The 108452-nt window shown below is 41.4% G+C and overlaps 7 protein-coding genes, 1 long non-coding RNA gene and 17 other non-coding genes across 31 annotated transcripts; 24 read left to right on the forward strand and 1 right to left on the reverse strand.

Moving 5' to 3' along the window:
• Nucleotides 1-5574: 5574 nt before the first annotated feature.
• LOC115588747 (uncharacterized) lies at nt 5575-14475 on the forward strand. Its single transcript, XM_030429517.1, has 6 exons — nt 5575-5580; nt 8302-8437; nt 8563-8723; nt 9228-9387; nt 9862-9992; nt 11036-14475. Exons 1-6 carry the CDS (start codon nt 5575-5577, stop codon nt 11801-11803), a joined length of 1362 nt encoding a protein of 453 aa, XP_030285377.1. The 3' UTR covers nt 11804-14475.
• Nucleotides 14476-14694: 219 nt separating this feature from the next.
• On the forward strand, nt 14695-27603 carry LOC115588457 (interferon lambda receptor 1-like). Its single transcript, XM_030429074.1, has 8 exons — nt 14695-14888; nt 15463-15597; nt 16380-16512; nt 17433-17608; nt 18057-18205; nt 18480-18630; nt 19345-19460; nt 24215-27603. Exons 2-8 carry the CDS (start codon nt 15549-15551, stop codon nt 24923-24925), a joined length of 1485 nt encoding a protein of 494 aa, XP_030284934.1. The 5' UTR covers nt 14695-14888; nt 15463-15548; the 3' UTR covers nt 24926-27603.
• On the forward strand, nt 24264-36860 carry LOC115588458 (interferon alpha/beta receptor 2-like). Of its 7 annotated transcripts, XM_030429080.1 has the most exons (8): nt 27897-28034; nt 28226-28358; nt 30741-30916; nt 31032-31174; nt 34361-34520; nt 34719-34846; nt 35713-35757; nt 36407-36524. In XM_030429080.1, the coding sequence occupies exons 1-7, from the start codon at nt 27965-27967 to the stop codon at nt 35752-35754; spliced, it is 852 nt and encodes a 283-aa protein (XP_030284940.1). In that variant the 5' UTR covers nt 27897-27964; the 3' UTR covers nt 35755-35757; nt 36407-36524. The 7 variants fall into 7 exon arrangements, with proteins under 7 accessions (XP_030284941.1, XP_030284942.1, XP_030284938.1 ...); XM_030429081.1 differs by lacking the exons at nt 27897-28034; nt 35713-35757 and adding an exon at nt 24264-24400 and having other exon boundaries at nt 36407-36860; XM_030429082.1 differs by lacking the exons at nt 27897-28034; nt 35713-35757 and adding an exon at nt 24267-24400 and having other exon boundaries at nt 28229-28358; nt 36407-36860.
• A 1405-nt stretch (nt 36861-38265) lies between these two features.
• On the forward strand, nt 38266-45085 carry LOC115587536 (interleukin-10 receptor subunit beta-like). The gene is made up of 7 exons (XM_030427417.1): nt 38266-38498; nt 39710-39833; nt 41911-42092; nt 42725-42885; nt 43391-43541; nt 43646-43791; nt 44405-45085. Exons 1-7 carry the CDS (start codon nt 38441-38443, stop codon nt 44561-44563), a joined length of 981 nt encoding a protein of 326 aa, XP_030283277.1. The 5' UTR covers nt 38266-38440; the 3' UTR covers nt 44564-45085.
• A 1460-nt stretch (nt 45086-46545) lies between these two features.
• Nucleotides 46546-46619, forward strand: trnat-agu (transfer RNA threonine (anticodon AGU)). Its single transcript has one exon. It is a non-coding gene; the product is annotated as a tRNA-Thr (tRNA).
• Nucleotides 46620-46964: 345 nt separating this feature from the next.
• On the forward strand, nt 46965-47038 carry trnan-guu (transfer RNA asparagine (anticodon GUU)). The gene has a single exon. It is a non-coding gene; the product is annotated as a tRNA-Asn (tRNA).
• A 4254-nt stretch (nt 47039-51292) lies between these two features.
• Nucleotides 51293-51366, forward strand: trnat-agu (transfer RNA threonine (anticodon AGU)). Its single transcript has one exon. It is a non-coding gene; the product is annotated as a tRNA-Thr (tRNA).
• Nucleotides 51367-51711: 345 nt separating this feature from the next.
• On the forward strand, nt 51712-51785 carry trnan-guu (transfer RNA asparagine (anticodon GUU)). The gene has a single exon. It is a non-coding gene; the product is annotated as a tRNA-Asn (tRNA).
• Nucleotides 51786-52450: 665 nt separating this feature from the next.
• On the forward strand, nt 52451-52524 carry trnan-auu (transfer RNA asparagine (anticodon AUU)). The gene has a single exon. It is a non-coding gene; the product is annotated as a tRNA-Asn (tRNA).
• Nucleotides 52525-52776: 252 nt separating this feature from the next.
• trnat-ugu (transfer RNA threonine (anticodon UGU)) lies at nt 52777-52850 on the forward strand. The gene has a single exon. It is a non-coding gene; the product is annotated as a tRNA-Thr (tRNA).
• A 174-nt stretch (nt 52851-53024) lies between these two features.
• On the forward strand, nt 53025-53098 carry trnat-agu (transfer RNA threonine (anticodon AGU)). The gene has a single exon. It is a non-coding gene; the product is annotated as a tRNA-Thr (tRNA).
• A 345-nt stretch (nt 53099-53443) lies between these two features.
• On the forward strand, nt 53444-53517 carry trnan-guu (transfer RNA asparagine (anticodon GUU)). The gene has a single exon. It is a non-coding gene; the product is annotated as a tRNA-Asn (tRNA).
• Nucleotides 53518-53763: 246 nt separating this feature from the next.
• trnat-agu (transfer RNA threonine (anticodon AGU)) lies at nt 53764-53837 on the forward strand. Its single transcript has one exon. It is a non-coding gene; the product is annotated as a tRNA-Thr (tRNA).
• A 345-nt stretch (nt 53838-54182) lies between these two features.
• trnan-guu (transfer RNA asparagine (anticodon GUU)) lies at nt 54183-54256 on the forward strand. Its single transcript has one exon. It is a non-coding gene; the product is annotated as a tRNA-Asn (tRNA).
• Nucleotides 54257-54921: 665 nt separating this feature from the next.
• On the forward strand, nt 54922-54995 carry trnan-guu (transfer RNA asparagine (anticodon GUU)). Its single transcript has one exon. It is a non-coding gene; the product is annotated as a tRNA-Asn (tRNA).
• A 665-nt stretch (nt 54996-55660) lies between these two features.
• Nucleotides 55661-55734, forward strand: trnan-guu (transfer RNA asparagine (anticodon GUU)). The gene has a single exon. It is a non-coding gene; the product is annotated as a tRNA-Asn (tRNA).
• A 246-nt stretch (nt 55735-55980) lies between these two features.
• Nucleotides 55981-56054, forward strand: trnat-agu (transfer RNA threonine (anticodon AGU)). The gene has a single exon. It is a non-coding gene; the product is annotated as a tRNA-Thr (tRNA).
• Nucleotides 56055-56399: 345 nt separating this feature from the next.
• Nucleotides 56400-56473, forward strand: trnan-guu (transfer RNA asparagine (anticodon GUU)). The gene has a single exon. It is a non-coding gene; the product is annotated as a tRNA-Asn (tRNA).
• Nucleotides 56474-56725: 252 nt separating this feature from the next.
• On the forward strand, nt 56726-56799 carry trnat-ugu (transfer RNA threonine (anticodon UGU)). Its single transcript has one exon. It is a non-coding gene; the product is annotated as a tRNA-Thr (tRNA).
• A 173-nt stretch (nt 56800-56972) lies between these two features.
• trnat-agu (transfer RNA threonine (anticodon AGU)) lies at nt 56973-57046 on the forward strand. Its single transcript has one exon. It is a non-coding gene; the product is annotated as a tRNA-Thr (tRNA).
• Nucleotides 57047-57391: 345 nt separating this feature from the next.
• On the forward strand, nt 57392-57465 carry trnan-guu (transfer RNA asparagine (anticodon GUU)). Its single transcript has one exon. It is a non-coding gene; the product is annotated as a tRNA-Asn (tRNA).
• A 1289-nt stretch (nt 57466-58754) lies between these two features.
• Nucleotides 58755-75928, forward strand: LOC115588312 (interferon alpha/beta receptor 1b). Its single transcript, XM_030428829.1, has 8 exons — nt 58755-58963; nt 67028-67157; nt 68550-68740; nt 69303-69463; nt 70622-70775; nt 72460-72617; nt 72704-72873; nt 72964-75928. Exons 1-8 carry the CDS (start codon nt 58867-58869, stop codon nt 73187-73189), a joined length of 1287 nt encoding a protein of 428 aa, XP_030284689.1. The 5' UTR covers nt 58755-58866; the 3' UTR covers nt 73190-75928.
• A 1935-nt stretch (nt 75929-77863) lies between these two features.
• LOC115588048 (uncharacterized) lies at nt 77864-84200 on the forward strand. Its single transcript, XM_030428319.1, has 7 exons — nt 77864-78060; nt 79024-79138; nt 79234-79403; nt 80261-80406; nt 80929-81070; nt 81918-82069; nt 82425-84200. Exons 1-7 carry the CDS (start codon nt 78021-78023, stop codon nt 82515-82517), a joined length of 858 nt encoding a protein of 285 aa, XP_030284179.1. The 5' UTR covers nt 77864-78020; the 3' UTR covers nt 82518-84200.
• A 203-nt stretch (nt 84201-84403) lies between these two features.
• On the reverse strand, nt 84404-95941 carry LOC115588049 (transmembrane protein 50B-like). The gene is made up of 7 exons (XM_030428320.1): nt 95794-95941; nt 93778-94041; nt 92810-92922; nt 91665-91732; nt 89396-89488; nt 87787-87844; nt 84404-86773 (listed from the first exon to the last, which is right to left on the reverse strand). The coding sequence occupies exons 2-7, from the start codon at nt 93874-93876 to the stop codon at nt 86728-86730; spliced, it is 477 nt and encodes a 158-aa protein (XP_030284180.1). The 5' UTR covers nt 93877-94041; nt 95794-95941; the 3' UTR covers nt 84404-86727.
• Nucleotides 95942-97556: 1615 nt separating this feature from the next.
• LOC115587479 (uncharacterized) lies at nt 97557-101216 on the forward strand. Its single transcript, XR_003985059.1, has 3 exons — nt 97557-97722; nt 98796-98888; nt 100750-101216. It is a non-coding gene; the product is annotated as an uncharacterized LOC115587479 (long non-coding RNA).
• Nucleotides 101217-108452: the final 7236 nt, after the last annotated feature.

Genomic DNA, 108452 nt, shown 5'->3' on the forward strand with positions numbered 1-108452 from the left:
CGTCTTGTGCAGCCAAAAATTAGTCACTCCCATCTGGTGAACGGGGCGATTACGCACCTCCACAGGCCACCTTTTAATGGTTTTCAGACAGGATGTTTAGAGCGGGCCGTGAGACTTTGTGCTAACGCTCCCGTCAGAGCTCATCACACGGGTCTTAAAACGTCTGGAACATTCTACCACAAAATGGGTGAAAATGAGATCATCGGGTTTTTTGGGTTTGACATCACCCCTCTTGAGTTCGAAGCCTCGGCTTCCTTTTTCTCCTTCGTCTTCTCTCTTGATCTTCGGTACAGCACCTTAAGTATTTGCATCAGGGAATGTAATTATTCAAATGTAAAAAAAGATTGTGGTATTCCACGGCGGTGCGCCTCAAGATGACTTTAAAAAGTTTTTACAACCTCTGACATGTTGTGTGACTCGCGGCTGACTCGTGTGCTGTTTCAGGAACAGATTGTGTATTTGGGAACGGCTTGGAAGGTTTGATTTGTATATAATTTGGCTTTTTAAAGCAAAATTCCTGGAGCTTATTTGTTTATAATGACCAGACGACGTGGATTAATTCTTCTGTCCACAAACTTTGTTCCTCTGTATAGTCTGAGATAATAAAACGTTTTTACAGAGAGATGTCTCGTGTCTTCCTTCAGCTCTGATATCACTGCTCGCACTGAATGCAAATAAAAAGTTCTTTATCTTATTTTGTAGAGGAAACAACACATCACTCTAACAAAGCAGATCTCTCTGAAGGACATTTGTGGTCGAAGCTCAGTGAAGCTCACGTCATATTGATATAATTCAAAGACGATTAAAGTTAATCAGCAGCAGGAGAAACACCAGGATTCATTTGTTCTGTTTGTGTTTTGGGAAAAATAAACCATGAAAGCTGTGCGAGTGTGTGAGAGTGTGTGCAGCCTTCAGGGATGGAAACTGTCTCCTGACACAACAACAACCTGAACCACTGCAGCAAACAGGAGTCATGAAGTCCAGCTGTGTCTCTGAAGCCCCGCCCCTTCCTGTTTCCATCATGGGACCTTATCTGATCAAACATTTGTCTGGTAGTGAAGAGAGACAGATACATTATTGATCCGGTCTGAACTGTGTCATGAATCTCACACATGATGTTTGTCAGTTTGTTGTGATTAAAGTCAAACCTCATGTAGTTTAGTGTTAAAGCTCAGTGTCACCAGAACCAACATGGAGCCGACTGGGTCAGAACAGGTCATAAACAAGATGAACAACACAATAAATCTGCTCATATTGACAGTTATAATTTGTTAATTTCTTAGATTATCTGATTTGTCTTCTACTAAATTCACCTTTTTTTTCCCCACTGTGTTCTTTTCCTGTTGTTTATGACTTTTTTGGACGTTTATGATTAGATTTTCTCAGGAATTATCTGAATTCTACAATATTAAAGTAAAAAAAATTGTCAGTTTGTCATCAAACTAATAAAATAACTGAGTTTTCTGATCCCAGCTGGCTCCATGTTGTGTTCAGCAATGACCTGCTGTTAGAAACATCACATTTATCATCAGCCAGCTGTGAACTGAATCTGTGTCAGCAACATTGAACACCAGAGATTACAACAAAATATACATTCCAGATGAAAAACACCTGAACTGAAGACATGTTTGTCCACATCTGTACATACTGAACACCGTCCTGTAGAGACGCATCCTGCACAGTTTGGAGGGTAATTTGAATATTTAAATATACAACATGTCAGACAGCCAGAGGGAAACCCACCTGATGAAATATAATGTTATGGGAACTTTTTGATGTATTTTCATCTGTTGTAAGTATAAACAGCAGTTATCTGCAGGAATAATGCTGCTGCCATGTTTTAAATACAACATATAACTTAATGGTGTCCCAGGAAGCCACAGAGAGCTGACAGGTTTTTATCTTTTCTCTCACCGCCCTCTTGTGGTGCATGATCCTAATACAATAAGTGAAATCCAGCCAGCTCAGCCTGGAAAGCACAGAGTGACGTTGGGCAAGTGCACTCACACAGGAAGCCTTCACAATAAAAGCAGGATCTTCAGGGGCAGCAGGAGCTGAGGCAGATGATGATGACGATGATGATGAAGAAGCAAACGAGCTGCTGAGATGGGCAAGTACAAATTTAAATGTTTATGACCAGTAATTTGATTGTAATGTTGAGGAAAATCAACACAGATTTCTGTTATTTAATCTATTTAATCGATTCAGAAATGTAATCACTATTTCCTGTTTTATCAATACACACACAAAAAAACACATTACATGTACATTTTTCCATTTTCTGCAGCTTTATACTGCCACACATATTTTTTACTTCACGTCATTTATTTGATAACTTTAGCTACTGGTTACTTTGCAGATTTCATGCTACTTCTGTACTGTATAAAGCACCAGGGTGGATTATTTTGTTTGTTTTCGGAGATCATTTTCTCATGTTTGCTGATTATACAGTTAAATCTAGCTAATACACTGCATAAGTATAATTTATAGCTCAGAAAAATAAGAATAATCAGTGTAATAAACAACAACAATAACAATCATGAACTACATATACTCCTATATGCTACTACTTTTTACTTGTACATACTAAAGTACATTTGATATCAGATATTATAAGATATTCAATTTTATCAATGTAATATTTAAGCACTTTATGAATTTATGAATTTATGATTAATTCATGTAAATGTACATGTGAACATTTAACAACAAGCACTGACATGCTTGTAGAGGAGCAGGAAGAAATAAACACTTATTTAATCCTACAGCTTCTCCACAGCTCACTAATTTAATCACAATCAGTCTACTTCTACATTATATCTTATCTTTGGGCCACTTGGGTACAACGCTGATCACTAGTTTTCTTTTTGGGGCACTTTTTTTTCACATTTTCAGATTCTTGGACTTTTTGTTGTCATTACTCTACACTGATATGACCTGTGTGTCTGAGATTAAGTTAAACTGAATTGATGGAAATAATCTGTACTTTCACTCTGGCGCGTGCTTTTAGTTTGAAGGCGAACATGAACCAGTGGCGTCTCTCTCGCTCTCTCTCGTTGTCATTCAGTGTGACGTCAGAGCGCTCAGATGTCGTTCATGACGTAGGGGACGTCCGTCAGTTGGACTCTGAGCTCCACACGAGGATTTCTGTTTTCCCTCCCGGACTCAGAGACGTTGAGACGCGGACGGTGAGTGTGAGAGTCAGCGGTCACTTTATTTACCTTGTTCGTCGTGTTAGCTGTTAGCTAACATCACTTTGTGGCTGTTCAACAGTCATACATGTGTTTTAATGTGTCAGTAAACATGTCACTGACTGTTTGCTCTGACATGTTATTATAAATGTTAGCTAATGTGAGCGGACAGGCTCGTCAGCCAAACATTTAAATCTCTTTAATATTTGTTGTTTTATGTCGGTTTAGTTCTCAGTAATGTTTGTTATTATGTCGGAGTCAACTGTCCGTCAGTTAGCTTAGAAATGGATTCAACTGTATGGGACAATAAGAGAAGGCTAATAATTATAACAGCTGAAACATGATTAAATTAGCATGATGACGTTCATATTTACATTCAGACAGACGAGAAATGTTATTCTTGTTAATGTTATCATTTATTACCCTGTTTTAATCGTGTTTCAGTACTAAATTACATGGGCTTTTAACAGAAAAAAGTGGGTTGAATGAGTTATATAATCAATAGAATATGAATAAGTTGTGATAGTTTAAAGGAGCAGTCTTTAGTTTTGTCGAAGAAATGTAAATGAGAAGATAATAAAGACTAAATAATCTAACTCTCTGTGTATTCAGCACTTAATAAACTGAATAAACAAACTGAATCTTAATGGTGGCGGACCCTGCCACCTTCTAGCTCCAAACAGTGATCTGGGACCTTATTTTTCTTCTGAGAACAGCTTGTTCATTTCACTTACAGTTTGAATTTCTCCTCCAAAAACTACATATTGCTTCTTTAAGTCTGTTATATTTCAATAAAACATGTGAAAATAGAGAAAATAGCTTTATTAAAAAAGAATGATATTAATAAAGACATTAAGTGTTGGTTCCAGTCAATGTGTGAATGCTTTATGTTTTCTTTCCGACAGTAACGATGCAGTCTGCCACCTGGAGCTTCACGAGGACAGAAGGATGAACTGTTTGCTTCTTCTCCTTTATTTAATGTTACTGCTTGATTCTGGTGAGTACACAGACGTCGCTCAGAGAAGATTATTTTTTTACAGGCAGTTTCTGAAATACCTCAGATACCTTTCTCCTCAACACCGCCCACATGCTCTTATCAATAACCTGCTAGGTGTGTCTGAACCTTATGACTGAGTCACGTGTCTGTGCGTTTCTCCTCGCCAGCCGCTCACTTCCCTTCCTGCACCGGTGAATCTGTCCGTCAAGTCCGTCAACTTCCACCATGTCCTGCATTGGGTTCCCGGTTCCTGGCACCCCACAAGGGACGGAGTAGTTACCGGGTCTACAAGGCCATAAGGTGAATCCCCCTGTCCACCATCTTGTTGGCTGCTCTCCATTCCTGCCACACTGCTGGCATTTCCTCTTTGGGTAGCAGAAAAATGTCCCGTCAGACTCTTTTCTGTAGAGTTTTATACTCGTTTCTCAGTGAGCTCCGATGTTTCCTGTGGCCAGAGTATCAAACCTCAACAGGATGCGTTCTGTTTATCTGCATTGTTATCTGCCCCCGACCAGAGCACTTTACAATTGAGTCAATTTAAGACAGTTTTTCTTTCTTTCTTTCTTTCTTTCTTTCAAAGTCTACATAGAGATTCTTTGTGGGTAAAGTTTGACTTATATATAATAATATATCATATGTTATATAGTGGAGTTTTTATTAAGATGCAAAGAATACAACTATAGAATTTAGAAAGGTTTCAATATACAAATTAACTCTAAATCGCAAGAAGCTTAATTTCTTTGATAAAAGTAAATGTGTGACAAAACAGAACGGTAATAAAAATACTGAAGTGCTGCAGAGACGCCTCCAAATCTTCTTCTCATCATCGTGATTTTGACAGTTTACAATGAAAATGGAAATTGTGAAACAACTGATTCTACTAAATCATGTAAACACATAATTTAAAGTGTTTTAAAAAACATCAAAATCACCCCCAAAGAAAATCCCAGACCTAAAACTTAATTTTATTGTTTATATATGTATTCCTTTCCTGAACACATCCCAACACATTTGCGATTAAGCTCTGTGCAGCCTTGGGTTGAAAATACGAATGTAATTATTTTTTTCTCGTACCACTGAATATCTGGGCGTCTTTGGAAACATCAGTTTCCAGTTCACAAAATTTCAACATCGTACGAAATCCCAAATGATTGACAATGGAAAGTGTGATCGTCTGTATTTCCATGACAACTGAGCGAACCTTCGTCTGTCAATGAAGAATTTTTGATTTAAAGCTCCAGAACCAGCCGATAAGTGGACCCCCGAGTAGAGGTTGCTTTGTCAGAACCCAGAAATAAATGTCCTCAGATTTGTAACGTTTCCTCGGGGACAGCTTCTGCTTCTGTTGTTTTTTTTAGAGACAGTAGAGAGATAACAGGAAGTGAAATGACTGTGAGATGGGAACAAAATGCAGAATTGGCCCCCAGCTGGACTCTGAGCAGAGACGCTGTGGTTCATGGTTAAAACCTCAAGATCAGCAGTATGTGTACCAGCTCTCTGGCTGCTCACAGCATTATATATAATATGTAGTCAAATATGTCAGTTTGTCCTCCAGTGTTGATCAAAGCATCCTCTTTCCCTCGTATCTGATAAACCAGAGAGAGAAAGATAAGACAGCCAGGCGTTCTGAGTGCTCAGAGCACTTTGTTCAAACGACGTTCACTTTTTTTTTAATCCCTGCTGATAGGAAAGTAAGAGATAGATCCATCTATAAACACCAAGTGTAACTTTAGTTTCCACAAACAAGACTTGAAATGCAAATTCACAGATTTACATGTGGTTGGTTGTGGAGCCCAGGCTGCCGTGAGACTCCTGAACTCATCCTAAATATAGCAGGACATTATTTTCCTTTAGAAAACTAACACCACCACATTTACCTTGTAGCTTGACATGATGTGAATGTATGGAAGAGGTTTGGGGCCTCTGTAAAGACAAACAAACAATGAGTTTCAAACCAATTATGTGCGTTGGAAGTCAATATTCTGTTTTTTAGAAACAGAATCCTGAGAAAAAAGACAGAACACCTCGAAAGAAAGTCAGAATGCTGCTTTGAAAGTCAGTTTCTGAGAACATAATGTTTTTTTTTGAGTTGCTCTTATCCTCCTTTGTATAAATGTGTATTTTATTCAATCAAATATAAACAAAAGACCCACAGGAATACATCATATTCAGTTTTATCATCACAGTTCGATGTTAACTTTATCCTGCAGTCTGACTCACATCATTACACACTTGAAGATTAAAAAGTTGTAGGATACTTGATTTTTCATAAGGAAAAAGACACAATACGTATAAATATATCACAATAAATGTAATTCATGAATATATTTGATATACATCGTGTGAATTTGTCGTGTTATATCAGCCTCAAGATCGACCGCGACCTTCACTTCAGTCACGTTTTCACTCAGTGCATCTGTCTGACAATCTGTGGCTTCACTCGAGCGCCTTCTTTGATGGAATATCTGACTGCTGCGGGGAACTTTTCTTTTCAGTCTTCTGCTTTCGTTGACCGTGGCCGAGGCGTTGTTTCACAGCGCTGTTTGTTTCCAGCCTGTCAGTGTACATGCGAGGCAGCTGTGACCACAGAGAGGCCGGCCGAGGCTTTAAAGGAACCGATCGTTCAAACAGTCTTATAAAAGCAGTAGGGATGGGTCTGATTGTTCAGTTTCACATGAGCTAATCTCTTGTTTTGACAGTCATAATGAAGCTTTTATGTGATTGTTCTCGCCTGTACAGAAGGGAATGAACATGATTCATTTCTTTTCTTGGTTAAACTCGGGTCTGATGTGTGTTTTATGATTTAGCTCATTAATCAGATTTCTGTCTTCGCTAGTTAATGCAGAATTTACAAAAAGGAACCAATGACCTGGAATTTCCTCCTTCTTCTCTTATCCTCATTCTCCTTCTCCTTCTTCTTTTTCTCCTCTTCTCTCCTCCTCTCTTCTTCTCCTTCTTCTCCTCCTTCTTCTTCTCCTCCTTCTTCTCTTATCTTCATTCTCCTTCTCCTTCTTCTTCTCCTCCTTCTTCTTCTTCTTCTTCTTCTTCTCCTTCTCCTCTTCTTCTTCTCCTCCTTCTTCTTCTCCTTCTTCTTCTTATCCTCATTCTCCTTCTTCTTTTTCTCCTCCTTCTTCTTCTTATCCTCATTCTTCTTCTCCTACTTCTTCTTCTTCTCCTCCTTCTTCTCCTTCTCCTCCTTCTTCTTCTCCTTCTTCTTCGTATCCTCATTCTCCTTCTCCTTCTTCTTCTTCTCCTCCTTCTTCTTCTCCTTCTCCTCCTTCTTCTTCTCCTCTTCTTCTTCGTATCCTCATTCTCCTTCTTCTTCTCCTCCTCCTCCTCCTCCTCCTCCTCCTCCTCCTTCTCCTTCTTCTTCTCCTCCTCTCTCTCCTCCTCTTCTTCTCCTTCTCCTCCTTCTTCTTCTCTCCTTCTTCGTATCCTCATTCTCCTTCTTCTTCTCCTCCTCCTCCTCCTCCTCCATCTCCTACTTCTTCTTCTTCTCCTCCTTCTTCTCCTTCTCCTCCTTCTTCTTCTCCTTCTTCTCGTATCCTCATTCTCCTTCTCCTTCTTCTTCTTCTCCTCCTTCTTCTCCTTCTCCTCCTTCTTCTTCTCCTTCTTCTTCGTATCCTCATTCTCCTTCTCCTTCTTCTTCTCCTCCTTCTTCTTCTCCTTCTCGTTCTTCTTCCTTCTCCTCCTTCTTCTTCTCCTCCTTCTTCGTATCCTCATTCTCCTTCTTCTTCTCCTCCTCCTCCTCCTCCTCCTCCTCCTCTCATCTCCTTCTTCTTTCGCCTCCTACTTCTTCCGGTTCTCCTCCTCCTCCTCCTCCTCCTCCTTCTTCCTTCTCTTCTCCTCCAGACCAAGGCCAGCTCTAAAGCTAACTATTATAAGGGGGACATGACGATACTAGATATACATTAGTTTTGACTGTATGGAATTGAGTTTGGGTTTGTTACTAACCAGTGTTGTTGTTGTGTGTATCAAAAGCTTTGTTGTCCAGAAACTACAAAACATAACATCAATGTTTGAACCAAGAATCATAGAAAATAAAATGAAATAAAATGTTTGAGCTCTGTTTTTCTTTTTTTTTAGCGGGGGGCAAAAAACTGAAACGTCTAGCAAAGACAAAAGGAGACATCAGCGCAGGTGGTCCTTGAAGATCCAGAGGAGAGACATTTTCTGACCGTCGAGGCGCGGTACAACCACAACAAGTCTCCGCTGTCTGTCAGAAAAGAGTTCACCCCCTCCATACAGAGTACGTACACATGAGCGTCTCTTGACAAGAATGCTTGTTGTTTGAAGTTAACGAATGGCTGAATATTGTGATTGTTGGGAATGTTCCTAACTTTTTAAAAAGGACTGTTTTCTTTTTGTTCCAAGCTGAAATTGGTGCTCCAAAACTCTCATTGGCTGGATTTGGCACCGGCATCCACGTCAACATTTCACTGCCAGAACCCGACAGGAACTCAGGTGTCAATGATATCGGTTCACACTACATGGCAAGTTATGACATCTCGGTGAAGAGTCGTAATGAGGAAAAGGTAAGACATCCGCGTTTTACTCCTGTGACACACCACAGATTTCACAACTGTACTGTTGATGATGACAACAGACATTTTGACTCGTCACAGCAGGATCATCAGGTTTAACTCAACACAAAAGATCCTGTTAGTTAGAAACAAAAAAATGACTCGTGTGTCTGGAAATAACATCCCAGCTGCTCCAAATAATGAGGTAATATTCTGGGTATTTGAGACTTTTGAGTTCTGTATCATCATTTTGAGACAGGAATACACTAACATTATTTTGAGATGAAACTAAAACTCCAGTCCTCTCGCTCAGTGGAAATAGTGCTGTACATTATTCCATGTTCCCGAGTAAACCTCAAGGAAAAGCCTGTTTTTGTCACGATCCTACAGGTGTTGTCTCGCTGCTTGGAAAGATTCAATAAAACCAAGATTCAAATCCAATATTGTGACTGAGTCAAGCAGATGAGGCCTCAATAGTCATTCTAATCGAGTAATTTCTCACTTTTTCACTTGCAGACGTTAGTTTTCACGACTGAAAAGAGGATTTATAACCTGTCCAACCTGCAGGAGGGTGAAGAGTACTGCGTACAGGTGCTCCCAGACTTTGGTGTGAACAGGAACTCTGAGCCATCTGATTGGGTGTGCGCCTTCACGAGCATCCTGGGACCAAACAGAGGTAGGCTTAGCTTCCGTTATGGATACAGCGTCTCAACAGTGCTGCTAATGAGCTACAGATGATGTCATCGACAGCGTCCGTCCACATTATTCTTGTGAACGCAATATCTCAAAACACCGTCGGGGAATTTCTTCAAGTTTGGTACAAATGTTGTGTCATTTGATGTCCAAAACAAGCTAAAACTAGCAGAACGTCACATCAGATGATAGCTTGGCCACTCTTGTTAAAAAGATGACGCACACACGTTGCCCCCGGTTACCGGGTGATTTTGGACGGAGACGTGGAAGTGAGAGTTTCCATTAACCTGTGAAACTCGTGGAAATTCCCGTTTGCCAGCGCATGAAATAAAATCAGATATCCTGGTCCCACTATCTGTGTGAGAGAGCAAGACACTAACTGCTCCTGTGTGTGTGTGTGTGTGTGTGTGTGTGTGTGTGTGTGTGTGTGTGTGTGTGTGTGTGTGTGTGTCTTCAGCACCTGTTGTTGTAGGTTCAGTTGCTTCTGTTGTGATTATCTGCCTCGGTGTTGGGATGGCCTCCACGTATCTCCTCTACTACACCGGATTCATCTGTAAACTGAAGGCAACTCTGCCCAGAGCACTAATTGTAAGTAATCAATAACTCTGTCTATCTATATATGCATCTAAACTATACAACAAACTTCTCCTTGAACATTTTAGGGGTTGAATTTTGTTATCCAGGCTAACTGTTTCTCCCTGTTTCTTGGCGGTGAAGTGGAGAACGTGTACTTTGCAGAATGCTGAACTTCAAAGATTTAATGTCAGTTTGAGTCAGTGAGCGTCTGTGAAAGATGACATTCATGCCTCATTTATCTCAGTATAAACATGCGATCTGTATCTGGACCTTTTTATATAAATAGAGGTGAAGCCTGTTGATGCAGGTGTCACTGCAGGTCAGGCAGTCTGACAACTTGACTGACTTCACACACTGATTGTCGAGGAAAGAGGAGGGTTGGAGTAGTTGGAGTAAAACTGTTTTAGAAGGTTGCAGAGGAAAGTTGTGGCGATGGATGAGGTGCGTTACGTTACGTTACAACAATACAGACTGTTGAAAAATCAAGAAGACCAATAAAAGTAAAAATTTTAATCTTTATGTCAGAAATTTAGATCAACCAGTGATGGAATGAACCCAAATTCTGTTATTAAGCACAATTTTCTGCTACTCCATTCTTTCTCTCCACCTCGTTTACCTGATAAAAGTTACTGTTTACTTTGCACATTATTATTATTATTATTATTATTCAGTATTTAATGGCTGTTAATCGTGACATGTTACGGATGTAATGGGCATTTGAGCAAAGCTACTTAAATTTTCAAGATTTAAAAGAATGTTATTGGTATAATAATGCCATAGGTCTGTTTTGCTGCCGTCACTTCTTACATAAGGAAACCAAAATAAGGAAATGATGTAATGTGAGAAATGTCTTCTCTCTGTTGCTCTCAGCTGCTTATTAGACTCTGTTGGCCTGAAGTTTCAGGCGTTTTGCTGCCTCGCTCTGCTCCCAGCACCATTATATGATAAGTTCAACTGGGTGATACCTGGAAGTATTTAGAGGAGAAGTGCTTCTTTGACTTGACAAATATATTCCACTCTCTCACTGTCGTCTTCCTCTGTCTTCACCACTGTAGGCGGCTCTGAGCGAAGGCTACGCCCTCACACCAGAGAGAACAATCCCTGACCAGATCTCTATTTATGAGGAGAAACAGAGGAGGCAAAATAATCCCACAACGCCTAAACCTGCCAGCAGGCATGACAACTCTGAGGAGGAGGAGGAGGAGGAGGAAGAAGAAGACGGGTTAAACGCGTACATGGACAGACTCACAGATCTTTCCTCAGATCAGAGTTCCTCCCAGGACTCAGGTAATGGATCAGGGAGCAGAACGCTGGAGGCGGAGGTTCCGGAGTTAGAGGTCGTACATGAGGGGCTGGAAGAAGACAAGGCCAAAGCTGAAGGAGCTGCAGAGGTTTGTTTTACTCCTGAGGAGACTGGAGCCAGAGACTGTATCACAGGTGAGGAGGAGCCACAGGAGGAGGAGGAGGAGCCGCAGGAGGAGGAGGAGGAGGTGTGTCACAGCTCAGGCAACGTCGATCTGTTCTCAATCACCCTCGCCGCACTGGCTGCACATGAGGAAGAAGAGGAGCATCCGAGAGACTCCCTCACAAACGTTTTAAGACTGGACCAGCAGCCTGAAGCGGCCACAGACTCTGAGTTAGACGATCAGACAGCTGTGGCGGTAACGCTGCCTGCACAGGAAGACTTCACCGGGTATGAAGACAGACGTGCAGACGCTTTTTCAGACTTTTTCAAAACCTGTGAGGGTGAGACACAAGAGGAGGAGGAGGAGGAGGATGAAGAGGAAGAGGAGGAATTCTCTGGGTATATGAGGCACACTTGATCAGTTACTCTGACCGAATATTAACATCCACTCTGAGTGATCTGATTACAAGTGGACAGCTCAAAGGAAACACAAAAAAAAATATTATTTTCATGTGGAACATTTGCTGAATTTACAAGTCGGCCCATAAAATTAAGAATTTGTCATAATCAGCGTTTCACAAAGTTTATAACGTTCATCCCGAGTCAGCAACTCACAAAATTAAGTGATTTGTAGAGGGAGTCTGGGGACTTTCTTGGAGAAGTAGCCTATAATAGTTACTGTTGACTGTATTTACAAAGTTTGACATAAATTATAACAAACAAAATGTTGTTTCCTTTCATAGATTTAGTGTAAATGGTGAAATCAGTTGAAAAAGTGTTCAAACTGCTGCAACAAACAATTTAATGTTTTACATTTAATGCCGAATTTACAAGAAGATGTGAATAATTTTGAATTGTCGCAGCTGTTTCCCTTCTTCTTCTTTATTTTCTTCCACGGGCGTCAGTTGAATGTGGTCCGAGTGATCGAATCACAAAGGTGTCCTTCTTTTGGGTTATTCACACCTACCACCTGTGATCGGATCGCTCAGGACCGGTGCTAACACCGGGTCTGAACAGGCATTCCTTCTCAGCCGGTACATTCCTTTTTTATTAAAGGAAAAGTCAAACTGAAGTGTTTAAGCTGGTAAAGGAGGCTGATTTTAGTGTTTTTGTTCATGTTAATGTTAATCTGCACCTGTCTTCTTGTGAGGCAGAAACATTTCCAGGATTTCTTAAAGGAAACATTATGAAAATGTGTCAAATTAATAATGCTGAGATGTCTTTTTTATTTATTGACGAGGTCGTCCTGGAGCCCTCGGTTGTTGTTCATCTTGAATCATCTCGTTGTTTTTGTTTGTTCTGTCCTGGCTGCCATATTTAAATGTCCATGTACCTTATTTAAATTTAGACCAGCAAGCTCACACCACATTCATGTCCAGTTATTTTAAAAGAGCGTTTGTGTTAACGTTCAGGTGATAACTGTGAAACCTTTCTGAGAGGTTAATGATGCAGAACGGCCTGAAAAAGCCGAATAAATCATGTTAGCCACAGTCGTCGTTCAGTGTAAATATGCATAATTTAATGGGAATAATGTTTTATATGGTTATTTTTTAATGGAGAACTTTTGTTGTGTAATTAATAACATTAATAATGATGTATGTCAGTGTGACAGTGAGCCAGCAGACACAAAACCAGGACTCTTTCTAAATCAGTTTGGGACTCTTGATGAGCCGTTTTATGTCACAATTATTAATCCTGAATCTTCATGTGGTCTCCAGCTACTTCAGTTGTTTAGCAGGATGCTGCAACTCTGTTTGACTGTGAAGCTCCAGAAATGTTCTGTGTACCAAAAGACTTCACCTGACTTTATATAACATGAGACTAAATGTTGTAATATTGGGTGAACTGTTCCAGAGGAGGATTAGAGCCACTGAAAAAACAAAAACAAAAAAATTGCAGGTATGTTTGCTGTACTGTTCCTTTAAAACTCAACTATGCAATCATACAACCACCCTGCATACTCACGTGTCCCACACATGAGTCATTCCCATCATTCCTACTGTTCATATACAGCACCATGGCAGCAGTGAATGTGTGATGTCATGTCTTCACTCTGGAGAAATGACCAAATCGCTGGATATTTGTCTCGTTATTGTCCCACAATGCAATGCACAAGACTGGAAATGGAGGCTCTGACTCACGGCTGGAAAAACTCAGACCAAAGTGTTTTCCTGCACATGTTGTATCTCATCCTGTTTTAAACAAACCCGTTAAATCAGTTGTGGTTTGTTCTGTTTACAACTGGATCTGACAGGCAGGTGACTCCTGTATGTTTCATGCTGCAGTGACAGTCAGAGCAGATCAGATATAAAGTAGAAATGTAATGTGATTACTTCAGCCTGCATGTTGTTGCTCCCGTGCCTCCTGAACAGCTGATTGAAGCTGAGAAGCTGCACACATTCCTGTATTTCCACGAGGTCACGTGATTTCCTACCAACAGCCTCTCCAGGTGCTGCCTTCAGGAACTGCGGGACAAATTCCAATTACATCGTCAGCCACAACTTAGAGCCACAAAATGTTTTCGAAGAACTTGAGTTTTAATTCCCCCAAAACACGTGACAGCTGGAGAATGTTTGCTGTTTATTAAAGTGTACATAGTTTTTTGATGTTTACTTACTGTTGATGTTTACTGTGTAACAACAGCCTTTGCTTACAACTACTTGTACTTATTATACAATGTTTTTGCATCTGCATTCACCTGTGTCATCCTTGTCTGTTTAGCTGTATGTCTATTTATATCAAGTATTGTGATTCAAACTCTGATTATACTTCATTGTGTGTCTCGTCATCAAATTTCTACTTTAATAAAACATGTCCATAATGTCCACATTACTCCATATTAGTGTTGCATATTAAGTCATTTATATTTGTATGTTTTTATCTTTTGGCAGTTTGGGTGCTCTACATATCAGTACTGTACATATGTCCAGTTTTGATGTACTGTATTTCCACTTTCTGCTGTTTATTCTTACATTTTTAACGCAAATATTGTATTTTTAGACACAGAGAAGAAGAGAAATCCATTTATGTCACATTTCATAAATTATGTATTACTCACATTTAATGAAATAAATATTTTGGTGCTTTCAATCGTTTATTAATTGAATTATTAAGTTATTTATATTTGTATTAATTCAGTTTTTATACTTTTTCTCCATACATCAGATCCTTTTCATATGAATAAGCAACTTTCACTTTTACCAAAGTAATATTTTAACACGATATCGTTACTTTTACTAAAGTATGACGTTTAGGTACTTTCTACACCACTGCCAGTCATCGCGCCATGAATAACGTCGCTGTCGGATTTGGGAACACAATTTTCCTGGCGGTCCGTGAAGGCAGCAGGAGTAACGGCAGTCTAACGTGTGTCCTCGCAGCTGCAGGTCCGTGCGGTCCACACAGGTGTCGGTCCGTGGTGTCCTCACCCTCACAGTGTCCTCCTGAGGTTGTTCCTGTGCCTGAAGTCAGAGGACACACATGGGAACTCTTTCTCCCGACAGGTAGCCGTGAACTCGAACATCTTGGAGCCGTTAACTTGCTAGCTTGTTAGCTAGCGCGCTGTCAGAAACTAGGCTAGCCCGTTAGCTTAAGTTAGCGGTGATTTCCGGAGACGTCTTGAGAGAAACACGAATACATTGTAAGTTTGTGGGTGAAATAAAGTCAGATATTGTTTATCTGACCGCCAAAACTGTTTCCTCTTAAAGTGGAGGTTTTTAAGCTAACTGAATCGATGCAGCTTACTTAGTATAAATGTGAGTCACAATCAGGTGGGTTGCCAAATATTTTTACACTTCAATGGAATTTGGCGTGTTGTTTTGTTGTTTGGGTGCGTAAAAATGATCATGAATAAAGATTTAAATCGAAAAATGATAGTGTAATATGAAAAATGTGAAAGTGAAAGACAGTCTTGTTCAGGAATGTGCCATAATGTGTGTGGGAGTAACTGTAAAACAAGTGTGGTGTGAAGTTTCCAACCCTCTCCACATCCACCACATTACATGTTATCGTTATAATAACTGTTTATCAGACAACATGGTGAACGTAATGTAACGTAATGTGTGCTGATGTCTCCAGGTTTGTGATGTCCGACAGCTGGTAGGGAAAGTGAAAGCAGCAGAGTGGTGGGCTGATGGCTCTACAGCAGAGATGCTCTGGATGTCATGACTGCTCTCATCTGGATGTTCACGTGGCTGCCTCAGGTCCTGTCAGGTGAGTGCACAGCCAGGTGATGTCACATGGGTGTCATTATAACCTACTGGACCACAGTCACACTGAAAGCTGCCCCCCTCAGAACACAACCTGACAATAGAGAGGTGAAGCGATTAGGGATGCACACTTTAATTGATCTCTTTAATCAATACTCGGCCGCCTTAACAGTCGATTATGGATCAATTATTAATAATATATGCTGCTTTTAACACACGGAAGAGCTTTATAATTAAACTGCGGGACATTTAATGATGGACTTTATGTCGTAGAACAGGACGTGTAAATATGTTGAGCGCATTTAACATTAAACACATTCAGAAAGCTCAGAGACTTTGAGGCGAAGGAACCGGATGTGCAAAAATGTGAGTTGATTTCTGGGTTTTAGGACTACAGACTTCAATCCCAATCCTCAAGGAAGAGCAGCAGGCTTTGAAGCCGGTGTTCATAGTGTTGTAACATCGTCACATGATGCACAATCCCTGAGAAATTACTCGTTTGTCAGTCAGAATTTGAGCCATTCGATCTGATAACATTTGGAAAGACTAAAACCACATTACCCACAATGCAACTCAACCTCAAACAGTTCAGTTCAAGATATAGGTATGTTGTGCTGGTAGCAGCTAATGTAGTGTGAAGCTGTAGATGAGGAGCAGCTCACATGTCGGGTTAGCTCGCTGCTTTCTCAGTCCACAGTCACACCGACAGATAGAAGAAGTTCTTACTGTGACGATCATCGGAGAGTCAGATCACCAGATTTAACATGTTGTGTGTTTGTTTTCCAGCTGTGAGTGAACTCCCCTCGCCTGACAAAGTGACGCTGAACTCAAGTAACTTCATTCATCTGCTGAAATGGGAACCTGGACCAGGAACACCCCGAGGAGTTTACTACAGCGTGGACGCTGTGAACACAAACACGTAGGTTTCATCTGTGTTTGTGGCGGTGATATGAACTGAGTTAATGCACAAACCACCATGTAATACACCTGTGATATAGATATTATTATAGTTATTAGCAAGGATCAGATATCGTCCAGATGTCACAGAAATTTAAATCCCAAAAATAATTTTGCAAGATGAAAATTAAACTTGATGAAAAAAATTAAATTTCCATGAACAGACATAAATAAGGGTTAAAAAAGTTGGAATTTTGTGATGAAAGTCAGAAATATGACTATGTGTGACTAAAAAGTCATAAATAAGAGAATAAATTGTGAGATTAGATTTTAAAGTGATATGAAAACATTCGTAATTATGGGATAAAAAAATCGTATTTAGGAGATTAAGTCAGAATTTTGAGGGAAAAAATAAAAATTGTGAGGTAAAAGTCATTATGAGTTAAATAAAAATCAGAATTAGGAGATGAATAAATGAAAATTGTGAAAGTCAAAATTATAAGATGGTAAGTTATAAATATGACAATATACAGTCAAAATTATAGAGATAATTTGGTCAATTATGGGATAAAGGTCGAAATTATAAAGAAAAAGTAAAAAATGATGAGATAAAAGTCATAAGTAACATCAAAATAATAACATGCAGAAATCCAAATTATGAAATAAAAAGTCAAAATGAAGTCAGTTTCATCAGTTTGACCTTCTTTAATTGGCAGAAATGGGCTTCCGTAGCGTGGAGGTAATCCACTCAGGTAAAAGATGAGAGTGTTTGCTATGAAAGCCTTTAATCCATGTTGTAAACATTAAACACACATTTCATACGGTCACGTACATTCACACACTCAGACCTCTCTCTGGTTATCGAGAAGGAAGATTTGCTTTTGGGACTTGTTGGCTCTTCTGACCCTCTGAGGCTTCCGTCTTTCTCCTCTGCTCCTGCAGGGGAACCTCCTTTCTGCCAGTGGACGGCTGCCAGCACGTCCAACACCCGCTGGTTTGCAACCTGACAGAAACCTTCTCTAACCGAGATGTGACCTACACTGCCAAAGTTACAGCCCGGCTGGAGGGATGGAATTCCAGTTCTCGCACCTTAAACGACTTTAAGCCCATCAGAGACAGTAAGTGGCTCCGTGCTGAACATACTGGAGAGGGATTCACTTTGAATTGGACCTGCTGTCTTCATCCTCCTGTCTGCTGTCTCAGCAAATATGTGATTAAAGAACCGGTTCAGCTGCCAACCAGGACTCTGTTGTTTCAACACAGGCTCCAACTTGATTAATCTCCATTAACGAAGGAGGTCTGATGTTTTTGTGGTTAAGGAGAAGCATAACAGAAGCACAACATGCGACACATGAGGGAATAATCAGCCTCAGGGTTTGTTTGTTGGATGTGAAATAGGTTTTAAACTCACCTTGTTGAGACCTGCAGAAACCCTGAGTGCCTGTTTTTAATTAGCAGACACCTCAGTGAACTGCTTCATCACATCCACCAGATGTTTGTAGTGGCCGTTAATTACATGTCAGTTTATGTAACTGAAGAGTTTCTTCTGTCCGACGTGTCTTCCAGCTCACCTGGACCTGCCGCTGCTCTCTGTGACGCCCTGCGATGAATACCTGTGTGTGGACCTTCAGTGTCCTGTCGAGCACCTCAGAGACATTTACAACACTCGGAATTACAAACTCAGGCTCCAGTACAACGGAGGGGAAAAAAAGAAGGTACATGAACTCACAGACGGTGTTTCACTCACTTATGCCATCGTGATGAACAAGTTTAAAGGTCTGATGATGCAGACTTCCCTAAAGAGCGTTCAGACAGACAGTGTGAGAAAAAAATGTGTTTTCTGAGCATTAATATTGTGCTATTGTTCTGTAGTTTAAATGTAATATATAGTGTGTTGATGTCAGATTGTGGCTCCTGGATGCAGGAGAGCATCTCTGAGATGAATGCAGTTTGTCATTTTGTCTCTCCGTTGTCTTTGTGTCTCTTCAGGACATCCATTCTCTGGAAAGAGTGAAGTTTAAGGAGTATGTGCTGCCTGGAAGAAAGTACTGTGTCTCCGTCCGCTTCTCAGCCGGCGTGCGGAACGAGCCCAGCTACAGCAAGCCGGTCTGTTACCTCAGCCCGAGCCTCTTTAATCGAGGTACAGATCTCTGTGTTTGTCACTGTCATGTTCCTTGAGTTACCTCGTCACTTTACAGGCCTCGATTTTAAATCTCTCATCATATCTTGCTGTGGATTTTTGCCTTTGACACGTTAATAATGTAACTTAGTAACTGCATTTTTGGGAATAAATCCAAAAGAGCGGTGGATTCAGAATCTAAATGTAAATGTTGATTAATAGCAAGATGTTGACAGAAAACTGATGTGATTTTTGAGCATTGAATCAGAATCAGAATATCTTTATTATCTCTTTAACTCAGCAAACAAACAAGAGTGCAACATCACAGGATGTAGAATAAAAGCAATATAAAAACAGTAAACAACTATAAATAAGTATAAAAACTAAGTATGATTGTGAGGAATCTGTAAAAATATGAGCAGAGCATTTCTCCTGTGAGTCGAGATTAGTCGAGGATAAATGATGACATTAAAGGTCTTTAATGCTCCAGAAACATAAAGTAGTTAATGAGGAGAAACTCTCTGAACTCTTACACACAGGATCAATATTTCATCTTTTCATTTATTGTTTGGCAGAAGCTTTTTATCTGATGTGACAAACAATCAGGAAAAACACGTTTAAACATTTCTGGAATAAAGTGTTAATATTATGAGAACAAACAGTTTCCATGGTTAGTTTTTTGTTGTTGTTTTCAGTTAATTTATGAGTGTTTTTGTCCTCCTGTCCTCTCTGCAGACGCGCTGATCTCCACCCTGCTGTGTTTGTTGGTGATAATCGGTGCGGTCATCGTGGCTCTGCTGTTCTCTGCTGGTTACATCTGTCTGAGGAGGAGGCCTCTGCCGCGCGTCCTGGTAAGTCATACTTTCATTGTATTGTCGTGTTTTACGCTGTAGGCGTTAACAAGCAGCAGGAATGAGTCTGAGTTCATTAGGTTTTAAAAAAAACAGTTTCCATTTTCATCTTTTATTGTCTTTTTATGGAAACTGGACAGTTAGTCAGCCGTCATTACTGGAAAATGATCCACGTCTCTGCAATTATAATATTCGCTGCGTTCGTTATAATGTTGAAGGAGAAGTTCCCCCGAAAAATGTCAATCCAGTCATCAGCTCCTCGCTTCATGTTCTTAAAAGTCAGGTGAGGTGTCGTAGTGCACAAACTGTCTGGAGCTTCACAGCGAAACACAGTAAACAACTGAAGAAGCTGGAGACTTGATTTAACACGTTGAAACAACTAAAGAGACACCAGATGTCTCCAGAAGCCCCCGAGTTAACAAACTGATTATAAAAGACGTGTCTGCGTCCTGCAGCCAGACTTTTAAATGAACTATCAGCTCATTCACAGATTTTTGATGGAGAAGAGGTAATTTTTTTAACAAGTTAAATCAACTTTCCTTGTGGACAAACTGTATCAAACACAAGTTAACAGTAATAACAGTATCCAGGGTGTTTTATATCTTTATAAAATATATTTCATGGACCCGTGTCAAAGACAACGACCAACATGATGGATGCAGCATTCAAGTTACGGTTCAGGACGCCATCAGGCTCCGGCTTCCTTCTGTCACTAGTTCTGGTCCGGACCAACGTTGGTACGATCTTTAATCTTCTGTTTGTGAGACATTCTCGTGTATTCGCTACAAGAAAACCCAGCCCTGCCCCTGTCACTGCATTCCTTGGTGTGGTCCCTGGTGAGGAGGCAGAGTCTGCTGCCCAGTCCGATGCCATCACTGTTGGCCCGAACGAACGCCTTATTCTGTTTCAACCGAGCCGGTCCTCGTACACGGGCTCACATTTAAAAGCTTGAGAAGCTGAAATACTCAACCAGAGATCATCCACGGAGCATCACAGAGTCCGATCTCTGCATTATGTGTTGTTACGTGTAACATCCTGGACTGTTTTCATGTTTGTATTTTATCACTTCATCTTTTCTCAGCTGCGCTCTCGTCAACTGCGTTTAGAGAGTAAAACACATTTGAATAAGAGTTTCTGTGGTTTCGGATCTCTTGTCATCTCACAAGTTCTGAAATCTGTGGTGTGATGTGTTGAGGCAGAATGACTACATCATAAAGACAAGAGAACATGTGAGACTTTAAATCAGAGCTCTGATGCAGAAACATAAAGTAGATCCAGTTTGCTTTGTGTTTATACGAACAATAAGCGCACTGTTACATGTTTGGTTTGACAGAAAAGCAGCTGCCGCTTCACTTTTTCTTGGTAAAGTAACAGGAAAGAACTGCAGGCGGAAACACACACACACACACACACACACACTCACACTCACACTCACACTCACACACACACACACTCACACACACACTTGTTTTACATGCAGCACCACTGTGCCATCGCTGTGGTCGATCTGTGGCAACAGAAGAAAAGAGACGAAGGCAGAAAGCTCGTTGTCTCTCCTGCTGCAGGATGGTTGATGGTTGATGTATTCGCTTCGTGTTCTGAGATAAGAGGAGAAGACTGGACCGAACTGAAGGAGTGCTGTTGATGCTACACTCATCAAAATATCTGCATTACGTCTGCGTTTAACTGTAAAACACAGATACATTACAATCAACTCTGCACTGCAGGTCGTCATCTTCACCCGTCAGTATGGAGAAAGGTTGCACTCTACATCTGTGTGTTTCCGCTTCAGCTCCTTTACTCAGAAAAAGTCAAGCGAGAGCTGCTTTCTGTAAAACCACAAAGCAGTTATTGTTCGTGTTCATCGATAACTGTGTGCACGAAGCAAACTGAGTTTAACTTTCAGCTACAACGACAGAACTTCTGTAATCCAGAGACGTTCTGCCTCGTCACATCACACCGCTGATGATTCTGCTTCAGAGTGTCAGATATCAGAGGAGACGGATTATTACTGAACACAGACGCTGTTGAGATGAACTGAGTCCAGTGATGATCAGTGTCCTGTTACTGGGTCACTGCTGGAATCAGTACTTTAGTTCTGCTGTTTGTCAGAACCTCAGTTCAAAGTTCTACAAACAGTGGTGGTGAACAGAGACACGGAGATAAAGTAAACATACATGTTTTTGAATGAGATACTGATCTCATTCATACAGAACAGAATTTAGGGACATTTTGAGCTCAGACTTTTTCCCAGATTTAACTTTTTTTAATTTTTATTTTGGCTTTTTGTGACTTTAAACTTAGAACCAGTATTCTGAGATTGAAACAGAATTTATACTTTTTTTTTTTTTTCAAAAATTCTGACTTTTTTTATTCTCACTTTTTTATTATCACTTTTGTTTTACTTTTTTAAATTCTCATGTTTTTATTCTCTCTTTTCTTTATTCAAACTTTTTTTATTATCACTTTTTTCTGACTTTTTTATTATCACTTTTTTCTGACTTTTTTATTATCACTTTTTTCTGACTTTTTTATTCTCACTTTTTAAATTCTCACTTTCTTTATTCTCACTTTTTTTATTCAAACTTTTATTCTCACTTTTTTCTGACTTTTTTATTATCACTTTTTTTCTAACTTTTTAAAATTCTCACTTTCTTTATTGTCACTTTTTTTTATCACTTTTTTCTGACTTTTTTTGTTCTAACTTTTTTAAATTCTCACTTCCTTTATTCTCACGTTTTCATTATCACTTTTTTCTGATTTTTTTTAAATTCTCATTTTTTTATTCTCACTTTTTAAATTCTCACTTTCATTATTCTCACTTTTTTTAATTCAAACTTTTTTAATTCAAACTTTTTTTATTCTCACTTTTTTTCTGACTTTTTTAAAATTCTCACTTTTTTTTAATTCTTAACTTTTTTTTATTAAATTCTGGGAAATTCTAAGAAACCCAGAATTCTGAGAAAAAGGCTGGTGCTTTAACGTCTGAAGGGTTGTGACACTGAACTTGTGAACCTCGGGGGGGAAAAAGGGGGTTGAGACCATTAATCAGTTGGCAGCTTCTGAAACCTCGAATTCATTTCAGTCCCTGTCTCTGTTTTATTGCTGCTGCTGGGATGGAGGAGCTGCTGGCTGTGTGGGTGTCGGTTATAGTTAACCTTTTAATATTTGTGCTGTTTGTCTCATGCGAGGGGGATTTGAACACGCTTTTTTATGAACTAAGATGCGGTTTCGTGTTCTGCTAGCGACTGCCTGGAGTCAGCCGGAGTGACAGCGAGACGTGGAGGGGCTTCCCCCTCACACAGGATCTGTATGTGGCCAACACATCATGTAACTGCTCGAGGGGACTTCAGGCTGCAGGCTGGTTTCTTTTCCAGCGAGCACTCTGTGGACTCTCGCTTCCTTTAATGTGATTCAGCAACATTTCCACTGTAGGGAAATGTGTTGTTGCCTGATAGCATGTAGAAGATACACAGCTTCATGTGAACAAGTGTGAACGGCGAGATAAGTTCAGGTCAGACGAGCGTCCAGTCTGATGAAGCGTCTCTGATGTGGACCAACATTTAATGAATATTTATAAATTCTAAATGGGTGATGCTCACTATGAAACAAACACTGACAGCAGCATGTGTCTGTGTGGACACGAGTCCTCTGCTGTTGGATCCCCAGAATCCTTCGGAGGGCGAGGTCGGGCCTCCGTGGATCAGACTTGTTCTGACGAGTCCCACATATGATTAATTGGATTGGGATCTGAGGAATTCAAGGCCCGGTCGATACCTGGAGCTCTTAGTCACGATCCTCCTGTCCACAAGGTTTCCCAGCAGAACACATTGAATTATAACCAGTGGATGAATGTTTCTGACGGTTAGTGGTTTGAATGTTGTAGCCGACGGCGGTAAGAAAGTGGAAGCACAATGATTCTTACTTTCACGTGATGATAATGTAATAAACACTGGACTTTAAGGTCATTTTGAGCTTCACAAATATGAGAATTTGCTGTTTTCCTTTGTCTTATATTATTATAATATTGACTGAATATCTTTGGAGTTTTGAACTCAACATCAACAAATTCAACAACTGAATTGACTTTGGTGTTTTTTCATGTAACAATAAATAAATGATGAGAATAATTGCGAGTTGCGTGCCTTCAGTTAGCAGAGGTGTCGACATTTCTCGATATAAGATGCGTCACAATGTCAACGTGGATACGGAACGTAATCCAGAGATAGAAGCTTCTGTGGATTGTTGATTTTTTTGGCATCAGCTGATAAATAAAGTTGTTAAGTGACATCACAACGCTTCTTACTTTGACTTGTATCATCTAGATTAATATCAGAGGGAGGCACAGATCAGCAGCCGGTGATACAAAAGAAAAATCACACAGCATTTTGAAAGCAGACATTTTGGTGTCAGATTTTAAGAACATGACGAGACTCGTGCTGTTTGTGACTTGTGACTCACAACAGCTGCTAACCACATTAGCCGTTCTCACCTGAAGCTAATGCCTGCAGCCGTCCAACTCAGAGAGACGTGTGTCTTAAAATAAGAATAACAAAACCTAAATATTTTCTGTTTACATGTTATAACCAGGAAGTGCAGAGTGGTGACAGCGTTGATGAAGGACTCAGACACTGATAGTCTCAGTTTGTTTTCTACTGACTGATGGATTCATGAACAGTTTGTTGTTTCTGTCTGTTGAATATCTGCTCTGCGGCTGATTAAACACTCCCTGTGTCTCCGTCTGTGTGTCTCAGACGTCCATCCATCACCTGGACGAGGTTCTGGTCGTCTCTCCACGCTGCACGTCCCTGTCGTCCCTCCTGAACCTCAAACCAACACCGCCCTCTTCTGGCAAGAACGGCAGCAAACAGACTCTGTCAGAGGACAGCGACGAGGAGAGCGACGAGGAGAGCAGCGGCAGAGGAGGTTATAAACTGCAGGTGGGCACTAACCTCGTCTCTTCCTCCTCTTCGTCTTCATCGTGTTTGGCGGCTCCTTTGCCTCGAGCGCCTGAAACGACGTCAGGATTCTCCTCAAACCAAACGTCAGACTCCCCGACACACACATCGTCACACTCTGAGCCTCTGCCAGAGTGTGTTTCAGATCCTCCTGCAGACAGTTTGACTGGAGGGAGCGAACCAAATAAGGAGGAGGAGGGGGAGGAGGAGGAGGGGGAGAAGGAGGAGGAGGGTCAGGATGTTAACCTCCTCACATTAACCTTTGGCAGACATGATGATGATGAGCAGGAGGAGGAGGAGGAGGAGGACGAGGAGGACGAATTACATGATGAGATTTCTGCAATCCTGCCTGCACAAACACAGGACGCTGAGGAGGAAGTTGCATTGAAATCATGCGATGTCGACGAGGAGGATGAAGAAGAAGAGGAGGAGGAGGAGGAAGATGAAGAAGATGACTGTGGATATATGAGGCGTCCACCTCCACGTGTCTTACAGAACTTGAAATAGAAGTCTTGGTGTTCTTTAGGATTTTGTAATGTGTTTAAAACCCAGTGTTGGAGACGGACACACGAGGCAGCGTTCCTCTCCATTAACTGAGTCGAGACACTGGAAGCTCGTAATATTCTCACATTCTCTCTGATGAAATGTTTGTAGTTTGGAGCAGCGGGCCGTCAGTCGGCTGCAGGTCGCTCTCAGACGTCGTTGCTGAAAGCTGCTACATGTTTGTTTCTCTGCCGGCATCCTTAGTTTTCCTGCTGGCTGCATTTTCTGAAACTCGCCCTTCAGCAGGAGAACAGGCAGCTTCTGTACGGCCGTTTACAGGCGATTTATTATAAAGATATTAGAATGTTCTTGCACGAGGCCCAATTAATTCCCCTCCACATCATAAACTGTGAATCATGTTACTGTATGTGTTTTGACGTCTGAGCTTCCTCTAAAAACATCACAGCTGTCGCTCCAGAAGTCAGAGACCACTCGGAAAAATACTCATGATTTACATTTGTTTCTAATGTAATTATGTTTTTATAATATCAACAGTTTGAATGAAAAGTCAAATGTTTGAAAAATGAATCTCAGAATATCTCAGCGTGATGTTTGCCCTCGTATTGTGACACAGTTTGTGATTATTTTTTGTTTATTATAAGTCAAGTTTTGGTGTAATAGATTTAAAACGTGACGGAGCTTTATCACATTTATAAACCATCAGCTGATCTATGAACTAATGAAAAGACGAGAACTTGAAGACATGAACTGCTGCCAACAAATGTGTAGCTTTATTTTTTCCGATCAGTTGGAACATTTAACAACCAAACACATAATAAGAATAATAATAATAAGAGAACAGCGGGACGCTCAACCTGGCACGGACTCCACGAACACCTCAGAGATTTCCCAGAGCGACCTGAAGACAAACGAATGGTCCGAGAACGCTGTCGGATCGAGGTGGGATTGTGGAGTCCGTACCAGCTCGAGTGCCTTCAGATTCTGAGATATTCTGAAGTTCACGGACACGTTTCAAAGATTTCCACTCAAACTGTGGAGCTGATGTCATGAAATTAAAATACGTTGAAGTGGTTTCAAACTTCTGGACCGGCTGTGATGTTCTGATCAGGGAGCAACTTCCTTTTATCTTCCTGTAGATGCATGCAGGGAATTATTCCTGGGAATCTTAGGGCATTAATTTACAGGAATTCTGGTAATTTTCTGTTAATAGCTTCACACCACTGGACTGTTTCTGTAGTTTTATTGGCCACACAGCCCAACATGTCTGTCCGGTACATTGAAGAGAATGTCGTTGCCAATCATTTTATGTCAAACATTGTCTCGTTCAGCTTCTTTGCAGCTTTTCTTTGTCGTTTCTGAAAGTGAATGAGGAGTTTAGGTGTTTCGAACTGAAACAGTTTGAAGACGTCACTTTGAGGAAATTTTGACCAAACAAATATCAGATCAATGTTGAAGATAATCAGCAGATTGATGATAATGACAGTGATTGTTAGACGCAGCCCGAGCAGCAGATGTCACCCTCACAACACCTAGTTGTTCCTGCTCTTCTGATGTTTGACAGCTTTTTTTTAAGGCAGAATTTAATTTTCATTTTATTTTTCTTCATCGTGCGCTGAGAACTGAGTTTGTGAAATCAGTTTTGTTTGATCAGTCGTCTCCCAAAAGGGTCCACGTGTTGAGTACTGTGCTGCTTTTATAAAATGTGGGTTTATGTGTGTCTGTACTTAAAGGTGCAACATGTGAGAACTGGTCACCTGTCGAATTCATCCTGGAGTAACCGCTAACTGCTGCTGACGGTAGCTGCCGTTAGCTCAGTTAGCCGTCGGGCTGCTGCTAGCTGTTAGCATGCTAACTTCAGTCGCTGTCTCTGCCAAACACAAAGACACCTTCACTAACGATGAAATTAAAATCCTCACACGGTGCACCTTTAACTCTTCAGCTGGAGGTTGTAACGAGAGCTGAAACTTCTCGCTGCTCACTCAACAGCAAATTAATCGTTAACAATCTTTTATATTTTGATTAATTTAAGATCAATCTTTTGCATCTGGCTCCAGTTTCTGTGTACAGAAGATGATCATGCCACTGGAAAACACTTTTTTGGCGTTTTTTTTTTCCAACCACAAAGAGAGTTTAATCTCAAAATGTTGAACTTTAACATTAATATTCTGAGTTAAAACTCAGAATTAAAGCCAAAGAAAAGAGTCAGAACTCAAAAAGATGTTTACCAGCATCCCTCATCATCTTCAGACTGAATATCTTTGTTTTCTGAAGAGTCGTCAGATAAAACTTCTGACTCTGGCAGAAATAATCGACACGCTAAACATGAATCAAGATATTAATATTAATATTTCTGTAGCAAACAGAAACACCTTTAACTCTGACTGTTTTTTATACAATCATTATCTCACATTTCACTCCACATGAGAATCACGTCTGCATTGTGACTGTTATATTTAATATTAATGCATCAGTGTTACAGTATCATGTCATGTTTTCCATATTTTATTGTCCTGTTCAGCGTACAGTCTTATCTAAAGCTACAGGACAGTCAAGTAAACACATGTAACTGTATGTAAACGACATAATCAGACAAGTTAACGACATGTTTGTATCTTTTTATACTCGCTGTAACAATCATACAACCTAATCCAACAAATAAAGCCACATTCTACACTCTGTAAGTCTTTGTATCTGTTGCATTATTCCTGTAAAGTCTTTTTTTTCAAGCTTACCAAAATAAAAACCCACAAAAACCAGCAGAGAAAAACTCCCCACAGATCAGAAACCAGTCTTCTGTCCGGCTCCTGCGACAGCTGTGACGCTGAAACGCAGGATTTGCAGTGTAAAGCTCACACAGGGAGGAGACTTCTGGGGAAACAGAAACTCAGCCAGCGACATGATAACAATCGTGTTCACGTCCCAACCCCCTCTCTCAGCCCCTGCTCCCTCCCAGCACTCTATATGTTGTGTGCTCAAACCTTAAAAACATTTGCCAGCTTTGCGTAAGAGACGTTGAACTGCGAGTGACTGCATGGAGGGAAGATGAGGCTGGTGATCCTTCTACTCCTTCTTCTTCAGCAGATGCACCTTGGTAATGCTCCCTGGACTGAAGGTTTGCAGGAGGAGGTTTTACACCTTTGGACTGTACATATGTCGTGTGTGTGTGTGTGTTGTGTGTTAAACTCACTCAGCTGTTGTTCACCTGCAGGAAATGTTTAGATTGAAGAGTTCAGAGCTGCAGAAGACAGATGTTTCAAATTATTGGGTTTTAAAAGTTGATTTTCTTCTTCTTCTCCTCTGCAGCAGTCAGCGTTTCCCTCCCGGCTCCATCCAACGTCTCCATCTCCTCCTTCAACATGGAGCACACGCTCAGCTTCCTGCCCGGCGCCGACAGCCCCGACAGCAGCCGCTTCGAGGTCCAGGTCGTCCGTCTCAGGTACTCGAGTCAGAGAGCAGAAGTGTGAGAAGGTTTCAGACAGATGCACTGATTTCTCTGGGAAAATCCACAAAGATTGACTCACTGTGGTTTGGCTTCACTCCAGATGAAATCACTCAGACTGACTTTCATTTCTTGAAAAACTAGGTCACCAACCATTTTTGATAATCGATGAATCGTTTGAGTCATTTTTTCTAAAGCAGAAATCTCGATGAGTGTTTGGTTCCAGATCCTTCAATGTGACGATTTGCTGCTTTTTCTTCATCACTTCTGATAATTAATGAAGAGTTTTTGGGAGGTTTTGGACTAAAAGAAGCGATTCAAAGACGTCACTTTGGGCTTTTTAGATCTGGTTTAATCTCACTGAATACTGAAATTGTCTCTAATTTTAGGTCTTCTGTCATTAATTTGGTTCCAGCTTCTTAAATGTGATGATTTGCAGCTTTTCTTCATCAGTAAACAAAGAGTTTTTGTGTTTTGGACTGTTCGGTTTCAAAAGAAGCGATATGACAGTGATGAGCACTTTTTTGACATTTAATAGCTGATAATTGATAATGAAAATGATCATTAGCTGCAGCTCTAACTAATCAGTGACATCATGCTGCACCTGATTTAAAGAACACACCTGTGGGACTCCTCGTACGATACGATTCACGACAGTTTGCCCACGATGACGATTTTATCACGATACAGTGAGACGATCATCTAATGATACATCGTGAGATCTGTGTCACTGAAGAAGACAGAAAACCCAGAAGAAGTCAAACTGCAGGAATGATGTTAATTCACTGTGTTGTCTCAGAATTTAACAAGAACTGAGATGTAGTAAGGTCTAAAAAAGGTTCTGCAGTCGACCAGAAACTCAAGTTCACATTAAGAAAAGACGGAGGTTCAGGATTCAGGACGAGCTTCTTGTGAGTAACAGAGACGGAGACGAGGAGTTTAAATCCTGCGTTAATGTGCACTGATAAGTTTCCTTCGATCGATGTTGCAACAGTTTGAAATAGAAAAACGCTCAAATCTAAATGTGTAATTCTCAATTATTCATCAGCTGCAGGGACGTCTGACGTCTGCAGATCTATAATATATCTGATGTTTCCACCTTAATGTCACAACAGGCTCGTTGCTTTAGTTTGATGCACTTGAGGTGAATTATTATCAAGACTGGTGTGGACCAATCAGAGCACATCACGCACGGCAGACGCAGCGAGACGAGACAAAGACGTAAAAGCCGTAAGAAGGCGTAAACAGACAGAGAGGGAGACTGGAATGTGGAGAAAAGGCGTGTTAGTGTCTCGTATCTGCAGAGAGTTTCTGATTTTCTCTCTTTGTTGCTGCTCGGGACGCTTTACCAACCCAACATGTGTCTATTTGACGTCCTGGGAATGAGACTCAACAATCAACTGTCTTTGTGGTGCGTTCAGAAACAGCTGGGACAAATCCTACTGATTCTACCTTTAACTTTAATAGTCTTTGAATTCTATTAATATGACGTGAGCTTCAGTTAGCTTTGAGCACAAATGTCCTTCAGAGGGAGACTTTTTACTCTGATACTCTGAGTACATGTCAGAGCCTGTAATCTATTACTTTACTGGAGTAAACAAGCTGAATCAGTACTTCTACTTTTACCAGAGTCTGTTAAAGAGTGCTGGGTACAATTTATCTTGTTACCGTCTTACTGTAGCTAACATTTGGTAAGTAGCGCCAACAAAAGTGCAGCTGAGGCTGATGGAAATGTTTTTGCAAATTTGTGAAAATCCACCCAACAGCTGCTCAAAGTCTGACTTGTCGATCGCGACAATAAAAGTTCATTTATCAGCTCAGTTAATCCTCTGGGAACCAGGAATGTCTGGACAGAACTCAATCTTAATCCATCCTGTAGCTGTCGAGATATTTCTGGAACTAACTGGTCAATTGAATCAAAAGACGTCTCATATTTTCATGTTTAATATTTCGATAATAATAATGATGCTGCTCGGGAACCGAACACCAAAAAATCTGGACCATAATCCACCAGATCTTATTTGTATCCATCTATAAACCCAAACATGAGCTTCACCAGCGCCAGCACCGAGCTGAAACGTTTTCTGCCGGATGTGTCAGAAACAAGAATTCTTTAATCTGCACAGAATTTCATCAGTTTCATTTTTGTTTCTGAGACTTGTCTGAACTGTCTGAGTCGACACTTTCCTTTTTCAGTAACAGCGACTCATAAACACGTATGATTTCCTCCTATCAGTGTGACTCATCCGGTCCAACCAGTTGCCTTTACAACCAGCTGTCGTAGTTTTCTCGCCGCTCTGCAGCGACCTTTCACCTGCTGGAAGACGTGGTTTGTCGTTCTCCATCATCAGTGTGTCTCTGTTTTCTTTCCCTCTGGAGTAAGAAGTCGTGGAAAGCGGTGGCCGCCTGTTCGGCACTGACGGCTGGACAGACGTGTAATCTGACGCGAGTGTTCAAAGACCCTTTGGAACAGTTCAGAGCCCGAGTCCGGGCCTTCACAGCCGGACAGACGTCCAGCTGGACCGTGTCGTCGGCGTTCCATCCTCTGTCAGACAGTGAGACACCAACAAACACACTTTGGTCTCATCCAGATCCTGTAAACACTAAAGTACACTAAACACTAACACTAAAGTATTAATGAGGAACCGTGATCACCTTTTCTCCTCGCAGCTGTGTTGGGACCTCCTGACGTGGTCGTGTCCGGCTGTGGGAACTGTTTGCTGCTGCGGGTCCGTCCTTCCATCTGGACGCAGCAGATCGGCCTCTCCATGGACCTGGTCATCAATGTGAAGAGGACCAGGGACGGTGCACAGGTACGAGTCCTAAACTGTGTGTGATGTCTCTTCATCATCTGGTCAGGTTTGTGCACAAAAAAACACCTTGACATGATGTTTAAAATACCTGGTTCTGTCTCCACAAATAGGACCAGAAAATGTTCCGACGTGGTGATAAAAATATAATTTTTTGTCACAACAAACAGAGCAGAAGTCTTTTAAAAAATGCCCAGTTTTGTCGCCACAAATCGAGTTGAAAATGTCCTGTTCAGTTGCCACGACGCCGCTCAAAATGTCCCGACGTCTTGTTAAAAAAAAAATATTGTTGATGTCAGAAATGTGGCTAAAAATGTGTAAGTCCTGATAAATATAGATCCAGTTTTGTCGCCACAAAAGCAATTGAAAACATCCTGATGTCTTGCAGAAACATCGGGTTCTGTTGGCAGTAAAACGTCCAAAAGTCTCGCCAAAGACGTTTGATTCCGTCTTTTTAGAAACATCCAGCTTGTCTTTGGGAACGCGGCTGGAAAATATCAAGTTGTTTCCCGATCAGATGTTGAAACGCAGCCTCACACAGCGTCTCTGTCTGGTTCTGTCTGGTTCTGTCTGCTCAGACCTCATATACATGTAACATGAACTTGATGTGATTTGCATTAAGAACAAACAACACGGTTTTGTTCTGGTGACTCGGCTGTGTTCTGGTTTCTGACCCCGGCTCAGACGGACGTTAACGTATTATTTGACTGTTGGTGTTTCTCAGACTCGTAGAGAATCAAACTACACAACACGATGTTTCAAAGTGCTGACGACCACACGACACACTGAGGTGTCGACCTGAAGCTGTTTGTTTCCTGTCTCTGAGGTTGTTTCCTCCTCACTGTGGCTTTAACTGTGGCTGCTTGAGTTTACAGGTTAGTAGAACCTGTAAACTCTCACAGGAAGAGAGCGAGTTTCTGTTTCATGTCATGTGTTTATCAAAAGTTCAATTAAAGAACATTACAACACATCCAGCTCTCCTTCTCTCTCGGTGTGAGTCTGAAGCGAAACTTCCCTTCAGGCGATGATTTCAGCAAGATTCCCAAATGTTGACAAAGAGCTGACGTGTAATTTATGATCCGGTACTGAAAGCTGGGTCGTTACACAACTGAGAGCAGAACTTAACGAGCTGAAGTCACAGTAGCTTCTCATTTTGCTCCAAAGACACCAAACCAACCTAATGTCCACTTTGTTCTCTGAGCTTTAATCTGACGGGGTCAGACGGGTCAGACGGGTCAGCGGGTTGGGAAAGAGGAAGACTGGACTCGAGCCCGGCTCATTGCTGAGGACTCGCTGCAGTATACATGTTACCTGCTGGAGCAGGTGAGCTGTGTAGACGCCCTAACACTAAACTGTGAATCTCGCTGTTGTCGAGTCCAAACCCTGCTGCTCGGCTCCAGAGAGGAGGATTCACGGTTTTCTGGGTTCGACACGGGCTGCTCGGTCGTCTGCACTCTGCACACCGGACCTTTAAACCCGCCCACGTTCTGTTCACATGGTCCATTTGACCGTCATCACGTCAAGGCCGAACGTAAGCGGCTGACAGACGACTCTGATGAGCTCTACAGTCTGTATCATGACGTGGTTGGATATTATTTCTACACAAGACTCACGTAACAGAGTCCAGTTTACACATGCATATGCAATGGATTGTGGGTAATTTAATCAGTGAGGTCCAGTGTAATGCTAGTCTTGTGGAGTCCGGATGTTTGGATCAGCAGCCGTCACACGTCTTTTACTTTGAGTTTACTCGTTGCTCGAACACAAATGATGCTTTGTATGATTCATTGAGGTCAAAATGTCATTTTACTTTGTTTATTTTGTGAGCAGGCGTCAACGTAGACGAGTATGAACGTTTCACGTATCACGTTTCAGCCTTTTTATATGATTCACGTGTTTTTAATTTGTTGTATGTTTTTTAAATGTCATCAAAGTTAGAAAAAAAACACACCAAAAACACCAAATCTGAAAGCTGATCGTCATTTTTGGGAGATACGAGAAGAAATCAGTGAATTCCTGCAGTTTTTGTTTCGTTTTCTTCTCCATTTGCGTGTTTCCAAGATCTGAAACAAGGTGAATGTGGAGAAATCAAAACAGCGAAGCCACAAACGTCGTTTCTTTCTCTTCTGAGAGGTGGATGTGAGTCTGTAGAGGAGCTCGTGTGGAGGCTGATCTGTTTTTCACTTTGTGGTTTTTCAGTTTTTAACCCACGTCTTCCTCTCAGAGACTCCGCTCGCCTGCATGTGTTCGAGGAAACGCTCGGCCTGAACGCATCAGTCGTCTCGCTGCACACGACTGATCGGACCTCCAACACTTCTGGAGAAAATGAGACTGATTGTACAAAAAATCTCAACTATGATGCAATTTTTCTTTCATTGTGACATTCAGGGAACATAAATGATGTTGTTATCCTGCTGTGAACACCTGGAGCTCGTTCTGATGAAGGAAAGTAAAGAACCTAGAAACAGGAAGTGACGTGCGTCAGGCAGCTTTACTTCAGTAACAGTTTCTTTGAATAACAAGAACCTGTTAGAGCTCGACGGAGACAGAAGAGAAGAGATCGCTGTTCCAACTGTTCCAACATGAAGACACAGAAGAAATCCAAGATAAACAAGACAAAGCACATTTCCACAATGACATCTGAATATTTATTTACTTACTTGGTTTAAAAAACATCTAAAAAAGCCCAGAATGTCTTCTCATATAATATCTAAATATCTGGTTAATCGTCATAAACGTGGCTGGAAAATGTCCCGACGTCTTGTTGAAAATATTTGGTTTTGTCGGCATAAACATGAAGGCAAATGTCCTGATTTCCTGTGAAAAAAAAGTCCTTTTCTTTTGCCACTCCAAGCTAGAAAATGTCCTGAAATCTTGTTGAAAATATTTGGTTTTGGTGCCGCGAGAACCGCTGGAAAATGTCCCGATGAGTCATCGAGATTAACACAGACTGATCCAGCACTGCAGAAAAACGTCTTTCTGTCTCGTCTAATAAATCTGGTTTTGTGTCCCAACATCCAGTCAAAATTATCTGTTCTATCGGCGTACACGGAGCTGGATGTTGTTCGGACATCTCGTCAAATAAATCACGGCTGGAAAACGTCCTGACGTCTCATCAGAGATGTCCGGTTCTGTTGCCTCGGTTTGTTGAACGCTCTGTGTGACCCGGTTTGTGTTTTTGTGTTGCAGTTCATCCTGACTCGGCCGTACGAGGAGGAGGTGGAGATCCCGTACCTGCAGCGAGGCGTGGAGTACTGCGTGACCGTGACTGTGAAAACGCTCTTCAACGACAACTCGGGGCCCAGCGACGCCCACTGCGCCTTCACCAGCCCGCCGCCATCGCACTCACGTACGTCACGGCTCACTGTGATCGATGATCTTTGTTGTTCTGTGGTTCAAAAACAGGAGTCAGCTGCTGTTCCTCTGTGCTGCTGGCAGAAAGAGGAACTTCTTTTGAATGTTAACGGTTCCTCTCAGAGATTCGTGCAGCTGGAAGATCCTCAGCTGGATCTGTGATCTGATATCTGTTGCCGTCCTCCTGTTTCAGTGTCCGTGGTCTACGGCCTGCTGGGGGCCTTCTGCGCTCTGCTCCTCCTCCTCCTCCTCATCGGATCGTTCGTCTGCAGCGGTCAGCTGAGCGTCAGAGGACTCCGACGACGCCTCCCGACAACGCTGGTAACAGATCCGACTGTGTGCTGCGGCTCCAACAATCACTCATTCATCTTTAGGTTAAATACTCTGTGTGCTCCTGTGACTCCGACGTCCACGTGCTAATCACGTGATCATAGTGATTAATTAGAGGCACAGTGGTTCTTTGAGCTAAGTGCTAACATCAGCAAGCTAACAGGCTTACAATGGCGAAGCTAACATTTGTTGCATGTAAGCATGCTAACGTTTGCATACAAACACTGAAGGCAAGGTGAATCTGAGGCTGAGTTTTCAAGTTAGTTCCACGTCCAAGTACTCCAATTACTATCCAGTACTAGAGTACTCACAAGAGAATAGAAAGGAGAAAAACGGGGTCTGAAACAACAAAACAAGACAAAATGCAGGAAGGTTTTATGGTTAGCAACAAGTCTTAGCTGCCTTTTCAACAAACACGGCTGGAAAACGTCCCGACATCTCGGAGTAAATATCCACGTTTGTCTCAACGTCTGGTTCTGTCTTCACAACCCGAAGCTGCACGGATCTGTTGTCACTTTGCTGTATTGATCCCGTCCAATAACTGTTATTTAGAGAATTCACCTTTTATATTAATTGTGCCGAACAAACTGAAACCTGACCTGATGATGGTGCTGTTGAAGATCGGAGGATCGTTAAAGTTTAAGATAAAGAATTTATCCTCCGAGAATCATGAATGTGTTTCAGACCCGACCAAGACGTGAAACGTTTCTCCTGTGTGAAGATTTTCTGTGAACCATCATCGTGAATTCAGTATCTTTTAGTTCTGGACTGTCAGACGAACGACAGAGCGATGTGACGCCGCCGCCTTCGAGGTTTCAGTCTGGTGACGTTTTTATATTTTTCTTTTATTCAACAAATCTCAAGCACAGACCAGAACCAGCAGTGACCCGAGCTCCTGACAGGTACCGAGTGTCTCACAGCCTGATCTCACACACACACACACACACACACACACACACACACACACACACTGCCACTGATACGCCAATGTGGATTCATCCATCACTGAAAATAGTCCAACAAACACTTTCCTCCTGTTTGAATACATTTTAAAGGGTTTTAGGTGGATTACTAACCCTATTTTAATTATATTTACTTTTAAACCTGATTAAGTTTTAAATTCTGTTGAACCAAATCTTAAAAATGAAGACAGATTCAAACAGTTTCTCTAAAACTGGATTACATTTAATTCAGCACTGAAACTAGAAACTACAGTTTGAAGTTACTGGAAATAAAACCTGGATTTACTGATTTTAAACTGAGTTTTATTTTAGATTAAATGAATCTTGTTGGTGCAGCCCGGCCCGGAAGCTCGGCACCGCAGACAGACAGGAAGTCGTGTTGTTGGTTTTGGTCTTTTCGTGAAATTTGTTGACAATTATAAAAATATAACACCAGAGTTATTCTTTACACTCAGCATGATTAGCATGCTAACCAACTAGCTCTGGCCGTGACCTGCTAGATGCATGGCTAACTGAGCTAACTGAGCTAACGGTAACTCTCTGTTTACCCGATCATGAAGCCTGACCATCTCCGTCTCTTTGTCTGCAGTCGTACTTCCTCCTCAAAGTCCAGGATGTTGGAGCTGCACCACCTGAACTCTCAGGTGACACCTTGGCCACGCTGCTGCATAAAGAAGGTTCTGCTGACTGTCTTCTGCCGGACCACTGACCGGTCCAAACGCTGAGGAGCAGCTCAGAAGAAGACTGTTAGTGACTGTGAAGTCGATCATACTGAAGTTTATAATCCTGCTTTATGGCAAAATATATTCTCTGACTCTTCTTCTAACTTTTTAACGAACATTGAGGTGGTCAAAGTTTCTGTCCACTAAAAGTTAAACTTAAGAAATGTCTGAATAAGTGTAACATGTCGGTGTAAACCACTATAGTGTGTGATGATCTCTGTGAAGTGTTTCTGTGATTCTGTCCTGTAACTGATCTCATTGACAAGCTGTTGAATCTCCAGATGTCGAGAAAATCCTGTGAATAAAACGAGTTGTGGTGAAGAAGAGTTGTGCGACTGATTTTACTTTAATGGACTTGAATTGATCTGACAGAAAAACAACAATAAACTGATATTCTGCAGATTTATGATCACAAAGTTCTGCTGTCTTCTATAATCAAAGTCTACTTTAAATCAAATCAGAAACACTTGATGGATCCAACTGACGAGCCGGATGATAACAATAATAACCTCTACCGATGTGTCTCAACAGTGAGTTGCATTGTGGGTAATGTAGGCATCGCTGGTCGTGCATCGCTCCTACAACACTGTTGTACTTTATCAGATTACTTGCAGAGCCACTGAAGACTTTTACCTACTTTTAAGAATCATTATAATTATCATTGTAACTAAAGCTATCTGATGAATGTAATGAAGTAAAAAAGTACAACATCTGCCTCAAACATGTGGTGAAGTAGAAATATAGACAACATGTGACGAGTAACTCACTATAAATGTAGTGGAGTACAATATTTGTGAAAGTAAGAATCCACAGAATACACATGTAACTACACAGGTTGGTGTAATTTACACTAACTGTCTAAACTTAAAGTTGTAGTCTGTAAGTAGAATAGTAGTAGAATAAGATATAAGATGCAGGTCAGCTGTCTGTGGCTCCGCCCCTTTGATCTGCAAGAATCCACCGCTCAAGGATCAACACGACCAATCAGAGCCAAGGGGCGTGTCTGAGAAGTGTCAGTCACTCTCCTGCATGCTGCTGGCAGCCCCCCTCCCTCACGCAGCAAAGTTACTTTTGATATTTAAGTACATTTAACACCAGACCTCGAACACTTATGGAGAAAATGAGACTGACTGTACAAAAAAAATTCAACTATGCTGCAATTTTTCTTTCATTGTGACATTCAGGGAACATAAATGATGTTGTTATCATGCTGTGAACACCTGGAACTCGTTCTTGTAAAGGAAAGTAAGAACCTAGAAACAGGAAGTGACGCGCGTCAGGCAGCTTTACTTCAGTAACAGTTTCTTTGGAATTACAAGAAAATGTTAGTTAGAGAGCTCGACGACAACAGAAGAGAAGAGAGCGCCGCCTACAGGATAAAACCAACTGTTCCAACATGAAGACACAGAAGAAATCAAAGTTAAACAACACAAAGCACATTTCCAGAATGAAATCTGAATATTTATTTACTTACTTAGTTTAGAAAACTGTTAAAAATGCCTGGAATGCCTCGAAGTATACATTTAATACCAGGTGCCCCTGGTTCCGCCCTGCTGCAGGTGTCAGCGCACTTGTCACCTGAAGCTGCGTAACACCAACAAAAACACGCAAACTATGAACTCTCGCGACATTTCACATACTTATTTATTCGACAGATTCAGATGGGTGATGTTTTTTATATCACTTGACGCCGATTGGCTGTTTTCCTCGAAGCGGCAGACGTTTCTGTGCAGGGACTAGTTTCGTTTCCTCGGGCTTCCCCCCGCCTCCTGTGCGCGAGCCGTACCAGGAAATACACTGTTTATAATGAAACACACTCACAGACACCTGCACACACACACACACACACACACTACCCAGCTGAACTACAGAACACAGTGACTGAAGGAGAGTTCGGCAACATGTCGGCTCGTGTGTGTGTCTTCATCCTGACGCTCTCAACACTACATGGACCCAGAGGTAATCAATAACCTTTGATCGATAACGTGTGTGTGCTCGGAGTTGTTCCTCTTCTTAGCTTCTAGCAGGACGAGACAACCGGGTGTAAAAATTTTAAAGTATTCGGCCTCTATCAAAGAAGTTTGATTCAACATGGTTCCTCAGTTTGAACTTAAATCGACTGTTTTAGAAACGAGGTGTCGTTTGGTGCTTGTGGGGACCCTTACAAACTCTTCTTCGTCGCTAATAATTACAGTACAGGAAACAAGTATATTTAGCTTATTGCCTCGTACAGACAGTTTATAACCCTAAAGACTGTATTTATATGTATTTATGTTGACTTCCTATAAATAATATTTATTTAAAAAAGTTGTTTGTCCTGACGTGAACTCTTACTTTAGACCTGTGGTCTGTTTATATGAGCTAACTTCAGGCTAACAGTAAAGACGAAGTCAGTTAGCCAGTTAGCTCTAAACTTAAAAGTGTAAACTACTGTATAGAGAATTTAAATGGTTTGATGAGATATGTTCAGGTTACAATTGATAATAATAATAATAATAATAATAATAATAATAATAATAATAGTAATAATAATACAGTAACAGTCATAATTTATCATTTTCCTTATTGTGTCTGTCTGCAGTTTCCACTGCCTGTTAGCATGCTAACTATCATTAACTTATCATGTACGTTGAATTTAAACTTACATTTTACTTTAAATTTGTGCATTAAACTCACTATTTATCTTGTTTTATTACTTAATTTGACAGAGACGGTACATATTAATAACATTTCAGAAGACATGCCTGCATTAGCTAGAAATGCTATTTTTTTTATTTTGTAACATTTTGTATTTTATGTAGGTATTTAGGTTTAGGTTTTTCAAATATGACAGAAGGCCTTTAGGTTTTTTAAAAATATCAATGAAACTGAAAAAATTTATTGGTCTGTCTTCCTCTTTCTGAATAAACATGTTCCACAGACTGTTAGCATGTTAAGTATCATTAACGTAGCATGTCATTTTATGAAATCTTACAGTTGATTTTAACATAAATAGCAATATTTACTGAATTGTTTTATTTGACAGTCACTGTACATATTAATACAATTTCTGAGAACATGCCAGAGTGAGCAAGCATAGGAAAATGTTTTCTAATTGCAATTCTATATAGGCTGTCTAGCTAGGTAGGGATCACATTGTGTATCATATTTTATGTATTTGGACTGTGCAGCGGTATCAGGTGTCCTCAGCGGACCCACAAACGTCAGCTTGACCTCCTTCAACATGAACCTGGTGCTGAGGTGGGATCCACCTGAAGGAGCAGCCGGCGGCCTGGTCTACACGTCAGAGTACAAGTGAGTCAACAGTAATCACAGAATCTCTCAGCTTCAGCAAACACTCCAACGTCAGTCTGCGCTGTTGCTGCACAGCTGTCAAAGCTGTTTAAATCAACAGCTGATCAACAGATCTACAACCCTGGGATTACTTTCACTATCAGATATCTGTTGAGTCTCATCTAAAAGGTTTTCTTCCTTATTATTACTTTCAAGTAAGTGAAAAGATTGACACAGCAGAGGAGAGCAACTGCAATTAATCAATTAGTTATCAACTATTAAATGAAGCGGCAACTATTTAAATAATTGATTAATCGGTTTGACTCATTTTGAAAGGAAATAAAAGTCAGAATTCTCTGATTCCGGTGTCTTAAATGTCAATATTCTCTGGTTTCTTTCCTGCTCTGTGACAACAAACTGATTATATTTGGGTTGTGGACAAAACCAGACTTTCTGACATTTTATGGACCAAACAACTAATCAATTAATAGAGAGAATAACCAAGAATGAGAATAATCATTAGCAGTGGACAGTTTTTGTCAGAATCAGAATCATCAATCTCTCAAAGATTTGAATCCTCTGACACAAACACCGGAGTGTGTAAGTGCTGGGATCAATCTGAATGAGTCCGGCTGGTGGTCGTACGTGTGAAGTGGTTTGTGTAATCAGAGAGGCGGCTGAGTGTGTTTTTGTGTTGAGGGTTTAACAGCCAGATTTTTATCAGGTGCATCATTTCAATAACTGTCAAACTGAAAAGTGACTCGCTGCTCTTATCAGCAACAACATCAGCGTATGAACAGATGCAGCTTCTCTTCTGGGAAACAGCCGGAACACCGACTGACTGTTAATGAATGCTGACACACGCAGTACACACATTACACACAGTACACACATTACACACAGTACACAGATGACATCACTGTTCCTCATTTACCTTGACACCATTTACTGTGAAGTTATGTAACATCAGTGTCACATTATGTGTGTTTCTTATATATTATTTCAGTATTTATATTATATTTTGGTAACATACAGCAGAGATGGTGTTTAGTTGGGTCGCAGCAATAAATCCTTCTCAAGTTAAACGTGCCGTGAACATGAACTGAATTCATGTAATAAAAAGTATATTATTTGAAGTAGACCGTCAACACAAAAACACACTCAGCCGCCTCTCAGATTACAGAAGTGTAGATTAAGTTGCATGTATGTCAGGACAATATAAATATATAAGATATAATATATAAAGCGTTTGTTAAACCAACAAACATTTAGTTTTTTTTTAAAAGTCACTGAACCTGATAAAAATGTAGTATAATATTTCCTGAGTTCGTTATCGTACCATGAATAATTTGTACTTTTGCGACCCGGATGTTAATTAATATAATTTGATATTTCTGTTCATAACATTTACATTCACTTTTACTTAAAGCAGTTAATGCACAAGTATGTATGAATAGATTATTAATTAGATGTAGTGCACTTAATAATTAATAATCTACTCATACATACCCGTGCAATAACTTGATCCACAACTTCAGTGCAATATTTTAACTTAAAGGCTTATTCCCACTAATGTCATTTATCTGCTGTATAAAAACACAATGCCATATACAGTCCCATATATTTATCTTTATTTATCTATATTCACCCTCTATACAGCTCTCTAAATGTATTTATCTTATTTGATTTTATTTTCCGTGAATTTTATTCCATCTTACTTTTATTCTTATCTCTACTTTATATTTATACATGTATAGCTAAGAGTTAATTTTTTACTGTTTATTTATTGTCTGCTTTATATATGTAGCTAAGAGTTTTATTGTTTACTGTCTATTGTTTGCTCTTTCCTACTTGTAAGCTGCTGGAAATCCAATTTCCTTGTGGGAGTCATCCCAAAAGGATCAATAAAGAGAAGTCTAAGTCTAATGTAAAATGATAAATGTGCATTTTCTGTCAGGTTTTGTTCAGTTTCTTTCTGATGAGACGGTTAAAGCGTCTCCAGTAACAGATGATGTGACAGTGAACAACATCACAGACACACCTGGAACTGAGAGCTCGACATCACGTCTGACGTGGCGCCACTGTGTTTTGTCCACAGGAGCCGATTCACACCCTACAAAAAGATTTGTACGAACTCCTCGCAGCTCCAGTGTGACTTCAGCAGCCAGCCGGACTCCTCCATCTCCGTGTATGGAAAGTTTACCGGCAGAGTGCGAGCACAGCTCGGGGCGGAGAGCTCCGACTGGGTGGAGAGCAAAGAGATCTTTCTGGATAGAGACAGTGAGTCCGAACACTGCACAGGTGTTCATTGGTATTACAGATGTGTACAGTTGTGAATCTCATCAGATACAGGAGATCTCCCCAGACTCCCTCCAAAAATCACTCAATTTTGTGAGTTGTGTCGTCGGGAGAAACTTTATCAACGCTGTGAAACTTCGTCTCTGACATATTCATAATGATTCGGGTCTTCTTCTTAATTCAGCTTGCAGAAAATATGAATATAAAATACAGAAATGTGTTTTCATACCAACCCAACACAGGCTCTAAAGAATAAGCTCCATGTTTTTGGCTCATCGTATGTTGCCTCCACACTTGGACACATTCTCCTGCTCTGCTCTCGATTGGTAATTTGCCTGCCTGCCACAGAAAGCTCTGGGATTTACTGAAGCCGTAGAATTTGCATCATCGTACTGTAAACACAACTTGATATGCAAAACATGCTGCTGCTGTGGTTTTATCTTCCTGAGAGACGTCGATGTTTTACTGGCTTCAGTTCAGAGAAGAAATCGGGAGTTAAAGGGATGTAGCATCTTTTATCTAATCGTTTGATTTCAGTCTCACCACCATGTTGCTTTAGTCGTGTTATCTCCCTCCTCACGCTGTCCCTCTCTTCTCTTCTCTCTCTTCCTCAGCCGTCATCGGTCCACCCAACGTGTCTCTCATCTCCACCGAGGACACGATAGAAGTCATCATTACAGATCCGGTGTTTGCTCGCTCCACACTCAAGGAGGCTTACGGCGCTTCAAATGTCATCTATAACATCACCCACTGGAAGGAAGGCCATGAGAAGGAGGTGGGATGTCATGTGAAAAGTGTAATTATACATTAGTTTGGGGACAAAACATTTGGAAGAATCTGAGAAAACAGTTCAAATCTGACTTTAAAATCAGAGTTTGGAGAAAAAAAAATTCATAGGAATTTTGAGAAAGTGGTCCATATTCAGAGCAATAAATCAAGTATTTGTCACAATGTCCAAATTCTGACAATAAAGTCAAAATAATTCTGAGAAAACTATCAAAATTCCAACTTTTAAAATTAGAATTCAGAGAAAAAGTTAAAGTTCTGTGATATAAGTTGGAAGAATTCTAAAAAAAAATGTAAAAATTTGAGTTTATAATCAGAATTTCAAGAAAAAAGTCAGAAGACTTTTGAGAAAATGGTCAAAAACCAAAATCCATCAGATGTTTCTCAGATGTTCAGTGGTGAAGGATCACAGTCTCCCCTCTCGTCTCACCTGTGGTCTCCGTGGTTACCTGTCGCTGCTGCACACCTGACCTCTCCTCTGTCGCCTCCTACAGGCAGTCAGCCGCACCAACTTACTGCAGAGCCGGTTTGTTCTGGATAAACTGGAGCGCTGGACCTCGTACTGCGTCCAGGTCCACATCAACGCCCTGATGAACCCCAAGCCAGGCGAGCCCAGCACACCAGTCTGTGAACGCACCACCAGCAGTAAGTTCACCCAGAAATAAGATTAGTGTGTTTCATTCATATCGCGATGCTTCTGCAGCAGTGAAGTAAAGTGACAAACAAACTGATGTCCGATTGTTCTGCAGAACCTGGGGTTCCGTGGGTGGCAGCGGTGGTGACGTTCTTGGTCATTGCCGTGGCGGCGGCGGCACTGGTGCTGGCGGTGGTGTATCGGAAACGTATATCCAACTTTCTCTGTCCGAAAGATTTGCTGCCGCAACGCTTCAAAGAGGTGTGTGTTCATACCTCTGCACGGATCTGTGTGAGAACGAGTGTCACGACTGATCGAAGTCTAAAAGTCAAATGTTATCAAAGAATGTGCAGAGTTCAAACGTGTAGAAGAGTCATGTGAAATGTTTTCCCTTCTTCTGAAGTCTTAATGAGTGAGGGGATCAGGGTCACATGACAGAACTGGGAGTTCTGAGCTAAATGTCAGAATGTTGATATTTGCTTCTGAGAAAAAGTCAGAATTTGAACCTGAAGCTCAGAATTCTAACTTTGAATTCAGAAATTCCAAGAAAACAGTCAAAATTCTGAGAAAAAACAACAAAAACTTCAACTTCAAAATCAGAATTCTGTGGAAAAACAGTTAAATTCAGACTTAAAACTCAACAATCCTGAGAAACAAGTTGGAAGAATTCTGAGGTAACGATCAAATTCCACCTTTAAACTCAGATTTCCAAGAACAAGAGTCACAGATGTCGAGTTGGCAAAATTCCGAGAAAAACAGTCAAAACAATTTGGAGAAAAGTCCAAGTTTCTAACGGTGCAGTCAGAACTCGTGTCCTTTATCTCCTTCTCTAACCGTGACACAACAATCAGCTCACCCTCTTTCTGCCCCTCAGGCGCCCAAGTCGTCCATGTACATGGCCATGCGGGACTCCCACCCACCGGAGGAGCACTACGACCCCGTCAGCATCGTTGCAGACGACGGGACTGTAGAGGAAGGGAGCCCTCTGCAGGACACGGGGACGAGCTGCAGCCTCATCGTCGGGGAGAGCTAGAGGAGACTGAAACACACAAAAGCAATGAAGAAGAGCTGATGACAGGGACCGTTATCAACGACTTGACACACTCTGACAAACAATGGAATCATCGATTTCTGTGGATTTCAGTGTTTTAAGGCAACAAACTCTGCAGCAGCTCGGTATTATCCCTCAGCAGGAGCAGGTGTTACTGTGAAGCGACTGGGCAGCAGAGATGTTGGAGGTACATCAATACCTCATCCCAGTGAAGTTGTTTTTGTGCTGTGCCATCCTGATCACCAGAGTGTAACTGAAGAACCGGAGCCGCCCACACTAAAGTATTCATGGTGCTGGAAGACGTGGATGTGGAATCCGCCACCAAGTGGTCACATTTCCTGACTTAACTTTGCCTCGTCGGTGAAATATGAAGGTTTTCTTAATTAAATTAAATTCAGAATGCAGCGGCAATGGTTCAGAGAAGCTACGAGTCAAAAAGTGAAATGATGTGCAGTGTTCATGTAGAATTCAGTTCAACATAAATAAAGTCATTGTTCAAACGCATGGGTTTGGTTTTATTCTGACATGAATCAGGTAAGTGTGCAACCACAGGTGAGACCACAGGTGAGACCACAGGTGTACATAGAGACACCTCAGCATCCATCTTTGGTCAATGGGTCACCTGACCTGGAAGCTACTGAACCACACGTGTCACAGAAATGGTAATAAAGCATTTAACTCACTGTACACGAACAAATGCAGGCATTAATAAATGTATCTATTAATAATAAATTGACTCAATTACAATTTAATCCATTATTTGATATTTTTAATAGACAAAATTAATAAATAAATAGAGTTTCCGTGACACTTTGGTCCTCAAGCCGGTAAAACGATGCTGATTCACTGATGTAACAAATGCTTCTTTCACCATGTTAGCTTACAGGAACAAATCTTTGGGCTGCAGTGCATCATGGGATGCACAATGACCTCCCACACTCCCTCGTATTAAAAACACATAACTCTTATTAACAGAGTTGCTGAATGCACTGATGTCAACTGTGAACGACAGCGAGTTAGAACGCTGGTTGTTCAGGCTCAGAATCACAGCTGAGAGTGTGAGTCTGTTTGCTTCTATGATTAATTCTCCTCCAAGGTCGACATCTCTGAACAGGTGAAACAAAGACCTGTGTGAGCCGTCATCAAAAAATGTCAGTCCACAAAACTTGATTACAGGAAATCAGGATTCAATTCTGGAAACTGTTGTCCAACTCGAGTTGCCTCCTTCTCTTCCTCTTCACTGCTCATCTGCTGGTTCTGAAGAAACAACTGACCGTCAGTCTGCTGCAGATGTATCAGCCAGGTTTGATGTTTGATGTAAAGTCCAGGTGATGGATGATGTTTGTCTCGTCCGTCTTGGAGATTCATCCTTTTAACTCTTCCATCACCTGCAAGAAGAGAAAGAAGAGCAGTGGTAGGTTCACGTGTCTTTGTGGAGGTTTGTGAAGATTTTGTGTCTATAAGGAAAGGTTCTGTGTCATTGTGGAGGTTTGATGTGTATTTGTGGAGGTTTTGAGTGTCTTTGTGTTGATTTTGTGTCATTGTACAGAATTTGTGTGTATTTGTGGAAAACTTGTGTGAATTTCTGAGGTTTTGTTGAGTTTTTTGTGTGTCGTGGAGAATTTTTGTGTATTTATGGAAGTCTTTTGTGAACTTGTAAAGATTTGTCGAGTTTTTGTGTGTTTATGGTTAATTTATGTGTCATTGTAAAAATGTTTAGTCTTTTTTGGGAGGGTCTGAGTGTATCTGTAAAAGCATTTGACATGTGTATACACTGAGAGCCATAATATTAGAACCAGTGACAGGTGAAATAAATGTGTTCCTGTCAAGTCCCACTGCTAGACATCAATCTGAACTTCTTGGCTCTGTTGTGTTTTTTTCCTAGCACTGACCAAATAACGAAGCATCTTTTCCAGTGTGATTTCATGCTTCATGTAACACTCCGTGAGAGAGCTGAAAGTAATGGCGCCGTGGCTTAGTTGGTCAAAGTGCCTGTCTAGTAAACAGGAGATCCTGGGTTCAAATCCCAGCGGTGCCTTCCTTGGCTTTTTTCAAAGAGGTTTGCAGAGGACTAAAACCATTATTATCTCATGTGCATTCAATGCAACTTCAAGCGTTACAGAATCCATCAAGAATGTCTTCTGGAAGAACAGGGAAATGGAAAACAGAGACATGTTTGATAAGAAAACAAACTGATGTTTTGTGTCGCTGTCTTGGAAAGAACAATGAATGGTGTTCGTTGTTAGCAATCTACTAGACTGTGGATTTATTCCAATTAGAGGGGATTCTTTGATGACATCAAAAGTACATGTTGTCTGAGCACAGCAGAACCTATTTCGGAAGAAGCCGACCCACGATCTTTGGCCACCGAGCACCACAGCATGTCTCTGTGGCGCAATCGGCCAGCGCGCTCGGCTGTTAACCGAGAGGATGGTGGTTCGAGCCCACCCAGGGACGAGCACTCTTTGTTCCTGTCAAGTCCCACTGCCAGGCATCTATCTGAACTTAGTTGACCATCTCCAAGTCAAGCAGGGTGACACGATGTCCATTCACTCCAGAGGGAACTGGGGCTTTTGTTCTCCAGAACCCTTAAAGGTCCCATATTATGAAAAACTGACTTTTTCTGGTATTTGGGGTGTTATTGTGGGTCCATGGTGCTGCCACACACCTAGAAACTTTGAAAAAAGACTATCCGTGCTTTTTTGAGTGAGATACAGATTTCTAAAGGGGTCCTGCCTGCAGTTTCCAGATACACCAGTCAAATTTGCTGCGGCTGTCGACGTCGACGGCCACTCATTTGCATATGGCTACCCGACTGCCCCTCCCTTCACCGCACGGTGTCTCCACCCACCAGGTACAGCTACCGTCTGGGAGATCCGCCATTACGCTATTGAAATCACCATGTCCAAGCTCAAGGAGAAGTGCACTGTTGTTGTTTGCAAGGACCAGCACAAAACACTTCATCGTCTCCCAGCTACAGAGGACAAAAGAGCAGCATGGACTGAATTTATTTTTGAGAGCAATGTCCCAGCTGAAGTTGGCAAAAACTGTTGGTGTGTGTGAACCACTTTGACCTGACTGTTTCACCAACTTGGGCCAGTACAAGGCAGGAGTAGTCGGCAGACTTGTACTCAAAGGAATACTTGCAGACCAAGGACATGTAAGTATACAAATAATGTGCTGTGTGTTCCTGTAGATAAGGCTGAACTCGTGTGTGATGTACTGTGTGTTTTGCCATTGAGAACAAGGTATGGTTAGCGGCTAACCGCTAACGTTAGCTTCTCTGACCACACAAGTTAGTGCTACAGCAGAATCATTGTGTGTATTACATTTCTGATCTTGCACATTATGTAATGCGTGTCCTAGGGAAATGTCTGCATGTGCAAGTATTTAGCTGTTTTTATTTAGCAATTTTACACGAACTAACCAAGCAGCTAATGCTAACCGCGATCTTCCAAGCTAATGCTAACCGCGAGCTAGTTCGCGATCAACACGGTCTCCACATGCAAACCCAGAGACCCGGTCGGTAAAGCGGTATACACACACCCTCCACCGGGTCTAAATTTTCAGGATTTTGTGAAATAAGGCATTGAAAACGTTTTCTAAGCTGGAATATGTTGGCATAGGCCGGGGCAAAACGAGTGTACTGCTGAATGCTACACAGAGTTTAGATTCTCTGCCCGAGCCCGCCGCTATCCTCGGACGGGCCGGGCCGGACCGGGCCCTTGACCAAGTATTTGTGTTTTTTTGTTTTTAATAACAGCTAGAAAAACGCGCATCTCTCTCCTCCCTCCATTTTTGTGTTGCTGCGTGGTGTTACTCGTGAGTTATCCTCATGGTAAAAACGTGACTTGAGACGTACGTGACATCACTCCCCGAGACGCAAGAAGAAAGCAAGAATATATATTTTTACTAAGGAAAATGACCAAAATAATTCTAATGCACAGTGACTTGAATAAATAACTTTAATCTGATCACTTGTTTGTTAATGTTAACGCATTAGATTACTCGTTACTGAAATAAAGAGGTCAGGTTAGAGTAACGTAACGCGTTGCAGCCTTTAGTGCTTGAATTATACTGTAACAGTGCTGTCATGTGTTATGCTTTCCATATCTGGGAATTCTGTGCAGGATAATTAAACTGTGATTACTTGTTGAGAACATTTTAAATTGTTCGCCCATTTCTTGCAATTGTTTTCATGTTTTATTGTCTTTTTACTGTTTAAGACTCTACCTGGCTGCACTGCATTACAGTGAGAAGGCTGATGGAGGACAAGCCACCACATCATCAGGAGATCCTCTTTTCAAACTGAGCTTTCCAAAGTCCAGGAAGGGAGAGTGCAGAGCCAAACCCGGGAAGACAGAGGCGACATTCCGTAAGTTTTACAATCTTTTATTTGAACCTCTCAAATTAAAATAAACATGGACACACAGGCATCACACAAAAGGTTGAACACAAACACTTAAAACTTAAAATCTGAATTATTTTAAGATGGTTTTCAAAATAAATAATAAGGAGAATGTATAAATAAGCAGTAATTAGGAGAAATAAGAGAAACTTTACAACACTGCAGCACAAGGCTTTTTGGTTCTACTGCAATTTTCCTGTAAACATACATATTTGTTTATTGCATTGCAGACTGAGGTGATGCTCTGTTGGACCTGCTCTCCAGAAGGTTTTCCAGGACCCTGCCCCATATGTGAAAGAGGTGCTGAAACTAATAATCCCTGAAGACCTCTTGGACCACACAGACGGGCAGCACAACTCTCACTCTCCACCCCAGAGAGCCCTACACCAGCTTACAAAGCTTCTGTAGGCTATATTGGCTGAACACAATTCAATATAAAGTCAGCACTGAATGTTTACACCCATGGCAACTAGATACTTTCTTTGTTATTATTTTTTATATTGATATTAAAGTTAATATATAAAGTCAAACTGTTTCACTTCAGATATTTATTTTCTTCTTGTTATTATTTCATTCATGTCAACACATGTTTACAGATGTTTCTTACAATAAAACATCTTTCCTGACTGTTCTGTGTTTTCATTGTTTGATATGTAATTTTCATGGTAATAAGTAAAAGATGAACCACAAGCAATGTAAGATAGAGGAATCAGTTATGTACTTTTCATCATAACACTTTTGCGATAAATTAATAGTATTTATGTCACTAAAAGCTTACTGCACTATTCCCCTCAGACGTAAAGGTCCATAGTCTGTCCGATAAATGTTCAGTGCATTCTGCAGTACAGATACATTCAGGCAGACAGGTTACAGGCCAGGAGGGTCCACCATGCACGATGGTGGCTCAGGAAGATGCTGTAGTCTTCGTGTAACCTAGAAGTTATGAAAGGTAAGTGAGTGACGATAGATTAGAGAAAAGAGAGACAGCAAAATGACAACCATGTTTGCCCAGTGTTCACACTTAATTGTGGTATTTCCATCCAGCAGATATTCTCAGGTTATGTAGGCATTTGTACACAATTGCCACAGGAACACCTGCTTTTATGCAGAATTTTTATTATTCACTGGAAACTATAATCGCTAATCACGTCACATTTTTTCTTTGATAATATATCTAAAGTTTATAAACCGTTGTAACTGGTAAAAAAAACCAATTCCCGCTGGTAGAGAGGTGATGGGGGGCAACTGTGGCTTATTGAAAACTTGAAAATTGCTGGCAGTAGCTAATTACAGGTCGTCACTACAAATAAACAGGTTCTCAAGCAACGTACCTGGCTACATAAAGGTAAATAATAATATACGGTCACGCTTTTCTTTTGTAACTGCTATTGCTAAATTGCATCCGCGTTACTTTAACTGGACAGCAGTAAACACCAGCCGAGGTTTGGCTAAGCTTTATGATGTAAACACTTGAGGCAGGAGAAGGGGGCTGTTATTTGAAACAACGCGGGGCAGACGGCCAATAAGCTCGTACAACTTTCGTTAGTCTGCAGTAACATAAAAGTAATGTCGAGGTAACAAACTTAACTACTAACCAATGAGAAGAATCAATGTTCGTTCTTACTTTCTTCTGGAGCCTCTTGTTGTCCAGCGGCCATTACTTCCAGAAACTCCGCCGTTGCCATGGTCACATTATGCCGTCCTCACGTCTTCCGCAGGCAGGAAGAGGTGGGCGGTACCGTGGGCGGCGCGCAGTAGCTCATTAGCATTTAAAGGGAAAGGCACTGAAACAGGCCACCTGGAGCAGGGCTGTGAAACTGGTGTTTCAAGAACCCTGCTGTGCTTAATCCTTCAGCTTATTTCGACCAAAGCATGTTACTAACATTCCATTTAGACTTCAAGGAACCATGTTAAGAAGCAGAAAATGAGCATAATATGGGACCTTTAAAGGCTCCCGCCCCCCCCACTGGATCCCAGTCTACAGCTTAATGATCTGGCTGCTGAGTCCAGATCTGGAAAAACTGCTCCCATCAAAGTGTGCAGAAAGCTCAAGAGTAATGGTGCCATGGCTTAGTTGGTCAAAGTGCCTGTCTAGTAAACAGGAGATCCTGGGTTCAAATCCCAGCGGTGCCTTCCTTGCCCCTTGCGTTTCCTGTTCGACAGGGCACCAACCACTAGATTGGCTCTGTTGTATTATTATTTTTTTTTCCTAGCCCTGACCAAATAACGAAGCATCTTTCGCCAAACTACTTTGGTGTGATTTCATGCTTCATGTAAGACTCTGTGAGAAAGCTGAAAGTGAGGGCGCCGTGGCTTAGTTGGTCAAAGTGCCTGTCTAGTAAACAGGAGATCCTGGGTTCGAATCCCAGCGGTGCCTTCCTTGGATTTTTTCAAAGAGGTTTGCAGAGGACTAAAACCATTATTGTCTCACGTGCATTCAATGCAACTTCAAGCGTTACAGAACCCATCAAGAATGTCTTCTGGAAGAAAAGGCAAATGGAAAACAGAGACATGTTTGATAAGAAAACAAACTGATGTTTTGTGTCGCTGTCTTGGAAAGAACAATGAATGGTGTTCATTGTTAGCAATCTACTAGACTGTGGATTTATTCCAATTAGAGGGGATTCTTTGATGACATCAAAAGTAAATGTTGTCTGAGCACAGCAGAACCTATTTCGGAAGAAGCCGACCCACGATCTTTAGCCACCGAGCACCACAGCATGTCTCTGTGGCGCAATCGGCCAGCGCGCTCGGCTGTTAACCGAGAGGATGGTGGTTCGAGCCCACCCAGGGACGAGCACTCTTTGTTCCTTTCAAGTCCCACTGCCGGGCATCTATCTGAACTTAGTTGACCATCTCGAAGTCAAGCAGGGTGCCATAATGTCCATTCACTCCAGAGGGAACTGGGGCTTTTGTTCTCCAGAACCCTTAAAGGCTCCCGCCCCCCAACTGGATCCCAGTCTACAGCTTAATGATCTGGCTGCTGAGTCCAGATCTGGAAAAACTGCTCCGATCAAAGTGTGCAGAAAACTCAAGAGTAATGGTGCCGTGGCTTAGTTGGTCAAAGTGCCTGTCTAGTAAACAGGAGATCCTGGGTTCAGATCCCAGTGGTGCCTTCCTTGGCTTTTTTCAAAGAGGTTTGCAGAGGACTAAAACCATCATTATCTCACGTGCATTCAATGCAACTTCAAGCGTTACAGAACCCATCAAGAATGTCTTCTGGAAGAACAGGCAAATGGAAAACAGAGACATGTTTGATAAGAAAACAAACTGATGTTTTATGTCGCTGTCTTGGAAAGAACAATGAATTGTGTTCGTTGTTAGCAATCTACTAGACTGTGGATTTATTCCAATTAGAGGGGATTCTTTGATGACATCAAAAGTACATGTTGTCTGAGCACAGCAGAACCTATTTCGGAAGAAGCCGACCCACGATCTTTAGCCACCGAGCACCACAGCATGTCTCTGTGGCGCAATCGGCCAGCGCGCTCGGCTATTAACCGAGAGGATGGTGGTTCGAGCCCACCCAGGGACGAGCACTCTTTGTTCCTTTCAAGTCCCACTGCCAGGCATCTATCTAAACTTAGTTGACCATCTCGAAGTCAAGCAGGGTGCCACAATGTCCATTCACTCCAGAGGGAACTGGGGCTTTTGTTCTCCAGAACCCTTAAAGGCTCCCGCCCCCCAACTGGATCCCAGTCTACATCTTAATGATCTGGCTGCTGAGTCCAGATCTAGATCTGGAAGAACTGCTCCGATCAGAGTGTGCAGAAAGCTCAAGAGTAATGGTGCCGTGGCTTAGTTGGTCAAAGTGCCTGTCTTGTAAACAGGAGATCCTGGGTTCAAATCCCAGCGGTGCCTTCCTTGCCCATTGCGTTTCCTTTTTTGACAGGGCACCAACCACTAGATTGGCTCTGTTGTGTTTTTTTTTTGTTTTTTTCCTAGCCCTGACCAAATAACAAAGCATCTTTCGCCAAACTACTTTGGTGTGATTTCATGCTTCATGTAAGACTCTGTGAGAAAGCTGAAAGTGAGGGCGCCGTGGCTTAGTTGGTCAAAGTGCCTGTCTAGTAAACAGGAGATCCTGGGTTCAAATCCCAGCGGTGCCTTCCTTGGCTTTTTTCAAAGAGGTTTGCAGAGGACTAAAACCATTATTATCTCACGTGCATTCGATGCAACTTCAAGCGTTACAGAACCCATCAAGAATGTCTTCTGGAAGAACAGGGAAATGGAAAACAGAGACATGTTTGATAAGAAAACAAACTGATGTTTTATGTCGCTGTCTTGGAAAGAACAATGAATGGTGTTCATTGTTAGCAATCTACTAGACTGTGGATTTATTCCAATTAGAGGGGATTCTTTGATGACATCAAAAGTACATGTTGTCTGAGCACAGCAGAACCTATTTCGGAAGAAGACGACCCACGATCTTTGGCCACCGAGCACCACAACATGTCTCTGTGGCGCAATCGGCCAGCGCGCTCGGCTGTTAACCGAGAGGATGGTGGTTCGAGCCCACCCAGGGACGAGCACTCTTTGTTCCTGTCAAGTCCCACTGCCAGGCATCTATCTAAACTTAGTTGACCATCTCCACGTCAAGCAGGGTGACACGATGTCCATTCACTCCAGAGGGAACTGGGGCTTTTGTTCTCCAGAACCCTTAAAGGCTCCCGCCCCCCAACTGGATCCCAGTCTGCAGCTTAATGATCTGGCTGCTGAGTCCAGATCTGGAAAAACTGCTCCGATCAAGGTGTGCAGAAAGCTCAAGAGTAATGGCGCCGTGGCTTAGTTGGTCAAAGTGCCTGTCTAGTAAACAGGAGATCCTGGGTTCAAATCCCAGCGGTGCCTTCCTTGGCTTTTTTCAAAGAGGTTTGCAGAGGACTAAAACCATTATTATCTCACGTGCATTCGATGCAACTTCAAGCGTTACAGAACCCATCAAGAATGTCTTCTGGAAGAACAGGGAAATGGAAAACAGAGACATGTTTGATAAGAAAACAAACTGATGTTTTATGTCGCTGTCTTGGAAAGAACAATGAATGGTGTTCATTGTTAGCAATCTACTAGACTGTGGATTTATTCCAATTAGAGGGGATTCTTTGATGACATCAAAAGTACATGTTGTCTGAGCACAGCAGAACCTATTTCGGAAGAAGACGACCCACGATCTTTGGCCACCGAGCACCACAACATGTCTCTGTGGCGCAATCGGCCAGCCCGCTCGGCTGTTAACCGAGAGGATGGTGGTTCGAGCCCACCCAGGGACGAGCACTCTTTGTTCCTGTCAAGTCCCACTGCCAGGCATCTATCTAAACTTAGTTGACCATCTCCACGTCAAGCAGGGTGACACGATGTCCATTCACTCCAGAGGGAACTGGGGCTTTTGTTCTCCAGAACCCTTAAAGGCTCCCGCCCCCCAACTGGATCCCAGTCTGCAGCTTAATGATCTGGCTGCTGAGTCCAGATCTGGAAAAACTGCTCCGATCAAGGTGTGCAGAAAGCTCAAGAGTAATGGCGCCGTGGCTTAGTTGGTCAAAGTGCCTGTCTAGTAAACAGAAGATCCTGGGTTCAGATCCCAGCGGTGCCTTCGTTGGCTTTTTTCAAAGAGGTTTGCAGAGGACTAAAACCATTATTATCTCACGTGCATTCAATGCAACTTCAAGCGTTACAGAACCCATCAAGAATGGCTTCTGGAAGAACAGAGAAATGGAAAACAGAGACATATTTGATAAGAAAACAAACTGATGTTTTGTGTCGCTGTCTTGGAAAGAACAATGAATGGTGTTCGTTGTTAGCAATCTACTAGACTGTGGATTTATTCCAATTAGAGGGGATTCTTTGATGACATCAAAAGTACATGTTGTCTGAGCACAGCAGAACCTATTTCGGAAGAAGCCGACCCACGATCTTTAGCCACCGAGCACCACAGCATGTCTCTGTGGCGCAATCGGCCAGCGCGCTCGGCCGTTAACCGAGAGGATGGTGGTTCGAGCCCACCCAGGGGCGAGCACTCTTTGTTCCTGTCAAGTCCCACTGCCAGGCATCTATCTGAACTCAGTTGACCATCTCCACGTCAAGCAGGGTGACACGATGTCCATTCACTCCAGAGGGAATGGGGTCTTTTGTTCTCCAGAACCCTGAAAGGCTCCCGCCCCCCAACTGGATCCCAGTCTGCAGCTTAATGATCTGGCTGCTGAGTCCAGATCTGGAAAAACTGCTCCGATCAAAGTGTGCAGAAAGCTCAAGAGTAATGGCGCCGTGGCTTAGTTGGTCAAAGTGCCTGTCTAGTAAACAGAAGATCCTGGGTTCAGATCCCAGCGGTGCCTTCCTTGGCTTTTTTCAAAGAGGTTTGCAGAGGACTAAAACCATTATTATCTCACGTGCATTCAATGCAACTTCAAGCGTTACAGAACCCATCAAGAATGGCTTCTGGAAGAACAGAGAAATGGAAAACAGAGACATATTTGATAAGAAAACAAACTGATGTTTTGTGTCGCTGTCTTGGAAAGAACAATGAATGGTGTTCGTTGTTAGCAATCTACTAGACTGTGGATTTATTCCAATTAGAGGGGATTCTTTGATGACATCAAAAGTACATGTTGTCTGAGCACAGCAGAACCTATTTCGGAAGAAGCCGACCCACGATCTTTAGCCACCGAGCACCACAGCATGTCTCTGTGGCGCAATCGGCCAGCGCGCTCGGCCGTTAACCGAGAGGATGGTGGTTCGAGCCCACCCAGGGGCGAGCACTCTTTGTTCCTGTCAAGTCCCACTGCCAGGCATCTATCTGAACTCAGTTGACCATCTCCACGTCAAGCAGGGTGACACGATGTCCATTCACTCCAGAGGGAATGGGGTCTTTTGTTCTCCAGAACCCTGAAAGGCTCCCGCTCCCCAACTGGATCCCAGTCTACAGCTTAATGATCTGGCTGCTGAGTCCAGATCTGGAAGAACTGCTCCGATCAAAGTGTGCAGAAAACTCAAGAGTAATGGTGCCGTGGCTTAGTTGGTCAAAGTGCCTGTCTAGTAAACAGGAGATCCTGGGTTCAAATCCCAGCGGTGCCTTCCTTGGCTTTTTTCAAAGAGGTTTGCAGAGGACTAAAACCATCATTATCTCACGTGCATTCAATGCAACTTCAAGCGTTACAGAACCCATCAAGAATGTCTTCTGGAAGAACAGGCAAATGGAAAACAGAGACATGTTTGATAAGAAAACAAACTGATGTTTTGTGTCGCTGTCTTGGAAAGAACAATGAATGGTGTTCGTTGTTAGCAATCTACTAGACTGTGGATTTATTCCAATTAGAGGGGATTCTTTGATGACATCAAAAGTACATGTTGTCTGAGCACAGCAGAACCTATTTCGGAAGAAGCCGACCCACGATCTTTAGCCACCGAGCACCACAGCATGTCTCTGTGGCGCAATCGGCCAGCGCGCTCGGCTGTTAACCGAGAGGATGGTGGTTCGAGCCCACCCAGGGACGAGCACTCTTTGTTCCTTTCAAGTCCCACTGCCAGGCATCTATCTAAACTTAGTTGACCATCTCGAAGTCAAGCAGGGTGCCACAATGTCCATTCACTCCAGAGGGAACTGGGGCTTTTGTTCTCCAGAACCCTTAAAGGCTCCCGCCCCCCAACTGGATCCCAGTCTACATCTTAATGATCTGGCTGCTGAGTCCAGATCTAGATCTGGAAGAACTGCTCCGATCAGAGTGTGCAGAAAGCTCAAGAGTAATGGTGCCGTGGCTTAGTTGGTCAAAGTGCCTGTCTTGTAAACAGGAGATCCTGGGTTCAAATCCCAGCGGTGCCTTCCTTGCCCCTTGCGTTTCCTTTTTTGACAGGGCACCAACCACTAGATTGGCTCTGTTGTGTTTTTTTTTGTTTTTTTCCTAGCCCTGACCAAATAACAAAGCATCTTTCGCCAAACTACTTTGGTGTGATTTCATGCTTCATGTAAGACTCTGTGAGAAAGCTGAAAGTGAGGGCGCCGTGGCTTAGTTGGTCAAAGTGCCTGTCTAGTAAACAGGAGATCCTGGGTTCAAATCCCAGCGGTGCCTTCCTTGGCTTTTTTCAAAGAGGTTTGCAGAGGACTAAAACCATCATTATCTCACGTGCATTCAATGCAACTTCAAGCGTTACAGAACCCATCAAGAATGTCTTCTGGAAGAACAGGCAAATGGAAAACAGAGACTTGATTGATAAGAAAACAAACTGATGTTTTGTGTCGCTGTCTTGGAAAGAACAATGAATGGTGTTCATTGTTAGCAATCTACTAGACTGTGGATTTATTCCAATTAGAGGGGATTCTTTGATGACATCAAAAGTACATGTTGTCTGAGCACAGCAGAATCTATTTCGGAAGAAGACGACCCACGATCTTTGGCCACCGAGCACCACAGCATGTCTCTGTGGCGCAATCGGCCAGCGCGCTCGGCTGTTAACCGAGAGGATGGTGGTTTGAGCCCACCCAGGGACGAGCACTCTTTGTTCCTTTCAAGTCCTACAGGCTGCATGAGGGAAATTAGTCAGTTTTTGTGCCAGCACCTGCTGTTGTCACCAAGTCCGACTATCCCACATCATCAAATGTGATTGAGAAAGTATGGCAGCCTTGTTCAGGTAAAAAGGTCATACAAATAATAACAACTTCATCTCATCGTTACATGCTACTTAAAAATGGGTTGAATATTCTTTCTGTAGCTGTATTAAAACATCTGCAGGCACAATTTACTACTTAAGTAAATTTTTGCCTTCAGTGTAAGAAAACTTTTGCAACTTGTTCATTTTCATGTTAAATGTGAAAAAAGAACTAAAGTTCTGTTAGTTGATCTGCATGATTACAAATGAAATAATGAATATTCTGTAATTTAACTATATTGATTAATAGATCAATAAATTAATTGTAATCTAATTCATTAATGCTTATATTTATTGTACAATTAGTTAAGTGCTTTATTACTATTTCCGGGACATTTATTGTCATCATTGAATATACATGGAACCCACTGATAAAAATGCAGAATTTTTAAGAAAAATGTAAATATAAACTATGATGGACCAAAGTATTAAAGTAAAGTAAAAAGAGACGTGTCTCATTCAACCAATACAGGAAGACATTTCCGCATTGATATTGAGTGAATGAGTGTCGTTACCAGGAAACATAAAAAAAAATACTGATTTTTCATAAACATTTTGTTTCATCATCATTATTATTATTATTATTATTATTATTATTATTATTATTATTATCCAAAAAACTAAGAGGTATGACCGAATCATCTGTATTATACCTATTATTCGGCTCTGGTTTTGAGTCAATGGGTCACAAGACCTGGAACTATTGAAAATAATACAGATTTTTTATAAAAAAAATATATTGACATTTTAAATAACATTATTAACAATAAGAGGATTGCCTGAATCATGTAGATCATTTGTACAATTCAGCACTGGTTTGGAGTCTGTGGGACACATGACCTGGAATCTTTTAGAGAAATGCAATCGTTTTCAAATCAAATATTTATGTAAAATCAGTCAATTACATATTAGTGAACATAATAGGTGTTTCATATTAAGCCAATAAAATGCTTATTACTTATTAACTATTTTTTTTAACCATGGGCTGGGTGAGTGATTTATTTATTCATGTGTTTATGTGTTTTAGTTGACCTGATCTTGACGCTGGAGGGCAGCACTCACGTTTCACAGCGTGCCGGAACTGCATTCAAAGGAGCAGAAATGATAACCTGGCTTTTATTTTGACATCGCCACCGGATGTTCTGGTTCTTCTTCGCGTGTTGTAGCTGTCACATCGGTGGAGCGCAGAGCGGCGAGTCGAGCTGAGTTCAGCCGAGCGGATCCCGACAGAGACGATGAGCGCATGAAAAACTGTCAGCACGTCGAAGAAATATCCACCTCAACCATGTCTGCTGCTGTTATCACCGGCCTCCTCCTCTTGTGCCTCCACACCAGCGCCGGTAAGTTCTTTTTGCTAGCTAAGTTAGCATGCTAACGTTCGACGGTTTGTTTTTGGAACGGGTTTGACGGTGCTCGTGTTAGCAAGCTGCTTCATATCCGTCGTTTACTGTTTTCTCTACCAGTGTGCTGAAGACTTCCGTCTTTATTAGAAAACACTGTCTGATGTAAATTTTTCTCATATTACCCGGTTATCTGTCTGACGAAATCTAGCGTCAGACGCGTTATCACTGCTAGCTAACTGTTAGCCGCACAGCCAAATACAGTGTTACTGCTTCACGCTGCCTCGCTGCAGGTGAGGACTGTAAAAACCCCCTTTTGTGTTTGGACTGTCTGTTTACCTCTTAGGAGGAAAGAAAGCAACAGACCGTCTAGATTATTTAAGAAGAACAGCAATGTAAAAATGCTCAACTACACTGCATTAAGAGAAAGTATTTATTATCAGTGTGCAAGAAATGTGTCAACCAATCTGATGATGTTGGATTAATATTATTACTGCTGCATTAATGTGTAGAATGAATTTTACTGCTTTAGATGTTGAGCAGATTTTATTTTGCTGTTGGCTGTTTTAGTCCACAGTTACATATCATATACTGTCAGCAAATGTGTGGTTGCTGAATTTCCTGTGACAATCATGTGTCTGTACAAAGTCAGAAAAACAGCCTGTTCTCAGCTTTGTGTCGATGCACTTTCCAGCATATCCAAGAGGGTTTTTATAGAGTTTATTTTGCTCAAGGAGGAGTGTTTGCTCAATAAATAAACCAACATCAACCCATCTAGAGATAGAAGGTTGGATATTAAGCTGTCAGACAAATTAAGTTGATTGGAAGGACAATATTTGCCCTTGAGGTGGAGAGCAGTTATTGAATTACATTGAAATACTCAGCCACCATAAATTGGTATTGAAGTAGGCAAATTCAGTCTTGTGTATTATATTTCCCATCTGAAGGAAGCACACCTTGTTCTGCTTTTATTGTGGTTTTCTCAAAGGCACTGAACAAGTTGCCGCTGGCAACAAGCCTGACGTGCGTTCAGCTCTATCCGATGTCCTCAGAGAAGGAGAAAGTACCGATCCGTGCAATTAGACTCCCAGCCTGCGCTCTCTATCCAATCCAATGTTTAAACTGAAACTGAAGTTGAAAATGGAATAGTGAAGGCAAAATAAGGAGTAAAGGCTTGTTTATATACTCAAACAAAGCAGTTTCTGTGGTTTGCATGAAAGTACCCAGAAGTTGCAGTAATCTTGATGATCTTAAATGTTAGGATTTCCTGCTTGTCTTCTTGTCATCTGTGACAGTAAATGACGAGTCGTTACTGTCACTTGGGGCTCTGAAAAATAGTGGTGAGCATTTTCAACATCGACATTGAAGTGTGAGCCTGTGCAATAGTCACATCGCAGCGTGTTCATTGTCAGACAGATTTAACACAATCACATCCTGCTACATCTTTTTTGCTGCTTTGTACAAAAGCAAAGTCTACAGGACACGTCTGTCTGATATTACACAGTGTATTCCAGTATAAAGGTTCTTAGATACCATGAGAGTTTGTTGATTGAGCACCCACATCGTTATAGAATCATAAATTCATATACTGCATCGCAGTATCGGTCAAAATACTCACAATATGATATTTTTTCTACCACATTGTGCTGGCCTCATTGGCAGATTGATTAATGACGAAAACGTTTGGTTGCAGCCCTCAACAACTGTTCCCCGTCATGTGTCTGTCCATCCATCTGTGAGTTTGTCTCACACCAAACAACCGTTTATCAAAAAACCTTTGTGAGTTCACACATATAAGCACCTGAAATATGCAGAAGGAATCACAATACAGGAGGTAATACATGTGTTTATTTGCATCTTGAGTGCAGAAAAAAAAACACCAGGGGTTATTATTGATGCCAGTTATCGGTCCATCTGAGAAATGATGATGTGGTTATGTCTGGATACAGGTTGACGCATGCAACTAACACTTATTTTCATTTTGATGTCAGAAAATGATGAAAAATATCTTCGTAAAATGGGGTTGTTTTTCTAATCCAGAGATACTCAGTTTAACCAGAAAAACGTCACATTTATAAAAGATTTTAAAAAGGTGAATTTTGACATTTTCTTCTCTCAAGCACCGCTGCACTTCCAGTGTGCAAATAGACATCGAGGTGTGAATGAGGTGGAAATGTCAGAATAAGAACATAGTCCCTTCTCTAATAACACACCAAGATATGTTTTGGGCGATTGTCCAGCTGCTCTTCTATCTGACATGTCTGTTCTTCCAGGAACGCCCTTTTCTGTTGAATATCTGCTCCCACCAGCCGTGTGGTCAGCTAATATTAGCGTCAGCTTTAGCCTTGGAGTTTGTTCCTCATTTCGACAGATCAACACATGACACCGGGTCATTGCATCTTCTATGGAAATGAGGGGGAAGTTTGTTTGCTCAAATCCTTTCCCAGTTAAGGCAAATACACAAGGCTGCTCAGTCCACGGTAGAGTGAAAGCCAGTAAACTAAGACGTGAGTTTGATTTGGTAAAAGCTCTCCTGGCTGACGAATTTCTTTAGTTTGGAAATAAAAATGTCTGCATCTTGTTCCACTTCCTCTCTTTAGTACACTGCAATACAGTCATGACTAACTCGAGACTGTCTTCTCCTTCATTTTTTTTTTTAAGTATGGAGATATCCTCCTCTTGACCTTGGAGTTAAAAAGCAGTGGGAGTGATATAATCTGTGTTTGTGTGTTTTGAAGAGGGATCTGTTGGGAGTTGGCTCTTATCTCTTCCTGAGCTGATGTAGAAATGGACAGTATTAAAGAGGCTGCGTGCAGACAGAAGACTGTTCTGCTGTATACTGTTTGGAGGTTGCGTGCCTTCTGTGTTGGTTTGTCTCTTGGTTTGTCAGCTGTATTACAAAAAAGTTACTGAACAGGTTTCTATGAAACTTGGATGGAGGACGGGTCTCATCCCCAAATAGACCCCATTAACTTTTGATGTGGATCCAGATTAAAGGATGGATCCTGCAATTTTTTTCCCGACATTTGCATTAAGTTCTCAGGGAATAATGCATGTATGTTGATGCAAAAAATCTGGTGTACTATGGTGTCTGATATCTATAAGTGAGTACACTTCAGTGTGTTTGGAGGGGACTGTTGGGGCCTCGGTGGAGGTATGAGCTTTATGACAGGGTTTCTGCAGGGATTTAAAAAGTCTTAAATTTGACAATCTCAGTTTTAGGCCTTGAAAAGTCTGAAATACGTCTGTATTTTGCTTTACTTTCTGAAGTAACCAGGAACGTGAGTGGCATTTTGCCAACAGCCTGGTTGGAATTTATCACCGCACACTTCGCCAGTTCTGGAATGACTTTGACTATGGAACCTGCTACAAATATGGGGAAGTGTAAATTTAACAAGTGTTGGCTTGAACAACCAGAACACAGTTAGTTAAAAGCCGTACCTCATAATGAATTTGAAGCGCAGTGCACGCTCTGCCAGAGGACCCTCAACTTGGGCACACTTGGTGTGAAAGCACTGGTGTCACAAACAAAATCGGAAAAACAACAGTTAGCTTCTAAAAGTCTCCAGCGAAGTCACACTATCACTATAACTTTTGTACGCCTTTGTCACCAGTTCCCAGTCCAAGTTCATCCAGTTCTGCTCGACCCGAACTCGGCGCTGCCTCGCAGTCAAGTGACACTCAAACCATCTTTGGCTCAACTCCGATGTTGAAAGCGGAGGTGCTTTGGATTTTAACACTGTTGCTAAACATTTTTGCAACAGATTTGGATGTAAAAATTTGGTTATTTTTGAAAGTAATTCTGGGACCGCACTTTTCCTTACTTTTTCATACTTCGTGTAGGTCTTAAATTTATTTCAAAATGGTTTAAAAAAGGTCTTAAAGAGTCTTGAGTCTGACTTGTTCAAACCTGCAGAAAGCCTGTATGAGAGTAAGACCAGTTTGGAGAGTCTTTTAGAGTTAGTTGGCCATGACAGTGTTTCAGTCCTGTGCAGGAGTTTCTGAAGGCTTGAGTAAGTTTTATTGGTGTGACAGAGGAAATAATCCATGAAGAGTGGAAACAAGTCCCAAGCATCTCGATGTCTTAATGCTGGGAACAAACTAGACTCAATCATCTGTCAGGCAGCCAAGAATTATGGCTGTCAAATTACTTTAATGTTCCACTTTCATGAGTGGATGAGGCCTATCCTACTTTTGAGTCAATAATATATCTGGGAAAACTTCCCGTTAACATCAGGCATGTCCACACTATTCCCCAAAGGGCCAGTGTGGCTGCAGATTTTCTTTTCAACCAACACCAGCACACCAGACCTGACTCATTTAATCAACTGATCTCAGTCTTCAGAAAGATGATTGGTCATACTGTGTGCTCTTGACTGGTTGGAACATAAACCTCCAGCCACACCGGCCCTTTGTGGAATAGTTTGGACATGCCTGCCTTACACCTTCAGTGTGAAAGTGTAGCTTCAAATTCAAGTGTTGGAAAAGAGGAACTCGTCTACTCATCAGTGTTTAAATGTGAGTAAACTGTTTATAATGCTCGACTCTAAAGATATTTACCAAAATAAATATCATGAAATTGAGCAGTTAAAAGTCACATGCAGCTCCTGATTTATCCTAATCTGAGTCACAGTTTCACTTTCAGTTTGACTGACTCCATGTTTCTCTGTTTGACTCATCAATGCCGTTTCTCTGTGGTGAGCCACACCTTCATACCCTGAGGTGCACTGGCACTCGGTGCTGGTATCTATATCTGCAGGTACACCGGAGACTTCTTATAGAGGAGGAGTTTATAAGAACTGTTTGTTACCCACAGTTGAGGGCAGGTCCACGTTTTTTAGTAAGGTTCCTTCCTCAGTATTTACCAGAACTCGCTGTGAATTTTACCCCTGTTTTGTAGTAATTATTAGTCACAACCATTACAGGGAAATTATCTGTATGTTGGTGACGTGTCTTTCTGTTTATATGAATTTTAAGCCTGTTTTTCAAGATTTGAAAAGGTTAAAAATAAACTGTAGGTGGTGGAACGTTAAGTCAGCAATTCCAAAGAGAAGTCATTTGCATTCTGACATAAACAAAGTAAATAAGACAAAAATAAACCTTGGTTGGTTGGTTTGTATATGTTGTATTGTTGGTTGGTTCATTTGTTTGCTGATTTGTTTGTTGGTCTGTCGGTCTATAGGTTGGTTGGTTGGTCTGACCACGTTTTATGTTTGATGTAAAATCAGAGTAGGTCACATTAGGAGGTGAAAGAACAGATTAACACAAAGATACTTCAACGAACTACATAAGTCAAGATATTTTAATTGCTGCGCTTCTTTCAACATCAGGCCCGACAAAACCCATAATGAGGCTACAAAATGCCTAAAACATAGTCATCAGTACTTTTTAAATTAAAACTTAATGTATTTTTAATTAGAAATAAGTTTCTCATACCAGTATTAAGTTTTTTTTAAATATATTTCATAAGCAAGTATTTTTATCACAATCTGTCTGCAATTAAGGTGTTTCCGAAGGCGAGCTCTTGTAGTAAAAATAAGGCTTGTGCGGCCAAATCCACAACGATCGAGTTTTATAAACTGAACCATGTTGACACGAAGCTCCATAAATCTGACAAGAAGGTTGGCATGTTTCCGCCTTTGTGTGCACACACGGTTAAGTAAAGTATCAACAGAGTTTACCCGTCCGTCCTCAAAGGCCTCAACAATTCAGACTGGGCTGTGATGTCATTGAGTCATACATGGACAGCTCGGGTTAAATTCTGCGTTGTGTCTTTGGACGGTTTGAGTCATGAAACCATCAGCGTTTGGTTTAAATGTCTCTGTGGCTGTGAAAGTTGTATGAAATGGACAGAAAGAAAGAGTTGCGCAAGTAAAGGATTGAGAAGAACTGAGTCAGGGAGGAAGTCCCAGCCAGAGTCCGCAGGAGGCCGAACGAGCTGAGACACACACACATAGAAGCCCACACAGGAAGTGTCGAACCGAACCCGGTCCGCCCAAAACTGCCAGAGTTTTTCCTTCAAATGTTTCCTGTGTTTGTTCACTGGGTGCTTTTTTCAGTCACATCGAAACATCTTTCATCTGTTTTTGCACGGTTTCCCCCTTTTTTGAATCCACAGGTGTTACAGCAGTAATGTACGATGTTCTGTTTTTCTCCAGAGAGACTAAATTAGCTCACTGATTTTTTTTCCCCTATCTGTGATTCGTTCCTCTTTCTTGAGGTCACATCGTTGTGTGTTTGACTCTCGTTATGGTTGTTCTCGGCTGGTGAAATATCACACAAGGCAGAAAAGAACACACTCTCCTCTGTTTGTTCTCCTTTTGGTTTCCTTACTGACCTCATTAATCTGAATCACATTGATCATTTATTCTTTCTGTGTTTGTCCTCTGGGTTTTGGCTGCGCTCACTAGACTGTGAGCATCAAAGGTTCCTGATCGTGACATTTTAATGAATGTTTCCAAACAAACATGAATCCAGAAACGTGAAGATGCTCGTGAATATTTCATTTACCTTTGTTGACAAAGAAGCAGTTCAAACACAACAGTTATAGTTTTGAGATAGTTTGAAACAACATAAAAAGTCTTGTAAGTCCAAAATAAGTTAACTTTTATATTCAGTCTATAAACATTTAATGATTGATTTGTAACACACTATAAATGTTTTTATTACATAACGTCTCCCATGGAGGCTGCTGCATCAACACATAATAATATAATAAAACACAGTTGTAATAATATAAAGTAGGTTATAAAAACTGTATGTTGGTATAATTAACACTAACACTATAAATGATATCTGCCTACAGCTACTTTATAGTGTAATAAACATGAGTTACATGCATGTAAATGTTAAAGATTAGAGATGTTCTGCTGTTTCTCTCGTCTCAGCAGGTTTGTCGTTAGTCTCTTCCAGTGTTTTCTGATCTGTCACTTCTTGTTATGAAGTTTCACGTGGACATAAATGCTGTCTCTGTATTAAAAGTTGATTTTTCAAAACGCATCAGTTCTAAAATTTGACGTGGTTTCAGTACTTGTTTTTCTGCAGTATTCAGAGTTTACTGCCGCCAACAAAAGAGAAGTTGTACCTCTGTGATGTTTTAGCCTTTTATATTTTACTAAAGTGATTTTCATGCCCTCGATGTTTTCTGTCAATTTATACAATACTGACATTTTTTAAGGTAAAGACAATAAAATTTCAGAATTGTGACGACACTAGTTTGCATGTTGTCATCCTACTTTTGAAATACAAACTTGTTGAAGAATTTGTCTGGTTATATGTTTGAATAACTTTTTCCTTTATTGTTGTGTGCTGTAAATATCTTCTTCCTCTGAGCCGCTGAGCTCCATTGTCTCACGTTTGTTTTGGATCCCACGGACTCTATTCTGCTACCAGAAAAACCTCTAGAGACCACCAGATTTGGATTAACAGTCCCCTGAAACACACTACTAATATTTGAGTAACATTTGCTGAAACCTTCAGGTTTTTTAAATTGTTTAGCCTTTGGTAAAAGGAAACTGTGTGTTTTAAGAGAGTTTGGGGGTACTTGTTGTCAGAAAGAGTCAGTGAGAATGTCAGAGTTAACATGTTGGTTGTTGGTTAATCCTTAAAGGAAGATTTTACTTCTTTCTTTCTTTTTTAAGTCTCATCAAACTGACCTTAGCTTTACTTTGTTTATATGTGGTGGACCCTGCCACCTGTTCAGCTTCAAACAGTGTTACCTCTGAGAAGAGGGAGGTTTATCACTTATGGACAATATACATATTTGTGAGTTTCTAAATATTAAGATTTTGAGTTTGAGTGTCTTTCTTCCATAAATAGACTTTTCAACAGTTAAACTTTAAATATTTGGCATTAAACAGCTGCTGTTAAATATTTAGTAGCAGGAAGTGTTGACATAGAGACGACCTTCTCTTTAATTTAGTCCAACCCAAATACAACAGATGGCTTCTCAAATGTCAGAATATTGAGCTTTTCTTTGTCATAGGATAACACATTGAGTTTAAATGCGATTAAATGTTGTTGTGAAATGTGTCGTCATGTGGTTTTCCTCTGATTGTGTTTCAGCTGGAGCAGAGGTGGCTGCACCACACAACTTGGCCATGGTGACCGTAAACACCAACTACGTCCTGACCTGGGGCTGGGACCAGAGCGCTGCAGAGGGTCACAGCGTCACCTTCACCACACAATACGTCGCGTGAGTGTCACTCACACATACGAACATGATACACGAGGGAAAACGGCAAGTTAAATGAAGCGAGTTTTAATCTGTAAAGCTCCTCTAACTTCACTTTGGATCAACATTGAGGTTATTGATGAGTTGCCTGGTTTAACTTTGTGCAGCATGAGTGATGTGGCTCAGAGGAGGTCAGTCGTTCTCCACCGCTTCAGTCCAGAGTGGAAAAAAGTAATGAAATCACATTCAGACATTCATGTTTCCCTCCAGAGCAATAGATACTTTTCGCAGCAGACATTTTGGCAGGAAAAGAGTGGAATTTAGAAGAATAACGATGAACTGGCTCCAGGGCTCTGGTGTTGTGCATGCTCACTCACTGACCAGGTGAACTGGCTTGTCCTGGTCCAAAGTCCCCCCTGTACCAGCGACATAAACCTCAACACTTCCCCGTTGCTCCAGGCTTCCAGTCCAGACCAAGGATGTTAAAACCTGGACACATCGCCGGAGGAGGAGCCCGGTTCAGTCCTATGAAAGCAGCTTAGTGGCACATGAAGCCAAAAAAAAGGCTCGACTTCCTGTGTGTCTCTACTGACAACGCTCTTTGTCCAGCTCACATAAACTTCAGTATGACTGCTAAAGATCTCAACTTCTTTCTTTTGTCTTTTTAAAGACCATCACAGCCTCACAGAGACAGATGTGCTGCTGTAAACTCGTCAGTTCGGTTCAGTCTGCACTGAGAGCTGCAGCTGTCCTCCACAAGAACTCTGATGACAGTTGTTCCGAGAGAATATGTAATTCAACTCTTTACTGGAATCTAGGAGATAATAGTTGACTTGTCGCCCGCAGTTCCTCATACTTGGTACTGGGAAACTGCAGCGTGGCCAGAGTTTTATTCTGATTACCAAACATGTGACATCTTCCTCTTGTGCAACATTTCAGACTGAAGAAGTTCCAGAAATTGTACAAATGCAGCTTTAAAACATCCCAGGTTAACAGTTCTGTGTATGTGGAATGGTTAAATATCACAGCCCTGTTTTCTCTGGTCATGTAGCATCAATTTCAAATCATATTTAAGTGTTTATATTGCATAGCGTTATCTTTCCAGCATTGAAATTCTACTGTAAGCACCGAGTTTACCAGCAAACTCCCTTCATGTGGCTCAAATGTTGACTGTAGATTTGAATCTGAAAAAAAGCCTATGAAAGAATTTGACTTAAGTAAAATGTGACCCAGTATCTGAGAATGATCATGTTATAGATTACAAACACACCAAGGTTTCTGTTGTGGCTCTGTTACGATTATTTCATTCTTCATTATGCATTTATTAACAGGTAACTGTGCTTTTCTGCAGCTGCCTTTATCTAAAACGTTCCCATCAGTATTTTTCATGTTCTTTCTTTCTCTCCCCTCCAGGAAGTACAAGCTGAGGTCCACAAAGAAGAAGGTGACCTGGTCCATGGCGTGTGAAGAGAAGCCAGACAGGTCATGTGACCTCACAGATTTCGACCTGCACTACCTGGGCATCTACGTGCTTCGTGTACGAGCCAACCTGAACGGGAATCACTCGGACTGGGTGCAGAAGGAATTCTGCCCTGATAAAGAAGGTGAGCTGGAGAGAGAGAGGGGGGGAGGATGAGATGAAGACGGGTGGCGCTGATGGCGGCGTCTGTTTCACCACAAACCATCAAGACAGAATGACGGAAGAGAGCTGAACAACAGAGCAAACAACCACAAAGTGAAGCAGACGGAGCTGTGAGAAAAACAACACCGGGATTATGATGACCTTTGCGTGTGTTCTGAGTTGTGCAGTTCTGAACTGTCAAAACCACAGAGTCGAGTTTCACGATCAAGGAAATGTAGAAGTAAACAGTCAGAAGGTGTGGTGATTCTTAGATAAACGATCAGCTGCTCACATCACATGATTGAGATCTCTGAGATAACTTGTTTACCGTCTTTAATCTCTACAAAACTCAGGAAATAATTGAGTGCAACCTGTGTCCAATCAGAGGCTGTATGATGATGATGATGATATTGTGAAACTACTTTATTTAATTATAAATTGATATAAGATTGTTGCTACTGAAGCTTCAAATAAAGGGGGAGAAGGAAATGACCCTGAATCTCTCTTTTGTTGTATCTAATATCTTCTCTAATATTTCCCACCAGCTGCTTTGGGTCCTCCGAGGAAAGTGACTCTTGCTCTTGCTGGATACGACCTGGACGTCAACATCTCCGACCCTTTGACCAGAAACAACAGCTCCATGAGGGAGGAAGTGGAGAAACTGTACTACCACATCGTCTACTGGGACAGCTCTACAGACCCACAGGTAGAGCTGTCATCCCTGCTGTTTTGTTAAGTGATACCTTCTCTGCAGATACTTCTTTAAAAACAGCAGGACAGATTGTCACAGTTTACAGAAAAGGACACAGTTTCTCCTCTTCACACTTTGTCTTCAGTCCTTGAAACCACCTGGCGACATCTCTGAGCGTGCAGCAGCAGAGCACCTGGTGTCTGCCTCTGTTGCGCATGTTGTTGGTTTAGTGGTTTTGATCTGTGCCCTAAACTCTGAGCAGAGCAGTTTCCTGTCTGTGCAACAAGGTGCCGAATCACACGCGAGAAATCGGCATGATTTCCTGCCAGGTGCTTGACTATAAAAGTGCAGCAAATTCTCTAAACTGGTTTGACGAGGGCCACAGAGCTGACGCACAGCTGACGAGTGTGCGGGTGATTTAAAGATTGAAAACAAAAACAGTAATAATAATAACAAATAGCTTGGAGAATGAGTCACATTAGAATAATACTGAAAATATTCTAAAAGAAAAAAGTCTCAGTGAAGGCTCATCTCCTCATTCTTGTTTTTGAAAAAGCAAGGTGTGTTTATTTATAGAGCACCATTTAGACACAAGAGAATCCTTCTCAGAGACGTACCAATGATTTCACAACTAGGGTGGCACTCAGTAGAGTGCATACCTCTGTGCCCAACAGTCGACTTTATTTAAACATGAAAAGGATTTAGATTCATTCAACACTCAATTATCATTTTCTCTACGTACATTTAGCACGTATGAAACAGCAAAGCCTTCACATTTCAACATATCTGAGAGCCACTCCTGTTTGTTTGAAGGTCATTGCAGAGTGTAGCTCCACACACAGGTATTTGAATGAGGAATCTCTTTACATGCTCTCGGTGTGTCTCACCTCGTCTGCAAAGTAGACATTTGACTCCAAGATACGACCTGAGCTGTTGTTAATGCACTTCAGTCAAACCAGACATTTGCCGCAGCTGACGACCATCAGTCATCGTATCGAGAGAGTGCTGATGATGTCGAACAGTGTCTGGTGCTGACTGTTGGCACGACCACAAATGATTGGACAAAGTTATAAAGTGGCTCTAATGGACATCTGAGTGGATATGACGTCCACTGAGTATTTAACAGACATCCATCAAACATCCAACTTTTTAAATCTCCTCTGTGTCCTTCAGGCTTCAGATGCCCAGCTGGTGAGCAGCAGCGCTAACCTAGTGACGCTGCCCCACCTGAAGCCCTGGACTCTGTACTGTGTGATGGTCCAGACTCGCTCCGACTTCTACAACAAGAGCAGCAGCTTCACCTCCCCACAGTGCATGAAGACTGAAGGTAACACAGTGTACACGCCCGAAGTGGTCAGAGTGTCGGCCAGAGTCCGTACAGAGTTGTAAAGTGTTAACTACGATCATATTGTGTTGATGTGATCTTATTTTCAAATGTCTGCTGTTGACGTCATGGTTTTATTTTGAAAATATCTGCAACCTTCACCAATTCAAGAGTCCTGATGCTGAGATCAGAATATATAATATATGTGACATTCATGATCAAAGATCGAGACATCAGAGTCATAAATTCTGTCTCAGAGATGTGACACACGGGTGGCGGTTAAGGCTGTCAACTTTCCACGTGGTAAAACCAAAAACAAACGTTTGGTGGGTTCCGTGTTTTCCCTTCAGTCAGCAGACCGAGTGTGGGCGAGCAGCAGGCAGACACGTGCAGAGGCAGACATCACACATGGGGCGTAGCATGGCAGGAAAAGAGGCATGAAGCCAAAAGAAAAAAAACATTTCAGAGTGCAGTTATTCAGGTAGTGAGTGAACCTCATTAAGTTACTCGAGTTGTAAATATATGAAGCATCTGTGTAGAGAAGCCTTAAGTATCATCTCTGCGTCACTTCCACATCCAAACATTTCACAAAAACATTCAGATTTATTTATCTGTACTGATTTCTGCTGTGACCAGGTCGAGCACGTAGGCCAGAAATCTTTGTCGATCACAAAGGAATATGTTAGTTACCATTTATTGGAAAAGGGGGTCTTAAAATGACACTAAAGAAATAAAAAGTAGGGTTTTTTGACTGTGATTCACTGAGATGAAGATAAAGAGTGGTGTGAAAATGGCTGCTTATTCATGACAATCAGTCTCAAGTCTTCCTCTGCTGCTTCTTGTAAAATGAAGAGTAAGTTGCAGCTTTTTGGCCAAGAGACATCAACTGACCTCTCAAAGTGGCAGTGTGAGATGTGTTTACCTGTGTGAGATGTGTTTACCTGTGTGAGATGTGTTTACCTGTGTGAGATGTGTTTCCCTGTGTGAGATGTGTTTCCCTGTGTGAGATGTGTTTACCTGTGTGAGATGTGTTTCCCTGTGTGAGATGTGTTTCCCTGTGTGAGATGTGTTTACCTGTGTGAGATGTGTTTCCCTGTGTGAGATGTGTTTCCCTGTGTGAGATGTGTTTACCTGTGTGAGATGTGTTTCCCTGTGTGAGATGTGTTTACCTGTGTGAGATGTGTTTACCTGTGTGAGATGTGTTTACCTGTGTGAGATGTGTTTACCTGTGTGAGATGTGTTTACCTGTGTGAGATGTGTTTCCCTGTGTGAGATGTGTTTTACCTGTGTGAGATGTGTTTACCTGTGTGAGATGTGTTTACCTGTGTGAGATGTGTTTACCTGTGTGAGATGTGTTTCCCTGTGTGAGATGTGTTTCCCTGTGTGAGATGTGTTTCCCTGTGTGAGATGTGTTTCCCTGTGTGAGATGTGTTTCCCTGTGTGAGATGTGTTTCCCTGTGTGAGATGTGTTTCCCTGTGTGAGATGTGTTTACCTGTGTGAGATGTGTTTCCCTGTGTGAGATGTGTTTACCTGTGTGAGATGTGTTTACCTGTGTGAGATGTGTTTACCTGTGTGAGATGTGTTTCCCTGTGTGAGATGTGTTTACCTGTGTGAGTGTATGAAGAAGATGAATACAACTTGCAGATCTGATCTCACCTGTCTGTCTTTGTGTTCACTCTCTAACAGGTGCGATACCGTGGTGGCAGATCTTTCTGTACTTCCTGGCCTCCCTGCTGGTCTGCTTCCTCTTGGTGCTGGTTGCTGTCTTCGGCTTATACAGGACCTACAAGACCATCAAGTCCACTTTCTGCCCCACCAACCAGCTGCCTCCACTCTTCAAGACGGTACGAAGCCGCCGCACGCTTCAGATTCACAGTTCACCTTTGATCGTTGGCAGACAAATAACTCGGACTCTGTCCTCTTCCTCCAGTATATCTGTGACTCACCTGGCTCTGACATTCCTCGCCTCCTCACCCCGGACTCAGAGTCAGAGCTCCTGTGTGATAAGGTGATCATCTGTCCAGAACCGGTCCTGGAGATCCACAACCCTCCCCCTGAGGCCCTGCCGTCACCCACATCAGGCCTGGAGCCAGACAGCAGGTAGATTTATATTCCTTAGAGCATTTAATACGATCTTCTCTTATTTATCAGCGTAAATGACTAAAGGTTCTCTCTGCTTCATGTCTCTAGTGGCAGACACAGCCGTCAGGACAGCAGTGGCAGCGGAGACTCTGGCGTTTACTCCACAGGTGGCAGCTCCGGCCTGCGGCAGCCCAGCAGCACTCAGTCCTCCTCCGGGGCGGTCGAGAACTCCTGGCAGGGTGACTTGGAGCAGGTGAAGATGAAGGACATGGCTCCTGGGCTCAAGAGTCCACTTCTGATCACAGACGAGGGCATCGTAGACATGTGTGTCTGAAGGCTCGCACGCCGAAAGACGTTCGTTGGAGGAGCTTGAAGGGAGGATGATGTTCAGGAAGTTCCGGAAAATGTGCGGCGTGCCTTTTCTCCAGCTGTCACTGTGAAACGAGGAGAGGACGCACATCCTCATCGGACCTGAATTTGTTGCCAACCAGGAAGTACTGTCAGCGCTGATTAAAATATGTTGTTTATTTCTGTCCCCTCGTCTCAGACAGCCACTGTTTGAAGCCTGCAGTCACTCTAATGTGCCATCACTCTGTGGCTGAGAGGATTCAACTGTGTCGCAGTGTGTTGATGATGTTTTACTTTCATGTTGTTTATTGAGTTAACATAAGTAGCTTAAAGGTGCTAATTAGCTAACAGTAATTTAGTATTAGCAGACTAAGTCCAATAAAACGACCTCAGAGCACTTGATTGACTCCAACAGTGGATATGACATGAAGGTACCAGAGCCCTCGAGTAGAGCGAGTCGCGTCATCTGTTTACTCCACTGGACCTGTATTATTTTAGTGATGGTCGTGGAGCCTCTTGTCCTGTAGATCAATCAATTGATAAATCATGTGCAAACTATGAACATCCCGACATCGTACTTCTCTCTCTCTGCGTTCACGCAGTTAAACTGCCCGCCTCAAACTACCTGGAAATATCTCAAGTCTCTGTGAATCACGTGTCAATCTGCAGTTTGAGCTTTCGTTGTCGTGACTCACTCTACTCGGCGGCTCCAGAACGCTCCAGCTGTCGGCCAAACCTCACCCACCTGCACACGGCGCTACGGTGGCTGAGGAGGACAATCGATCACAGCAGATCTAAAATAAATTTAAATGTTTTCAAAGTGCCGCTGCAAGAAGAGATAAGATTAAAGTCTGCGTTTGAAGCAACAAAATATGACTTCAACTGCAAATCACATATTTTACTAAATTAAATTATTAGAAAAAAATAAATGTAGGAATCTTATCATCTATTAAATTCCAGTATTTTAAAACCTGGCTGCAGTAAAATCCTTTAGGGCGAGAAAAAACTATTAACTGAGTCTAACCACCAAAAATATATTTATACATAAAAGTTGCCTGTTTGTAAAGTTTCCCCCAATATGCAGTAATAAACGTAAAAATGACTTTCCTCAAAGCTCTGCTGAGTGGAGTCTGGCAGATTAAAAGTAAACAAGAGAGCGTCTGATCTTAGTTGGTCGTAAATGAACCTGACACCGTCTGATCCTGCAGTCCTGCAGTCGATCCTCCTCCAGGAAGGTTTTATTCAGGAGAGTTCAGCAGCAGCTCAGGCAGTGCGGGTCACTGCCAGTTAAAGAATTAATACGTAGGAATTAAAACCACTAGATCTTTGTTATATATTCTGTTGAGTTGAAGAAAAAATCTACATTTTAATCCCAGAAGTTAAAAAGTAATCTCTGAGCTGTCCTCCCGTCAGTGAACGCTCCGGGTCAGAGCAGAATCCAGATTTTTGTTCTTCCTGAAGATCTGGATCTGCACCCGACGCGCCAAACGTCTTTTGTTACCTGCTAACGCAGTAATTTTTAGAATAGTTGTGCTGTTTAACATTTTGCTGAAACGTCTCTGAAAGACTTTAAACTTTTAACAGGGTAGTTTGACCTGAACAGGAACAATCCATCCCAGATGTGTTCAGGCGTCTCCACATCGGATCAGATCCAGTTTCATACTTGAACAGTCCCGAGTTCAAAACTTAAAAGAAGGAAGTGGTTAGGAATTTATTTCTGTTCTTCTAGTTCTTGTCTGCATTTTATCAGCAAGAACCGGATTTAATCCAACCTTTTGTTCACTATTTTTAAAGGAAAGTTTCGTGTGTGTCTCTGAAGCTTGTATTAATTTTAACGCGAGCACTTGGAAACATTTTCATTCCATTTATGATTCTTATAGAATCTTGGTGCCATATTGGTTAAATTTTGTTTTTCTATCAAAGATATTTTCCTTGTATTTCTTCATTTAAATGTACATATCGCGGAGGACGATTAGCGGCCACTGTAAGAACATTTTTTTGAGTTCTGTCCGACTCTTGAATCCTCCCAGAATTTTAAGGAACAAAAGTCTGAATTCTGAGAATAGGAGTTGTGAAAAGAGAACTGAGAATAAAACATCAGAACGGATTTTTTTACGGTGGCTCTAAACGTCTTCCTGTGTTCATCTGTCATGTTTGTTTTTATGCTTTCGAAGGAGAAACTGGGTCGTCACAGCAGAACCTCTAAGTTTTACCTCACATGTTCATCATAATCCTTCAGTCTGTGACTTCACTTCAACAAAGACTGAGAGAAAATGTTCTGTTGTGAACAGAAGCAGCGAGGAGACGGAGACGGCCGCCTCGCTGTGGACTTGTATAGATTATGAAACAGTTGTCGTCACTTCCATCTACTTTATAACAACACATGCAAATTGCCCTTTTCTGAATCTGCCATGTGACGATGATGTTTGTGGATGTTTTGAGGCAGAAAGTGTAGAATATGATGGGAAAATGTCAAGAAGACAACCATGAGTTAACTTGCTGAGGTTTGATTCTTGCTGCAGAGCTTCTGTCTGCATCGCCTCAACATTCAGCATCTGTTGTAACGTCTGTGGAAACAAACTGTATATAAACATATTGTGAAGCTGTGTACTGGTGAAGTGAGTGGAAGCAGTGATGTCAGTGTACGTCTCGACTACTCTCTCGTCTACTGCGCCCATCTTAATGGACAATCATCAAGATGAAATAAATCACTTCTTATACCAAACCCTGGCGTCAGAACGACTCATTTTACTCCTCATGTTACAGTTTCTGCTTCTAACAGTCAGTTTAACTCTGTTAATCTTTAACCCCAGCAGTGTTTACATGAATAAAAGTCTTTATTTGTGTAATAAATGTATCACTTCCTCCTGTTTGTGTGCGTGTGTGTATGTATATTTGCGTTAGTGTGGGGAAGTGAGAGCAGATCTGACATCACGAGGATGATGTGGAGACATCAGGTGTGAGTGGACTCTGTTCACCTGTGAAGGGATCACTCAGTCTCCCTCCTTCAGGACGCACCTGATCATCTCTCAGCCTCATCGTCTTCGTCCTAAACGTCTCTCAGCCTCATCGTCTTCGTCCTAAACGTCTCTCAGCCTCATCGTCTTCGTCCTAAACATCTCTCAGCCTCATCGTCTTCGTCCTAAACGTCTCTCAGCCTCATCGTCTTCGTCCTAAACGTCTCTCAGCCTCATCGTCTTCGTCCTAAACGTCTCTCAGCCTCATCGTCTTCGTCCTAAACGTCTCTCAGCCTCATCGTCTTCGTCCTAAACGTCTCTCAGCCTCATCGTCTTCCTCCTGAACATTAGTTGGTGTTGGTTGATTTAAAGACGCCCACAAAGCTGAGATTAAAGTGTCTAGAAAAAGTCTTCACCCCCTTAATATTTTTCCTGTTTATGGCTTTTATAAACTGATTCATGGTCGATATTCAGAAAATATACGAAACTAAACTGACGGAGTGTGACAGAGGATTTTAAAGTCAAGTCTCTGTGTAACTGGTATCCAGTACTGATGCCTCACTGGAGGGTAACTGGTCTGTGCTGGTCTGTACTTGTTGGCATCTGTGTCATAATGAAACTGAAAGGCCGGCTCGCTGCAGTGAGACACACCTGAACCGTCAAATTCAGGTTGATTCAGTCTTTGGCTTAAACATTAAACTAAAGCCAGAGGACTATTACAGTTTATGGCTGCGTGCAGCTTCAAAGTCCACATTGTGTCAAACAGACTGACTCTGGACTTTGTTCCTCTGTAATGAAGACTGTGTGGACCGAGCTGAGCCCTCCTGCTGGTCCATGTCGCCCTCTGCTGGTGTTTCTGTGTCCTGTCGGATTGTTTTCTTTCTCCTGGACAGATGTGATCTTTGCCAAAGGTCACAGTTCAAGAAAACACAGTGAAGAAGCGCAGTCCATCACATCCTGCTTCTTATCTCACACACAACAAAACCTCAAAACCAAATTGGGTTCACACGCAGAAAGAAATCTGTTTCAACAAGAAAATATATTTTTTTCACCAGCTTTCACACAAGGAAAAGATCATTCTGAATATCTTTTTTTATTTTTTTTTTATTTGATTGGTTGAAAAAAATCATCCTGAAAAAATGATATTATCCTGAATTTTTTTATTTATAATTTTTTTTGCTTTGGTTGCACAGAACAAATTCAAACACAAGAAAAAAATTATTCTTAATTAAATATGTGTTTGATTTCACACAATGCATGAATATAGTTTTTTTTTTTCTTCCACTCGGTTTCACATGTAAAAAGATTGGGGTTTTTTTGTGGGGGGGGGGGTGAAACAAAAAAATCAGGAAGAAAAAAATTCAGATGTTTGTTTTCACTCAGTTTAACACGAAGCAAAACAAATCTATTATTTATGTTTTTATTTATTTTTTCTGAATAAATATTTCTGAAAAAATAATTTGTTGGTTTCACTGATGGAAAAAAAATATCAACTTGAATGTTTTTTTTCTCGGTTTTACAAACAGGAAAAATCAGATTTCTTTGTCTTTTCTCATGTGTGAAAAGAGTGAAAGAAAAGTGCAGGGAAGTTTCTTCTAGTGTGAAACAAATGAAAAGAAAAGAGTTCCTCCTCGAGTTCCCAGGGGCGTTTAAGGGGCGTGTCCGGAAGTCCGTTTTTGGCAGAAGTCTGAAGTACGTAACTTCCACAGATTCTTTCCCAAATTGAGGAAGTGTGTCTCGGCCGAGCTTGAGTTGAGTTGAGTTGGGTTGTCCTGATCGCTTACAGCCGACATGGAGACGGACTCGATACCTCCATGTTTGACCCAGACTCGGTTCCGTTTGTGAAATGACGCCGTCACGATGTTGGTCATCGCGCTGTGCGTCCAGCTCGTCGCTCGAGGTAAGAGTCGTTGATAACCGTTAACCGTTTCGATATTAGCTTGCATGGCTAGCCTAGCCGTTTGTGTGTGCGCTGTCTGTGTGTGTTAACTGTGAGGCAACATCCTCTATGTGTGTCTGTGCGCATGTGACAAATGGAGAGGTGTCCGAATTTAGCCAAGCTGACGCACACAGGTTCGGACCGGACGGTCCGCAACAACAACTTCTTTTATATTAGAAAAGTGTTGTAAGCTAGCAAGCCAGACTCCATTAAACAACTCGCTATTTAAAGATCACTGTGTGTCAGCGGAGCTGGCCGTCACAGATAACATGATCTAATGTTGTAATTGTTTTAAATAAGGCATTGTGGTAAAATCGGCATAAACTGAACCCATCAAACAAACACATAGACCAGACTCCACTTCTAAAACTCACACTTTTAAAGTCTGGTTGAATTGAGTGTGTCAGATAAAATGCAACATAATGTCTTATTTATTTTATAGAAGTTATCGTGGTAAAATTGGCATCTTCCATTGTGCAATGTTCTTGTTCTTTAAAGGAAGCTGTAACATTACACTGTTTAATCTGATTAACAGGAAAAATTGACAAAACACTTTGAACTGTTATCAGAAACATCAGTTTTTACTGGCAGCTCACAGGAAACAGCCGACTGTAGTTGAATCACACACTCTTGTTTTTATGTATAATTTTAATCAAACTAATAGTTTTAATCAGAGCAGAAAAGTGCGAGAAAGTGAAGCAATAGTGGCCAATTAAGGAGCTTTAATTATATTTGGATGACTTAGTGCATTATTATTCATACAAAAGAATTAATATAAGTTATGGTTGTTCAGAAAAAGACAAAAAAAAACCCTCAAAGATCAGATTTAGTCATTACAGTTGCAGGAAACGTGTCCTTTCTTGTATTCCTGTCACACACCTTCTTATTCGCTGATCTCTCCGTGTCCGTTCCCATCACTCCCAGTACTTTGTGAGGTGCCACCAGCACCACCGCAGGACATCCATGTTGATAACTGGCTTCTGAAATGGACTCCCGGCACCGAGGATACAGATGTTACCTACACGGTTAAGTACAGCAGGTGAGGTCTGATGGCTGTCCTGTGAATCTGCCCCCACATGACACCGACTCAGTTATTTCTCTTAACCTCTTGTTGTTTCTGCTCTCCATCCTCAGTTTTGATAGCGAGAAGTGGATAAATGTTCCAGCCTGCGAGAAGATATCTTCTACTTCATGTGATGTCACGTCACTCAAAGCTGTGGACGAGCTGGGCTGCGTGAAGCTGCGAATCCAGGCAGAGAGACGAGGCCTGAAGTCCAGCCAGGTGGAAGCCTGCAGCAATCACAGTGAGAAACCAACACCTGCACCCAGAATTAAGAACCTTTGTTTTGTGTTTTTATGGGTTTGCATGTATTGAAATAATGCAGATTAATATACACACCGGCAACAAAAGATGTGATTGATCTGAGAGCTCTCCACTGCAGAGACTGCATTAAAAAAAGTGGATGATTAATAAGAGGATCGGACGGAGAGTGTTTTTCAAACTCTTCTTTTATCACGGTGGCTTTCTGCAGCCTTCAGTGATTCAACAGGTAACGACCAAAGATAGAAATTCAGTTTGGTACAAAGTTTCTCACATCTTTCTAGTAAACCATCTTCCAAGGGAACTTCATAAAGGATCTTTGGAAGCGTTAGTACTTTAGCTCAGTTCAGTTATTCCTCTGTGAGTAAACTCTCTTCACAGGGAAATCGAGAAAGGATCTCTCTACCCAGCTCTCTGAATGAATCTATTTATTCTTCACACATCGTTCAGTTTGTACGAGTGTCTGTGACTGTGTGCAGCTTATGATGCTGTTATCTTTTATATTACACTAAAAACGTCACTGAGCAGAAACAAACAAGACACTCTTGATTACAGTCGTGAGGTTCAGAGGTGTTGAACGACAGCGGTCTAACTGTCAGGAAGTGACTAATTTCAGACCCACGACTGGTAACATTTACTTTCAGTTACATCGGCTTTCTATAGTTTGAGTGGGCTCGTTTGAGGCGGCACATCAGCGTCGTAGTGCCGCTGTCTGTCATGTGGTTCCGGGCGTTAACCAGCCTAACCATGGTGTGAACCACAGAGTGATGTGTTTAGGCGAGCCTCCGGGCCTGGTGTGGATCTGTCCTGATTTTCAGTGTGCTTGTTGCGCTCTCTCAGATGACTCCTGCACTCCTGTAGTCGATCTGACCGCCCAGCCCGGGTCACTGATGGTACATCTGAGCAGTGACAACGATCTCGCAAAGGAACATGCAGATCACGCCAAACACAGAGTGTACTTGGGCAAGGAAGGAGAGAAGCTGAAGGTGAGGAACCTCATCAGTTTAGAGATAATACACCAGATCTCAGACCATGAAGCGGTTCAGACCTGGTTTTAACATCCTGAGGGACCACATCTCACTACCACAATCTACATTTAAATGAACTCGTACATCAAGGACACAAACAAACAAAGAACGTAATGTAGAACATTTGCCAAATTTACAAGAAGGCACAAATGATGATGAATTGATGAGAGACAGTGTTTCAAAATGTTTACAAAGTTTCTCCCAACTCAGCAACTCACTAAATAGTGTGATTCTTAAAGGGAGTCTGGTTACTTTCTCCAAGAAGTAGCCTACATCAGTTACTGTTTAGTATATGTGTAATATTTGACATGTTGTCTTCTTTCATAAATTGAATAATTTATTCCATTAGTCCTAAAAATATCCTGCAGATGATTTGATGATGAAAATAATCTTTGGAAACAATATTTGTGAAATGAAGAGAGAATATTGACCTTCTGTCTGTATTATGTGTTAATCCAAACTCCTTCCACTCCCCTGCAGCTCTTTAAAGACAGCGTGGCCTCAGTGCCCATCAACGGGCTGCAGGAGGGAGAGCGGTACTGTGTGAAGGTCCAGTACATCTACCTGGGATATCCGGTCGGACTGCCGAGCTGCACCAAGTGTGAGCTCATCCCCAAGACAAGTAAGAGCCTCTGAGAGCTGGTTGTTTGTTTCACTTGTAGAGCAGAATGAAAATCAATCAGTGGATATATAACGATCTTCTTGAGTTCCAGAGTTTTTTAAATAAGTGAAAATAAAATATAAAAAAAGATTTTATGTGAAACGGTAAAATAAAAGGTATTTATCAGGAGAAAAATAAATCGCTTGGTTTCACAGATGACATTTTTTACAATTATTTTTTTTGTCTTTTTTCCTCTTGAAAGAAATGTCTTTTATATTTTTTCCTCCTGAGGGAAGTCTTTGTCCCCTGTGTTCATGACATGAGAACTGATGGAAAATTCAGTTATACCACAATATCTTTCCAGAATTAGTTTTAGTTTTGACAACTGTGGAAGAGAAAATTAAAAGAAGACTTAATGTGAAACAGTAAAACTAAATATTTGTCTGAAAAAAATTTTTTTTGCATTTATTTCACACTTTTTTTCTTCTTGGAAACAAAACGTCCAAGTTTCAGAATGTGTTTTTACATCCGTGAAAAATAAAATAAATATAATTTTTTTTTTATGACAATGAGCAAAAACATTTTTTCAGGAGAGAAAAACTCTCTTGGAATTTCTTTTATATATTTTCGTCCTCCTGGGGAAAGAATTTTTTTTAAAAGTGGTAAAAAAATTTAAGTTTAACTACAATATTCAGAGAAAACAGGGTTTTTTTTTCACTTGGATTTTTTTTCTCCTGAATGACTTTGCGTTCCTTCTTCATATTGTTTTCCTCCTCTTCACTCGGGTCCACGTGAAACTTTTTGGGTTTTTTTGTCCAAAAAAACGTAATTTTTTTCATGAATTGTCTTTTTTGTGTGTTTTTCCCAGAACACGAGTTGAACCAAGCAGAAATCTCTGTGGCCGTGGTCGTGCCCGTCGCCTGCGTCGTCATCCTGGGACTCTTGATGGCGTACGTCCTCATCTTCCACTTTAAGAAGATCAAACGGCTGATGCAGCCGCCCTGCAAGATCCCAGAGGACGTAAGAGACACACAGACACACACACACTGCTGATCTTGGCTACAATGGTTCACACAGTCTGCTTTACATTAATGAGGAAGTCATGTGACTGATATGAGAAAGAGAGAGACATTTAGTCCACTAAACATTTCTGGAACTGTTTTGCTGTGAAGTTGCAGAAATGTTTAGTGGACCTTCCATCTATCTGTCTGTGTTGAGGACACCCGTCCGTCCTTGTCCTGTTGGACATCAGATCATAAAGCATATTTAGAGCAGCTGATCACAAACAGCAGTTGTCTGGACACAATGAAACACATCAACACTTCAGTGTGCTCACAGGAGTTATAATACAAACTGTATGTTTTTGTTTTTCCAGTTGTTCCAATTCAGCTCGTATGTCCACCATCCCCTCCCCACCAGCCCCAGCGAGGAGCAGTTTGATGTCATCACTTGCATCACGCCGCAGTAAACCGGCTCGGACTGTTTGAGCCAGCTGGACTCGGCTGTGCTCCTCCCTAACACAGATTCTAACCGGCGCTACATTCAGCTTTCACTGCAGGAGAAAGAACTGAACCATTTAGCAACCAGCTCCACACTGTCCTCATATCCGCTCTCATTTGATTTAATACTGCTGCAAATTACAAATCATAGATGTTGAATATAATCACCAAGGTCTAAAGTTTTTTTGTGCCAAATTGACGATTGACTGTGAAAAATGTTTTCTTTTCAGGAGAAGTTGAAAGAGGGTGCTTACAGACATTTTCAGTGTATCGGTTTGACGTTTGATGTTCCAAGTGCACTTTGACTTGTGGAGAGTCATTGTGAGAAACTGTTAAACCAACACGCAGACAGCGATCACACGGGATGAGAACTGCTGCTCATAGACGTCGACTTCACACTAGTTTTAAAGGAAGAGAAACTGTGAGACTACTGGAGATTTCTTGTTTTTGTTTTTACAACTGTACACTATTTTTTCTGTTTATTTCTAAGCACTTTTGTAGGTATTATACAACCAGATCATCAGCAGCTTCTAACAATCACAGCATTAATTCTGCCGATGTAAAATAAAGTGCTAACACAGAGCACAGACTCTACGGAGGCGTCAGCAACTGCTAAATCATTACAAAAGGTGCAACATGTAAAAATAAGCCACTGATCATATTCATACCGCTAACAAATAGACTGTTAAAACCTGGAAATGAGTTTGCCTGTAACGAGCTCAAGCAAAATCTCTGAGAGGGAACCAGAGTGATGCTAACTTCCAGTGTAGCCTGCAGAAATGTGTCTTCCCTGCAGCTCAACTGGGGAAGATCACCAGATAGCTAGTTAGCTTGGTTAGCTGTGCAGTGAGTGGCCCAGAGTGATGTTACAGGATAGGATGGGCCAAAGCTAGCTTGTTAGACTCAAGTTAGCAGGCTAACACAACCGACCCTTTTCACAGCAGACACTCACGTTTTACTTTTCAAAGCCAGAAAGGCTCGAGTGAAGTTTTAAACACCGAGGCCTGTTTACATGACCACAATAATCAGGTTACGATAATAACGTGATTTGATATGTTTTATATGCACTTTAGTAAAGACGTAATGGAAAAGCTGTAACAAGTGGAATGTGTGCTGTAAAAGGGTCACAGACAAGCCTCTGTCATATCACGTCTGATCCTAAATTCATTTTTATTGTCCAACACCAACAATCAGAGCTGTACACGCCTTCTAAACTCTGAGCTAAGAGCTGATGGTGACTCTGGTGATCTGCTGTTAATTTAGATTAACCGTCAACAGGTGGATGATTTCTACACACTGCACCTTTTAAAAAACGTGGGAATTTGCTGTCATCTGTGAGGAAATTATGTCCGAGTCGAGCAAAAAGCACATGACCAGAGGTTGAAGGTGGTGATCTGTCATCGGTCCATGACAATCTTAATCTTTATTCTCCAATCATACCAGAGCCTTTTCTCACCAGTTGGACTGTTTTTGAAGGTGCTTTCTGCTTCTTGTCTGGCTTCTCTCCTCCTAACACTGCTTAAATATTGTTGTTTTTTTACTCCTTTGTACATTAACTGACTTTCTGTGTCGGTGAGATCAACTCAGTTAGTTGGATAGTACAAAGTTTTGCTCTGGGTTAAATAATAATTAATAAAACATGTGGAGACAGACGGCGTCATGATGTGTCACTTCACCTTCATCCCAATGTGTCTAATTCAGAGGAACAGTCTACTCACCCACTCACTGATAGACAGTCGGGGACATTTTGTCGTGCACGGCGTCGCAGCATTTTCCTAAACGAATGAAGGAGCTGTGGACACGTCTCAATAATTATCAGATTCCAGGGTCCAATAAAACATTTTTTTTATTTTTCACATATTCGAAGCTTTTGACAAGTCAGACAAATGATAAAAAATGTTGGGAAGTGCCCCTGAATCCTACTTCCCCAATTTCCCCTCTGATTTTAACTCCATGCAAGTCAAAGCTTTAAAAGACACACTTGTACCTTAGTGTGTCTTTCGGACGTTATAAAATAATCAATACGTGAAAAGCAAGGAGTGTAAAGAAGTCTGTTTAATGCCTTTACTACAGCAGTCTGACTGACAAGGTTTGTTCCATACTTAAATACTTAAAATGGCCACTTAAAAAAAATCCAGAGTATACTGAATACTTACATCTCACTGTACAGGACATTTTCTGGTAGAAACGAGCTAAACGAGGACAATAAGTACAAGAAGACAAAACAGGCTATTTTAAAAAACACACTCGATCCTGAGGCAGAACGACAGCGACTAATCTGTCAACAGGAAACTGACCCTAATACGAATCAGAAACAATAACAATCATCCAATTATAATCCAGTGCATGTGCTGAACGAATGAGCAGCTTCAGCCGAGACGGCAGGAGGAGCTTTGTTCCCTCTGTGGTGGTGTGTTCGCTCACATCCACTCCAAAATGCATTTATAGCAATAAATTATCTCCTCCTTATACAAACGATGATTTTCCCTTTCTGATTCACTACAGTGAAAATACACTGTAACCCCCAACACAATGAATAAATGCATGAATGAACACTTGAGAAGCATCTGAGAAGCTCGGTTCAGACCTTGTATTCACATCCGTCCTGATCCAGCACTTGTGAAGTTACCGCTTCACTTTATATGCAAATTAAAATGGAACAACACTGGAACCAACGGGAACAGTTTCCAGCCCAAAGAACTAAATGTTATTTGCCGAATTTACAAGAAGGCCCAAATGGTTAAGAATTTAAAACGTTTCTTGTGTTTCAATAACTCACAACAATGAGTGTTTTTTCAAGGGAGTCTGGAAAGACACACTTTAGACGTGACAGACACTTTTACACGGAAAGAAACAAGTTCATGGATTACATTTAAAGCCGAATTTAGACAAACTTATTAAATTATTAAAATTCATCAGAGACATCATTTGGCAATGTTTTTTTAAGTCTCTCCGACTCTAAAAATGTGGTAATTTTAAGAGTTTCAAAGGGAGTCTGGAGACTTTTTACCAAGAAGTAGCCAATATTGCTTACTGTTAACTGTATTTGGCATGTTTTCAGTGAAAAAAACAAACAGACTGTATAAGATTTAATGTCGAATTAAAGAGAAGGCACACATGATTTAGAATTTGCTGTAGCTGTTTCACAAAGTTCTTCTAATTCTCAAAATCAAGTGCTTTTTCAAGGGAGTCTGGGGACTTTCTCCAAGAAGTGGACTTTTACTGTGGTTACTGTTTACTGTCTTTGTAAAATTTTATATGTATACAGTCTGTAAAAAAATAAGGCCCAATTAAAAAAAGAATTTGTCAGTCTGAAAGTCTCAAAATTGCCCAATTTGTAAAGGAAGTCTGGGGACATCTCCCCAGGAATGGTCTATTACGGTAACTGTTTACTGTTAAGAAAGTTTGTTTAAACTCCACAACTCTTAAAATCCCTCCATTTGTTAAAGGGGTCTGGTGATGTTGTGGTTACTAGTTCACTTCATGTTCTGATTTAATGCTGAATTTACAAGAAGGCACCAATGATTTAGAATTTGTCATAGCAGTTACACAAAACTTGTTACGTTTCTCCTCAATGAACAACTCTTTAAATTGCGCAATTTGTTAAGGGAGTCTGGTGATGCTGTGATTCTAGTTCAGTGGTTGGACCTGCACGTCTTCATGGCCTCTTTTTGAAAGGAAGTAGGATGTTCACAACCTACTTTTAACAGCTGTGGTCGGATCATTTAGGACGGATATTAACACCGGGTCTGAACCGGTCCTGATGTACAATGAAACAAAGAACATGAACCAGTTCCTCCAGTTTGTCCAAAACAAAAAAAAGGTTCAGTCATTTTTAAATACAAACACTTTGAAAAGTTTTTTTTTTCTCAACAACAGCACAGACACAGTATGAGTCATTTACAAAAGCATCTAAAACTACAGAGAACTAAAGTGTGTGTGTGTGTGTGTGTGTGTGTGTGTGTGTGTGTGTGTGTGTGTAGCAGCAATGACGGATTTCTATTTAAAAAGCAAATGCAGTTTATAAAACAATCTGTGGATTTGTGTGTGTGTGTGTTTGGGCTGGTTACAAAACATGTTGACTGACTGCACGTGTGTGTGTGTGTGTGTGTGTGTGTGTGTGTGTGTGTGTGTGTGTGTGTGTCATTTATACCGACAGTCAGCAATAAGACAAACCCTCTAACCCCATAAATCTTCAGTCCGGCCGAACTTGTAGATCAGAGTGCTGCAGAAAGACAGAGAGGAAGAAACACAACGTCAGCATAAGTTCCTCCATCACAAGAGGTTTAATGGACCATCAAGATCGTCACATTTGATATTTTTTAAAAAGGGACATGAGTCATCCTGATCAGTTTCTCATATCAGGAGGAAATCTACAATCTTGCAGAGAATGATGTCTGCGAAACCAAAGAGCTGATTTTAGAAAAAAAGGAGGCAAAGACACAAACTCCCAGTGAAGCAGGTGAACAGTTAAAGGTTCCTGGAAACCAACATCACAGAGGACCAAGCCCCTTTTTATGCCATCACATAAACTTATCATCTATAAAACATGTGGGTAGGTAAAACAATTTTCCTGTTAAGTATCACTTGAGTCACACCCAAACTGGAAACAACATGAAGCTGCAAGACATTTCCTGTTACTGATAATGATACTGAGCTGTAGTTGTTGAGCAAGCGACGCTCATGAATGGATACAAGCTGAAACCTGCTCTGCAAAACTCGAAGTGTAACATCACAACATGAACATTTAACGCAGTTGTTCTGGACCGTTTCACAGAAATCAATACCTTTGTCATAGAAATACGTTTGGTTGGTAGTTTACAGACAGGCAGTGTTTTAGTATCTGATCATTTACTGGGTTGATTCAAGTTCCATGTTGTAGACCAGACTAGAATACAGGTCCGTCCTGTCATCTTAACGAGGGTAATCCGTTTTGACTGCGGCGGTGCTACTTTTGGAGAAACGCAGCCTGGCGTCGTCTAGCAGTGGGCAATCACGTAAGCTGACGATCAGACTCGAAGCATTTATCCATCCATCAAGGAGGACAATCACTAGCAGGACCATCATGCTAGTAACATAACAACACAGCAGCTTCGCCTTTTGACAAACTGATCAGTGTGGGGGGTTCCCAACACGTTACACACACGGTCCATGGACTGACACTCCAACGTTGAAGCACAAGCCTACTGGGATTCACTTCACCCCCAGATTAGATATATATGATGGTCCCATACTCACCTAAAAAAGATGAATGCGTTCTGAAAGAACACAGCCAGCCCGGGAGCCACTTCTTTCTCTATAACATCAAAACACAGAACAAAATCAGTCAGTAATAAAATGATAACTAAAGGGATGTTGAAATGTGTATTTAAATATCTCTAAACAGACTACAGGAAGTCACTTTATTACCTAACGCCACAGAAACATTATTGGCTGTTAGACACCTTTGACAGGTCGGCGACAACTGATGGACTCAACCAAAAGTCTGCAGAAATAAAACTTGACTGTGACAAACACAGGACACAATCCAGCGAACGTGAGGCTTCAGCAGGTTGAATTAGACAAATCAGATGGATTCCTTCTGTAGTTACGGTCGTTTTTAGGACAAATATATCTTAGTTTAGCCCCGGACAGTGTGTCCTGTCTGGCTTTGGGTTGGAGGGGGACGTCCTGATATCAGATTTGGTCAAAATTACTTTTAAACCCTTTAACTTAAACTAGGAGAAAACAGAAAAAACAATAGTTTAGCTTTGAGTAAAAAGACTTTCTTGTTGTTGTATGCATGTGCCTCAGAAATAAACCTAAACACAGCTACCAGAACATGTACAGACCGCTGAAGCCTCATTATCAGAATAACTGGAATCCAGTGCATGGCCGCTATGAGCAGGACGAATGAATACAGCAACAATAAGTCTTTAATACTCGTCTGTGCTTTTTATTTGTAGCTGACAGGCTTTTAGCAGCGTCGCTACAGAGTTCACAGGGCATGTCATAGTTTATTATTCTCAGAATAAGCTGACATAAGAAGTAACAGTCACAGAGAGAGGTTCTGATCCGGTCACAAACACCAGGTCAGTGCTGAATCCCCTCTGTGAGGCTGGAAAACACTGACTGACTGCTGGCGGAGCGACAAATCTAACGAGGAAAGCTGCGTGTCTAACTGATCCGCATTAGCGTGGACGCAGCTCGAGTCATATTTAAAACCTCAGTAATCCCATTTGATTGTGGTGACATCAGAGGTGTTAAACCATGTGGTGGACCTGTGCGTCCTGATCCAAGTAATGGATTAGAGATCGTGTGAGTGAGATAAACGAGGCGAAAAGAGGCGTGTATAGATTTCTAGCTGACGGAATAATAAAGACAAACAGAATGATGTATGAATGGATAAGAGCTGAGAGGATTAGCTGGAGAAACAAGATGAATTAATGAGTGAATGACGTAGTCTTTGTAATCATTCATTTCCATTTAATTGCAGGTAGTCAAGGGTGATATAGGAGCTAACGGATGTGTTGCAGCCTTAAAAGGTTAAACTACAGAAGATCCACTCACTCATACATCAGTCAGACGTCTGTCAGTAGAACAGCCACGTATAACTTCAGCAAGTCTTTCCTCATATAAGTTGCCAAAGACGTGATGAGTTAGCACGTAGCTGTTGTTTGGTCCTGTAACGTTGCTATGTGGGTTGAGGTTTGTGACATTTCTCTTTAGTTTTGGACTTCTCTTATTTTGAGCGAGGAAGGAACAACATTTAAAATAACATCCAGATCCCAAAGTTGAAAAACCCCCCAACAAACAAAAACGTTTGACTGGACGAGAGAAGAAGTAGCGACAGGCGTTGTTCACTCACTCGGCACCACGTAGCCTCCGAACAGGATCCAGATGGAGGCGATGAGCGAGCCGAACATCATCATGAAGCCGATGAACAGCCAGAGACGAGCTCCTGTGAGAACACGAGTGTGAACACATCGACAGCTGAACACACAGTACCGCATCATCCTTTAAATCATGAGCCAATCAATTAAAAACAGAGCAGAGGTGTATTACAAGTAATGTTTTAGAATGTGAGGCGTGAAAACTGAACAACTGCTTTGTTTTCTGTGCTTTAAAATACAATGACTTTTACATCCTGCCAGTTGTCTATTAGTTGTTTCTGAGCAGGATTTTGTCTTTAAACCGTTTAAAAAAACACAAATGTTATTTCCATTTCAGACTCTGAGTGATCAGATGATGAACTGAGGCCATGACATGCACAGAAAGTGCTTTTCAATTATGTATCTCAGACGGTTCCAATTATGAGACACAATATTGTATCATATTAAAGTGAGCTACAGTGGCCTCTATTAACCTGGAAACTAATAAGACAGCTCTTGTTTTAGCACTTGAGTTCATCTTCAAGAAATATTTGATCAATTAAGCTGAATGGAAAGTCAGGTAAAAAAAAAATCATGATTAAAAAGAACAGAAACTGAAAGAAAATCTGCACAGTACGGGATACAGCGTTCGTACACATTTTTCAAGGTCAAATTCAAGCACTTTTCAAGCACTTTTAAGGGTCATTTACACAAGTTTCCAGCACCTTATCGCTGGGGTAAAATACATATCTACAGGAATATATATACTCAGGATTATTTTTTCACTTTTTATCACAATTATGTACATTGTATTATGCTGTTAACATCTAAAATGATGTTTCATGATAACAAAAACTTTAGAAATTAAAGGAGAACACAAAGTTTTATCCAAAAAAAGGGAAGCCACTTGGTGTTCTTCAGGTACACTTGCACCGGGACAAAGAGAGACCTGAGCCTGTAATTTTCTTTTTTGACATAAACTTTTATAAGCTTTTCGCTTATTCATCAAAGTTTATTAATATTGAACGTGTCATCAGTCCAAATTGCATCAAATTCACCTTCTCCTCAGCCATCCTTCTCTATTGCCACCAGGCTGCATGTGTGATGATACACACACACACTAATTTTATTTCTCCTTGTAATAAGAAAACCATCCAGTCTGATCCCAATGTTGCCCAGACACAGAGTTATAATGTCAAGCACTTTCAAGCACTTAAACTAAAATCCAAGCACTTTTCAGACCTTGAAAACACAACATTGGAATTCAAGCACTTTCAAGGATTTCAAGCACCTGTACGAACCCTGGGGATAATATTTATTTTCTTCTCTTTTTATCTTATTAGTGTTAAGAACGACCTGTTTAATCACCATTTAGCATAATATTGGAAAAAGAATACATGTACAGGAATCAAAGAGGCAAACAATCAGTACAAGAACGTTTCAGACGAGTCGGCACCGCAGTGGCTTTAAACAGGAGACTTCAATCAACACGAGTTCATCCAATAAACAAAGATGGATAGAAGCCCCGCCCCTTCCTGTTTCCATCACGGGACCTTATCTGATCAAACCTTTGTCTGGTAGTAAGGAGAGAGAGATAACGTATTGATCCAGTCTGAACTGTGTCATGAATCTCACACATGATGTTTGTCAGTTTGTTGTGATTAAAGTCAAACTTCATGTAGTTTAGTGTTAAAGCTCAGTGAACTACATCGTCCTATTCAGTCAGTCTGTCATCAAACTAAAGAAACATCCAGACAACATCTGTCTCCCTTCATTCACTACCAGACAAAGGTTTGATCAAATGATGTCGTTGACAGAAACAGGACTGCTGTGACTTCAGCTCTCTATGAACAGCTTAACATTGATGCTACAACACCACATTTTATCTCCAACTTTCTCACTTTATCATTATTGTTTTTTATACCTTATATTATTGTTGGTCTGATTTCATTCATCTCACTGCAGTGAAATGTGTTTAATCCTGGTTCAACCACTTGAAGTTCTTTGTAACTTTGTTTTTTGAAGGTGCTGCATAACTAATGATTCTTGTTCTTACTGTTGTCACACTGCAGTGTAACCTCATGTACACGTGGTTTGTGTGGGTGGTTGGTGAAAAGCTTTTCTTTTGGGAACCCAGCAGCTTATTTTTGACTGTTAACTGTTGATGAATCAGAACCAAACCTCCTGCTGCAAACCAACTAAACAAAACTGAGACTACAGAAACATTACGAGTCATTACAGACTCTCAAATGTCTCTCAACACACCTGTCCTGCCGAAGCAGCCCTCTCCGTACGTGTCTCCTCTCACCTGGCCGTTAGAAACTGCGTTGATCCTGAAAATACAAGACACAGTCAGCTGTGCAGGAAAAAACTCTACAGCCTAAAGTTTCAGTTCTCTTGAGTACTTCCTTTTGTTGAAGATGCTTTCACAAGATGTCGAGAGAAATGTCCACATTTTTTTTTTTAACCTATGACCAAAAAGGAAGTGTCTCAAATCCTGTCAGCTTGACCTCAAGAAGATGAGAAACATGAAAGTGGAAGAGACACTGCAACAGTAAAGAAGCAGCGTCAAATGTCACAATGTTGGACCCGATAAAATCAGCTGTAAGTGCAGAGTGAGAAAATTACATCAGGAAAGCTGCTCATCATGGAGGACGTAAACAGAATACAAGATTATTTTCTTTCTCTTTTTGAATCGCTGAACAGATGTGAGACATGGGAAGCCACTGAAAGACTCAGAAAAAGGTTTTAAAAATCTTTCAAAATAATAAATGAGGGTCCAAACGAGGTAATTTTATACAGAGCTGCCTGTTTGCAACAACCTATTGTGTAGTACTGTCATCTTCTATTTTTAGGCTGTGTGTTTATGCCATTATTCTCGTAAATGAGTTTCAAAGATTGCCCCCAAACACCCACATCAATTTCTATATCTGATTGATCTTCCCCTCAAATCAGATGAACAGCAGCCAAGCTCATTTACAGTAAACCTGCAGCTTTCGCGCTGAGGGAGGAAATCTGTCCTCATGAGAAGACTGATCGATGGATTAACAAATTAACAAGGAAATAATTCAGTTGTTTTTAACTGAAAGTGACTCTTGATCGTTATGAGGTGATGATTTTCTTTGCTACTCTCTGCAGTTCAAAGCTACAACTAATGTTGATGTTGAGACCTGTAATTTAAAATTAACTCTTCTTAACACAATGTAGTTTTTTTTTTTTTTAGGTATTTGCTGCTTTTTAGGAGTTTCCAGCAGCTCACCAGAAGGTTGTAACACATGAGAGAATCACAACACACATCCAACCAGCGGGAGACCCTTATTAGCAACAGGAACATGATGTGCTTCCAACTACTGAATGCTGCCAATTATTTTTCATTCTCTGATGATAACCCTCGAGTGTGCAACACTTACATGAAGAATGCTATGGTGGAGAAGACGCCGCATGTGTGGAAGGCGTGGTTCATCTTATCCTGACTTGGATACGTCACTGCTGCGTCTATCATGATCCACCAGCCTGTGAAGAACTGGGAGAAGAGAAAACAGGGTTGTCATCTGTGGTTATAGGAACACAGGATGTGCAGTACTGTGAGTCGACTGTCCAGAGGATTACAAATGGCCAGTCTTTAAAAGCTTCTAGTCATCAACAGAGAAGATGTCGACATGTCGAGATGTAAACAGCTGCTCACAGACAAGTCAAGCCTGAGAAGAATAATTAGTCACACCACTGATGTAATCTAAGTTTACTGAGAAATATTGTGTAATATTGGTGATTTAAGTTTACTGAGACATATTGTGTAATATTGTACTCTGCAACTTCTGATGACGTGATTCCTCAAAATGAACATGTCGAGAATATTAAAGCCCTTTTCATCAGCGTTTCCAAAGTAATGAAGGTTCAAACGCTGGCTTGGTGTGTCAGCTTTTACACGGAAACTTCTGCTTTTTAAGATGATGATGTAGCAACACAGTGAAAAACTTTATTTTGCTTCAAACCATCTCAGCTGTTTTTATTAACAGGATTTCCTGTTGATTTAGGAGACAGTGCTGTGGAGATGAAATCCCCAGATGTTGGCTGTGATGCAGTTTGGTTGTTTGCAAACCGAGAAAACGATGCAGCGAAAGAGATTTAAATGTTTTCTGAAGTGAAAGTGAAGCTTTTTTTGAGGTGAACAGTCAAACAGATAAAGGAGTGGTTATCATGTGTCTACATGTCTGACTCATTAATTAACTGTAGGTGCTGGAATTGACTGTTAGTTTAGAAATGTAAAACCAGGAGTCAGAGCCCAGTCATAACCTAACTTATGCCTCAACTGTATTATTTTCACAATCTTGCTTTTGCATACTGTCACACAAACAGTCACTCTAATAAACCTACTGACCAGAACTCCAGCGACGATCGAGGCCACAGCGTTCCTCCTCTCCCCCCAGTCGATGCATTCCCACTCTGGCCAGCGGAAGTTATCCAGAAAGCCAGCCATCTGCAGTCCTCGTCGTGTCCACCTCCTTCCGTCTGTTTCTCTGCACAGGTGAACCAGGCCTCCTCTTCCAGACTCGTAGGTGTCAACACCTGCTTCACCTGGTGTTCTTCGCAGACTGCAGGCGGCTCTGCTTCCGGCTCAGATCAGTGACACTGACCAAGTCTCCTGGAGAGGATGCATATGATCAAGTCTTATTATTATCTTCTGTACTTAAACTTTTACCTGATGTGTAACGTTCAGTTCTCTCAGACATGGCGTCTATAACTGCAGAGTTAGTGAGGAGTTTCTAACAGACAACAAGGAAATGTATATACTGCTTTTATTTTTTCACAGATATTGGAAATGCAATATGAAAAAAATTTTTTAATGACAAATAAAAATAGTGAAGTCATGTTTCCTTTAGGGGTGGTGAAAAAAATCGATTATTGATTAATCGCGATTATAATATTGACGATTTTCCAAAAATCGATAAAAAAAAAAAAAAACTTTTTTTTGGGGGGGGAAATAGTAATACAAACTGGAGTCCTCCTCTTACTGGCTTCTGCTACATGGTCCACAGTCTGGAGCCAAGATATGTTATTCCATCCCGGAGCTTTTTCACACTTAAATCGATTCCAAATCTTTACAAGGAGACAAAACTTTCCGTGCAAGAGTCCCTCAACTCTGCTCACAGGGTAGCAATAACCTGCGATGCCTGGACACCCAGAGCTACAGTCTCATATGTGACCGTTACAGCTCATTATGTCAGCAGCTAATGGAAGCTAATGTCCTACGTACTTCAGACGAGAGCTATGGATGATAGCCACACAAGCGCAAATATGTGTGAGTTTCTCAAAGCAACGGCAGACGAGTGGGGAATAGAGAAACACGCCCTGGTTCTCGTCACCAACAATGCTTCTAACATGAGTCCGGCTGCTGAGCTTGGCAGCTTTCTTTTAACAGTGAAACACTACATTTAAAACAAATTAAAAAATAATAATTTTGATATTACAGTTACACTATACAATATTGAAGGTGCTGTGAGGTGTTACTCAAAAGAGAAGTAAAATATTTCAGCAGCTGACTGATGTTAAATGGAAGATCAATAATCGTTAATAATTGAAAATCGAAACGATAATCGTTAATAATCGAAATTCGATTTGTAATCGAATCGAATCGGGAAATTGGGCCGATTAACCACCCCTAGTTTCCTTGGTGTCATTTCCACCAAGTAAATTACATCTGGAGACTATGATTTTTAAGCCGGGACGTCTCTGTGGCACTGTAGTGCTTTTGTTGACAAATGTCTTACACCAGTTCAAGCCATTGTGAGCAGCTCAGCTATAAATACAACACTTCCTACACATCTCAGTTAATACTAAATTATATATATACCTGGTCACAAGCATGCCGAATTAAAGAACGAATATTATTCAATCATTTATGGGTTAAAGTTTTTGCCAGGCGCCAATCAGCAAATAACAATAATGCTTAACATCTTAACTGCCATTTTACTGAACGGAATTTAGCATCACTGCCAACCGTTGAACAGAAACACACCTGAATCTGGCTAATAGCTTTATTAAGCTAGCTCTCACGTTAGCCTTTCAACACTACAGCTAGCTTCGTTCGTCTGTAGCAGAGCCATTTAGTAAAATAATCGATTGTTTAGTCTTTGAATTGCACCATTAGCGGATTAATAACCTTATTACATAAATCTCTAAAGGGTCGTGCCCAAGCTGTGTTACTGTGAGGAAGCTAACGGAGGCTAACATAACGTTCCTCGTCCAGATGCAGCAGCGGCTGTTCTGTTTGAAACGACAACGTGTGAAGCTAGCTAACAGTTAGCAGATACAAACCGTTAACTTCATAACAAAAGGAACTAAGTTTTAACGCGATATGACATGTTTGTGTGTAGGGTTACATGTAGCTGCCCACCTTGTCATGAGCCAGAGGTTGCTTTCAGTTTCCATTGACAAGCTGGAGCTGGTTCCCTCCTCCTTCTTCTTCTTCGTCGTCTTCTGCCTCTTCTTCTTCTTCGTTGCTGTCGCCGTCGATTTCTTCTTCTTTGTGTTTAATTGCGGTTAGCAAACAGCGCCAGCAACTTCTGACGGTCACTGAGAATTACAGTTTCTGATGTGGGACACGATTAAAAAATAAACATTTTCTGTTCCTGTAAAACTCTAAACTCAAGACATTAACTGTTGACGGACTAAGTGTTTACTTTTTAGGCTACAATGCTAAGGAAGTAGCCTAGCCTAGAATAAGAAGAAGAAGAAGAAGAAGAAGAAGAAGAAGAAGAAGAAGAAGAAGAAGAATATTTGACTTAAATGTGTTAAACTTCATTAATAACTGGTAAATTCATAGTTAATTAGATATAGTTCATTATTTTCACTCTTGAAAATTGATGGAATTGTTCATAAAGTTATTAAGCAATTATAAATCATTATGAACATCAAACAATTGCTTATAAATAGTATTTAATCGCTTGTTAACAGTGAAATAACTTGATTAAATCAAGTTTTATTTACATTTTTGATTGTATATAATTGTTTATTTTAATGAAAAGTGTAACCAAAAATATATATGTGTATAAAATATCTAAATATGTGTGTGTGTGTGTGTGTGTGTGTGTGTGTGTGTGTGTGTAAGATATTGTAGACCCAGAGAGAATACACAGCACGTGACCTCAGTGGAAGTTGATAATGTCTTTATTTGTGTTCATGCTGTTCTTGTTCATGAACAAGTTAATGTACTTGATAATTACTTCTCGTCCAGTCTGTAAGATTCTGTATGATGGTTAAAAGAAAAGTTTAAAATTGGTAAAATAAACGAGCAGACTGGGAAAAATTAATGAAATGAATCAAGTTGTGAAATTAAAGTAAGTCTTTCATTTATAATTTATCGTTTTCTCTATTAACCTCCAGACGCGGGACGTTAAAGCTGTTGACCTGCAGAATTTTAAAACATTTAACTGTCAGGCTGATAATTAGTCTGCAGTTAAAGCCTGGAGCGATTCCTCGTCTCGTTCAGATCTTTAATCATTATGTTGAGCTTTTATGTCACATCTCACGGTGGTTTTCACACATGTGACCACAGAAGCCTGCGACAGGTTTCATACGATAAACTTCTGTTGTTGGTCGATAATCATAACGATGCTGAGAGATTCTTTATCTGGAGTCATGTCTACAATTTTGTTTGAAAAACGATTTTTTTAATGAGTGAAAAGGATTGATAATGACTCACAGTCTTCAGGATGTTCTCTTGTTTTGACTGACGGCGCCTCATGTGTTAATATTGGGATAGTATTATTGATTATGCCTGTCCTTTGGTTTGTATTTATTTTGTTAAATTACTTTTACTTTTCAAGTTTGATTATGGCCGGATTGTTCCGAGTAGTGAAACATCAACCTGTTAAATGTTCTGTTAAAATGTATAAAACCTTCAAGTTTATATTTGGATTTATTGTTTAGAATCATGAAATTAAAATAAGATACAAATATTTTCCCCTGATGTCCTAAAAAGTCTCTCAACCCAACGATAATCAAACAGAATCTTTGTTTTTAAGCGTTCAGAGTTGCTGCTGTGTTCACATGTCGACCATCGACTGCAGCAGGAAACAAAAACTCCAGTTAAACCAGTTGGAGAAGGAAGTTCAGCTTAGAGCAGAAGGGGAGGGTCAGATCTGCCAGAGGAGGGTCCAACTTGTTATTGAGGAAGAAGAAGAGATCCAGTTTCAGATGACAGCTGAGCGCTGACACACACACTAACAACAGCTTTGCTCCTGATTCACCACCGAAGAAACAGCGTTGAGTCTGAGCCTCAGCTCAGTGAACCCCAGAGACATGGTCTGACTGATCATCAACGGTGAGTCTTTGCTGTTTTTAAAAAGCTTTCAGCAAAAGTTTAGGTTGTGTGTTTGAGTCAAACATGATAAAAGCATTTGGATCAAACAGGAGGCAGGTTTGCGTTCACAGAAAACCTCTCAGCAACATCGACGATCAATCTGAAGTCTTTTTATTTTCTTTTAAAGTCTCAGAAACAGAGCAGTCGATCCTGTTCAGCCCGTTAAAGGAACAGAGACAGACGGAGAGATTTGTTTTTGCCAGCTGTCAGAATGACTCAGCGTTTGTCTGTCAGGAGGTGCTGAAGGACCAGATCAACTGGTTTTATGACAGTTTGGGCCTCAGACGACCTTTGGATCTGTAATTATGTACCAGTCTTTCTGTTGCACCGACAGGAGGATTGCTTTAAAGAGAAAAGCAGAGATCAAACAAACAGATCAGAAACTGACTCCACAGTAAAAGTCTAAATCTGCTCCATCTAAAAATTAATAAATCTCCTCGTTCATTACATCCTGACACGTCTCTGCCAGATCATAACAAGGTCTCTCTTGAAACCGGATCATCTCACTGATTAAAACCACAGTTAATCTCCCTGCAGACGTCCGGCTGCCAGAGAACAATCTGCTCTGATCACATCTGAAGAGTGTGTTCACGTCCTCGTCAATGATTTATCTGTCCTCGGCTGAAAAACTCAAACCCAAAGTCACAGCCGATCCTCTCACTGATGATCTCGTCTGATTGTGCAGGTCGTTATTAAATTTGGATTGTTTCATATCCAGATAAAAGCTCCTGAACCCTCCTGCAGCAGCTTCTTTTGAATATTGAACCAGATTGCAATTATTAGTTAAATTAACATAATGTGTTAATCTTATCTGAGATCAAACACTCGTTTCCAGCTGACGTGGCTGTAAAGAAGACGTGGAGTGAATTAATGACATCGTTTGAGCTAAAGAAGTCGACGACATCACTGATGCTTGAACACATTTGATTGGCCGCTGCAGAGCGTCGAGCCAGAACACTGAAATGAAGTATCAAGAGAAATGTTGCTGATGTTGGACTCAGAGGTTCTGTTCACAGTGTCTCGTTGTTCCGCAGCCTGCAGGTTCGTGGTGCAGAAGATCCGGGCTGCAGTGAGCGGCGAGGCGCAGCCGGAGAAGTCCAGCACCGCAGGATGAGGCCAGGCGAAAGGTGGGTCAGGTACAAACCATCCCAGAGTCCAGATCAACGAGTCCTGCTGAGGCCGGTGCTGGAACACTGCCCGTAACTTCAGAACCAGCTTTAATCATACAAAACATGCAGGACTGTTTCCATCTTCTCTCTGTGTCACGTATCTGCAACTCTTCTCTATTTTTAAATACTAACAACTAAAACATGAAATGATTAATTACCACTATAGTTGTTCCCTTAACAGAAAGATCACAACTCTTCTTTTACACTTTTGGATACATGAAGTTTTGAACGAGTGCTCGCAAAGAACATTTCTGCAAAAACCAACAATAAGTTCAAACTTTACATCTTAGGTTTTACGGTATGACAGCGCTGAGCTTATGTTCTGGTTCTGGTTATGTTCAGGCACAAAAAAAACACTGGTTAGGGTTCTGAAAAGATCCCGGTTCGTTTTAAAATATCAGGTTCTGGTTAGAAACATTCAGCTTTGTTTTCAGCAGGAAATTATCCAGAGGTTTCATTTAAAACGACTGGTTTTGTCGACACAAACACGGCTGGGAATTGTCCAGATGTCTCGTTCAAACATCCAGAACAAATGGTTTGCAGAACATTAACTGCTGACATTTGATCCTGATCCTGTTTCTGATCCAAGTCAGTCGCTGCTGTCTTCAATCTCAGCGACTGTCTCGCTCCCAGTGGGGATGACAGAGCGTTCATGTAATGTAAAAGACTCTTCCAAAGGCTTTTGTATCCTTTCAGTCACTGATTGCCCCGGATAAAAAAACCACTTACTCAAAAAATCAAAGGCCTGGAAACAGCTTCACCGTCTCCCCGAGGACACAACAGCTTCTCAGTGAAGTGGACTCAGATCTGACGGTGGATTACACCGCAGAACTCAGATCTCTGCTCCTAGACGTGCTCCTTTATTCTCTCTCATCCTGTTTTATCCTGTTCTCGTGCATGTCACACCTCTGTTTGTATAACCAGGGCTTCAGTTTAGTGTGCACGGCTGGACTGTTCCCAGCAGGAGGTGAGTCAGGTCAGACGGTGGTAAACGTCACCTCCTACATGACCACAAGCGTCAGCAGCTCAGGCGGCGCCGCTCAGACCTGCAGCATCCCAGAAAACGCTCACTGGAGTGTTTGTGTGTTTCCTAACGATGGACTCCGACCCTGCAGCCTATGGAATTCATTCCCTGTCAGATGGGCAGCGTGAAATTTGGCAGCTCAATTTTTGCTCACGTCCCAGGTGCAGCCCTGCTGATAATACGCTTCTTTTCACAACAAAGTAATCCAGCTTCATGTGTGGAGGATGCTGCTGCTGCTCTTTCTTAAACCGCAGGGTTTAACCTCACTCGTCCTCTTTCTGGAGAAACTGGTCTGTAAACACAGAATAATGAGACTCTGCTGGACCAGCCGCAGGCGGCGCCGACCCGCTCTGAGATGGAAGCAGGATTCTGACACAAACACTCACAAATCCACAAATCTCTTCTGTTCAGAGTTTAGAGGTTTGGAGGAGACGGCTGGCCTCTTTTAATGCTTTTACAGCCGTCAAAGAGAAGTGTAGGTGATGGTGTGAGCTGAGTGTATCACCTCCAGCTGTCTGAGCTACAAACACTGAAAACAGCTGCTCGTTTACTAAAATGTATGTTTAAATAGAGAAAAGAGGGAGTTGAATTAAAGGTTCTTTAGTAATAAAATCAATTTAAACTTTAATTTTCTCTGTGCCGACAATAAGAAGAATATTACTCTGTAATTCCACACAAAGTCAAACCAAACAGGAACGTGTTTCTGGAGTTGGACGTGTTTCTGTTCATTGTGTTTTAAGATGACATTCAGGGTGAATCCAATCAAATTAAACCCGAGGTTCTGTCTCTCTGCAGCACCGAAGGACGGCAGGATGAGCGCTGAAGAGCCGGCGCTGATTCCCCGTCCGACCCGGGAGGTCGATGTGCTGCAGAAAGAAGATTGTGGATCCTGAAAGTAAACTGAGAGCCGGAGGAGAAAGTGGAAGCTCCATAATGAGATGACAAACATGAAACCACCTTTACCAAACACACAAGCACAAGAAGATTTGAGCTCCAGACTCCTGAACCTTGAATTATTCGGACTCCCACAAGCTTCCAGCTCTCAGTTTTCTTTCCTTCGTCCAGAGAAGAGCGAGCAGTCGGAGTCAGCAGAGAGAATGAAAGCCTGTTCACCAATTCCCCAACAGAGGAACTGATCAGTCTGGATGATAACAAAGATTCTGCTGATGAAGCTGCAACAGATTATTTAATCATGTTTACACACACGTGTTCTTTTTCTGTCATTGTTTCAGAAAATTCAGTAAAAAAGGAACAAATTTCTTGTTTTGTCTGTTTTGAGTCGACTCCTGTTTTGAACCAGCAGCTGGTTGAACTTCAACACCAAGTACTGATTCTTTTTACTTCAGTAAAGTAATAGATTACAGGCTCTGACATGTACTCAGAGTATCAGAGTAAAAAGTCTCCCTCTGAAGGACATTTGTGCTCAAAGCTAACTGAAGCTCACGTCATATTAATAGAATTCAAAGACTATTAAAGTTAAAGGTAGAATCAGTAGGATTTGTCCCAGCTGTTCCTGAACGCACCACAAAGACAGTTGATTGTTGAGTCTCATTCCCAGGACGTCAAATAGACACATGTTGGGTTGGTAAAGCGTCCCGAGCAGCAACAAAGAGAGAAAATCAGAAACTCTCTGCAGATACGAGACACGAACACGCCTTTTCTCCACATTCCAGTCTCCCTCTCTGTCTGTTTACGCCTTCTTACAGCTTTTACGTCTTTGTCTCGTCTCGCTGCGTCTGAAAATTCATCAAACTAAAGTAACGAGGCTGTTTTGAAGCTGTGAGGAGGAGAAAGTTCAGATGTTTGTGTTCAGATGTAGAGAGGAGAAGTCTCAGAGATACTCGAGTACAAGTACAGATACCTGAAACACTGAAAGTATTCCTTCTTCATTACTTTCCACTTCTGCAAACACAGCTGCATTATTCAGGCTGGGAAATGTTAATTATCTCGCAGTTTCCTTCAAACTGATTCAAACCCAGCAGCTGTCAGCCTGTGAGATTAACTCTCCGTCGGTCAGTCGGTGTTTGCAGCTACTTTTCTGTCTCCTGCTGATAATTTTGCTTCTCGTCACTACAAAATAATCCAGCTTTATGTGTGGACGAGGATGATGCCGCTGCTGAGCTTAACCTCGCTCCTCGTCCTTCTGGAGAAACTGGTCAGTAAACACAGAATAATGAGACTCTGCTGAACCAAAGACAGAAGCCAAGACAGAAATATGAACGGTCAGTTGCAGAGATATTAAAGACATTTATATTCAGACGTCGTCCTCCCTGGAGCCACGACAGGAAACATTCCTCATCCAGACATTCAAATCATTTGTTTGTTTTCCTGCATTTGCATCCGATTAGGATCAATGGATCAAACCAGCCGTGCAGGAGATATTTAGAACCAAGTCGGATCTCCTTTCCCCGCTCCGTATGCAAATATACACCTACCTCACTGGAAATAAAAACAGTATAAAGTTCCCCAATTAACAAGAAGAGTTGTGAGCGTGCTGTAGGAATGTTTGTGTAAAGAAACTGAGTGACATTAGTGTGTATATTTATCATTATTTCAACGTTTTTTAAGTGGTGTCGTCTGTGAGGATTAATCTTGATGAACAAAACGTGGAAGCATCATAAACTCAGAGTGATGCTGCCTTCAGGGTCAGCGACAGGAACACGTCCTCCCTACACCTCCATCGGCTTTACGTTTCTTTGTGTTTACCTTCTCGGATGTTTTATATTTCTTGAATCCACATTCGTCCCTCTGCATGACTTCACTGTGACGGCAGAGATTCACTTCTGGAGGTTCATGTTGCATCTTACAAATCTGTCACCAGTTGTTTGTGTGTCGCTCCGTCTTGAGTCACAGCAGCCCGGTTCTGGATCAACAGTGTCACAGTCACACTTCCAGGTTCAATCTGTTCAACTATACATTAACATATGGCACATGAATCCCCTGCGGCCCAGATGGCTGCCGATGGTACCGCCTGTTTGATCAGCTGATTAAAAACGGCGCCCGACAGCTGAGTGAGGCTTCACCCACACAGAGACGTCACGAGGTTCAGGATGGAAGCCACAGAAACGTACATCTGCTGAGGAATTTCTCAGGAAAATACCGTGTTTGTCTGGACTCAGACGGCTGAACGCTGCAACACTGTTCTGCTGCGAAGCTCCAGAAATGAGATAATGACTGAATATTTACATTTCTAGGTGAACTGTTCCTTTAAGGTTATAAAGAGCAGATATACTTTAATTCTGCATCTTTCTGCAAGCTCTGTAGAAGTAGATGATGTTTTTAACATCGTTTCGTCGACATAAACTTGTTGATATGATGTTTAACCTTTAGTTTAGCTTGTGCACATGTTGATTCACTGTACAGGGAGACACGTGTCCTTCACACCAGGTGTTTTCTGTCTGTGTTTGTTGAAAATATGATGCCAACAGAAGACTTCAGGTGTTGTTGTGTAGAAGGACGGAGCTGAGCAGATGTAGTAAATGTTGTTTTTGTGGCTCTGAGTGATGAACACGTCTTCATGTCCTCGTAGCGGTGAGCTGTGAATCACATGTAATTATATTTACTGTAATAAAGAGGCGTGAATGTCCGTTTGTTATGATTCACGATTGAAAATTGCGTCCGAGTGAGCGTGTGGATTGTTTCTGTGAATCAGGATGAGCTCAGTGTGTGTCTGATAGAAACACGCCTGCTTTTACTACACGTTACATCTCAGCGGTCAGACGGAAATAAAAGAACAACTCTTACACATGCTTCTGTTCTCTCTTTACATGTTTTCCTCCTGAAACCTGAACTCTCTTCTGTGCACCCTGGTGTGTTAGTTATTGTAGTAACTGGTCCAGAAGCAGTTTGTCTGTGTGATGCATAATGAAAGAGAGAAGCTTCAGCAAACCAACCAACCAGTCTTGTATTCTCACCTCCTCTCACTGCCAGGCTGCGGAGAGGCAGCTGTGAGGAGACAGGAAGGTGCCGGAGCTGCAGGTACAGTCCTGCTGCTGCCAGACAGGTGGGAAATAATCATGATGAGGAAGAAGAAGAAGAAGAAGAAGAAGACGAGGGTGAGAATATGTACAGACTGGGTATATGACCGGGGAGAAGTGGGATATAGTGTCCATATTCAATTAATTCCTGATTATCACCTCGTTGGTTTTCATCCCCGACACAACAAATGTGCCAAAACACATTAAAATCTGTCAGAATGTAACAATCAATGAAATTAACTGTTACCACGACAACTTCACACCTTTAAAACCAAACTTTACCTGACGACGTTTGGCTCCTTCTGTTTACAATTTGCTTTAAATCTGTAATTAGTACAACAGTCAGAAAGCCTTTATTGTCATTGTACATCGAGTACACAACGGAATTTAGGAGTGCTTCTCCTATCAGTGCATCGATAAAAGGATAAAAAAGATATAAATAAATAGCAATAAATAAGACACTGTACAGGCATACAGTCAGTCAATTCAGTCATACGTGTCAAGTGATAATGTTATGTGTTTGGAGTTAAAAGTTGAGGGATCTGATAGCCCAGGGATAGAAACTGTTCTTGAATCTATTAGTCCTGCATTTAAGGCACCTGTTGTGTCGTCCAGGGTGTGAGGAGTCAGCGGCGCCGTTTACTGGCGATGTCTTCCAGGCAGGGCAGGGGACAGGCGATGATTTTTTGGGCAGTTCTTATGACCCTCTGTAGATGTTTCTTGTCTGCCACTGAGCAGCTGGCGTACCATGCTGTGATGCAGTACGTCAGGACGCTCTCTGTGGTGGTACGGTAGAAGGCCACCAGCAGCTTCTCCTCCAGGCAGTTCCTCTAGTACAACAGTTACTTTTATGAAATATCAGCCTCACCCGTCCAAACACGTCATCCATCTCTGATAGTCCTGTCTACACCTGGGCTGTTCCTTCTGTCTCTTTAGTTTACTTTCACACACACCTGCACACTGATGACGGTCACACAGGTGATGTCAGTTAAAGTCTGCAGGCTTTAGAGGGATGTAGTTTGGTCCATCGGGCTCAGAGGAATAAGATCCTGGTAGAAAACGTTCAGTGTTGATTTGTTGACAATAAGGAAGAACATCAGCTTCAACCAGCTTTGTTTAAACACTGTGTGTAGACTCACAGCTGAGCAGTGATCCAGTTTCTATTAAAGACAAGAGCCAATATGCGAATAGAAATATTTTTTCATTACGTTTATTTTTACATCTTACATTATGTGCAGCAGACGTTCATATTCGCTCTTTAACGCACATCTGACTCATAATAAATACAATAACGTGCGGCCTCGTGTGAAGACTTTAAATTAAATTCTGCTCGTGTCTCAGGAGCGGACGTGTTGCCATGGGGACCTGTGAGAGGATGAATCACAATACAGGAGGTCCGATTCGAAGGATTTACAGATACAAAGACACCTGTGAAGAAAAACATCCTCCTATGAGAACAGGATATTACTGTTGTTATTAGTTTTACAGAAACAATTCCGAGCATTTTGCATTCAGAAATCGGTTTATTTGATGCATGCTGTGTCTCCTCCATGTAAAAACAGAATAAAGAGAACACGCTCATTGTACTGAAGGCTCCTCTTTAAACAGACAAGGAGGCTGAACAATACATTATCTATAAAGCTCCAGTGGGAATAAAGCCCTCTGCTCCTTGTTCACATATAAATACAGTAATTACGCTGTCAGCTGACTGGATAATTTACCTGTAGCTGCACCTCACGTCCAGCTGAGGCAACATGGAGGACGACATGGTGATGAAGTGTGCGGCGGCGGCTCACAGCAGGCTGCACTGTTTAATATCAGTTCATCTGTTTGAATGTGACTGGCTGTTATTGAGGCCAGGCAGATTGAGAACGGGTCCCTGATGATGGAGCATCAGTGCAGCAGCTGATAAAAGACTGTGGACCTGTTTCTGTTCTGAAGCTTTATTATCCCTGCAGTCAGACAGAACGCTGCAAAATACACACACACACACAAAAACCAAACAAATGAGACCGTTTCTGATTTATTCGCAGTGTCGAATTTTCCAGACTTTTGTAAATAAATCATGTGTGGACCAGTGTTGGAGTTAATGCTTATAAAACAAAGTAATGTAACGTGTTTCTGAAAGACTTGAGTTCTTATTATTACAACTTCTTTAGTCTTAGAATATAAATTCACACCACGTCACTGCCAGTGTGCGACTGGAAGAAACATCCCTCAATGAAGAATCGTGACATCACTGGATACTAGCTGCATTACTTTCACAGTAAGTTACTGTTTTTTAACAGTAAACAATACTGATTCAACTTGTTGCTGCTCGGACGCTTTACAAACCCAAAATGTGGCTATTTAGATTCAGCAATCAACTGTCTTTGTGGTGTGTTCAGGAACAGCTGGGACAAATCCTACTGATTCTACATTCAACTTTAATACTGATTACTCCACTTAACTGTAATTTCACAGGTAATTGCCGTCAGATTACTGTAATTAAAGCGAAACTCTCGCCAAAATGCAACCGAGGCTTTTTTTGTGAATGTACCCGAGTCAAACCTTCATGTAAAAGCATAATTATGATGAAAGAGGCACTTTTAAGATTTACTGTGTTTTCGTTTTCAGGCAAGCTCATTTTCAATGGGAGTGCTACGGCCACTCGCTATGTTTAAAACAGTAAGAAGTCTCGACACAACATGAAACTTTGCTGGTAGTATCACCAGGGTCTCTACACATGAACACGAGCATTGAGAACATTGTTTGTGTACACAGAGTTTACTAAAAAGAAGGTTTTTGAACAACTCACGTTAGCAGTAGCTTGTTCCGCTCGCCGCCGTCCTGCCAGTGGAGAAGTGTCGATCTCAGAATGTGACGTAACATGGAGGACAGTTAAGGTGGAACGCTCCTAAAGCTTAGTTCCATATAAATGCAGGATAATTTGTTGTTTTGTCGTTAGTGAAAAACATTATTGACCTTGAAGTTGAAAAAGGAGCCTCATATAAGAAACAATACTGAAATCAAAAGCCGAAAAAGTCACGTGAGATCTCGCGTGGATAGTTGTTGCTGGAAGACAGTAGTTCCACCTTAACTGTCCTCCAGGTTACGTCACATTAGTAGTAGTAAACAAACAAAACCAAACCGATTGTGCAGACATGGGTCACCTCATCCAATCAAGCTCATCGATTCGATTCACCAGCCGTTACCTGTCAGCCCATATTTTCCAGCGGCAAAATGTCTGTGCTTCTGAGCCTCGATGGGTTTTTGTCAAAGTGCAGCGGTAGAAAGAAAAGAGGGACGGAGAACTATTAGCGAAGATTCCCAAACTAACAGGATATTTTAAGGCTGCTGGTTGTCGGGTCAAGAAGATGCAGAGGTGGAGGACGTTGACCACGACCACCGCGGCTCGTCATCTTCATCATAATGGGAGCCCACATAAAAACTAGCTGAGGGGCCCGTGACTGTCTTAATCCTCCTCTGTGTACAGGTGATTTCAGATTACAGCAATTTAGCGGCATCTTCCTGTAAAATAACGGTGTAACACTGTAATAAAAATGTAACTCAGTAACCAGTAATTTGCTGTATAATACTATTTCCCTGACATTTTCATTATTTTTATCTTTTGTTGAACTGAATGCTGCCGTCCTCGACCTTCAGCCCTCCGATGAATGAGCTCTTTGTCGCTGGCGTCATTCGGAGTGTTACAGCATTCAGACGTGCCGCTTCCTCCTCGTAGCTCCAACCTGCCGGCGTTTCTCCCAGTCGAGCTCATCGCTGTCGGATGTGTAACAAGTAGGTCAGCTGTGCAGTTAAGTCAGACAAGAACAAAGGCATCAGGAGTCATTGTGAATCTGAATACTGACACTGTGTGTAAAGGTGTGAATTATTGAAAGGGATGCTATCAAATTTGTGGCGACAAAACATGTTTTCTAGCAGATCTGGGAACATTTCCAGCCTCGTTTGTGTTTACAGAACCAGATATTCTTCTGCAGGAAGTCAGGTCATCTCCAGTCGTGTTGTGGCAACAGAATCAGGTATTTTGACGGAGACGTTGGGACACTTCGAGCCGTGTTTGTGGTTTAAGAGACGGATATTTTTCATGGTAAGTCCAGACAGCTCCAAAACAGGTATTTTAAGCCAAACCAGGTTTTTGTGGCAAGAAAGAAACAGAAAATCCAACACAAAGAAACAGAAAGTTTGAACTTACAAGTGATTTTACAGAAGCTAACAAGACAGAACGTGATGCTGCTGACTGTCAACCATCCCAGTTTCTAGGCAGTGACTAATACGTATATAATAGTCACATAACATATTTCAAAATCTTTTATCTTTTTCCCCGTCGTGTCTGTAACTTTTGATTACTTCACATCGGTCCTGCATCAGTTACTTTAGTTGCACGAGTCACTGAAATCACTGAAATGTACAGAAGACAGATCAGAGGGGCGGCTGGAAGTCACATTCACACAGTCACTAATTGCAGCATTAAATATATGTATTTCCTGTGAGTTTATGCATTATGAGCTGTGAAGGTGT

This window comes from Sparus aurata, chromosome 9 (genome assembly GCF_900880675.1).
Source record: "Sparus aurata chromosome 9, fSpaAur1.1, whole genome shotgun sequence".
In the NCBI taxonomy this organism is placed as follows: domain Eukaryota; kingdom Metazoa; phylum Chordata; class Actinopteri; order Spariformes; family Sparidae; genus Sparus; species Sparus aurata.

Coding starts and splice junctions, on each gene's coding strand:
- LOC115588049 (XM_030428320.1), bottom strand. CDS start 93,876: ATGGCTGGCTTTCTGGATAACTTCCGCTGGCCAGAGTGGGAATGCATC. Junction 89,489..91,664: donor GGGCTGCTTCGGCAGGACAG/GTGTGTTGAGAG, acceptor GTGTTCTCACAG/GAGCTCGTCTCTGGCTGTTC. Junction 86,774..87,786: donor AACGCATTCATCTTTTTTAG/GTGAGTATGGGA, acceptor GTCTTTCTGCAG/CACTCTGATCTACAAGTTCG.
- LOC115588747 (XM_030429517.1), top strand. Junction 8,438..8,562: donor GTTCACCCCCTCCATACAGA/GTACGTACACAT, acceptor TTTTGTTCCAAG/CTGAAATTGGTGCTCCAAAA. Junction 8,724..9,227: donor AGAGTCGTAATGAGGAAAAG/GTAAGACATCCG, acceptor TTTCACTTGCAG/ACGTTAGTTTTCACGACTGA.
- LOC115588457 (XM_030429074.1), top strand. CDS start 15,549: ATGACTGCTCTCATCTGGATGTTCACGTGGCTGCCTCAGGTCCTGTCA. Junction 15,598..16,379: donor GCTGCCTCAGGTCCTGTCAG/GTGAGTGCACAG, acceptor TTTGTTTTCCAG/CTGTGAGTGAACTCCCCTCG. Junction 19,461..24,214: donor GGCCTCTGCCGCGCGTCCTG/GTAAGTCATACT, acceptor TGTGTGTCTCAG/ACGTCCATCCATCACCTGGA.
- LOC115588458 (XM_030429076.1), top strand. CDS start 27,965: ATGAGGCTGGTGATCCTTCTACTCCTTCTTCTTCAGCAGATGCACCTT. Junction 28,035..28,225: donor TAATGCTCCCTGGACTGAAG/GTTTGCAGGAGG, acceptor TCTCCTCTGCAG/CAGTCAGCGTTTCCCTCCCG. Junction 31,175..34,360: donor GGACCAGGGACGGTGCACAG/GTACGAGTCCTA, acceptor TTTGTGTTGCAG/TTCATCCTGACTCGGCCGTA.
- LOC115588312 (XM_030428829.1), top strand. CDS start 58,867: ATGAAAAACTGTCAGCACGTCGAAGAAATATCCACCTCAACCATGTCT. Junction 69,464..70,621: donor ACAGCTCTACAGACCCACAG/GTAGAGCTGTCA, acceptor TGTGTCCTTCAG/GCTTCAGATGCCCAGCTGGT. Junction 70,776..72,459: donor ACAGTGCATGAAGACTGAAG/GTAACACAGTGT, acceptor ACTCTCTAACAG/GTGCGATACCGTGGTGGCAG.
- LOC115588048 (XM_030428319.1), top strand. CDS start 78,021: ATGTTGGTCATCGCGCTGTGCGTCCAGCTCGTCGCTCGAG. Junction 79,404..80,260: donor GGAAGCCTGCAGCAATCACA/GTGAGAAACCAA, acceptor GCGCTCTCTCAG/ATGACTCCTGCACTCCTGTA. Junction 82,070..82,424: donor CCTGCAAGATCCCAGAGGAC/GTAAGAGACACA, acceptor TTGTTTTTCCAG/TTGTTCCAATTCAGCTCGTA.
- LOC115587536 (XM_030427417.1), top strand. CDS start 38,441: ATGTCGGCTCGTGTGTGTGTCTTCATCCTGACGCTCTCAACACTACAT. Junction 38,499..39,709: donor AACACTACATGGACCCAGAG/GTAATCAATAAC, acceptor TGGACTGTGCAG/CGGTATCAGGTGTCCTCAGC. Junction 42,093..42,724: donor GATCTTTCTGGATAGAGACA/GTGAGTCCGAAC, acceptor TCTCTTCCTCAG/CCGTCATCGGTCCACCCAAC.